This window comes from Scleropages formosus, chromosome 18 (genome assembly GCF_900964775.1).
Source record: "Scleropages formosus chromosome 18, fSclFor1.1, whole genome shotgun sequence".
Classification (NCBI taxonomy): domain Eukaryota; kingdom Metazoa; phylum Chordata; class Actinopteri; order Osteoglossiformes; family Osteoglossidae; genus Scleropages; species Scleropages formosus.
In genome coordinates, this window is record NC_041823.1 from 25,499,556 (window position 1) to 25,642,824 (window position 143,269).

Genomic DNA, 143,269 nt, shown 5'->3' on the forward strand with positions numbered 1-143,269 from the left:
GGAGAAGGGACTGGTGTGCCGACCTGGGACTGTGTGACGCCAAGGGACTGGGACTGTGCGATGCCATACTGTTTCACCTTTACAGTCCACAGAGAGTGTCTCTGTTGCTCTCTCCATCCACCTTGGAAACTGCATTCCTGAGCTGCAGAGAAGGCCAAAGCTAAACGTGTGTTGCTTTTTTTTTTTGCACATCTTGCATAACTTTGCTGAGACGGAAAGAAAACCTCTGGACTGTCAGGGATGAGGGCGGGAGACCGAGGAGTTGGTATGGACCCAGTTGTGGGTTCAGGTATTGCAGGAGCCAGAACAAGGAGTAAGCAAGGATCGTAGTCGGGGACAGGCGTGGGTGGATCGAGGCGCAGGACATTGTTCTTGGGATGAGAAAGGAATCTAAGTCGATGAGGCGAAGCAGGAGATCTGAAACCGGGAAGGCAGCAAACAGGGAGCGAAGGGCAAAGGACGAAGAGGGACTGGAAGCACAAGCACGTAAGCAGGGTTCTGTCAGTATCGCAGGAGAAGCGGGTTTGCTCAACAAGGTTCCACAACCAGGTGAGCTGGCACGGCTTCCTTTACACCCCGCTGCTCTAATTCAGGGCAGGTGCGGTGGATTGGCACGAGGGTGTGGGCGTGACACGCACAGTACTTTTCAATATTCTAAGTGGGACAGTTGAAACCAGCCAGTCTATGACTCCCAGTGAAAGCCATATAAACAGAAAATATACCATAATGCCCGTGTAAAGGTCAGTGTGATAAGCTTTACCGGCAATGAAACAGGGTATTACAAGGGTATAATGAGGTGATACATTCTGACAGCTGCCCTTATCTTTATTAGTCTTGCAAGAAGTGGCACCCAGCCCTGGCTTTGAAACACTGCAGTGCCGCAAACCAGCTGTTATCCATATTTAGTGGAAGACCTCGAAGCGTTTGATGACGCAAAGGGACCTTGACATTCCCTCCAGCTTGAACTGCTTTACACACCTCACTCATATTATTCCAGGGGTTCACAAAGCCAGGGCCGAGGCTTGAGCCTGTTTTGTACGTGTGATTTTGTGTTGGAGTTGGAGTTACTGTGTTCCCTGTCACTGTAAGGGCTCTGAATGGTAAAATTGGGCCTTCAGCTTGCTAAGCACCCATGTCAATGTCCGGGCCTTTAAACTGAACTCTGTGACCCTCATGACACGCCAGTGCCTGGTGGAAAGGCCCGATAGCCACAATACATGAAGGATAAAGGTACTCATGACCTGCAGGGTTGCCGGAGGAGTCACTGAGGTGTCTGTGATTTGCCTCTATTTTTTAATTGTCTTATTTCCTGTTATTTTTGTTTTGGATTTGCTCTGAGGAAAACCACAGAGACGCAGCACTGAGCTGGTTTCTTATCTCGGTGGCCAGACAACGCCATTGTTTCAGCTCATCAATAATCCAGCTTTCTTCTGCAACACAAGAAGGGGGTTGGATATTTGACCTCTTCACCGCTCCATTGGGACAGTTAGGGCCCCGTGTCATACTGCTTAATGATGGGATGTGATTGAAAGCTTGCATGATTTAGCAATTAGTTATTATGAGCATCAGGCTGAATGCAGAGTGGCCAGGTTTTGTGCTGCTCGGATCTGTTAGAAGGACAGTCTGCTCATGAAAAATGCAGTTAAAGTTCCCTGCTGTTGGCCAGGGGGGTTCAGGAAAGGCTGGGGGCTGGAGAATGCTTTGTGTCTAGCAACTGAGACATACTGTCGAAAACAGCCAGATGTTCCAGAGGGACATTGGATCAGAACATTGTCCCCCCACCTTTCGAAGCGGCCAGGGGCAGGCGGCTTGTGAAAGCTCGGTGGTGGATAGCAGTGGTAGGTACAGCAATGGTGGGATGGGGGTCATTTATTTTGTAAAAAAAGTTATTTTGGCCATTTAAAGGCAAAAACTCTCTCCAACTCCAGGAAAGAAGACTGAAGTGTTCTGCTGCTTTTCTTCCCTTAGAGAAATCAAATGTCCTTGCTGAGCTCCTGTAGATAAACCCGCACATGGAGAAAGGTCCAGTGCTTCCAAACACAAGTCAGACAGAGAGTAGCAGAACGCTTTTTTAACCACCTCGGTCTCAAGGACCGTGCAGTGAACTTTGGCACCACCCCCCGCCAGTTCTTAAATGAGAGCGATTCGCAGGCGGTCAGATAATCCTATTAATTTAGTTCTAAATGGAGCGAGCAAATGCATTTGGAGCTCACCGCGCTCTGGGAGCCCGACTCTGCGTGTCACATGACTGCAATGGGTCACTTTTCCTGCTCGGGGCTCATTCTGTGTTACGGTTGCGTCTGCCCAGGGTCCTGTCTCTGGACGGAGAACATCTGGTTCCTCTTTCATGACCAGAGACCTCGCTAAATCTGCCCTATAGGCAGAGGGCTCTCCCAGGCCAACAGGGATCCACAGGAGAACTTTTGTATGACTCTTCACAAGGACACGGGGGTGGGAGAATTACTGCGAAATCCAGTAGGCCAAGCAGGAAAAGGTGTGATAATGTGCTCGTTTTAAGTCAATTGGAGCTGCCACAGGGGTCACTGAAGAGCCTGTAAAATGCTTTAGGGCCTGCAGAACTCTACAAAGACCATAGTTCCTGATCAGGCAGGCAATGTACCGAGGTCCGGGAGGCTCTGCCCACACATCCTCACATAGGGCCTGATGGCCAGTGATGGAATGACAATGAGCATGACACAGCTTTGCAACAGATGACATGCAGTATTGAGCCAGAAATGCATGCCAGAGTATTCCCCTTCCCAGTGAATCTGTTCACATGTGCTTCCAGGACCATGTGCCATATGCTGCCTCTCACGAGGGTTTTGTTGCTTTGACTCTACTTATTTTATATTTCAGGTCTTTGAAACCCTGGAAAAATATGAATAATGTATTCAAAGTCAATCCAGGCATGCATTCCTCCACAGATGAAAGAAAAACAAGATATTTGTCCCTATAAGATGAGCACACTTACACAATTGCTATTCGTTTCAGGAGCAATCTGCAAAGCTCAACAACCTTTTTTTTATATGCGAAACATTGAGAATTTGAACAATGCAAGTATCGTATGGATAGATTTTGTCTGACCGAGTATAAAGTTTATTCAGAAATGTTTTTTAATAGAATATGGAAAAAAAATGCTGTCGCTATTAGCCTGTGAATCCCGATGAATAATGCCAGAATGTCAAAATAATAATTATTCGTTATATGACGTTTTGTGTGCTTTCATCTTGGTCGTTCACATGCAGTTTGACATTGGCACATCTTCCTCGACCTAGATACTGCACACAGGAATTATGCCTCCTTATGGCTTACCCTTCGGGTTTTTAATTAGCCCTCACCCAGATGACCTCCAGTCAGATTCCAAAACCAAAAAACACGATCATCCTCTATGATCCCCAGAGAGTCTGGATTACAAAATAGTGCTTTTATAGGGGGTTTGATGGTTTGTTTTCAGCAGAGATACAGCGATTTCATAGCTCCTTTTTCATAGTTGCATTATGTCATGTGTTAATCCTACTTTATGCCTTGGTGCTTTTCTTCTGCTCCTTGGACTGTGCTCACGTCCTCTTAGTGGTGGTGAATATCGCAGGAGAATGAAGCTGTTGCTTTTCTCCCATGCTCAGTCAGAGGGTGAACCCCCCCCACATGCACACACACCTGTTGACAATTCCTTTGCAGATCTCACCCTGAGAATGTGACCCCTTTCTCAGCCTTCCATGCCTGACATCTGGAAAACATTGCAAGCCCTTTTACACAGCAATGGGCTTTGAAGGGACGGGTGTCTAATCACGAAGAGCATAGAAGCTGAACAAACCTGTCAGTTGGAACTGAGGAACTTGTGCTTTTTGCACCTAAAGGACATGTCACGTTTTTATGAAAATACATCGTCTGGCCTCGGGTCTTTTTTCCCTGAGTAATCCCTGACTTGATTAATGGACAAGATATTCATACTGCCATCTACTTGTTCGTTTTCCTTCAGCAGTTACTTTTTCTGCGTTCCATCTCCACCCAACTTGTGCCTAGCATATCCTGCTGGAGCAAGAAAACACACCCTCAGAGATGGGCCAAAAATAACATCTTTGCAGTGCTGCAGTGCTTTTTTTGTCTTCGACATCACAGTCCTATCACTTTAAGCAGTCCTCCCATTTTTCTGTATTTGCTGTTCGATGAGGATGTCTTTCCTGACAAAGGCAGCGATCTGCCGTGCTACATTTAAAAGACAGGATGTTCTGAAATAGCTTTCCATGTCAGATTTTGACTCACACCTGGGGCTCAGTTCAAGCTGTCTCTCTAGAGCTGCACCAGTGACCCTGTAAGACCAGGCTGGGGTGGGATCATGGATCGTAGAGTCAGAGCAAAGTTCTGTAATTTGCAGTTGGGCCATAGCCTGGAGCTGTGGTTGAATCCTAGCCACGGTCTCATTTTGAGTATATAGCTCTCTGTCTGTGCCACCGTGAGAACCCAGCTGTGATAGTGTTAGCCGACCAGGCAAGCGTCTCTGACAGTGGCGTAAGAAGGCTTGCTTCTCGCTGCACCCGTGGCGTGCCAAAGTATTCACATTAATGCTTGGGCATCTTTACATAGACATTTGAAAAACTTCTTCCAGTATGAATTATTAAAAAACATGGCCAGAGCTGCTGTTTTTCTTACTGCAGTGGTAGCCTACTTACAGTAATATTAAAACTGCCTGCTTTTCAACTAGCAAGACTTTTGTTGGCACATGTGGTCAGAATCAGTGTGCCGCTGCAAGTAGCTAATTTATACAATTTATACAGTCTCTACCTGAATGTATTTTTGTCTCTCTTTTGCTATATTTGGTAAGGGTGAGGTGGGCGAAAAGCTAGCCACTCTCTGGGCTCCCGGCTTTAAGCCTTTAGCTGCCTTATGACGTGGTGCTTCGCACGTTGCACCTACTGCAGCTTTATGTAACTCTGAGAGAAAATGATGCTTTCACAAAGGGAGGAGTAATCCGCTAACTAACTGCACACACTAAGCCCCTTTCATTTGTGGGGCCAGACACATATAGCAGCACTGTGACACAGTGACACACAGGCAGCAACCAAGCAGGACTCTTTCAGATATAAATACTCCCTAGCTATTTCAGTGCATCTCTATGAATGGGGCCCACCCAGCTAGAGATGCACCTTTTTCCTGCTCCCCTTGCCTTATTTTTAATCTCAGAAGAGTAACCCGTGCATCCATGATTACTAGTTTTGAATCATGACCTTCGGTCTACAGTTCTGCTTGGCTCTTACAGTTTCTTTAGCGAACTTTGTGGGTAGTGATTCCGTGCAGCTGAAATATTTTCCCTCTTACCGGGCTTAACTTTTTGCACTTTGTTAAATATTGACTGCCTAATGCATTATTTAGTCCAGGCACTAAGAAATGCAAATGAGTATGACTTAGAGGAGCTCGGGGCAGTGCATAGTGCAAGTGGCACTGCAAGCATAGTGTGTTCCAGCAGCTTTTGCATCCTGCCATTACTGCCTTGCATTTCAGAACACTGGAGAAGTCGACATGAAAACAAAGGCTAAACACACCCCTGTTTAATTTCTGTCCTTTCTGCCCAATTCACTAAGTCACGGGATTATGACCACTCAGCGACGGATGCATCGCAGCTGTCTGATCCTTTTTGTTTTTGTTTTCCCCCCTGCATTTACTTTGACACGGGAAAAATATTTGATCAAAAAATTGTCAAACGGTGAAGGAATCAAGATAAAAGTCCCCAGAGCTTTTTGTATGCTCTGATTAATTTGTACCCCGGGGTGGGTGATCTACATGCCTTCAGCTATGGGAAACTGGTTGCTGCAGGTTGCTTCCCAGTACAGTTGTGCAAACTCAAGGCCTCTCTACGCTCGCACCCATGTGTTGTGGCCACTGAAGTTGCATACCCTAAACGGAAGTGCACTCGACTAAAGTCTGTCCTCTCTCTTCACAGAGCTGCAAGAGGAGGAGCCAGGTATAGAAGCAGGATCTTGCGCTGTCCATCCTGCATGTGACGCCAGCCAAACAATAGCGGCTTGACAGGTGGCCCCAAGACAACCGTGGGGAGCAAACATCTGAGTCAATTACATGTCCTTTCCTGGGGCCACGGTTACAAAAGAGAACAGTGGAAACGTGGACCTCAAAGAGAAGAAGAGGAAGGAATAAATAGTTACTCTTTCCAAGTGAACTCTGACAGTTATTTCTGGTGTTTTGTGGGCAAGCTGGGTACTCATTTGGGGACACGCTTGGACGGTGGAAAAAGGATTTCCCTCTTCCTTACCCATTTATCCCAAGGCTTGTGTAAATAGTGGATATAGATATCAATTTGTACAGCTCCCAAAGTGCCCAACAAAGAGGCTAACTTTAGCCAAACCCACTGCAAGCTCTGCTATTGCGGCTGCTGGAATTGGTACCCTTCTTGTTTCTCCTGGGCAGACTTCCGACATGACACGGCCACCGCGAGCCCTTCTCTGACTCCAGGGAAACAGCTTCTTCGCACAGGTCCTACAAGAATGGTAGCCTGTTTCGAAAGGCACAGCTCATATCGTTCCGCAGAGCTTAGCAGTGACTGAGCAATAGCAAACAAATGTCTGAAAGATTGTGAAGAACTACAAATCCTCAGGTCTGAAGAGGTGTGTGGGTGCGCCTGCTTGCATCAGTGTTGCTCCCTCATCCTCACTGGGCAGCAACTTTTGATTTCAGCTGCTTTGATGTCTTTAACCAGAAGGGTGGCACAACATGAAGCCTTTGACACCCATCGGCTCACCCTCCCCTCTGCGGCTCCTCAACAAGGGCCCTGACTATTTGCGTAGGCAGATGGACGGTGGGGGCCGGGGCCGCACAGTCAGTGCAGTGGAGCGGCTGGAGGCCGACAAGGCCAAGTATGTGAAGAGCCAGCAGGTCATCAGTACGAAGCAGGAGCCAGTGCTGGGGCCTTGTGCCACTCCCCCTCCCATACCCCGGCGCCCACTCACTGTGCCCGGCGCCTCCACTCCCCATATGAGCCCTCACCGAGTGCTGGCTGCCCCTTACTCTTCCCCTGGCCCGCTTACTTTGCGGGACGAGAACGAGGATGATGCCAGGAAAGAGAATCGGAGTGTGGTCGATGTGGAAAATCACAACCAGAGCAATGCAGCGCGTGCCCCACCAACCTCGGTGGCCCTCGCTGTCCCGTTGGTGGCCCCACACAGCGCCCCTGTGGTGCGCCGTAGCACAGGCAAGCGCATGCTGCGCCCTGACTCACTTGTCATCTACCGGCAGAAGAAAGAGTGTAAAACGCCCAGTGCTGGCACTAATGGGGACGTAAAGGGCTACAGCTTTGTTCGTCGACTCTTCCAGGGGTCCATGCGTGAAAAGAACAGTGCTGAGGGCCTGCCCAAAATGACAATCAGTGAAGAGAAGGCTACTTCGCGGGATGGAGACTCCCGGATGTCCTGGACTAATGACAAGGCAACTATGGAGGCCACACAGGAGTCCAAGGGCAATTCCAAGATGCAACACACCCTACTGGCGACTCCCAGCAGCCCTTGCATGCAAGAGAGGACTAAGCACACTGCCTCGAGTGTCACAGGTGATCCCTGGATGCGACTGGGTGGGCTACATCGCTCTAAGTCAGACCTGCGCCTCCGCTGCTCGCTAGCACTGTCGGACAAAGAGCGCTTCTTTGACTTCTGTGGGCTGGACTTAGAGATGGTAGAGCGACTGGGACCAGAGAACTTCTTGTCAGCCGCCAGCTCGGTTGACACCCTGTCCCTCATGCTACGTAGCGTGAGTGGCGGTGGGGGTGGAGGCTCCGAGATCAGCGAGTTCTCCCGCCACTCGGGGGACGGACTCTTTCAGGAGGAGTTGACGGAACAACTGCCATCCGGTGTGTCCATCATCGAGAGAAACGCCCGAGTCATCAAGTGGCTTTACAGCTGCAAGAACGCTGCCCAGGAGGGCCCGAAGGAGTCCACTGTGTAGTCAACAAAAACCAAATAAAAACCTCCTTTTGTCCTATGGACTAAACTCTGTACTGTAAACATTCATATGTCCTACAGACAACTGCTGTGTAAACTTTGTCAGAGTGTTACATGTGTTCATCGTGGGGCAATTTGTCAGATAAGTGCACTATCGTTTTATGACAAGTGGAATCCTATTTCACTGCAGTGTTATTGGTCTGTGAACTCGTGGCAATACTGAAGGTGGTCAGTGCCACTCCTTCCCATCCTTTTTCCACCTCTTCCAGTAATGGCACCTCCCCGGTCCAACTGCATCGTAACAATAAGGCACATATTACCCCAGTAGAAAAAAGAACCTGTATTGAGGTTACTGTGTCAAATGTAGAAACCCTGCATTCTTGTTCCATTAACAAATCGATAGTTTTGGATGAAAACTCATTAAGCTTATTGTTGTTTTTTAATGTCTGTAGTGGAATATTGAGTGGGGGCATCCAACAAAGTATATATACCTCAGTCCCCATCTGACTCGGTTTAGACTGTGCTTTTTTCGTTTTCTTTAAGACAACTTTTTGGAACAGCATCGAGTGAGAGAAAAAGAGGGAAACAAACGTGTCTATCTCTCCACGCTATACATATGTTGACTCTGGGACTGTCGATAAGGACCTGAAAACTTGAGCTTGCTTTTCCAGGAATTTTGCCTGTTATTAAAAAAGACCACATTATGAAGAAGCTGTGTCTCAACTGCTGTGAAAAATTGTGACATTTCATGAATTTCATTAGTCTCACTTCTTCCTAGTACACAAAAAAGTGATGTATGACAAAGCACAACTGATTTTTTGGTCAGCCGTTTGACAAGTTCCTGTGCATAGCTATAATCCGGTGAAATAAAAACGATTTACATTGTAAAACATGTAATTACCACAAAAATTGGTTTTGATGCAGCTTCTGGGAAGCACGGTCAGACTGTCATGCTATAAATTTTCAGAAGAAACATCCTGTACCGGGAAGACAACGGATGATGATAGCTCCCCACAATGCATGTAGAATCCTGGATTCCTTGACTTTGCTAATGGCTGATTTAATTCAGTTTTACAGCAGTTCTTCAGTTTGACATGGCTAGCCTATGTACTTTTGTTGACTTTACCTAGATTGCTGAGGGATTTGCTGAGTTTCCAGCACAAATGTTCTGTGATATCAGTTGCTTTAATCCGTGTTAAATAGTTCAGTCCAGCCAGGTTTCTGGCCCATCAGCCGGTCAGGCAGTCTTGATGTTGCACTTCAGAAACCAGCTGGAGGTCCTATGAAGAACAGTGAGGTTAGATCTGTAGAGGAAAGCATTGTGGGTATAGATGCTACAAAGACATCATACATACAAAATCATCAAATACAGCTTAATTCACAACACAGTCCTCATGTAGCATGCATGTCAGTTCCGCAGAAATGAAACTGGAATATTTTCCTAATGTTTCTCAGAAATGCTCTTCTGCATGTTTACTGGATAGTTATATATAAATATATATGTTTTATTTTTGAGAACTTCAATCCCACAAGAAAATGAAATATAATAAAGTAATAAAGCTATGTTTTTGTCCGTGGATGTTTGTACTTAGTGTTTTTTTTTTGCTTTCCTTGATGGAATGTAGAGTCACACAGCCTCATTCCTCATCATAAACATCATAGATTTTTCACTGTATACATTACATTTACATTTATTTATTTAACAGACACTTTTCTCCAAAATCATGACTTCCAACGAGCTCTATGTAGTGTTACCAGCCCACACACCTTATTCCCTAAGGTGACTTATACTGCTAGATACACTACTTACAATGGGTCACTCATTCATACATCAGTGGAACACACACACACACACTCTCTGCTACTCACACACTGTGGGTGAACCTGAACAGCATGTCTTTGGACTGTGGGAGGAAACCAGAGCACCCGGAGGAAACCCACACAGACACGGGGAGAACATGCAAACTCCACACAGTCTGCGCAGGGATCGAACCCATGTCCTCTCTTACCATGCAGGTGCTGTGAGACATTGAACTTCATTAGCTATAAATATTGTCCTTGCACAATAAATTTAATGTAGCCTTTCATAAAGGTCAGTTTCAAGAATAATGAAAATATAATTTCTCTTTAAATTCAATTCAAATCATTCCAATTTATTTGTATAGACCACTCCCCCACCTCTCCTGGGCATTCTAGATTAAGAAGACTTTTCAGCTATTTATAACATTGTTGCTAAATGCCAAGTTGATGAGATGATGAGCTTGTCAACCTGCTATTATTCTTTGACATATGGTATATAACACTTATGTACGCATCAAAAAGATTACATAAAAAAGAGTAAGTTGAAGTTGAAGTGAAACCAAGTTATTTAATGAAAAAATTATTGTACAACCAAAACCAAATATTCACCTTGTTAGCTTTAGCTTTGTTCTTGTCTGCTACATTATCTGTAATCGCGCTTGTATTAGTCTATGTCTAGTTCAGTATGTGTGTATGTAGCCTGTATGTGTGAATGTGCGCTGTAGGTTTGCTCTAAACCGGAAACAAATTCCTTGTACGCTCAGGTATACTTGGCCAATAAAGCTGATTCTGATTCTTTATACTACTTGTAATCAGTTGTATTAATGTTAAACTATTTTAAATATGATAAAAGCTAGAAGCTGTTACTTTACATGGACTCGTTCGGTGCTTTTCCCTGAAACAACACACAATGAATGCTATGTATCATTTAGCTGACACCTTTATCCAAGCTAATTTACAGCGTTGCTTACATGGCAACTCCCTTCAATCATTTAGCCATTTATAGACCAGAGCTACGTAACACTCATACTGTGACACACACACACACACACACACACACACATACACTAAAGGAGGTGTACGTGGGTCAACAGTTTACCTAAAATACATGCCTTTGGACACCCAGAGGAAACTTACACAAACACATGGAGAACATGCACATAACACACACATTGAGCTGAGTTGGGACTGAACCCACGTGTACTCACACAGCTAAGCTGCTGTGAGACTGCAGTGCTACTTACTGTACCGCTGAGGAATGAATATTACCTTTGTCAGACTAGATCCAGGTGTTGGCAGTGTGACACCATTTGCGGGTGAGTCACCGTGTGTATTGTGGCTGTGCAAAGCTCTGTGCCTTTGCGGTCTCCTTCACGTTCCAGCTCACCTTTCATAACACCTGCAGCGCTCACACTCCTGGTGTTTCCCTAGGTGAGGCCCGAGCGAGCAGGGACGGGCCCTCTTTAGCCACAACAGTGGGAGGCAGCCATCCCTGACTGGGTGGTCAGGTTACGTGGGTCCTCCTCTCAAGGAAGAGGCCCAATAATACAACAATAGCCCCCTGTCAGCCCAGCTTGCTGGAGGGCCTGCTGTCATGCCTTCATTTATTAAACAAGACTTCATGCACAATTTGCTTTTTGTGTGCCTCCACTCCCCTCAGTTCCTGTTCTACACACACCCTTCGACTTCACACATGGACCCCACTCTGGCCATCAGCTCACCCTGCACAAGTATGGGGGACTCAACGGGCAACTTCAGCCTAGCTGGTCGCCAGGTGTTGCTATTTACCGAATCCATCTGCTTGGGACGTCTATTTGCTGGCTTATTCATTCTCAGCATAGTATACAGCCCAGTTTGTTTGGAGCTGCTACATCTGGCCTGTGTCCAGGTTCTGAGCAGATTTATCGGTCCCATGAGACTAATGCAAAAGGGATATAGTGCTTTTTAAGAAGAACCGGTCAGCATGTAGCTCACAAGGTGAGTGACAGTCCATCTCAGGGTCACTGTTGGGCAAGAAAGGATTTAAAAGGTCCACTTTTTCAGTTTTCTGTCAGTAGCTGACAGAAATACGTTATGAAATATTCCCACTAGGCTCCCATAGACTTACTCAGTCGAGTGGCCCGGAAGTTTTTCCCCTCTGGCATTGTTGCTATGAGTGTTTTTCCAAACAATACATTTCAGGCAGCCAGCGAATGTCATTAGGCTGTCATTAGGTTACCTAGCAACAGATTTTTAAACAATCTGCCACAGTCTGCCAACAGTTTTTGGTTTTCATCAAACTCCCTGTTCTAATTATTCCCAAATCTCTACACAGGTAAACTGATCGTCCGTAACGTCTCATTTCAGAGCTTATAATAAAAGACTTGGGAATCTGACCATCAAATTAAGAGGGATATAATCATACAAAACTCAGTCAACTTCCGCTCCTTTTTTATCTAAAGTCAGTCCTCATCTGCTGAATAAAATTTGCAGTTTGCAATTTCATAACAGATTACTGCCGCTGTGTGACTTCTATGAATATTTTATTCATTTGTTAACTGTCTCAGGGAGTCACTGGCAAGCAAGTCAGTGTGACTTATTTCAGGCTCAAAATTTGAAACATCACATTAACAGAGGGTAAACCAGATTTCCTCCAAGGCCAGCAACGCATACTTGGTCCGGTAGCTTATATCCCTCCCTTAGCGTCCGTGCACGTGTTCCCAGGCCTGCTCTGGACCAGGATGTGAGACTTTTCAAACAGCTACAATATGCGAAGGCTTTAGGTAAACGTAAAACAAATCAGATGTTCCCACGATGGACACATTTCCCCTCACGCTACAGAATGCGATGTGTGTCATGCTTGCCTGGATTGGGGAGTGTGTCGAATGTGGCCCAGTTCTTCTGGTCCAGCAGCTTCAGCTGGCATCCAGGCATGAGGGGACTTTGACTCACATGGGCAATGTGGCTGGTGTGGGGGAGGGGGAAGAAAAGGCATGGCTTCAGGTTGACCGGTAGTTTTCTTGAATTCTCAATGGTGACACATGTGGTAAAGGAGGTAGGGGGGCAACAGGTGGGACTGGAACAAAGGTCTCAGTTTTTCATGTCACCTGGACAGGAGGAAGGAGTATAGACACATACACACCTGTTTGGTTTTTTGTTGCTACATCATCTACAATATACTTCCTCTAAACTACTGAACAATGGTGTGTTTTGACGGAAAATAGGAAGCAGTGATATTTTGACCCTTGACAGCATTCAAAACCATCTCAGATGTAGACAGGATGGAGAACTGCCTTAGTTTTTAGTTACTGTACTCAAATGAGAGAATGATGCTGAGCAACAAATCATAATTTCTTTTTGAAACGGGTCTTCCGTGAGTTTCATGATGCAATCGTCTCTATCTGATAGAAGGATTTGATGCCCTGTGTGACATAGGCAGTTGTATTTATATTAAATCACTGCCTGTTTAGGAGTGAGTGTCACCTAAAGAGAATTTCACTCAGCTCTCTTCATGCATCCTCTACACCACCTGCCGCCCCAATGACTTTGTGGATATTTGATTTGTCTGAAATCTGACAACTTTCAGCTGAAGCACTTCACTACATCAGGAGCATCCAGTGTGTTATTTATACACTCATGACTCTCCCATTAGTTTAAAGACCAGTGTCTTCTTCAAAAACCACAGTCCCCTCTACCCACCCACTTCGTCTGTCCTCATGGAGGTTGGAAACACGATCTACCTCAGCCAACCCCTCAAGTGAAAACTAGCTTAGGAGCATGGGGGTATACGATGGCGGTGTGCCATAAGTCAGTGGTGAGCTTTTTTCTCTGCTCTCCCTCACTCATGATGACCCCTGAGTCCAGGGGTCACCTGTCCAGGTTCTGCTTTTCCTCACTGGGAAACAGCTCTATGAATAATGACTCCTCTTTCTCATTGCCAGACTGATGTCATGCTGCATGCAGCAGATGGCTGGTGCTGGGTTGTTCACTAAAACCTTCAGGAAGGCTCAAGCGTCCACCTTCCTGAGTTAGGACGGCTGACCCATGCAGGAAGTAGGATGGGCAAATTTTAACTCACTTTACCTCAACAGTTTAATGCAAGACATAGATTTTAATTGCTGTTGTTTGTGGTGCCCCTTTAGTTTATATAATGTTATTTTTGATTTATATTTAATTTATAATATTATTTTTTACTAATCTATATGATTTGTGTTTTTAATAATTGTGGTCACCATTTCCACATCTGCCTCATGAGACTAAATTGGAAGTTTCCTCACATTTTTGGCTAAAATGAGCTGAAAATGTACTTTTATAAACGATTCTTAGGTCTTTACCCAGAACTTCTGGAGGTTGACATTTTGTTCAAAAATTCTTTTCTAAAATAAGTGTAGCTGATTTCTTGCTAAAGGCTGGAACTGAAATTTTGCAGTCCTTATGCCTCTTCAGGGGGGTGCGGTGGCGCAGTGGGTTGGACCGGGTCCTGCTCTCTGGTAGGTCTGGGGTTCAAGTCCCGCTTCGGGTGCCTTGCGACGGACTGGTGTCCCGTCCTGGGTATATCCCCTCCCCCTCTGGCCTTACGCCCTGTGTTGCCAGGTAGGCTCCGGTTCCCCGTGAGCCCGTATGGGACAAGCGGTTCAGAATGCCTCTTCAGACAAGGATTGGCCACCACTAATAAATACCACATCCATTCCAGCAACATTTCTGTAAGGTTGTTCTTTCAGCAAGAATTTTAGTTAAAAAATTCTCTGAGGTCCTGAGAAACTCAGAAAGCCACTCTGCTGCTGACTAACGAGAAGAGCAGATGTCCTCGTTTCAGAAGGGGAGAAGAACCACCATGCAGATGGATCCTGCATTTTCTGTTTAAAGGTCAAAGAGGAGGTGCCCATGAGGCTTCGAGGGCATTTAATCGGTTTGATGTCTGGGTTGGGGTCAGGAGAACTGTAAATACCAGAGGATGGGGTAGGCTGAGGGGCCATTCTGGCCCAGTTTAGACAGGAATATTAGATCCCACTTGGACTGGTGAGAAAAAGATGAGCAGGGGAACAGCCTGCTGAAGTGCTGTCTCCTTCAAGGTGATCAGAACCAATGTGCAGGATGGTTGCAAGAACAGAAGGAAATGTCAGAGCCAGTGATGTGTGCTGTTGTAAAGTGGAGAAAAGTCAGAGTAGGGGTCGTTGGAAGTCCAGCTGTACAGCTGGCCTCTGTTTTGTGGGCAGTAATACAAAACTAATCCATGCATTTGACATTCCAGTACTGGAAAGTGTCATGCTCTGGCTTTTCTCTCCAAAATTTTTCTTGCAAATTTGGCCCTATGGCATAGTTTACATGCCCTCACTGAGCTCAAACTGTGCATGTCGTCAGATCCGTGTGTCGTAAAAGGCAGAATGTAACCTGTAACATATGGTAGGGTGCAAGGCTGGCTATTCTTTTCCTTTCACATTTACATCTCCTAGAAGACTGAACATGCTCACTATGGGCCACCATCGTGCAGCTTTGCTGTGTGCTGTTACTAAGGAAAACAAGTAGAAAACAATGAGCCTGATGTGCTGTCTTAGAAATAAGATGAAGCAGTGAGTCAAAATTTAAGAGGGAAAGCTGCTGGGAAGGAAAGTAATTTCTGGTGTCTCCTGTCTCACCCTCTCTAATTGGCATCTGTTTATCTAAGACATGTTATTTACACTCGTTCCCACGCTCAGCAGAATACTCCAGAGTTTGGGGAAAGAGAGCAGGTCCAAGATGCTCCTAGAAGCATAGGCCAACTGCTGGGGTAGAAGGTGAAGACCTGAACATTTGTTGAGTGTTGTTGAGTGTTGGTGAGGGCTGATGAGGGCTGCCCCTGGTGTACAGCCCAGGGTTTTAAAATGCCTACTGGGAGAAGGGAATTTCATTGGAACATCCTCCTCAGTGGCTGCCAGGATGTGGCTGGTTCACACATCAAAGTGGATTGAATAGCGTGACCTCATCCACACCCATGGCCTTGGGAGCAGGGTTCCTTATTTATAGCACATCCCAGTCCTGTCTGCAAGCGTGGCCAGTGGACCTCGACCACAGTGCTCATCCATGACACCACACGAAACTTGACCGCTGACACGTGAAGATCGTTTAACTTGTTCTCCTCCTTTCATGCACTGTGCACATGGATACAAATGACAAGTTTTCATAATGCATCCTTGAGACATTAAGAAAAAGTCATTAACATACAAATATATAGATACCTTTCCTATTAATCCAAATAATCAATCAGGTTAATTAATCAGGTTAATTGGGTTAAATCAGGCTTAGAACCAATTACAGCTGCAAACTAGAATGGGATCCATGCCCAGGGCCATCTCAATCAGCCAATCATATCAAAGCTAAGGAAATTTCCAGGTTCCAGACCCATTATGAAGACTGGTATTGAAACCAACAACACATGCATTGAGCACTGATGATGTCACCTTGACTGGTGATGAAATGTTTGCAACCTAAGTGCCAAGCTCGGTGAACATCTGAAGATACCGTTCCTTAAATAACAGGACTTCCTTAATTAAATGACTTCATTGTGCATTCTTACAGTAACAACCTCAACGGGTGCAAGTCCTAAAATGGAAAATGCCTAATGGTTGCTGGTTCAAGTCCCAAGGGAGTGCTTTTTGAAGAGCTCTTGAATAAGGTACTTAACTTGAATTGCTCCTCACTTTAAATAAAACCCTTGGCTCAAGTGACTAAATAAAAATATTAAGAACACATGACAAACGGCGGGTCGCTCAGCCTCTATCGGGCGCATGAAGAAAGTGCTCCATGCAGTGTAGTTTCATGAGAGACGGGCCACAGCAAGTGAAAGCTGAAGGAAACTCACAAGAGGTGATCTAATCCTCATTCTTTAGTGTGGTTACTATGAAGAGCACAGAAAGTCACCTGCAGCCTAAATAGAATTTTCTAGCTCTCCAGGAAAAGTTTAGATCTCCTCTATAATTAGCATCGTGACAACACTCATGAGAGTGAGGTAATAGCAATTATTTATGGTTATAGCTCCTCAATGATCACATGGTCTGCCAGAAGTCTGAAGCTGTGAGTTATGCAACCTGCAGTGTCGTGTTCCTACAAAGGCCAACTCTGTCAACAAATGTTACTGCAGTCTTACAGAAACATTGTCAACATACCACATCGTTAGCCTTTTTGTCATTCTAAGGGTTGTTTTTTTATATTTAGCGTTCCATGAGAACAAAACACAAAATCTGAAAGAATAGAATGTCACAAATTTGTCAGAACACACATTATCTGATGAAACGAAATGCCAATGAGATAACCGGGGTAAAGCTTTGTTGACGTGTGTCATTCTGAATTAAGGAAAAACGCCACACACAGCTAAGTGATGAGGTGTAAGCCGATGGATATGTACTCCTACCTGTCGGGTCTGGTCTGGTCAAGGGGGTCTGCATTGCCATGGTCTTCATCCCATGTTCCCTTAATCAAAGCCTGTGTAAATGTCACATTCTTGGCTCATGCTTAACTAGAACAAGGAAGCCCAAATCTAATCCACTCAGAAGGTAGGTCAACATACTCACTCATTCCCTTTCGTGCTCTCTCTTTGACACATAGACTCATGCAATTTTACAGTGACCAATTCACCTGAAATGCATGTCATAGCAATGGAAATCTGCTTGTTAGTCACATGAACAGAGGGAGAACATTCAAACATCGCACAGATTAAGGTGAATTTGAACCCACATCTCATTGCACAGTTCAGTTGCTGTGAGGCACCAGCACTACCTGCTGCACCACCATGCGCCTGCTCAACTGACCTCGCTTCCGTCAAACCCCCCGATCCTGCTGCTCCCTGCAAACTTCCTGGCTGGAAGAAGAGCAGAGTGGGATTCTGTGGAATCGCTGCAAGGTTTGTGATCTAATCCCTGGTGTATGGACCTGGGGGCAGCCCCCCTCCTCATTCCCCAACTGTCACCATCCCAGCCAAAGGCGATGGGCAGTTTTCTGTGGGACAGCTTGACCCTCTGTCTGCACGGATTGTTGCAGTAATGAGTGTTTGTCAGGGGTGGAGTGGGTGGGGGGTCCTGTGGGGGTGGAGGCACTCAGCCCCCATGGCTGCAGGTTGGGAGCAGGGCAAAAACCAACAACATCCCCAACAGCTGTGGAAACAGAAACCAGATACAGCAGGGGCTTAGAGGAAGGCAGCAGGGAGGGTGGATGGGGAGACAGCAGGGCTCCATCCACATCCCAGAGCAATCACCACCCCCACCCCACCTTCCTCCTCATCCTCTTTGTCATCATTCTCTCCTTCCTCTCCTCTATTTCCCCCCAACTTTGGCATCACATAGGCATCCTGCTTTGGGATGGGGGCTTTTCAAGCTGTATTGTTCCTGTAACTGCATTTCAGTTCAAATCACACACATTGTATAACCACTGTATTGGTCAGCAGAGACACATGTTAAAGCAAGAAACACAATTACACAAAACAGCTTTTAATGCAGTTCATCCCAAAGGGTGTTACGGTAACAGTGATCTGTTTTAAAGTTTGATGTGACGTAAAACACAAGGTAATAAAGGTCTAAACTGAAGGTTCAACAAAGTTTGCCAGAGGAATTGATTTTTAATGCCCGTAGCCCGGTGCAGCCCACCGTCATACTGGTGTTTGCTTTCTGATGAATTACCCTTTGCAGGTTGCCTGTGCACCCTTTGAAAAGTGCTCTTGTACACGGAGCTGAAGTTCAGTGAGTGGCCTTTAAGTCCCTGTTGCAGCACGATTAAGAGAAAAATGATCAGTTCCATGTGTGTCCAAGAGTCCCATGTGAAAAGCGTTTAGGTTACATGTTGACAGATCGATTAGCTCAGCACTCTTTAACAGTCCCTGTCCTTCAAAGCCTTGAGGAATCACTCATCATCAGTTAGGCACCTCCATTTACTTGGGGGATATGAATGTGTTTATAGAGTAACATTCTGGGTTCTGGTGCTAAAATGAAAGGGGTTTGAAGAGAATGGAATTGGGTAGGGGGTTGCTGGTGGGGCTACCAGACAGGGGGGCTTGAAGAAGAGATTACCCCTCTTGGGGTGATAATAAGAGATATGGAGGGAGAGGAGACTCCTGCAAATCCTCCCTGGAGAGCCAGGAGATTATCAGAGGAGAGCGAACGGCAGAACGGCATGTTAACGAGAGAGAGGCTGAGCTACTGGGCCTATCATGGGGAACGTGAATAATTCACCGCTTTCTCCCATTTGCCTGGAGAAAAACCAACCCCGAGCCACGGACCATCGTACCATCCTCTCACGCGATCTGACCTCCCATGTGGCCCTCGATGTGACAGCCACAGAACACGGAAGAGGCGGCGGCAGGATGAACCGGCTGCTCAGTCATCAGCAAAGGAAGAGAGTGGGCGACAATATAAAACATATATAAAATATATATAATAGACTAAATAAAACAGCGACAATATAAGTGTGGATAGAAGCACGTGTCTGGGGCTATATGTGACGTGCGAGCAACTGTTAACCGAGAAACCAGTTTAATTTAGCATGTAGAGTTTCGAGGGCAAGGGACTGCAGTGACATTGGAGTAGATGGTTTGCCCGGCGCTCCCATAATGTACTGTGATTTGCTTCCGCTTTCCTGCCTCCTGGTGCAAACATGGCATAACAGCCAGTACAGTCCACCCCACTTTATTATTATTTATTTGTTTAGCTGAGGCTTTTCTCCAAAGAAAATGTCAAGTTTGTATACTAAGCCACTTGCAATTGTTTACTCATTTATACAGCAGGGTAAATTTTGCTGGTGTGTATCAGGGTAAGTACCTTGTTCAAGGGTATTGCGGTAGGAGTGCGGATTTGAGCCCAGGTCCTTCTATTGCAGTGCAATGACTGCAACCACTATGTTACCTGTTGCCCCCAAAAAGTCTTCCCATAAATCTTAAATCACGAACTTCTACAGACAGTACTTAAACGTGACCAAGTATGATGTATTCCTGTAAAAGCTGTATTTTGACATGAGGGTGTAAACGTAGTTAAAACAGTATCAGATACCACACACACGCACACACGCTCACACACACACACGACACACTCAGGTGTCGAGGTCAGAAATTGCCCTGACCCCGACATCTGTTCCACGGGGCACAGTGGGGTCAGGGGACGGAGGAGATCTTGGGGGAGCGGCACCTGGCTCCCGGCAGGTCTGTTTTTTGCAGGACGGTGTGCTGTGAGGGAGGTGGCTGGGGTGGGTCGGGGGGGGGTTGGGGTGTCTGGCTGTGGTTCTGCACACACAGGTTCTCGCCAGGTGGGTTTGCCGTCTGACTCAGGCTGAGTCACCACTCTACCCGTCGTCTCCACCCACCACGAGGAGCTGCCATCGAGCACATCTGGAAGGGGGCCGTCCATGTCCACACCGATGCCTGATGTCAGCGCGTCTCTGCCTTCTCGCGGTCATCAGGAATGTGTGCTGGTGTCGGTGTCGGTGTTGGTGGTGGTGCTGGTGCCGGTGTCCATGCCATTCTCACTCACTCTGAGCATGTGTGTATCTTCTTTTTTCCCCATAGTGTGTTTGAGTCAGTGTGTGTGCGGTCATGTGTAAGTTGTTATTGTCTGCTGGGTTTCTACGTGTGGCTTCGTCTGCTGCCGCGTACGTTTGTGTTTGTCCGAGAAAAACCGAGTCAAGGCAACCCTTTCATCTTGTTGTTATGACTGTCTCATCACTTCCCCTCGAGACATAATTCTGAGCTGCATTCCATTACATTTTTCCAAGTTGGAGAGAGAGAAAGAAAAAAGAAGAAGCAAGGAAACGCTGAAGTGAACACATGGACTTTAAGCTTGGAGGTGCTTTGCTGTCGCGATTCCAACAGTGACCATAGGACACAGGACGCCGCGCCACACGACTGACCACACGCAGCCTGTACCAAGTAAACAGTCAGATGCACACACTGCAGTCCCGACCACTGAGATCCACTTTCGGCCCACCAGACCAATTAGAGGCACAGACATCCTGTAAATCACTGACACACCAGTGTTATCAGTGCAGCACTTGTCTGGTGTCATCTAACATTGATCACTGAGTGCTGTTTCAGTGCTTGTAGTAATTTGTGATTCTATATACCAACCAACCGACCAATGTCAACAACTGCCTGTCCTGAGTGGGGTCGCGGTGAGCCAGAGCATAACCCAGCATCACAGGGCGCGAGGCCGAAGAGGGAGGGGACACAGTCCATTGCAAGGCACCCCAAGCAGGGCTGGAACCCCAGACCCACCAGAGAGCGGGACCTGGCCAAACCCGCAACAACCCCGCTCGGACAAGTGGCTCTTGACATTGGTTGGTTGGTCCTGTACACACACACACACACACACACACACACACACACACACACACACACACACACACACACACACACATACATATATTTTCTGAACCGCTTGTCCCATACGGGGTCGCAGGGAACCAGAGCCTACCCGGCAACACAGGGCGTAAGGCCGGAGGGGGAAGGGACACACCCAGGACGGGACGCCAGTCCACCGCAAGGCACCCCAAGCAGGGCTTGAACCCCAGACCTACCAGAGAGCAGGACCCGGTCCACCACGCCCCCCTTGATCCTGTATATTGATTTACAAATTCCCTTTCAGCAGTGCAATATCATTTTACAATTACAGATTGTGGTAGTATGTTGAAGGCTGGTGGAAGCCAGTTAGGTAACACTTTAACAGGCACACAGCATTAACAGACACACTTGCCTATGTTACTTAGTCAAAAAAAAGGATTTAGCGCAAAACAGCAAGTCTGTTTCTGCAAAGGGATCTTGTAAGGGAACTCAAGAAGTTGTGTCACAGCATCCCTACGCTGAATATGCAGCCACCGGGAGCAACTATCGTACCATACCCACTGCAGTCAGAGTGAGACGCCTTGGCTGAGGCTCAGAGTGGGATGGAGCAATTGTTCAATTCTCAGCCTTTCTTCATGGACTTAGCTCCAGAGAACTTGTGGGGACTAGGGACTATGGTAGAGCCGACATGAGGGATATCTCGCTTTCTCCTCTGAAGTCTGAGCTTGGAGGATGCATGTTCGGCAGGACTGAAGGACAGAGTGGCCCAGTCTCGGCGCTGTTTGAAAGGGAGGCTTAAGTTACACTACTGCATGAGGTCTCCAACCTGTGGTCATCACTCGCTGGGTTGGAACTCACTAGCAGAGCTATGAAGAGCGATGGATCCCACTCTTGTGCTGCAGATAAATTTGAGCGTTGAGTGCTGCTGTCCTCAGCTGCTGGATTTAATGCCGTGGCTTTCCCTATCAGTCCCCTGCCTTTTTTTCCTCATGATCCTTTTCAGACAACTTCTTATATCTGCTTCTGTTCACTCTTAGTCGCTACTAACTGCCATTTCAGTGATATCATGAAAAAAAAGTTCCTGCCACAACTGCCGTCCAGCTCCCAGCACAGAAACATGGTGCAAAACCTTACCCTACAAATGCCTTGATTTTTCTAGTCCATGTTTCAGGATTCCACTTGAAATATTACCTGTTTTATTCGTTTTAACATCACCCTTTCAGACACATGTGTCACCCAGCCTGTTTTTGCCTCTTTTTCCAGTGACCCACTGCCCACACCCACTCCTGGCACTGAGCCCCCACTGGGTCTATTGGCACAGGACACTCATTAAGACTAAGATGTTGACCTCAGAATCGCATGAGCAGGAGTCCGTTTGGTGTGGATCAGTGTGTTCCTGCAGCTGATGAGCTTTCGACTCTACGTGCTCTGTAATCCCCATTCCGGAGAAAATGCTTTAGTTGCGTTTTCAGTAGCAGGGCAGCAGGAACACACTCCAGGGGCCCTCAGTTTTCCTTAATGACAGGAAGTTTCTCCCTCCCAAGGACAACGTGTATTAATGTGCTTCAAAGCACAAAGCACTAGAGTTTCTTATCCCATAACTCCCCAGGCTTGGATCTGGTCCCATATAGCTGTGCCCAGAAAATTGGGGGAAACAATTTGGGAGGTGTGGCGGAGAAGTTCTTCTGTATACGGACCTGGTGTACGGTGGGGGCATTTTGAGGGATGCTTCCAATAAAGGTCCCGACAGCGTCAAACAGTCGGCGCTGTGCGGGAAACTAACCTGTGACCGAAGAATGTGTGTGTGTGTGTGAGACCGAGGTTGTGGGAATGTGGGAAATGTGCTGAGAAAGATGGGAAGAAGGTAGGGGAGAAAGGAAGGAAGAAGGAAGGACAGGAAGAAGGTTAGGGGTACAAGCAGAGCGAAGCAGAGAGGAAGCAGAGGTGACAAACAAGTGTGTTTTTTGGAACTGTTTTTTTTTTTTTTTTATGCTGACTGACCTGTCATGTTTAATAATTAACTTGTGACTGTTGATAATATTCACTGTTGTTTCCTTCTCTCCTCAGTAGTCCTCGCCAGTTCCCTCCACTTGGCAAAAAAAAGTGCAGTCAGACATTTCAGAGTAACACAGCAGACATTTGTCTGTTTGTTCCCCTCTTTGTTTCCCTTCTTTGACCTTTCCAGGACTTGTTCATAGACCTGGAAACAGTGCAATTTTACCAGCGCCAGGAGCTGGAGGCAAAAGCGCTCCTGTCTCCTGATGTCAGGGCCCTTAAGTGTGAATGGCACAGGGATGACACAGCAGCCCGACCCCCTAGTGAACACACACTGGCCCCATGCACACCTTTGGAGAAGCGGTACCCGCGTTACCCTGGCAACCTCATCACTGCCTTTTCAGGTGCCATGAGGGAGGATGCTTGCTTTGATGTTCTCTTGCTGGAAATGATGCGTGAGCCTTGAATGATGTTCAGGACCACAGCTTTTATTGAAATGTACAGGAAACGTTGTCAAGTAATATTAGAGCAAAGTGAGTTTCAAAAATAGGCATTACAGAAAAAATGCGATCTGCTGTGGTCTCTCAGAGAGCGGCAGTAGATGCGAACAGACGGCGTTTCACTGCAATAGTTGTGTTATAGCTCCTATGACAATTCAAGTTTTACTCAGTCTGCAGCTGTCAGGAGGCCACAGATGGAGGCTGTTACATATCTTCTGTTCCAGTTGCTATCGCCCTACATCTAACAGATCCCTCTTTATGACATATACATTGTCTACTGGAAGGTCAAAGATCTCATTGCAGTACATTAAGATACTAACTTCTTACATGTCCACACTGTAACATCAACCCTGTGTCAATGACAATAAAGTTTGCTGCAACAGGAGAAAGTGAGAAACACGAGCGCAGTCGTCTACGTTAAGGAAGGCTGGAGGAATTCTAGCTCACACGTTTTTTTTGCAACTTTTTCCAACGTTGCAATAATGTCTCAGCTGGAACCGAGAAGGGTGGAGGTCACATCCGTGACCCGTAGATGCAGGTCGGAGGGGCAGGTGGCAGTTCCGAGGTGGCCAGCTTCCTGCCACCCCCCCATCGCTGGCCGCGGCCCCGAGGCGGTTGGCTAGTTGCTCTTGGCCAGGCTCCTGCTCTTCAGCTCAGCCAGCTTGCTAGTGACAAATGTCCATTTAAAGGGGGTTTCCTCCCCACCCCCTCCCAGGGTGGAGTACTTGGAGAAGCTGTTCCCACTGCTTCCCCCTCCAGCTTCGTCCCCACCTCCCGTCTCATCCCCCTCCTGACTTTGCCCCCTGCCCTCGATCCCCGCCTCCTCAAAGCTCTCGCCGCCCCCCTCCGTTGCTGCTTGTCTCATTGTAGATGTCTGCTGCCACTTGGTGGCAAAGCTATCCCAGAATCCTGTATTCCGCTTGCTGGGCCGCAGCTCCTCGGGTTTGGCTGCCAGCGGGCTGGAGACACATGGAGACCTAACATCGGTCACATGATCTAAACGATAACTCTGTTGCAGGAACGTTTTCATACAGCATTATGGGCCTCCACAGCATCCACATTATTCTCCGGCCTGTGTCCTGGAAGCCTTAGAATGAAGCATTAAGCACTTTAAAAGTAAGAAGGTTTGGGTATTTTGAGACAGATCACATCCATTAGTCTAATCAGATGACTCAACTCCGGGGGACTGAGGGCTGCCGGTCGCCGTATCTCAAGTGGTATTGTGTGTTGTGTCAAACCATGAGAACCTCTGATAGCAAAAGCACAACGCTGAGTAAGTCGGCTGTGCGTTCATCTAGCTAATCAGCAGTCATAGAGGAACTCGGAGGTGCAAATGACTGACAGGTTTACAGCGGAGTGAGGTCAAATACAGTCTTCTGCCAGTGAGATGTGCAGCATCACCCCTGTCATGTACTAGATGATGCTTGCACCCTGTACCAATGGCACAAGTCAGTGAGGAAACTTTTTTTTCAAGCAGCAAACAGTGTTCATTTGTGCCATCTGTCAATCACTGCCCGCTACTCGGGTGTTACCTTTACAGCAGCACATCCCAAAAATGGAAAAGCCCCCATATTTGTTAGGTTTCTGTTCCCTCGGGTAATGCAACTTTAGGGTTCTTGGTCTCTAAAACCATGAATGAACCTGAGCTGGTGAATGACCTGGTCCTGTTCCCGTAAACCTGTCTCAGCACAGCATTCATGTTGCATAACCAGGCAATGACTTCTGGAAAAGCCCAACAACACTGCTGTCAGCCATGTGACCGGGCCCTGAGACCCCAAAAATGCTGGGAGTGCTGGACTGTAAGCAATGTAAAATGAAAAGAAAACAAAAGAAAGTCTGAAATGCAGAAGGTCTATTGAACGAAGAGTGTCTCCCGGTTTACACAGCAAAGGGCCAGAGGTCGATGTTGTACTCACTGGTCAGCAGCCGACTGGGTTTCGGACTCCAGTAGCTGGTGTTCGTCGTCTTTGCTGAAGAGCGCCGACATGCTCCGCCATCCCTTGGCTCCTGCGCCCTGCATCTGTAGGGCAGTGAGAAGGCAATGGGGCCACTCACTCCTGGGGATGGAGGGTCCCTGGGCCACTTTGAAATGTTCTGATTTGGGAAGACCAATGTGCCTCAATAGCCCCCCTTGTGGGAGGCTAATGCTGTGTCAAAACAGCTACATTGTGGCTCAGCGGGTAGTGCTGGTGCCTCCAGCTCCTGGACTGTGGGTTCCAGTATAGGCTTGAACCCAGCTCATTCTGAGTGGAGTTTGCATGTTGTGCCCGTGTTCACTTGTGTTTCTTCCCACAAGCCAGAGATGTGTGTTTCAGGTGAACTGTGACTCTAAGTTGCCATGAGCGTGTGCATCACATTGCTTGCATGCCCACCTTACACTGGTGCATCTGGGTTATTGCTACTTACCTTGTCCAATGGCATCTCCTGAAAAGAATATTTGAGGCTAAGAGAGACTTTCTGTAAACATGCTTTTGAAAACAAGCAGATCACGCTGACTCTCATGAGTTCGACTGTTGATCAATCCATCAGGGGACATAGCAGAGCTGCTGCCTTTGTACTCAGAGGTTGCAGGTTCAAATGCCACTTCATACTATAGGGCCAGGGGGGGTGCGGTGGCGCAGTGGGTTGAACCACCGTCCTGCTCTCCGGTGGGTCTGGGATTCGAGTCCTGCTTGGGGTGCCTTGCGACGGACTGGCGTCCCGTCCTGGGTGTGTCCCCTCCCCCTCCGGCCTTACGCCCTGTGTTGCCGGGTAGGCTCCGGTTCCCTGTGACCCCGTATGGGACAAGCGGTTCTGAAAATGTGTGTGTGTGTGTGTGTGTGTGTGTGTGTGTGTGTGTGTGTGTGTGTACTATAGGGCCTTTGATCCAGGTACTTACCTTGAACTGCTCCGGTAAAAATTACCAAGCTGTATAAATGAGCAAATGATTGCAAGTATCTGAACACAGTAAGTTGCTGAGGAGAAAAGTATCAGCAGAATGAATAAATGCAATCCAAGATCAATGCGACACACACACACCTGAGCAGTTCTGTGCCCCACTGCTCTAAGTGATTTCTCTAAAATAGGTGCAGGTGCTGGATCTAGTGTGGGGCTCACCCTTTTGGCTAACTGGGACATGGCGCTGGGGCCCTCATCCTCCTGGACTGGCGTCAGGTCGCTCTCCGCTTCGTTGATCTGCTGGGAAACGCAGGCGGGCACAATCAGTGGACACGGTTTTACCCTCAACGGAACCGCAGCTGCGAGGATCACTGATGGCACACAGGCAACACAATCTGGAAACGTGAGAAATGTTCGAAAACAAAGTTCACCTGCAGTTCCTTGTATAAGGATTCTGGGGATATAGTGGTGGACCCTAAGAATTCACTTTTGCCTTAAGGGAGATGTATTTTTTCCAAAGGTTCAAATCGATCAAGATGGAACGATGTCACAGAATTCTGGCTTCATGTGCCCCGCTAGGCACGTTTGTCCGGGGTTCTTTTTCTTAAAACAAAACATTTTTTATGTTGCTTGTGTTTCCTATTGCACTGAAAACTAAATATTTCTTGGCAGAAGTTGAATAATAAACATTTGTGAAACTATACGCTTTTCACCGAGCAGAAAAACGTGTCTACCACTAGAGTGTGCAAATATCCGACAAATTGCTGTTTCTCACACACACGACATCTCTAGGAACCCTCCAGTTTCATTTGCCCACACACAAGGTGTACTTTTGCTCCCATAAATAATTGAGTGATTCCACTAAAGCACATTTGTTTGATACAAAAGGCTGGTTGCTAGGCTGCGGTAACTATGGGAAACTACTGTAGGAAATAACCCCGCTGATGTTCAGTGTTCAGTGCTAGTCACCTCTACAGACCCAAAGAGTATGTTTTCGGGTACAATAATCTGTTTTCCCTTTTCCCCAATACAGCAATTTGCTGTAAGCACACACACACACACACACATTTTCAGAACCGCTTGTCCCATATGGGGTCACGGGGAACCGGAGCCTACCCGGCAACACAGGGCGTAAGGCCAGAGGGGGAAGGGGACACACCCAGGACGGGACGCCAGTCCGCCGCAAGGCACCCCAAGCGGGACTTGAACCCCAGACCCACCGGAGAGCAGAACTGCGGTCCAACCCACTGCGCCACAAACTAATTCATGCTAAGGCCTTTTTTCTCTTTTCTGCACTATCTGCAAAAGTGAAAATTGTTCCCCTTCTCTCTTATTTTATACATCTTCGCTTGCTTTGTACAACCGTCTTAGTACCGTAGTACGGCTACAGTATGGCACCGCACGACCTCGAACACCACCATCTTGTTAGGAAGCATACAGCAGATATTTTATACATTTTCCCTTTTTCTGCTCCCCCACCCTGCTTTGGGAATAATGCCCCCCTGAAATACACACTTTGAGACAACTAGTAGGTGCTATAGAAACAGAAGCTCAGCTGAACCGAAAATAGATCCTAAAAACACCAGCAATTTTTTTTTTACCAATTTCAAAAATATCAATATCAGCAGCTCTGTGCTGCTTCATCTGCACACCTGTCAAGGGCAAGATCTGTGTCAACAGATTGTACAAATGTTTCGAGACCCCCCAAGTCACATGCACTACGATGTTTCAGAACCGCGTCCCCCACCCGAAAGCTGACTACTGACCGCAGTTCAGAACCACAGCAGATCAAATGCAACAGAAACATAATTAGATGCCCTTGATCTCAAAAGAGGGAATCCCTCATGTGAAACTGAATATGTAGTACCACCGCAGAATGTAATCGATTCACATTTATGAAGGACACCGCTAGGAGGACATATTCGGTGCCTGGTATTCAAGTGAGGCCCAGGCTGTATATCTAATCTTCTGTCAGTCACCGCAATGTCACATAATCCTTCTGCTCGCTTCCACCTCTGGTTTACGGTTACGGTGCGCTGTAGAGAAGGAGGAGCTCAGCTAGAGAAAGAAAATAAATAGTGCGATCACCGAATACCTCTGACACTGTTCTCTTAGTATAAGGACTTTTTTGTTGACCCGGTTACTGTTTGTGTAAATCTGGGTAACTGTCCTGTTACACTTCCTCTGGGGTCAAATTTCCATCAGTTATTGCGTTTTTCTAAATGGTCATGGGATACGTGGACATTTGAAGAATTTTAAAAAGGTGCTCGTCGTACACTATTGAACACTTTTGGTTAGTGTGCTTCTCATTCAACCAGATGACAATAAAAAAGCTTATTCATGCAAATTGTGCTAAATAATGTTATTTTAAAAGTAAAGACAGCAAGAGCAGATTTTAAATGAATGCAGTGACATCTTCCTCCACCCAGCTCCTGATGTCCAGTGTTTGTGGTGCAATTTTCTGCAATCAACCTTTGCATTGCAGCACACACCCGTCCCACGATCTTTATTTCCACGGATCAGTGACTGACAGAAGTGAACATGAACTGTCAGCTAAAGAACCAAATTTGTACATGTGCCACTCATCACCACAGATCTGACATCAGTGCTCAAACCATCTTAAGCAGAGGTGTTCCATACGGCGAGAGAGCTGCATGGGGCACATCGTCTTACGTAATGTGGCCCACAAAAAAACATCTGTAAAATTATCAATACGTACCATACGTTCCATAGATACTATAAATGCTATTGGATGACATGCTAGTACACACCACACCTACGCAGAATGCTTCAAATGAACCGTGGACACAGAAGCCGAGTTCTGACCAGACATCAGAAAGGGTTTTGGTGAACGGCTCTAAGGCACAGAAAGTCCACGGAACAACAGCAGAGGGCCATGAGAAAAGGCGAGAAAAAGTAAGAGTTTTTTTTCCGATTATCCTGCTCTACCTCCTCCACAGGGCCCTCCGTCAGGTCCGGATTGAGGGTCTTCAGCACCTTGCTCTTGTAGACCTTCCAAAGGGGGTTCATGTTCACTTCCTCCCAGGGTCTGGACATGCAGACAGGCCAGGTGTGTCACGGCTTCTTCGTCACCATCAATGGAATCCTCTTGCTAATGCTGACACCCCTCCAGTCATGGACTTTACACTTTATGTAAAAACAGTACAGTACGCCTTAAGTACAATGTAAATGTGACAAGATGCATCAGCCGCAAGTTCTGTACTCTCTAGACCATTGCAGGGGGCAGCTGTCTCATGGTGTCTCTGTGGGGCGACTTGTCTGAGCCCAGCCCAGCCCAGGCGGTGATCCTGGTGAATGCGAGGGGGAGCGGTCACTGGGGACGACACACCTGCCGCAGCTCGGTTACCTGGAAATAGGTATGGGTTTCCTCATGAAAATTTTAGGAGCCCTTTTCAGTGCACAAAGGCTGTCGATGCACCAAGTGGAGGATGGAGGTGTGTAACTCTAGCTCAGGTGGTGCGTAGCTACAGGTACCTACTTCAGGTGACTTTTCTTGGGGACCAGAAGCCTTTTTTTTTGCCATCTAGGAAAGTGGCTCGCGGTGGGTTTCATCATACAGGGAAGTTGCGCTCCACTCCACAGAGACTCAGTGTTCAAAAAACCTTTTCAAATAAGTCTAATAAAAATGTTTCAGCCTCTTCTGGCAAGTGCCTGCTGACTGTCAGAGGTTGTTGAAAGTGTGTAATAAATGTTTCTTTCAGAAATTTAATGCAGTCATCATGATGGCGCTCCTTAATAAGCCTCCCAGCCGTCCCATGTTTTGTCGTGGGTTCTATCAGTGCAGGAAAATGTGATTGAGAGCACTGATGGGTCAGGATGTGTGATGTGAGAATAAGTTCTTCATTATGGTAGCCATTAGTTGACCGTCTTCTCTGTTTGTTTTTCTTGCCTTATGTCTGTGTTAAAGCGCTCTGTGTCACTGCGTGAGAAGAGCGCTCTATAAAAAATAAAATAAATAAATAAATGTTCAGCTCTCCCAACACCAGTGCGAGGCCGTGTGTGTGTGTGTGTGTGTGTGTGTGTGTGTGTGTGTGTGTGTGTGTGTGTGAGTGATGTGCACTGAAACCCCTGGCATAAAATTTTGATACGTCTGCTGGCAACAGGTCACTCTCTTCTCCCCAAACGCATGACTGAAATAATTCCTGTACCCTTCTTAAAAATTTAAAGTCCACTTTTAGACAGGATAAAGGCAAGCAATCTAGAGATTTCTGTTCTGGAATTGTAATAGATTCAGCTTAAAATGCAGTGATCCATAGGAACAACTTAAAAAAAGAAGCTTGTTTTCAATGCTCATTATTGCCTATCACTATATTTCGGCTACATTTCTCTCCACAATTTATTCTGTAAATCACAAACCCAAGAATTAATGTTTGCCTCACCTGACAGTAATAACGCCAACAGCAATGACAGTGAGCCTCAGTAGTGTGGCACCTTTTCAGCAGCTCTAATTGTTTTCCGTTGCTGTTCTCACCTCTGGAAAACACCGCATGGTTGCCCTCATTCTCTTTCCTTGCTAGCGGACATGAAGTTCATGACACCCGAGGAAACTCTTTGATTAGACTATACATCTACAGTATCTGCCTCCCAAGGCCATGCAGAAAGCACTGAAGAAATGGAAAGACACAGATTTGCCAGGGAATACATAAAAATAGGAGTCACGGTTATTGCAGCATTAGTGGTACCATGTGGAGCAGGTCTGTGCCGCAGCAAAGTGGAACTAGAGGAAGCAGGAAATGAGATGAATAATGAAGCTGTCTTTGTTGGAATGACTTCACACATAACATGAGCTCAGGACCAGAGGATGACCTGATCCTTGACTGATACTCCACCTCTTAAGATCCCACAAAGCCCGCTGGTTGTCACAACAGCAGAGCAAGTAACTAAGGATCACTGCTGGAATGCACCGGCTTTTGTCCAAGGCAAATTTTAACTTCTTTCTCAGTCTTACATGTACAGTTACATTACATTTACATCAACATGGACATTTACAATTATGTTTACATGTACAGTTACATTTACAATTACGTTTTCCAGCCATATGGTGCAGAAATGGCTTCCCTGTCAATTTGTAAAGGCATACTATTCCTAACTTATAACTTCAACTGTTTTCTGCTAAAAAAACCCAACTTTTTTAGTGTGAAACAACCAAGATCCACAAGTGTAATTTAACTTCTGAAAGGATATGAATTTTTAAAAGCTGTGAAATCAATGATTCATACCATTTAAAGGGGCAGTTATTGTTATGACTCCATAGATTATTAAAAGGCACCTGCAGTTTCTTTCTGGACTTGTATGAAAAGTAGTTGGAAAATTTCTTGCTCCACAAGCAGGGCTTCAGGTGCAACTCTGAGCTGCCACCAGTCACGCTTGCCTGTGCTCCATCTCAACACATGGAGTTTGGTTTCAGGGCCCTCTAAAGACCCCCTGCATTATTCACCAGGACCCAACACCGCTTTTTAGCTCCTGGAGTAGAACAAAACCCCTCCTTCATGCCAGCCATCAGCCAATCATGAGGTCGTGTCCCACTTTTTACAGCCACCCAGTCAGCAGGTCAAGAGGAACACAAATACCTGTAGTTACTCAGCTGAAAATCAAAAAAGTGATGTAAAAAACGCAGCTATAATTTCTCTATTATTATTCATTCATTTTCAAATACTTTTCTACAAAGCAATACACAATGTCAACTGTATATAATAAGCTAGTTAAAATAATCAACCCATTTGTACAGCCAGGATTTTCTTTCTGGAACAGTTCAGGCTAAGCACCATGCTCAGGGGTAAGACAGAGGGTGATGCGATTCAGACAGCAAGATGGTGGTAATGTTGGTAATCACTGCATTAGTTACACATTTCAAATCACTGTGTTTAGGAAGTGAGGCACACTGTGTGTTACTAAGGTTTAAGGCTGGTAGTATAAGGGTTAGAGCTGCTGCCTTTGGACCCAAAGGTCACAGGTTTGATTTCCACCTCAGGATGTAGTACCCTTGAGCAAGGAACTTACCCTAAATTGCTCTGGTTACAGTATTACCCAGCTGTATGAATGTGTAAATAACTGTAATCTTAATATTGTAAGTCTCTTTGGAGAAAAGCGTCAGCTAAAATGAATAAATGTAAATGTAATGGTGTGTAAGTACTATTTTCCTGTCTAAGCTGAACATTACATATTAGCAATACTAGCAAGGAGCTTTACATATCTGTTAGATTTGCTCCTGGGAACATCTGATCATGTGGTCCAGCTGTGGTCCTACTGTTGTCAGAATCTCGGTATCTCACAGCCGTCTCCACACAGCGTTCACTGAGCCGTTTACATCCAAGGCCACCTGTTGACAGCAGTGTGTGTTTTGAGCTCTTTCTTTTACGCCTAGACGTCTCCCCATCTTCATCACCTGCTGCTGTGTTAATGTTGTTGCAGGTTTTAAAAAAGATTCTAATCGATATCTACTCCGGAACATATAGTATTTTCCTGCAGTTTTACCTTAATCTACTCTCATTTTGGTACATGAGCCACCAGGTGGCGTGTACATCTCAGTCCTCATCCTGGTGTTTCCCAGTGAAATGTAGAGCACAGTGTACAGAACAGAGCTCTCCACACATGCCAGTACTGTACATTTTATTAGACCACTCTATGGAGCCTTGTTACCACAGTATAAATGCTCTTCTTTCATTCCAATACAATGTGACTTTTGGGATCAATGAATCATCCGCTTTCCTCCCGTGTGTTTTAAATGCAGTGCTGGTACAGATTTGCGGGCATGGCTTAGATAACTATATCTCAGAAGACCTCGTAAGGGTGTATGTCACAAAATCTTGCATGTTGAATGCAAAAGCAGCAACACGGGGGCATCAAAAGTGTTTATGTTCCTTGGGCTTGGGTTTGGTGTTGATTTAAACAAACTGCAAAACAGGATACTGCTCTAGTGCAGGACACGTTTCTACAGCTGTTCTGAGTGGCAGCCTAACCAATGGATACATTAGAACAGAAAATCCATTCATAATCTCCCTTTTTCACCCATCTGTGCCTGTGGTACAATGAATTGTCGGATTTAAAATACACGATTTTACATATAATTGCATTTATTGCTGTCATCAGGACACAAACGGCATGCAATAAAACCTGAGTATAATTTAACAAAAGCAAATTAGTAAAAATGAAAGCTACATGTTGGTAGTGTTCTTTTCAAAGTTTATACATGTTTAAGTAAATGACCAAGCCCAGATTCAAAGCACACACGGAATGTGTGTGAAATGTGCTTAACTGCATATTGAACAAGGTCCCACTTTTGCAAATGCTCACATTTTTGAAGATATTTCAGTTTTTACCCAATATTACATTTGCTTCTAACAGAATCAAACAGTCACCAGTTTCCACATCTCCGGGGATCCCAAGTTGCTGGTTATACAACTCGGTCTGTGTGAAGCACCTGCAATTCCTGTCCCCTAACACATCACACACACACACACACACACACACACACACACACACACAGACAAGCGCACACCTTCGCACATAGATCTCACTGATAGCACAAAATGTTCGCACAGGAAAAGCTATACACTAAAGTCAGGTACTGCATAGCCTCTGGCTTCATTCTAGCCACATTCAGATTTAAAAAGTTATACTGTCTCTGAAAATACGCAGATACTGTGCATATGACCACCACTGATTTCAGAACCTGTACAGATCTATGCAACCCACATTTAGCCTTTGGCACCCATAAAATAACTATTTGCAACACCTGGAATACCTGCCATAACATAACTGCCAGGCTGATTTGTTTATAATATGTAAAGTAGTCAGTCAGCAATAAATTTAATGAATGGCTTGTTACATACTGGATGTGCTTATGTTTGGAGTGCGTGAAAATGTAACTGTTAGTTCAGATTCTCTTCATATGTACTGAGAGCCAATTATAGTTTTAAATCTCATCATTTCCACTAGCCCCGGTTCTCCGTTTCTTCCATTTGTATGTATTCATATGGCATCTACAGTATGTACAGATACACAGATAAAAGGCAAGCAGCGAAAAAATAATTGTTCTGTCAGAGCAGTGGACACTTTGGCAGTTGGGGAGTCTTAGAGAAGAGTTAGTTAGTAAAACCTCATGGAACCATATACAAAATGAGGGTGGCACAGTGAGTAGCACTGTTGTCTCACAGTGCCTGGGTGATGTGAGAGAATGTGGGTTTGATCCCCGCTCAGTCTGTGTGGAGTTTGCATGTTCTCCCTGTGTCTGCGTGGGTTTCCTCCCACAGTCCAAAGACATGCTGTTCAGGTTCCCCCATAGTGTGTGAGTGTCACACAGAGAGAGTGTGTTCCAGTCATGTATGGATGAGTGACCCATTGTAAATAGTGTATCTAGCAGTGTAAGTCACTGTGGTGAATAAGGTGTGTGGGCTAGTAACACTACATAGTATCTGTTGTAAGTTACTTTGGAGAAAAGTGTCTGGAAAATGAACAAATGTAAAATTGCAGTGCAGGCAAGTGGCCCTGTAACTTTCATAAATAGGTTCTAGTTCCCTAGTGTTATGTTCAAGGCAAAGGAACAAAACTCTCACGCCATTACAACACCAGTTGTGTCATCACTCATCATTATCCAGTGGCCATAGCCCCAGGGGCTGCGCAGCTGGTATAACAAGCTACTCTTATGGCATTATTGTTGTTCTGTCAGGCACAGAACGCCTCTTCTACCCTTGCGTGTGATTCTGTGCGCTGCGGTTTGATGCATTGCAAAAGTCCGAAATCTTCCCCTAAGGAAATGACACGTTACATATAACAAGCACGCAAACTTCCCAAACACTTGCTCCAGTGGCAGCACCATAGTCCAAAAAAACAGGCAGTCATTGGGACAGTAAATTATTGTGTCTTTTAAGATAGACTCAAAGTATGTTTTAAGAATTGCTGGGATAGCAGACACTATCACAGGTTCAGTTATGATAATAAATTTATGTCACCATCTCCACCTTTGGCAAGACAGCCCCATGCACCTTTATCCCATCCGGTATGCAAGGATAAGGCCGGTACTTGTGAAGGGTTCAAACCAACATTGACAGTGGGCTTGATAGGACAGTGCCGTATTGATGCTGCGAATACTAGAACGATCCTCAAAGAAAAGCCTTTAACTTCTTAATGTAGCTGCCTCTTGGGTACCTTGCTCATTTCAATGCCCTCCAGAAAAAATAAATCCAGATGCTAATATTACACGGGGTGAAAGGTTAGAAGAGATATTGTAAACAATGTGGCATTCTGGACAGGAACCAAAGAGATGGGTGACCAAGAAGGGTGAAATTGGTGCATGTCTTCTCATCGTCGCTGTTTCAACTCCCTGGGAACTTTTAATTTAACTGGGAAATTTTAAAAGAACTCTACTACCCTACCGCATTTAACATTCAGAACAAGTTGGCCTTGTATGTTTCCTTTTTACATAACCTCCAAGGGCTTGCTGTTGCACAATCTGCTTATTTGAGTTACAGCAACCTGTTATCCCAGTGGCATCATGGGGCTCCAAGTGAGGTACACTGAAGTTGCCATGTGGTTATTTTGTGCTGATCCATGTTATGGGCAAACATCAAAAACATTTCTCAGGTCCCTCTCTGATCGTTCACGTTAATAAAATTATCCAGTCCAAGTTTGTGTTTGGCAAACGTCGTCCTACGGTCGCTGAATTTCTTTCAAGTTGTGGAATGGTACACGCAAGCTGTTGACTGGCATGCATTAAACCTCATTATGACTTACTTGAATAATCAGGAGCATGTGTAAAATTTTGAGTGGGAGAAATCAGTTTGCCCAGGGCAGGGCATGTTCATTTTTAAAGCTGTTCACAGGCATACACACCATTTTTCTGGGTGGGGGTGATGTTGCTGGCACACCCTCACCACATCCACAAGCCAGCCATTCAAAAACTCAATGGCTAAAGCTGAAGCAGAATGAGTGAGCAAAGTCTGAAAGCTCTGGTTTCAATGTCTGCACTATTCATGATTTCTTTCCTGCAGTTGTCTTCCCTTGTAACTCTCACAGACTGGATCTGTCTGGTCAGTCAACAAGTTTTCCTGCATCACAGACCTGTGCGAACCACAGGGTCGCTTAAACCCTGGAGCTCACCTAAACATACCTAGACAACATACTTGGGTTTACAAACACATATGATGACTAAAGTAGCCCTCAGTTGACTCTAGAAATGGACTAAACTTGATTTAAATCGTTAATTTGAAGCGTGTCAGAAAGCTGATGAATTGTCACCGATAAAACTGACAAAAGCTCATGTTAAATGGCTGAAAAGGTAGCAATTGACTCTTAAATGGGTCTGCAAAGACTGTACGTCTCTCATAGGTCTGTTTTATTCAGAAGTTTTTGAAAACCTGTGACATGGACATGGCCACTCTTATTGATCCTTTGAGCTACTGACTTCAGCTTTACAGGGTTATCATCCAACTTCCTGGGCTGATTTTGTTATATTCTACCTGGCACACAGTGGCCCCATCCACTCCATTTCTGTTTCTTCACTTGGACTAAAACATTGCTTTAAAGATCTATAAGTAGCCCATGCTAATCTTTGCCTAGGTAGCAAGCCAAAAACCTTCTAGATTAATAGTGTTCAGCTGAGGAACATAAGAACAACCACAGTGAGCTCAGTGACTCTTACCTGGCTTGATCACATTCAGTCAGCAATATGAAATGAAAATCATACATGTGTGGTAATGGGTATTGTTGCTCCATCTTTTTTTTGTTCCTTTGGACATGAAGGATGTATTTTTGGAAATGTGAAGCTACATCAAAGAGTTCTGATTTCAGTTTTTGATGCAATGCATTGTTGACACAAAGAACCTGTTGTTGCTGGATGAGCTCTATAGATGACTGCTGCTCTGCCAATTCGAAAATTACCTCTGACAGTATAGAAACCTGAACAAATTGAGTGGCACGGTGGCATGGCGCCTGGCTGGTGTGAGGGGACGTGGGTTCGATCCCTGCTCAGTCTGTGTGGAGTTTGCATGTTCTGCAGGAGCTCTGGTTTCCTCCCACTATCCAAATACATGCTATTCAGGATCCCACATAGTGTGTAAGTGACACAGAGAGAGTGTGTTCCACTGATATCTGGGTGAGTGACCCAGTGTAAGTAGTGTATCTAGCAGTGTAAGTCACCTTGGTGAATGAGGTGTGTGGGCTGATAATACTACATAGTATCCATTGTAAGCTGTGTTGGAGAAAAGCATCTGCTAAATAAATAAATGTCAATTCACTAAAAACGGTCATCAGGGTGGGACAAACACACACAGAACCCAAAGGGAGTAAAACAGAGAAGATGCACATTATGACATCTATGGTTTGGTGCACAGAGCCCTGTGATGCTGCCCAGCCCTTAGGACACCAAAAATGTCATTCATCTCAAATATACCAAGACAGAGGGAACTGTGTGTTGGATCTGCGAGTGGCAATTTGCTTGTTACAAACAGGCAGGCCTGCGCATCAGCAACAAGTTATCAGCTGCAGATCCTCTTGGTTCCAGTCTTGCAACAGCCATGCTTGCACTTGCTCTTGGCTGTTACTGCTGGCTGTGCAACGGCAGCTACATGTCTCCCCCTGGGTGCCCATACAGGCCGTTCGGATCGCTTCCAGCACCTGTCTTCCCAACATGCAGGACACACAGTCCTGTGTAAAATCATACGTCGGACGACAGATGCTGAAACGCTATCGCTACAAACCCTGAAATGAGGGGGTGTCAGAACCTGTCAGTGAACTAACACGCCAGCCACCTTTACCCCGACATTCCCACATGCCTGCCGCATGCCCTTTCGTTACCCTTCACAGCGAAGTGTCAGCTATGCTCTCACGGGACAAGTTTACTAGCGGATCTTTACTGGCATTCAGACTGTTCCTGTCTTTCAACCTCTTGTCAGTAATAAAGCATAAAATGATAAAAATGATTGTCAGCAATAAACTGTAAGAATGTAGTACCAGTAAAAGGTAATTATACAGCACGCAGCGAACACAAATACACAGAAATGCATCACACACTCCTCCTATAAAATGAAGACAAGAGGTGACAGAGTACATTACCTGATTACAAATAGCATTGTTTTGCATAAGCATGTGAAAAAAAAAAGAAAGGAATGTATGGTGCTGTGTCATTGTCGGCTGCAATGTCACAGTGACACTTCCATACCTGATCTTCAGAGAAAAGGGTAGAGGTGGACAACTACAGAATTATGGATTTAAAAGTAGAACAGCAGGCAAAATGATTCGAAATAACTTTATTTACAGAAATAAGCAGGAACAAAGAGGTGAATAGGATGAAAATCCGGGACAGTCCCAGCAGGCTACGAGTGGCAATGCAAGCATTGTTTATGGAGCAGGAGCACCGGCAGTCCAACTTCTACTTAGCAGGAAGGTCCATATGGTGAGCAGTTCTACATGCTGTTCATCCATGCCATGTCCAGCCAGGGGTTCACACTGGTTCACACACACACAATGTCTGAAACTGCTCGTCCAAAGCTGGGTCGTGGTGAGCCAGAGCCTAACCCAGCACAAAACAGGGCACAAGGCTGGAGGGGACACACTCAGCATGTGACGCCAATGCGCCGCACGGCACCCCAAGCAGGACTTGAACCCCCTACCCTCTGTCTTAGTCACAGCTCCAGTTCACATTCTGCTGCGCTACTTTAGAGGGTACTATTTAACGGGTAAAATAGTGAACTTCATAAATTTTAGGTGGCTTTATACAATGTAAGAAAACGAATGAAACAAAAATGAATGTTTCCCTCTGTAAACAGAAAATTGTTGTGAGGAACAAGCAGACCCTGTTAAATAGCTTTGGGGTGAGGGGGTTCAGCACCGAGTGCTGACAATGATGCCTTTACCTTGCCAGGCTACACCCACTGTCCCCTTAGGCCCCATCGAACCTTGGCGAACATGCTGCAGCCTGAGCCTCTATCTGCTTCCAACTGGAGCCTGAGCGCAAAGGCCGTCTCCTCTTCTTTTGAGCTGAGTGTGAGTAGGGGTAGCGTGTTCATTTGAGGGGGGTTGAGAAGAAGATCGACAGCAGAGACCTTCGCAAATAAGTGACAAATAAGTCATCCGAAACCAGCTGAACTGGCACCAACTGGTGATCTGACTTTTGTTGTTGAAGGACCATCCCCTAACACACACCAGAGAGGACAGGGAACCCCGCACACAAACAAACTTTCAAGGGGGCACAATCCTCCTTTACAATTACTACTGATCTATTATTGCTCTGTAACACTCCTTAACGGTCCCAAAACAAAAGACAGAATCAGCAGCAGACTGCAGTCCCAATACAGGCAAATACAGCGGCGTCTTCCCTCTTGACTTGCCCTGCTGAAGTCATTAGGTTCATGTTGGGTTTTAGCTTGTGAAGACAGCCACTTGCCTGAAGTGAGCACTCTGTTTCTCTATATCATTACCCTGCCACTGTGGTTTCTGAAGGGGGTGGTGCCCTCGGCTCCTGCTGCTTGGGCCAAGTGGTTCACAATAAAACGCAGGAAACAAAACTAAACACGAACGGTCTCATTACAGACTGATTGGTCCATATGTGTCCAATGGCCAGCTTTTCTATTTAAGGACAGACAGGCTCTACCACAGAGCACTGGTTTGTAAGGTCTGATCATCTTACAGAAAGCAGCTGAAGACCCCGGCAAGACCACATGTAGGGATGGTATCAGTGCCAGATTTCCCATTAGGTGCTGTAGGCACAGCGCCTAGTGCCTAAGGAAATTTTTGGGGCCTACGAAGGAGGGAAAGAATGAAAAAAACTGAAAAATTAAGAAAAATAAGGAAAAAAGATTGTTTAATGCAATGAAAACTTCAATATCAAACTTGAAAAACTTTATTGCAGCATTTCTATGCATTTGTAAAAATTCCTTTCTTTAACTATCCATCGGTCACATGATTTACCATTAGAATGAAGTGCATCATGTCAATTGGCATTAAATCAGATAGTGTTTACCCCCTTTAGCAAGAAACAGCAAAATCCAGCCCTGGATAGAACCTGATATTTGTAGGAAGGTGATCAGGAATCGTCTGTTCTGAGTTTTATGCATCTACTCGTGCAATGAACATCGGTCCATAAAGTGGAAAGGAAACTAAGTTTACTTAAGAATCGCATCTCTGCAACTATGTCTTTTTATCCTAATATAATGAACACATACTATTTTCTATGAGATGTATGTCACTTTGGAGAAAAATGTATGCCAAAGGAATAAAAGTAAATGCAATGTAAATGTGATTAACTTGTGGCAAGTGAGCATACATTCTTCTTCCAATAAGCTTCGATTTTAGACAGTGCAATTTTAGAATGATTTGAAGGGCATTCAACATTTTACTGATTACTGCAGAACATCATGCATTTTAATTATGCTAGAGGTCTATGTTACAGCAAATACACAAACTGACCTTATTGATTCAAATCCTGGGTCTGTTCTTTGGGCATCGTAGCTCGGGTTTTTACTACATCATGTGATGCAAACAGATGTTACAGATGGGCGTGTCCCTTTCTAAATGGTGTCAGGTGAATTTCCCACAGGATGACTAGAGTCAATTTCAAGAAATATCTAGGAGAGCCCAATTTGGAGTGTCATCATAAAGGGTGTGAATATGGATGTAAATTTGTTTTCAATAAGTTTGCAAAAATTTTTGAAAACGTGTTTTCACTTTGCCATTGTGGATTACCGTGTCCACTGATGGGGGGGGGAATCAATTCAGTTCATTTCAAAATAAGTCTACAACATAAAATGTGGAAAAGGTGGAGCAGTCTGAAAACCTTTGGAAGGTACTGTACATTTTTACAAAATGTGGGGAAAAATGGGCTTTAGTGGTGACAGTGTACAGTGAGAAGTGCTGGGTTATTAAAGAGCTCTTCTAAATGAAGAAATGTAAATTTTCTGAAATTCCCCTAATTAAAAGAAAAAAAAGCTATTTACTTTTTGAAGAAAAAAAAAAAATACAACTACAAATAGCACACAATGAGACAGACTCCAGAACCTTACATTAAACTTTTATTTTGCATAGACAGGTTTCAAGAGGGGTACTTTGTAACCCCTATCCTCATAACTATGTACCTGGAAAAGGAATTAATTAAATCCATATTTGCTGTGCTCAGAGAATACGGCCCATCCAGTGGACTACAAATGCCTCACAGGCGACACAGATTGGGAGACAAGAAATTCAACCACAAGTTTGTGACCCAGCAGATATGGCAAAGGAGTAATACATCACCTCCTCAAGAGACAGTATTCACAGTACAAACCCAACACACCCTGCCAACAGAAAGGGTTAAAATAATCTGAATCTCATATAGAATTTCCCTTTCTGAAAAAGGGAAACAGGCACACAGACTTGCAAAATTTAATCTCCATATTATTTGATATAAAATGCCAGTGCTCTCCTGCTTTGGGACATTGGGCCTTGTGACTTTTATAAGAAAAATATGGAGTGCAGTTACTAAGTAATTAGTTTTCCACAGAGGCCTTAAACTGGTCATAGTTTAAAGAACTAAGTTAGTCAAGACTAAAACTTTATAGTTAGGAAATCCGAAATACTGCCCAAAACTTCAAATTAAACTGGGATTAGCATTATTTTCTTCTCTTCCATCTTAAACATGGAAGCAACATAATGTTTTACAGAGCACAAGAATGCCAACAACAAGGCCTGGTATTCATGACCTGCATCTGGGTCAATTTATATAACATCACAAATCCACCAATGGGCGTGTAGCTCAGCTGCTCCCATCCGGTTTTCGAGCTGTCCAAGTTGCTCTGCACCAATTTGCTTGGTGATGTGGAACGAGGGGGATGGGGTGGCCAGCGGACAGTGAGGCACGTGCCGCCCGACGAAGGTCTCACTCTGTCACATGGCATCACATCTGCCCACAGACGTGCACAGAAAAACACATAAATCCCCCCGCCCCATCGCGACTGCCTGGAAGAAGTGAACTGAAACAAACAGAATATGCCTGGGTGCTGGGACTAAAAGAGCAAGGAAACATCTCTTCCGGATGAACAACATAGCTACGCATGCTACCAGGCCGCCATTTTAGTCGCCGTTCAAGCTGTTGGGATTTGAAGGTGCTTTGGAAATGCAGGCACGAGCACTCTTCATTTTCATCTGGCCAGATGTACAGTATAACCAAAATTTGACACCGAGACAAAATTCTACCGACTTTACAAGCATTGCATATCAAAACATTCTCTATTCATATTGATTTTTTTTTCCCCCATTTGGCTGATGCTTTTCTCTAAAGCAGCTTGTATTGTTAAGATACTTACAATTATTTACCCATTTATGCAGCTGGGTCATTTTGCTGGTGTAATTCTAGAGTAAGTACCTTATTCAAGAATACTACAGCTGGAGGTGGGATGTCAATCGGCAACCTTTGAGTCCAAAGGCAACAGCTCTACATTCTTATTTATCCATTTAGCCGACACTTTTTTCCTAAAGTTACTTACAATGTGAAGCTACTTACAATTATTTACCCATTTATACAGCTGGGTTATTTTACTGGAACAGTTTTAGGGTATGTACCTTGTTAAAGGGTACCACAGCCAAAGGCGGGGATCGAACCTGCAACCTTTGGGTCCGAAGAAAGCAGCACCAGCTACTATGCTACCAGCTGTCTCCATTCATTAAAACTTAAAAAGTGCCCCATTTCCCCCCCCCCCCTCACTTTTAAGGCATCACGCTACCCATGGGGGTATGCTAAACGAACTGTCATCTTCCTCAGATTCAGGACACAATCATTTCGTTTCCCTCTCATTGCTCTACTATTTAAATTAGAGAAGGCAGCAGACGAAGAGTAAAGGGGATCTGACTTTTGGGTGTGCACACACATGAACAAACCCTCCTCAAAAAATAAGCAGAAGGAGAGTATAAATCAAAACAGGTTGTGATGTGAGACGCTCAGGACTGTTTCCATCCAACAGGCAGCACGCAGCTCTGTCTTGCCTCGCCCATCAGCCTCTTTACCTGTCAATAACTGAGCAATCCACAAGGCAGTCATCCACGCCATAGCCACATACATAGAGCGACACTCACACAACATGCAACACAGGCCTGTAATCAACAAAATTTGACTTTCCCTGCTATGCCTAGACAAATGTGCACTGCCTTTCCCTGCTCACACATTCACAATGGAATTATTACACCAGTCATCGCTGAACGCCAGCACCTCTACTGCGCATTAAAAAAAACAACATGCATTCGCCCAGGTTTGCAATCTGACAGATCTACCGACCGTGGTTAAGGGGGATTGCGTGTTCTGCAGGCTGCTAAATACAGTGCTTGCGCAGAGGGCTCCAGTCTCGAGCCTGACCACTTCCTTAAAGGCAGCACGCTCCTGCGGACAGATGCAGGAAATCGTCTTTTCGTGTGCCAGTTTCGTTGCTGATTTCATTCTGCGGCATTCAGAGGCAGAACAGCTGAAGGCCCAAATGGGGGGCAGGTGTAGCTACTGCTTCTACCTTGTTTAGTGCCCTTAACAGCACAGCCTTTTACCATCACTGCAGTTATCCTCCTTCATATTCACATTTCACAGCTTTATTTCACCATTTAAAAATATACAGGTAGTACAGCAGATATTCATTCCATTCTCCTTTTAAAGAGCTACATTTACACAAGAAAGTTTGGGTGACTCATGATCCAAGCTCCACAGCCATGCATCATATCATGTGGGGCAGGTGAGTCCAAAGCCCAAAACACTAAGACAATCTGGCTCTACATCCATCAATTTTGCCAGTATGTTTCAACTACAATGCGACATATCAACATTGTACATCATACAAATTGACCTTATTAATTCAAAGCACAATGATCAACACTGGAGAACTTTGGGTAGCCAGCAAGATCGTGATTAAGCCCCATTGTATTTCACTTATATTATGTTTTTCAACTAAATGCAAGATTTCAGAGCAAGAAACCAAACACTGGTTGTGTGTGTTGCTCAGTATTGACCAATTCCTGGGGTGTGTTATTCACAGTACTACAGGCTCTGTAAGGCTTTACATATAATTTGAAATTCATTCACAGAATCCAAAGGTCTGGGGACTGCTATCCCTTATCCCCATGATCTTCCCTGTATGCAAACTTTCAATGTATAATACGTGCACCATTTTAAAACTGTTCCCATTTCTAACCTGACCCCCCCCCCCCCCCCCAAAAAAAAAAAGAAAAAAAAAAAAAAAAAAAAAAAAAAAAAAAAAAAAGTCCTCACCTCCTGGTCCTTGGTTAGCGATTTGACTATCGAGTGAACATGCCTATGATAACATGACATGAAAGGTGCTGGACAATGGCATCTCCTCCCTCCCTCCCTCCCTTCCAGGCTCACGGAAGACCAGGGTCTGTGGAATTCCTCACGGGGTGGGTTCAGTCTGCACCTTCTCCGTCATCTGCCGAGCGCTGTAGTAGGACAGGCTAAGGCCCATGATGGCCAGCATCATGGCAATCTGGTTGACCGCGCGGTCCTTCGGCTGGGTCTGCACTTCCCCTGCCACCTGCCTCTGTAGAGGAAACAAAAAGGTGAGCAAGAAGAGCTCGCAAATTGTTCAGCTTTAAATGTGACAAGCTGGGGGAAATTTCTTACCATAGAGGCTTTATTTTAGTAAATTCAGCTTCACTCTGTTTGGTTTCCTGTTGGACACCTCAGTGCTTCCCCCAAACCACAGAGCCCATCAGACATTAAATATGCACAATGGGGGGTGGCTCCCTGTGCTCTTCACAAAGGACCATGGACAAATGCACAGCCAGACTTAAAGGATGGAACTAAATGGAACAGCAGTAGTGTCTGGGTCATGTTCATTCAGGGTCAGGACAAACCCCAAAAAGACCCATTGTGATTCCACACCAAGAGCGCCTCGATCTTAAGCGTCAACATATTTTCCCACGTCATCCAAATATTATTTTAGCATTCAGAAGGTGACTTTACATTGCCAGTAGAAAGAGGCCAAATCCAGGGCATTTTACTGATGCTGTAATTTCCATCAGACTTTCCCCATCATGTGTTGAATTCTACTGTAGTGGTACTGTTTAGAAGGAAGAAGTTGATGTTCCCCACAGTACACCTGGCTGTACGATTCTGCCCAGTGGGCAGTGGGGCCTAAACAGGTGTCTACAGACAAATCAGGATTCTGGTCATGTAGAATACATACAGTAAACCCGCAATTTCACAGATTTCAGATGTAAAGGACAAAATTCTCTAGTTCAACCAGAAAATAAGAGGGAAATACTGGCATAAAAATGGCGGGTATTTCCCACAATAATGTGGCTGAAATGTCGGTATGTATGTACTTTGTCAGGTGAGCTGAAAATGTGTATCTAGTCCATAGATTTATTATTTTCTAACATACAATGCAGCTAGCAAAATTTATTTTCCACGGAAATGCGGGTAGCTTGTGCTTCAAGACACATCATTATTTAACGGCTTTTGGCTTCATACAGTCACTTTTACAGACGTTGGATTTGAAGAGGGGATGGCCTGTAGTGTATTGGTTAGAGCTACTGCCTCCGGACCCAAAGGTCACAGGTTCGATCCCCACCTCTGATTGTATTACCCTTGAGCAAGGTACTTACTCTACAATTGCTCAAGTAAAAAATTACCTGGCTGGGTAAATCATTGTAAGCTTGTAATAACTGTAACCTTAACATTGTAAGTCCCTTTGGAGAAAAGTGTCACCTACATAAATAAATATAACAGTATTAAATACTGCATCCCACAGCTTGCCCATTATGTCAGCCATGAGTTTTTACTCATTATTGGTAAAATTCAGGAAATTTTAATTGGATGTATGGTACTGAAAGTCAGAGAGAAGGAGAAGAGAGAGAGAGAGAGAGGGGGGAAAAAAAAAAAAAAAAAAAAAAAAAAAAACCTGCTTCCAGCACAATGCACTGAAGATAAAGGTTAAGAACAATGAAGGGAAAACACACCAGGTGCTTTAGCAGTCAAATCAAGGGCTCTGAGCAGGAAAGCGGATTTGAGGCTGCAGATGGGTCTTAGAGCTGCCAGGGGCCCCCATGCCATGTGATTGGAGGAGCTTCAACATCCCAGATTGAGATTTGCACAAACTGACAGAGCAGCAACACTACTACAGTTTTAATAAACTATGTTAAAGCGATACGGTTTAGACTGAGCAGCAGGTACGGAGGGGTCCATTGCAAGACCACCCTGGTAAGGTTCATACTCCTGGATTAGTTTTCATTTGGTGACGATTCTCGCCAATTCAACCTCTGCATGCAAAATAGATTAAACAAGCACAAAGTTTGCAGTAAGCCTGTGACTGATGCAGCAGCTCCAGAAAACACACCTCTATTGCCCAGCTACAGATTACTGAGGGCAAGAAGATCTAGGGTCTAGCTACAATTTGCTGTTATGAAAACATAATCCATTTTATCATCAATGCCATAAAAATAGACCCCCACTCACACATTCCTATTGCCTTTTGTACACACCATGGCCATCATGCCGCATTTCTATATTTTGAGTTATGTGTAACCCAGACATAACATATCCAAGCAGGCATTTCCTCTGTCAGCAAGGCATTATGAACAGCTTTTGGTCTTCGTAGTTTTAATTCCAACATTAAGCACATCCGCAGCACTGTGACTGAAGAAATTCTGATCTAACCGAGTGCAATAAACTGGAATTTGCGGGAACGCTAATGGCACAGTTCAGATCCACTGCACTGATGCTGAACACCCATTACCACAGTTCCAAATCTGTCATTTTTGTAAATCATTTAGCAATACTGGGTGAGAATGTTGGGGGGGTTAAAATTTAAATAAAGTGCAAAAAATTATACATCAGGACTATATAATAATAATAATAATAATAATAATAATAGTAAAAATGTTGGTGATAAAAGTTGCCTTTTCATTCAACAGAATAAATATCTGACCCCTGGGCTGTGCTCTAGACATCTTCCTGTTTTTGTTCTCATCCCAGCCCCCTAACAACAGATTATAAAAGAGAAATAAAATAGAATCACCTTATAACATTTGAAATTTCTGTTTATCCTTGTTTGTTTCATTTAATGCATTCTTTACTAAATTGGGGAATATATTTGTATTATTCTTTTTATACAGTCTGTAGGATTACAGAGATGAATTTTCTTTCATCAAATAAAATTATAATCGTCGGATCTGAATGACAACTCAGTTTCACACTATTTTGGATACGGACAATGGCAGCTGATCACTCCCGAGAACCATTGTAAACCATTTACCATCCTTGATTTATACTTGCAGTTTTCAATATACTCTCTGCAGTTGTCTTTGTATTAAATGGTGAACCAGTGCTTGTGTTAATAATTAATAAAAAAACCTAAATCACAGTGTAGGGTTACATTTTTTAACTGACTTTAATCCTGTTCATTATGACTTCTATGCTTCTTTTGGAATTTATTGTCTATAGACCTCATTTACATGAATAATACCAATTGCACACAGATGTGCGAAATTTGAAATAAATGCATAAAACAATGAAACTGGCAATCACTGATTTATACGATCACGTACCTGTTGTGACGTTCAAGTGCCTATTGTCACAATTCCTTACGGCAATCAGATGAAAAACCATATTGACAATAAAAGATGTGAATGGCTCATACCTGACCCAAACACAACCAGAGGGTTAATTTGCCCAAAATGTAGATAGACACGGGTCACAGGTCTTACTGACCTGGAGGAGTCGGAAGTATCCCGGCGTCAGTCTTCCAAGCCGAATGATCATGTCTGCAGCAAACGCCTTCAAGATGAATGAAGAGGTTCCTTCCGTGCCGTTTTATCCTGCGGACAAAATCAAGCGAGCGCCTTTGTGCCATGACTGAAGTCTGTGTCACCTCTTGTGTTCTCACAGCACCTGCACACAATTCTCCTTCTAGAAACTTCTCCAGTAGTATTAAAAGTCCTCATGAAAGCGCTTGTCTATACGAGGATCGCTCAAGTTCAGCTTTGCTTCCACATGAATTCAGACTATGCCAGTCCTTCTGGTTCGGAACACTTCTTACCTTGGGCTGCAAGGAATAAACCCGCTCCCCGTTTCTGTAGCAATTTAATTATTCATACATTTGTAGCCCCAGAAAGAGAGCTGTAACGGTCACCCCACAGTCTAACCGGCCTTGGCAGACAAACGGCACCGCTGGCCCTTTTTACATCTGGTCCTGCTTTGGACACAAGCTCACTGGCACAAAGCTCTCGGACCCCATTTGAGGAATGCGCGCTTTTAAACAAGCACGCCTGAACTGGATTCCCACTGAAAAACAGAGCTTCTATTCAGATCAAATTAACCTATCAGGCACCCATTAATGCAGCCTCGATGACCATAATAAAGAATTTCTGCTACCGCTTTTCAATTGTTGATTTCAAAACTTTCAGTCTTGTCCCAAAAAAATAAATAACAAAGCCCTATACTAAAAAGGGCCAGGAATTAGAATGCTTGTACAATTAATGCAAGCGTTTTATATTGACCAAAAAAAAAAAAACAAACAAATAAAACGAAAGGCATTAGCAGAGGGAGTGCTGCAACAAGATGGTTGGGGGAGAAAAAAAAAAAAAAAACAAACTTTAGCTTTTAAACGACTAAATAGGACCAGATGCGCACAGGGACACAGTCACAGAACCACAACCACTAGCTCGAGGAAAGTCCAAAATCCAGCCCATTTCACTGTGAATCTGAAGCCCAGGTTAAATTCATATTGAAGGGGAGAGGAAATAACTGCACATACAGGTACACACACACACACACACACAAACACACACACACACACACACACACACACACTAATGGATATCAGTGCACCTTTAGTTCAGGTGAAGAAACGTATCATGCTTGTGGGGCAGGTGAGTCCAAAGCCCAAAACAGCAGCAACAGGGAGGCATGGATTCAAGGAAGAGACACCATTCAGGGGGAGGTTTAAAAAACTAAAAGTAAACAAATATAAACCTTGAAATCCTCACCTTTCGGGGGCTTAGGGAAATGGGGGGAGGGGGTGATTGCCTTCCAGTCCACACAGCCTGTCTGGTGTCGAACCAACCAAAAGTGCCTGGCAACTGCAAACCGTCCCACCACTTGCTGTAGACTGGTCCTATCCAGAAGGCCTTCCCTCCGCTCCGCCCTTTTATATGGCCCCGTCTCACCCAACCAGGAAGGCAGGCTCAAGCACGCGTGCGCGCACACACACAGCTGTCGGTATGCATCAATCCCTCATTTCTACCCACACACACCCTATCTCCCCAGGAGAAAAGCCTTCTGAAGCTGTCAGAAGTAATTTGTTCATCAAGGCAACACAGGGAAACGATAGAATGTGTTCAGAAATGGTTCACATGCTGGAACGAACATGTGTGTCAGTACATTGCGGAAAGTTATATAATGACACCGAAGAGCCTGGGTTAACCCAATGGTGCAAGCAGGATAAAATGGAGGAACAGTTCCAGTGACCGGCAGCTACACACAACACACCATGACACCTCATAGCATGCACAGAATTTCCACTCCTGTGATTTGTCTTCATTACAGTGAATGTACATGGTTCATCTGGACTAAATACAGTACATCTAACAACATACATGTTGTATGATATTTTCCTAATTTTCTAAAGAACCACTGTTAATACTACATCTTCAAAACACTGGTAGTAAAACAACTTGGTACCGAAACCAAAAAACGTTGAGTGGAGGATTCGGGTTAAAACATGTCAGGAATTAGACCACAAGGCCCACTAAGGCAGTGGTTTTATTTGGTGTCATGCTGAATTTCACTAAAGCCTAAGACTGATTAACAACACTTCTCTTATGAAAGAAATTAGACTAAAGATTTCACACCAATCAGGTTGGGTAACTGATGGTTTGTGCACCCATCCATCAAACAGAATGCTCTTGGATGAACGCTTCATTTGTCTTTCACTTCTACTCAATCTGCAGACTGAAAAGCGGAGCTGGTAAACGACCTTAAATCACGGAAAGGCGATTGCTGGTGTGTCATTAACACAATCCAATCAATAGATTTAACCCAGACATCACCTCCTGGGTTTCGTTTAACTTGAAAGACTTTATTCTTTGGCTTCAACACCAACTCCTCCCTCCATCACCAAAGTAAAATTGCACAAGTACACATGTATCTGGTGGTGTTTTCAAAGCAAATCTAATGGTAGATTCTTCCATCATCATATAGATAAAGTACATTAGGTTTAACTAGTTGACAGAAAGAAATGCATTATTTGTAAATTTAATTCATTATCATTTATCATCCTTATTGTTAAGGATATCCTTATAATCTTAAACTCATTAGAAGAACCAAATAAGTCTAATTACGGAGCATACCCAGTTGGTCAGCGGTGCTCTTGTTGTTCACACTGCAGAACAAACAGCACATGTTCAATATTGTTTGTGTTCCTGGTCTTCTAACAAAGCCATCCACACAGGATGACACCGTATGCATACTTCATGCAGGCATCATGGGTCATTAGCAGGAACATCTGAAAGCGTGACTCAGTTTGATCAGTCACAATTACAGCAAGTTTCTGCTAAAATAAAATCTTAAAAAGTAATTAGGAAGTATGACCTGACTGTAGTGGTGTGTAGTATGACTAGCTATTAATAAACTTGGAATGACTTCCTTCATTGCTAAACTAATATTTTCTGTACAGAGTCTTTCACACAGCCAGTGGCTGCTGTGATGTTCAGGGGCCACCAGACATGTGGGGTCAGCAGTCTCCTGTCCATTGTTCCAGCAGCCAGTCTCTGGCAGCAGATAGATGGACTTCAATTCAACTGTACAAATGAACCACATCTCAAAGCCTCCACTGGCGAACAGGAAGGGGGAAGGGTGGGAGGGACCTCTGTCTGAAACCCATCCGGATGCAAGTCCCCTAATCTACAATTACTCTGACATAACAACGTAGGGAAACCTAGTGTGTGCTTTGCTCAAAGAGCTTTCCCACAGGCCTCATCCAGTCTGAGAACCTTCCAACAGCACTGGGGGCTCTCCCACCACACCCAAAGTGCCCATCTGATCCTCCTGAAACAGTTGCATAAAAAAGTAGAAGCTCCACTATACTATTAGCCCCACTGTCCATCAGGTCTATAAAAACCCAATCACTGTACAGGTCTTCATTACCCAAAACTCCTCCAACTGGACCACACAAGACTAAAAGAAACACTGGCTCCAAACCACATTTGACTCTCTCAAAGAAATAGCAGCAGATGAATTCTGCACTGAAAATGGATTTAGAATGTTCTGGTGTGACCTTAAACTCAACTGAACCAGTCCAGAATAACCACAGTTCGAATTCCACCTGTTCCCCAAGTGAACTTCAGGCAAAGCTGTCCAGAAGCCTGCTCAAAGTTTAACTGGGCGCACTGGACCTGTGTGCATCTCAAATGGGAGATGTGGCCTCCACCTTTCAGTGGAGCAGCAGGCAGTGTAGTCACCAGAGCTGTTGGAATAACTGATACGGTAATAAAACCAACCAACCCATGTCTACAACAGCTTTTCCCAAACGGGGTCGCGGCGAGCCGGAGCCTTGCCCGACAACACAGGGCGCAAGGCTAAAGGGGGAGGGGACACACCCAGGACGGGACACCTGTCGACCACAAGGCACCCCAAGCAGAGCTCAAACCCCAGACCGGCCACACTGTGGGCACTGGCCAGACCTGCTGCGTCCCCCCAGTAAGAATACCCTACTGTACAAATGAGTAAATAACTAAGCAGCTTGTCAAATCTGATACTGTTATTCACCTTTTTGGAAAGGATCAGCCAAACATCAACGGCCACAAAATCCTCCAGTGTCACTATGGGCTGTAACTACAGCGAGGTTCAGTTCTGTTGGAGTCCGGCACTGAGATCGCTGTACCCTGCAAGACATTACCTTCATGAGTCTTAACTCTAAATTCCTGCATCACAGCTGAAAATCGCTCAGAAGTAGCATTTATTAGACTGTAAATACTGATGATATTCTCAAGGCCAGGAACAACAGTGGCCTTGTCAAATGTACTATTAACATAAACAGTTTCATGTTGTAGAATCCACTAAAAAAATACAAGGACGCTTATCTATCTTTCAGGTGACAAAGTCATAGTTGTCTAAATTATAATTTAGAAAGCTACGTTTATTATAATAATTTCATAATAATCAATATATTATTATAACAATAGTATAACTATTATTATATTAGACTGTTATGATAGACATATATTTTATTATTTCTTATAATTATAAAAATTATTAGTGTCAGTATGTTAAGAGCAACAATATTTTGAAGATCTTTTGTAAAGTTTGTTGCTATTTTTAAAAGTTCCAAGTTCTGGCATTTTAATTAGCTGAGTTTCACTGCATGAAGAAATAAGGTATAAAGGAGTATTAAGTGAGGGCTGTACTGCACAACAGACACTTCTCAACACAAGGTTTTGTAACAAGAAATAAAAATGCCACGTCAGTACAGCTATAACGAGCTTGAAAAGCTGCCCCTCCAAGCAGCAAACAAATAACATCTCAGTTCTCGTCAGTGCCGCGAAAGTTCGGATTCGCGCCCTTTTCGCTTTTAAAACAACAGCGATAATTACGTCCACGTTGTGACGTCACTGCGCCCCGCCTCCTGGAACGCGCAGCTCGCGCCGTTTCGCCACATGACGATCGGAACGTAACGAAACTGTTACCGAACACTCGGATGTGGAGAACAGTCGGAGGATTTGAGTAGGATTTGAGTAAATCGACTAAAAATTCCTCGCACCCAAAAATATACACGAGCGTCATGAACCTTTTTAAAACTAACTTATTTTTATCAGCTTTAATAAGTAGAAACTGAAGAACAAATTCCTGCAAATTAACAATGATAAAGGTGAAATAACTTCTCCGAGCGTCAGACTTTTTTGTTACAACACGTGATATGTATTATATCCTGCAGGCGCGAGCGAAGAACATGTTGTTGTACACGCTTTTACTGTAGTTGGTGGTCGAGGGTTTATCAGTGACATGATTTAAAATCCTCCCCTGAGCGGAGGACCGCACGTCTTGACGAGCTGAAATCAAGAAATTCGTCCTACCTCCTCTCCTCTCCCGAGCGATCATAGTCACAGTGTTTCTTCTCCACACCGCTCGAACGAACACACACACACACACACAGAGCAGTGTGTGCAAGTTGAAGTTAGTCTTTTTTGCTGGACGGCGGAGAGACGCCGAGAAAGTCGCACCGCCCATTTCCAATTATGATCATTATTATAAGTAGCGGTTTCGATGCCGAACTTTGTACAGTTTGTTGAAAGTTACGTTGCTCCCTAGGGCAGTGAAAAAAGAGCACGTGCACCGGGGCCTTAATGTACTTTCCTCTGGAACTGGAACCCTAACTCATACAGCGGGGTGTCAGTCAGTGTCCGCCTCACCTGTCCTGGCGCTGCGCTTCGCGTGTGTCGCCTCGTGCTGCCCGCGATCTTGCCGCACGTGGACACGGACACACACGCAGCACAGTGTGTCAGCGGATGCAGTGTGTGTGTGTGTGTGTGTGTGTGCGGGTATGGAGAGAGATGCCTTAAAATCATCCGCATGTGTGATGTGAGCCTGGGCGTCCCGTCCGTTAGCGCACGTTACATGTATTCATTTAGCAGACGCTTTTCTCTAAGGGAGGGGGGCGCGGCGGCGCAGCGGGTTTGGCCGGGTCCCGCTCTCAGGCAGGGCTGGGGTTCGAGTCTTGCGTGCGGTGCCTTGCGGTGGACTGGCGTCCCGTCCTAGGTGTGTCTCTTCCCCCCAGCAGCCCCGCGCCCCCGCTGCCGGATAAGCGGCTTCAGACTCTGCGTGTGTGTGTTTTCTCCAAAGCGACGTACATCTCAGACAAAATACAGTGTGTTCATTACATTAGGAGAAAGAGACATAGTTGCAGACATGCGATTCTTAAGTAAATCTGTTACTTTCCACTTGATGCACCGATGTTCGTCTCTCGAGTAGGTGCATAAAACGCAGGATAGATCATGTATCCTGATAACCTTCCTACAATTTTTTTAAGGTACATAAATATTTACATACATTACAGAAGTAGCGGCTGCGGAAAGACTTATCTGCGGATGATCATAAAGATATGGTGCATGAACATTTAACACACACACATTTTCAGAACCGCTTGTCCCTTACGGGGTCACGGAGCCAACCCGGTAACACAGGGCGTAAGGGGACACACCCAGGACGGGACGCCAGTCCGTCACAAGGCACCCTAAGCGGGACTCGAACCCCAGACCCACCGGAGAGTAGGACTGTGGTTCAACCCACTGCGCCACCGCGCCACCGCACCCCCTAACATTTAACACTTAAACTTTAAATAGGTTGTGTTCCAGTCCAGTCTGAATGACAACTTTTGCCCATCATGAATGTTTTTTTCCTTTCCATCGTCCGCACTAGGCATCTGAACACACACAAATAATGATCACCAGTTTCACTGAGTTGTAGCCTAGTACTGTAGTGTTTTACTCACATACTGTACACGTGTGGTGTGTGCAGTTAGAATGGAGGACACTAATAAAGCTATAATAAAGAGTAAAGAGTGTGAAGTGCTACGGCACACACACACTCGTGTTATTTCTGGAAAATTCCAAAAAGAAGCTTAGAACTAATGATAATGACTAGAGTGAAATATGTTCAAAGGTGGAACACTTTATATGACTTTATAAACCATTTTAATGGGCTGCCCAATTTTAGCCAGGAATGCCAGAATTAGAAATGTGTCCTGAACATAACTCAAGGGTTAAATGTTGGAAGTGAGTCACATTTTGGAATTTCTGCAGCACAACTTGGTTTACTGGTTTGCCTGTATTGAATTACAATCTCTTGATTGCAATATTCAGCAGGGTTCAGGTGTAAGACTGTCTGTTATCAATGTGTTTCTTTATAAAGAGTATTGAAATTCCTTCGGATCCATTAAAATCACGGTACTGTAACAACTGCTCAGGTGTTGGGGGAGGTGGGTATTAACCATAGAACTGACTTTGATGCATATTAGAGATGTTTGAAGACTGTGGGGACACAACTCCCACAGATATTATGAGCAGTAGGAAAAACTTTGTGTTTTGCACAAGTCTTTGTCAAATAAGGAGCAGTTTGGGAAATGACAATATTTCAGTCATTTCCAAGGTTCAAATAAATGCTTAAATAACTGAAGCCACTTTCTCTGTATTCGTTAAATGCTACAAATTTACAGAATTTAGCTGAATTTATAAATTTACTTTTTTACAGGACTTTATAATAAATACATTTTAATTTTGGACAGCGAGCAGCATCATTCATGCCCGGAGTTTTAAAGCGTTGTAATTGAAAGACCTGGGTTCAAATCCCATTTCCTGCTGTACGTCCCTTGATCAAGGTAATTATCTTGATTTAGCACAGTAAAAAAATACCCAGCTGAATAATTGTACGCAATTTAGTATATATATGCCGTGGAGAAAAACATTGACATAAATAAATTATATACATATTGTATAGTATATTTCGTATAGGGGGGTGCGGTGGCACGGTGGGTTGGACCAGGTCTTGCTCTCCAGTGGGTCTGAGGTTCGAGTCCCACTTGGGGTGCCTTGCGACGGACTGGCGTCCCGTCCTGGGTGTGTCCCCTCCCCCTCCGGCCTTACGCCCTGTGTTGCCGGGTAGGCTCCGGTTCCCCGCGACCCCGTATAGGACAAGCGGTTCTGAAAATGTGTGTGTGTGTGTGTGTGTGTGTGTGTGTGTGTGTGTGTGTGTATATTTAGTATATTCATGTTGTGTCAGGAAATCTACTTGGGAAAAGGCTATAAACTACTTCCACAGAATTTGGAGAGCCTCCAAAATTCCAAGGTAATGATTTTAAATGTGAAAATGCTAAAGTGTAGCTTTTGGAAGTTCAAAAACGTGTTCCGCTTATTAAATTTTTTATGAAAGCCTGCCATCTTCTGGAGAGCGTCGTAACGTCGTCATAGAGATGGTGACGTGTACAGCGCGCGCCTGTGTCCGGTGCGTCCATCGTAGTTAAAAGACATTTTCATGTACGACAATGACAACATCAGCATGACTTGAAACATGAGTAACACGGGTTATTATTTATTATTTCGGGTGTGTCCTTCAATGCTGTGTTTTCATCCGCTCGCTCTTGATCCAAGAAACGCTTTTCCAGCGGAGTCCTGGCAGTCCACAATGTAACCCATAGGAACAGGCGGGAGGGACAGACACAGCCTGGACACTGGCTGGACACAGACCGGACACACTGGCCGGGCACAGGCCGAGCAAACCGGACACAGGGCGGACACAAGCAGGACGCACCGGACAGAAGACGGACACAGGCTGAGCACAAGACAGACATAGCCCGGACACAGGCTGAGCAGAGGACGGACACAGCCCATTCACACTGGACACAGGATGGACACAGGCAGGACGCACCGGACACATGCCAAACACAGGCTGGAAACACCGGACCCCGGACAGACACAGGACAGACACAGGCAGGACACGCTGGACACAGCCCAGACACGCCGGAAACAGGACGGACACAGTCCAGACACCGGACACGGGCCGAACACAGCCCAGATACACGACGGATGCAGGCCAAACACTGGATGGAGACAGAATGGACACAGGCCGGACACAGCCCGGACACAGCACAGACACACTAGATACCGGACGAACACAGACCGAACACAGCCCAGACACACTGGACACAGGACGGACACACCGGACACGGGACAGAGACACAGCCCGAACACAGCATGGACACAGGGCGGACCCAGGCGTTTTGCTCAGCATGGTGGCAGAGTGCAGCACAGGGCAGCACAGTAGCGCTGCTGTCTCACGGCGCCTGGGTGGTGTGAGAAGATGTGGGTTTGATCCGCACTCAGTCCGTGTGGAGTTTGCATGTTCTCCCTGTGTCTGTGTGGGTTTCCTCCAGGTGCTCTGGTTTCCTCCCACAGTCCAAAGACATGCTGTTCAGGTTCACCCATAGTGTGCGAGTGACAGAGAGTGTGTTCCGCTGCCGTATGGATGAGTGACCCAGTGTAAGTGTATCTAGCAGTGTAAGTCACCTTGGTGAGTAAGGTGTGTGGGCTGATAACACCACATAGTGTTCATTAAAAGTCGCTTTAGAGAAAAGTGTCTGGTAAATAAGTATATGTACTGCTCACTTGGATGGCAGGTGGCAGTTTGTGTTATAAAAAAGTTCTCCACATCACTGCCTGTGTTCCACTTTGCAAAGCGCATGTGCCCATGTGTGCTGTGATACTCTATAATCTTCACTTGAGCCCGAGATGAAAACTTATTTACGATATTTTAAGGTTATTTATCTTATAAAACCCTCTTTATATGAGTTATATACTTGTGTTAATGGTCACTTTACATGTGTATAGCTTGTTTCTGTAAAGGCTCATAGGCCCCAGGTTTCAGTTCCACTCACACACTCCAGCACGCCTTAGTGCTGAATTTACCCCGAACCAATACACTGAAAATTACCACGCTCTAGCAATGGATGGACAAACAATTGCCATTTAAGACTAAGCCGCCTGAGGCATATCCATAAATCGGTGGCACAGCATGTTCGGGAGTAGGTTCGAATCCGGCTCAGTCGCTGTGGAGTTTGCGTGCTCCCCGCGTGGGTGCTCTGGTTTCCTCCCACAGTCTATGCACTAGGCGTAATTAAGTTTCTGTACAGAGTTAACTGTCGTGTCATAACGAGCTTCATGGGCTTCGAGAGGATTTTAAAATCGTTGGTATTTAATGCGTTTTTACATTGTGCCTTTTGTTCTCTTTGGATGTTTCTCTTACAGTTGAATGGTTCGCTGATGCTTTTAAAATCAGTGGTGGGACAGATTTTAATAAATGCCAAGTCTGATATTTTGACAGTTTTTATGCTGCAGGCTGTTTGACCTTTTCATATATTGTGATTATTGCTCTAATATTTGTATGCCCTGTGGTTAAGTATTGTGAGACGAAAGTGAAATTTTACTTTTTACATTTTTCTATCTGTCACTCTGAAAGCGAGAATGACTTTGGCCTTCCCTTCAATATGTTTTTTGGTGGTTTTGTAATCTGTTCAGTACGGATTTATTGGTCACCTGTGGTGACTGTGGTGTGGAGGATGTGGTTTGGTAGACTATTATGTTTGGTGTGTTGTAAATGCTTCCACATGGTTTAATAAAGCTTGGAAAAAATGTGTGAGAAAAGCTGTGAGGTGCTGTGGTGACACAGGTTCCAGTCCTGAGTGATTCCTAAATTATCTAGGAGCAGCAGGTGACATAGTGGGTAAAGCCACTGACGTGACTCTGTTTCAAGTGCTGCTGACTGCCAGATTCCCCAGAAAATGAGAGGAGGAGAGGGTGTATCCTCCTCTTCCAGCGCCCCAGGACTCTGGGATAGGCTCCAAGCCACCTTGGCCCTGACGAGAATAAGTGATTACTCGAGGTGAGTGAGATAAATGAGAGAGCATTTCATGTATTAAAAGTTTTTTGGTTTAAGTGAATTTATATTAATGTGTTTATAACTTGTTCCTAAAATTATAGATTGATATAATGTAGGTTGTGAAAGATTGTAGAATGATGTAATGATATGTATATCTAATAAATACTTATAGAAAGACGTAATGTAAGTTGTGATACAGATTTACATTTATTTATTTATCAGACGCTTTTCTCCAAAGCGACTTCCAATGAACTCTCTGTAGTGTTATCAGCCCACACAACTTATTCAACGCGGTGACTTACACTCACACTCTCTCTGTCACTCACACACTATGGGTGAACCTAAACAACATGTCTTGGGACTGTGGGAGGAAACCAGAGCACCCGGAGGAAACCCACGCAGACATAAGGAGAACATGCAGACTCCACACAGAGCGAGCAGAGATGGAACCCACATCCTCTCGCACCACCCTGCCACTATGAGACAACAGCGCTCCATGCTTTGCCACCATGCCGCCCATAGCCAGATTTTGTGTGTGAGATGTAAAGATTTTTGCGACTGGTTAAGGCAATAATGAGAGGAGGCAGGATGAAGAATACAGGTTCTTTCTGCTCTTCTTTTTTACAGATACATATTTGTTTCTCCAATAAACCTGTTTTAAAATATTCTCTCTCTTCCCTCTCGCTGGTGCCAGGATGACAATAAACAAAACCCCACCACATGGAACACTGCACTTACAATATTGCATTTATGTATTTAGCTGAAACTTGTCTGTAAAGTCACAATTATTTACCCATTTATACAGCTGGGTCATTTTACTGGAGCAATTCAGGGTAAGTACCTTGCTCAAGGACACTACAACTAGAGGTGGGGATTGAACCTACAACCTTTAGGTCCAAAGAAAGCAACTCCAACCACTACACTACCAGCTGTCCCAATGTTAAATAGAAATTAAATATTAATGGAATATTTTAAAAGGATTCTGAGACAGATAATTAATTTAATTACATTTAAAAAGTATAATTCCACAATTCCTAGGCATTTTCTAAGAAAGTTTCATTCTTGAGCTTTAATCGCGTGCTTTACAATTAGAATAAAGAGCTTCATATGAATCCATGTACTTCGACAGGCGTTTGCCCCTCTACTGACACAGTTGAAGTTCAGCCCTGATCCCACCTACTGCTGTTGAACAAGAAATTTACTGCATATTGGTGCAGTGAAAATGACCAAACTATATATATATACCCAACATTTTTCTCCAAACAACTTAAAATGATTTACCTATTTATACAGATGGGTCATTTTTTACCAAGGAGATTTAGAGTAAATACCTCACTCAAGGGTAGCTTACTACAGTTGGAGGTGGGATTCAAACCCACAACATTTGGGTCTAAAGGCAGCTCTAAGCACTGTGTGTGTCTAGCTTACAGTGGGTTTACAATCTGCAGGATTTGAACCCAGATCTCCCACATAAACGAGTAACAGTTGTACACAGGAGAACATTTTCAGTGGCTTTGGAGAAAAACGTGCACTAAATGTGCTGGAGAGAATTACAGAAACTATAGCGGGCAGCAACACTGAGTAATAAATCCATTGTATGAAAATTATTAAAACCTTTTAGGGGCTATTGCTATTATTATTGGACCATACTGTATTCATTAAATTAGAGAAAACAATAATGATATCTATAATAAACACACATTTTCAGAACTGCTTGTCCCAGATGGGGTCGGGGGGAACCGGAGCCCACCCGGTAACACAGGGCTTAAGGCCGGAGGGGGAGGGGACACACCCAGGACAGGACGCCAGTCTGTCGCAAGGCACCCCCAGCAGGACTCAAACCCCAGACCCACCGGAAAGCAGGACTGTGGTCCAACCCACTGCGCCACCGTACATGTTTATGAAAAAATACATTGTAATTCATCAGTGGCTCACCCTGTGCAGGGCTGTGGTGGTCCAGATCCTATCCAACAAGCATACACAGGGTGCGAGCAGCATACACTGTACACATCTCTCTCTCGCTCGCTCTCACCCACCCTCCAGTTGACTGAAAACACACCCCTGGTCTTCAGATGTGTCCAAAGGCATCAAGTGTCACCTGGGAAACATGTCACACAGCATCACTACTGACAGTCGGAGTGTGTGGGGCTTTTGGAAGCATCATCCTCATGTACAAGTTGTCATACATGATGGACATTTGCTTTATTGTTCTTGTTTGTGTTTCTCATTTCCTGTGAAATGTGAAGCTTTAATTTTTCAATACAGTAAATTTACCTGATCAAAAAATAGCAAGGTGATTTTAGAAACATTTTGCTCAGTGGTTTCCTGTTAGGTGAGAAACAGATCTGGGTTCACGTCTCTGCAACAGAAGTACAGCAGGTAGAATCACCTTATGAAGCCTGCAGTCTGTAGAGCGCAAACAACAGCTCAAAGTGCGGACACGCACACGGAGGAGGAGAGGATCTGTGTTCAGATCTCTGGAAATCAGCACTGGTGTTTTAATCTGAAGGAAAGATATTGATTGTGAATCTGGAGGAAAAAAGGTGAAATTCTAACTAAGCGCACAGCACACACGCTCTGCTCTGGTCTTGGGACCCAGTTGAAGACTGTAACCCTAAATGACAATACAGCCACCTTGGAACTGTGCAGCATCTTCTCTTCTCTGAAATTGAAGGATTTTTTCAACATAGTTCTCACTGTGATTTATTTTTATAAAAACTTGACTTTCTTATTTATCCTGACATTTGTGTTCAGTTCTAGGTTCTCTGTGTTACCTGCATATGATTTTTGCCTAATTTCCTGTAAGCACTGATGTACTCTTAAAACACACATTGTAGGTCACCACAACAGCAATAATGTTAATAATGATATGAACAAGATGTGTCAGAAACAGTACTTTCTGTCAAATGCATGTCATTCCCTTATTACATTCATGTTCCATATGGAAAATTTTTTTTTGTCCTAACTATGCTGTGCTGAAGGGAAACACAAAATGTTGAATCTTTCAATATGCTTTTGTGAAGTTTGCATTTGAAACACACACACACACTTTCAGAACCACTTATCCCAGACGGGGTCACAGGGAACCGGAGCCTACCCGGTAACACAGGGCGTAAGGCCAGAGGGGGAGGGGACACACCCAGGACGGGACACCAGTCCATCACAAGGCACCCCAAGCAGGACTTGAACCCCAGACCCACCAGACAGCAGGACTGTGGTCCAACCCACTGCGCCACTGCACCACCTGAAACAAAACAGTAGTTTTAAACTAAACTGATTTATACTGTATCTTGAAATTTGGGTCTTGAGTGCAGATATGGATGAATGCTTGTGTTCAGCACTTCACTGATTTTTTTTAGAAATCTTATCAGGAAAAACCAAATCCTGTAGCTGAGAACTGCCCCTTTGCATCCCATTAAACCATTGTAGTGTTCATCAAGTATAACTACATCTGGTTGGAGAAAATAAATTGTATTCTGTATCTTTAGTCACCCTTAAAATTTCCATTTATCAGCTTTGTAGTGGTTCATAGCCCTTGAACTATTATACAAAAATTTTAACTTAACTTCATAAAACATCTGGCTGACTTGCAGCAAAAGGAACATGTTATATGGCATCAGATCAGATTTTTCATTTCAGATTTAGATAATGTATGTAAAACTAATTTATTTCCATATGAACTGTTGACTTAATGTCATAAATGACATTCTCCTGAATAAATCAATCAAATTTTATTCACATTGTCACAAAAAGAAAAGTTCAAAAGTATGATGCCCCATTATTAAACTCTTATAAAGTTAAACAATGAAAAAAAGCATTTCATATCAATGAAATTAAACCAAACATCACAAATCTGCTCTTGTCAGAAACAAGAGTTTCATTGCTGACATTGAAACATTTTTTTGTAATGGAATTTTTAGTTAAATCTTTCTCAATATTACAAGCACAGTTTACAGTTTGTCACCATATATTCAATTTCAAATATTCAAAATTCAGCCAGTGTGAAATTGAAAGAGGAAAAAAAAAAAAACACTGAACTCTCTCTAAAAAGCTTTTTCTAAAAATAAGGCACTGTAATGAAAAATGAGCCATCTAATATAGCAGATGTCATCTTTTACAAGCCAAAACACTGCATGAAGACAACACCAGAACTAGTATTGACACGATCCAATTAACAGTAGTATACCCACACCTTCAAATAAACACTAAGATTTCCAAAAATTGACTTGAAAAACATCTGTGGATTGAACTAGCAGACAAAAATTTATTGTATCTTAATGCAAACATGCTTTTACCTTCAAACCAATAACCTTTGCAGAGAAAATATGGTATCATACATCTACAAGAAATAAGGTTTTCCTGAACATTTTTGCCATTTGACATTCCACAAGGGTATTTCATATTTTTCTGGGGGGGAAAAGGGGAGGGGAAAAAAAAAAAAAAAAAAAAAATCAAGCCGAAGAAAGTTTTATTTTTTTATTCAAGAACACATTAATATTTGAGAAAAAAAAAAATCTTCCAAGTTTTTAAACATTTTTTTTTTTTTAAATATTGATGAAAATTCAGATGCTTTAAATGTTAATGTGGTAACTGGGATGGATTTAACATTTCACACATTTAGCGGTCTTGCTATAACTAACTCATAGACCTTCATTAATGCTTTAAATTTGTTTAAAAGCACTTTATAACAAATCAATTGAACTTACATGTATGCTCAGTGGAACTATAAAATGAAGGGACAAAGTTAATCCCACAAGATTTGTCTTACAAATATATTTTAGCTGCCTTATCATAATGTTTGGTATTTTAAAATTATATTTTAAAAACCAAAATGTAAAACAGAAACCATAACATTCAGCAGTTCAAAACTGATTTAGAAAGGGCACGACATCATTCCAACAGGATACGGACGGAGTTCAAATGACCATGGCATAAAAAGAGCACAATAAAACCCCTTTACACACGCTTCAATACATCAAATGTAGCTAACAATATACTACTAACAAGGGCAATTTTCATATAAAACTTGGTAAAAAATAGTTATTTAAAACTGTACAGTCACCAAGTACATAGAATGATCAAAAATTCAACACTGTTCATTTGGTTTCCCCAGCAGTCTCCACCTTTTGTGCCTAGAAAAGTAAAATTTTCATTAAAAACTCTACGATAAATAAAGAATTACATATCTGGACATGAGGTTATTGTTTAAACAAAAATACAACCTGCTCAGGTTTTGTACAGCATCAGTTAAATTTTAGAGCAAATGAGTAAAATACATTATTCTAAACACAGAACGGTTACATTGATAATTGCTAAACTATATAGTACAAGAGTAACTGAACAGCTGTATCGAAGTATGCAGAAGTATGTTAGGAGCAAATTTGCAGTTCAAAAGTGCATAGTACTATTCATTCTGAACAAAGTGCAATTTAGGTGGTCTAGCTGCAAAATATTTTGGAAAATGTCCTGCCCGCACTTTTAACAAGGCAAACAACATAAAACTAAATTTGGAGAGATTAAGCACATGAGACTCTGCTTTACTTCACAATATCATTTTCATACAACTGCACAGTTAAAAAAAAAAAAAAAAGAAAAAAAAAGCACTACATAAATTAGAAATGTTGATTTTTAAGGCTGATTAAAAATGTTGAAGAAAGATTGGAACTTCAGTTCGTTTTACAATTCAAGCCTGTCCTGAACAGAATAGTAATTCAGTTTTATTACAAAAAGCACACCTGATCTATCTTGGCATCACCATTTTCAGCTGGGTTGTCTTTGCCCTTCTTTCCTTTAGGTGCCTTCTGCAACAGAATGGATCTTATTACAGAAAGCAAGTTCTGTATAAGTAACAAACAGTTCCTAAATTAATGTTATTCATAATTTAGGAAATACCAAATCCCCTACAATTGACTGCCAAAGTCCCTTTTTTGTTCATTTGTGGATTGCAAGATGTTTATGTTATGTAAAAAATAAGAAACAGAAACCAACCAGAATGCCATCATACTACCTAATGGCTCAAAACAATTCAAGAAAACTTGCCATAAAAATGGTACAAAAAATGTAACACAAGCATGCATCACTTTCCCTTTTCTCTTAGAATTAGTCTTACATACCTTGGGTGCAGCCTTTTTAGGCTTAGGTGCAGGTTTTGGAGGAGCTGGTTTCTATAAAGGAAAAAAAAAAAAAAAAAAAAAAACAAAGAATGTAATTAAATATGAAAGAAAAGTTAATGTTTCACATATCCACACAAATATTAAAAAGATGCTTAAGAATAACTACAGAGGAAGGGTTGAAGGGATACTTACAGCTGACAACCTGGCAGAACGTCTAGGCTACACAGCAATAAAGAAAATGGATTTTCCATTAAAACAAATAAAAATCTATTATCAAAATGATTATAAAACCTTAAGCAATATTTAAAATCAAATGTATCTGGAGAAACAACTTGATGTAATGCACTCATCGTATTTTTCTGAGAGATGTACATCTCTTTGGAGAAAATTGCCAGTTAAATGAATAAATAAATATAAGAATATTCTTTTACACACACACACACACACACACACACACACACACACACACACATATATATATTATATATAAGACATAAAATAACACTGAAGACTACAAACTCTTGAAATACGGGATAACTAGATTCATTGCCCCCCCCCCAAAAAAAAAAAAAAAAATCACGAAATCATGCATACAAACCTCCTCCTTGCTCTTGGCAGCTTTGTCTCCATCAATCTGCAAAAATAATTTAAAGATTCAACGACAAATGAAAAAATTTCCAACAACGAATTGTACGGCCTGTGTCACATAATGCAGACGTATTAAATTAATAACAAACGTCAAACGGCAAACCCACATTTTAATTACAGGCTCAAAAAAACATGGTCAAAACTCTCTGCGCTAAGCTGTCAAAACAAAAATTAAAGAAGCCGCACTAAAGGAAAATCAATAACACGCTTTAACAGAACTGCCATTTTATTTAAAAATAATAACAATACAAGAGAGCATCGCAGTTCCCGAAGAGATTGAGCGAGAAGCTGGAGACTTCCGTGTTGCACTTCTGGCGGTAAATTTCGCGACAGTTGAAACTTTCCCGCTCAGATTCAAATTCAAATCTGGGCTCAAGCCCCATAGGCGCGCGCGCTTTTATTTTCTCCGAATCCCTCGCGCGCTCCTGACAGCTAACGACACATCAGCCTTGAGCTTGACAGCAGAGCTCTGCTTCACAAACGCATGACGACAATTTTTACGTCCTTCTGCATTTGCACGTTTATTTTTGCTCGTTTCTCCAACCAAGGGCAACATTACAGGCCCTGCTTTTAACGTCCGAGAGGCGACGCCGAAGATCTGCCCTTTTATCACTAGCTGCTAGCTGTCTAGGAAGGTCATGAAGGGAAACCGCCCACTTTTTTAAAGACGACGGAAAAAAAGAAAAAAAAAAACACGCAACGCTAAGGCTGCAGTGTTTCGCTCAAAAATCTATTTGTTGAAAAAGACACACGCGCTCCGCCAAAACTTTTAACAGCGGAGTTTTAATTTTACATTTTTCCATGACCCTCATTAAGTTTGACAACACATCCATTTTTGCGGTCGTACAATAATATCGTGTTTAAGTTTTAAATGCGATTTGAAGAAGTACTTCTAAAATAACGGCAGAGGAGAGGAAGGGAGAGAGCGAAGCCTGCACAGTGAGACAAGCTGGTGTTAGGGAACGTAACACAATAACAAAGATGGCAGCCCGATGTTGAGGTGAAGTAGGAAGAACCAAGATGCGCACACACGGCTGCAGCCTCGCACAAGTTACTGAAAAGTTACCTTCCCAGAAAAGTACTATCCCACAGTGTCTGTACGCCCGAATAACAAGCGCACATTTCAGTAAGTCAATCAATGCTGATAAATTTAAATTACGCAGTCGTTTATTTTTACACTTTGCCGTCCACCTAGCCTAGGTAGGTGTGTGTTTCCCACAAACGAAGATTGTTTTGAGGTTAAAGTGCGAACGCATGCGTTGCGGTGATAATTATAATTATAACACGATATGCGGAAAGCAGACGCTGCTTAAGACTTAAGTGCTGCAGATCAGATGTGCAGTGGAAGGAAGGGCGCGTTGTTGGTTGGGGCAGCCGAGCACTGTGACTTGTCTCTGCGTGAGAAGCAGCTCGTGTGTGGCGGCGGGATGCGGAGCCGCGCGGGGAGCGAAGCCCGCCAAACAGCGGACGGATGGCACGCACCATTCAACACCTCTTCCACTCGACCAACAACTGGCCTAGCGGTGCTACGAGTCTGGAAACAAGCGCCTGGACTCACTGGTTCTGGCACGCTTTTTTTGCGACCAACAATAATAAACACCATAAAAACGACAATATTATAATTTACCGCGTTATCTGGTAGGGTACAGTGAGTGCAATACAAGTAAGTATGATTCTAAAAAACCAGCAGTTCACTAAATAAAAAATAAATAAATAAACCCAGTCCCTCCTCCGAAAAAAACAAGAACTACAACGAGCTGATGTGCGCTCTAAATAAACTACATTAACTAGCTTTGTTAGTCGTCTACTTACCTTTCTTTTGGGCATTTTCACCGTCTGGCAAAGGAAGACAGTGGAAGAGAATCGGCTTGTTTACGGCCACAAGTGGGTAACACCGGGCTATGGTAAATGTAAAATAATAACGGCTGTATGTTTTATAAAGTTTTTATATAGAAATATAAGATGCAAACCGGTTTGAACCAGATTTTACATTTTGTACACAGCCATTGGATACAAACGATGTCACATGATTGGAGGAGTCGCCTGCTTCTTAAAGGGACATACACGACCTCTCACTGTGGAACCGATGTCAGAGCTGTACAGTACATTGACATTCTAAGAGAAGCGAGTTAAAAGATCAACTGATGTATTCCCGTGGGGCTGCAGAGATAATTAATTGTTTCGGATCACGCTTTTTGCAATCTGAACGTTCATGGTTCATATCCTACTCAAACGATGACCCTTGGTGCAGCAAGTGGTAGGGAACAAACTAGGTTTGCTTGAGACCTTGATGTCTGGAGCTATGTCTCCTCTTAATGTAATGCATAAATTGTACTTTTACTGAGATGTACGTCGCTTTGGACAAAAGCGTCTGCTAAATGAATAAATGTAAATATCCTGCTCCTGTTGGCTTTAAACAAGGTACTTGTGGTGATTTGATAAAGCAAGTATCAAAGTGAAAATGGTGTACCGCCAGTAAAATTATTGGTCAGATGCAAGTCAGTTGGATAAAGATTTCAGAATAATTAATTTTATCCCATGTAATTAAACCACCATGTAATGATACCATAAAATGCAACCAAGTTCAGACTTGAGCAATGACTTTTTTGCTGTTCTTTACAGAGTTTAAAGTTTGGGTGTTCTTTAACTGTATTCGAATAGAAGATGAAATAAAGAAACTATGATTAGTATATTTTTAATTTATCAAAATAAAACAAACCCATGGCACAGCAGCTGGATGACATTAATAAAAATTACTTACAATAGTGGTGTACACAAAATAGTGTTTCCCCCACACAATGAAATAGACTTCTCAGCATAGTAACAGATCATGTGTTCCTTAAATAAAAATAAGACCAACTAATATTGTTTTATACAATGTTTATCAGAAAATTACATTTACATCTGACAGACCATGCATGGGTAACTTTAAAACTCACTCTAGCCAAATCATGGTGAAGGTATGTACAGATCAGCAGATTTATTGTACAATAAATTTCACCAAAAACACTCTCAGAGAAAGGGTTCTAGTCACCTAAACCCAGCATACATGTACACAGGCACATTCACACCTCAATGTGTACATGGTATTACTGTACTTTTCAGCTCTGGAAACTGGCACAGGTACACTTAGGAACCAGTCTCATGTGTACATGATGTGAAAGATTCTTTAAGTTGATGACTTTGAAAATAGAATGCCCCATAGGGGTAGGTTCCTTGACTTACCAACAATATTTTTAATTACAAAACAACCGCCAATTGCCTTAAGTGAACAGGCACTTGAAACGGTAATAAGAGTGACAATCCTTGGAGGCAATACCTTCGGTACTAGGCTAGAACAGCCTGGCTGGTCAAGTTGTGAAAGAAACTGTCCCTCTTGTTTTGGAGTGCACTGAGGAAGCCTTGCACCCTCTCCTCCCTCTTTAGGGTGTAGCTCAGGAGAAGCTTCCTTCTGTCCTGGGTGTCGGCAACTGTCCCACTTCCATGCTGTCGCATGAGCTCTGCCACACAGCTGCGGTCAGCCTCCAGCTGCTGCAGTGCCTGCTCCTCCCAATGTTGCTCTTGTGCCCTCTGCAACATGTTTCACAATGCATTATAATCACGGTAACCCATCTGCAACTGTGTTTGGTAAACATGAAGCAAGCTGTGTAGTTAAAGTGTAAAATTCAACGCAAACATTTTGAAAGGAAACATACCTGCAAATTAAACACTTAAGTGAAATGTCAATTTGAACTTTACATCCTGATTAATTACAAAAATATCCAAAGTGTAAAGCTACATTTATTCATTTAGTTATCACTTTTCTCCAAAGCAACTCACAATTATTTACCAATTTATACAGCTGGATACTTTTACCGGAGCAATTCAGGGTAAGTACCTTGCTCAAGGGTACTACAGCCAGAGGTGAGAGCCAAACCTGCAACCTTCGGGTCTAAAGGCTGCAGCTCTAACTACTATGCTGCCAGCTATGAGCAACAATCTTAATCTTGCTTACAGTTACAACTTTTACACATTGTCAGCAGAACTCATGTGCAAAACACCAGGGTATGCTCAGACCACAGTGGCATTCGGTTCTTTGCAGCGTTCAGAGATGATGAGTCATAATCGTGTCCCTATTAGCTGCTCTAACCTTCTGCACTTCATCTCCTACCTGGTGTGTTACAACAAGCAGTAAGTGCAGAATGCAAAGCTATGTTTGATTTTGTTGCATATCATTATTTAGGCAAGCTATACAACCAAATACAGACAGCTGTACCTTATAACTAGCTAGATACAGTAGCTGTGACATACACTAAAAACCCATGTGGTTCAGTAAATACTAAAAAGGAATTGCTTGTTCAATCCTGCAGGCAAGAGACCTTAAACAACAGGAAGCAGAAGATAGCGTAGTGGTTACAGCTACTGCCTTTAGATCCCATAGTCACCTGTTTGGATCCCACCTCTGGGTGTAGTGCCCTTGAGCACGGTACTTACCCGAAATTGCTCTAGTACAATTACCCACCTGTATGAATGGGCAATTACATGCAAGTAACTTAACATCGTAAGTCACTTGAGAAAAGCATCGGCTAAATGAATGAATGTAAAGTTACAATACATTTACAGCATTGAACAGTGCATATTTGTAGTCAACTGAATCGCTGTTTCGGTAGGCAGTTGTCAACTGTATGCACTTATTTGTGAAATGCAGATTTTAGTGTAATGCTCAGTTAAATATTTCCAAAATATAAGTTAATAAAAACATGAAAAGAATTAGGTAGAGAGAAAAATACCTGAAGAGACTGGTAATTGAGCTGGTATTGCAGGATGGCCTCACAGAGGTTCCAGAAGGAATACTCTGGCCACAGAACAGACTGAAACACTAGGCAGGAGTAGGAAGTCTACAGGGATGGAGAACATAGTTAAAAACCATTCATTACGTGTAAAGCGACTGGTGTACACAGAAAATCCACATACATGTCAAATTGGTAGAACATGCAAGGCAAGACAGGTATGGACACACTTACCTGCCATAGCAGGAAGTCACTGAGACGCACCTCTCCAGAGGTTCGAATGAGCAAGTCGGGATCTGGTGAGCTGCTACTGTACAGACACTTACTGAGCAAAGACTCTGACACATCACTGGGTACAAGCAAAAACAAAACAAAAAAAAAAAATTCCCTTTATTTGCATCAAATCACGATGTTCACAAATTTTAAAGTTTGGATACTGGAAGTGCGATTACGGTGAGAAGTCAACTTCTTTCTACGTATGGCTTTGAAATTTGCCATTAAAAATACTAACCTCAGAAACTTTTAAAGTCAATCAGCTATAAGATCTACAACATACAACAGTCTTATTATAGAGTGGATCAAATGAACAAAATTTGGTCTGTTCATTAAATTGGGATTTGTGAATTGCAGGAGTCCAACAGGTTTACACTTAGATTTTGGAACGCACACTCTGTAGAAAGACACTCCATCAGGCGCAAAGGGAAAAGATTTTAAACAATTTGAATGTATTCTTCTGTTCAGTTCCTCGTTGGAACTTGAGAAATAAGGTACTGTGTGCTCAGAATGTATATTATCGAAATGCTAATCACAGGTAAAAATCATGGAGGTTTCAAATCTCTTAGCAAGAAAGGCAGCTGGACGCAGGTAAAAGTGGCCCCTCATCTTCTGAACACACCTGGGACTGGAAGTTTCTTTGCAACATGATTTGTTTGTAAATTCGAAGCCACAGACCGTACCTTACTTCAGTACATCTTTAAAGAATACAGTATTTCCAGAGACATCAACAACGACATAAGTGTGAGGCTATTTCAGGTACTGTAATACATTTCAAGAAAAAAGTAACGTACAGGCTTACGGGAGCAATATTCATTCAGCTACTCAAATGTCATTTAATATGAAACTTAAATTTTTCTCCTCAATCCACAGTACAAGGTATTCTGATTAATATGTGGTTGACTAAAGAGCATGAAAGAAAATACAACAGATATCCTGGATAATTTCAAGGAACGCTGGAAGATTAGGTCACTTCTACAGATTTTCCTGAAGAGGGCTTTATGACCACCCTTCCTAAGGACTGTAACTTTTTGCCTTCCAACTGTATTATGTACTTGTACGCATCTGCATTTTCCTAGTATATTGATTGTTTCCATTTACCTTTATTTAAAAATAAAGGTCATATTATACAGATGACCATCAGCATACTTGCTGGTTATATATTCTGTAAAAAATCCAAATAAAGCAATAATATAGATACTCAAAGACTTAGCTTAACACCGGGTGGTACAGTGGCACAGCAAGTAGCACTGCTGTCTCATAGCGCCTGGGTGATGCGAGAGGACGTGGCTTCGATCTCCACTCAGTCTTTGTGGAGTTTGCATGTTCTCCCTGTTTCTGCGTGGGTTTCCTCCGGATGCTCTGGTTCCCCCCCACCACAGTCCAAAGACATGCTGTTCAGGTTCACCCACAGTGTGTGAGTGACAGCGAGTGTGTGTGTGTGTGTTTCACTGATGTATGGATGAGTGACCCATTGTAAGTAGTGTATCTAGCAGTGTAAGTCACCTTGGTGAATAAGGTGTGTGGGCTGACAACACTAGAGTTCACTGGAAGTTGCTTTAGAGAAAAAGTATCTGCTAAATAAATGTAATGTAAAATAACCAGCAAATAATGTGTTAGAGGTCACAATTTAAAGGTACTATAATTGTTCAAGCACACCCAGGATTCTTTAAATGCTTCATTATACACCTGACAAGCTGTCACAGGTGCTATGACATACCTGGATTTGATCAGTCCTTGCTCCACCCCCCAGGCCATCTCTTTCACAGCATTGGTGATTTCATGTCTAGAAGTATAGGCAAAGCAAACATTCAGGAAACACCTGTTGAACAAGAAAACAACTGCAATTAATGGAATGTGTGCACTTAAGAGTTAATAGAGGACTCCAGCTCTGCATCGTGATTCAACACACTGGGAAACACCAATGCTACTCTACTTTGACAGTGTAGCAAGATGGCGGTGCGGTAGCACACAGCTGCCACTTCGGGTCCTTAAATCGTGTCAGCATCCTGTCCTATGTATTGATTTACTGTCTTGTACTCCTGTTCTGCGTTGCACCGTGGTCTCTGGAGAAACAAGATTTCGTTCCACTGTATACAAGCTGTATAGAGGAATGACAAAAACTTGAACAAATGGATATTGAAATTATGATGTGTCAGTTGGAGCAGCTGCCATTGTTTGACAGCAGGGTTATATTTTTAAATATCTAAATTAAGGTGCTCCTAACATTACGTTAATTTAGGGAGAACTGCCTTCCACTCATGCTGTTGGGTACAGCAGAGTGTCAACTTGCACAGGGACAGAAATAGCACACAAAGGCAAATACTGTGCATAACCTGTTCAATGGAATATGCTGTACTAAGTTTGACTTTGCAGAATACATACAATAAGCAGCATACAGAACACACTAATTACTCAAAAATTAAGTGTAAAAATACACTAATATACATTCTGCTATTACATTTACTTAGCAGATGCTTTTCTCCAAAGTGACTTCCAATGAACTATGTAGTGTTATCAGCCCACACACACCTTATTCATCGCAGTGACTTACACTGCTAGATACACTACTTACAATGGGTCACTCATCCATACATCAGTGGAACACACACACACACACACACACACACACACACACACACACACACACACACTATGGGTGAACCTGAACACCCTATTTCACTCTATGAGATGTCCAGGGGTACAATGAGTCAAAGCGTTGATATAGGGCACTGTCAGCTCATTTTACATGTAGCGCATTCACAAGTGTTAATCATGTGAAGAATTTAATTCTGTACATTTTTCCCCTCAAAAAAAATTAAATTAAAAAAAAAATTAGTGGTGTCCTGCACAAAGCTGAGACTGCACAAAATAAAATTTGCACTGCAAAAATGGAGGAAACATGGAAGAGGTTTCAAGCTTTGGTGTTTTCCCCAGATGTTTTCCGGTGTTCTCCAGAATACCTGTGGTGACTCCCGCAGTTAAGAAGAAAAACCACTACAATGGTTAGTGAAAATACTGTATTCCCCTTTACAATAAGATTGACTCATTCAGTACAATAACAGTTATGTTACTTCCACAACAGGTATTTTATTCACTGCTTACCATGTCTCAACTCTGCAAAACATGCAAACACTATGTGCTTCTTCCATAACAAATTTTTCAAATTCATTCACATATGGCTGAAGAGGAGGAGGGCTTACTTGTTGTGTGTCCTGGTGGCAACCACAGCCTGGGCAATGAGCTGCTGGAGGTCCAGAGGTAGCAGCTCCAGATCGCCCAGCACTCGAATACAAACCCCATGCTTCTCCAGGTTTTCCCTGGTGTCAGACATACAAGATTAATTCATACGAGAGAGGCAATGAAATGTAGAGTCTTCCATTTAGCACCTCAAATTGTGTATGTCTTAGTTGGGCAAATGAGGTCAAGCTATATGCTCTACAGGTCAACATGGTCTCATCTGGGAACGTTTTAGTTACCAAGCAATACCCTTGCTCATCTTTATATTACATGAAGTTTCTAACTAAATAACAAATTAACTTTATGTAATCTCAAAAACCTTCTGTACAGAAGTCTCAGTTTTACATTTATATTATGTGGCAGTCTTTTTGCGCATGCCTATGGTATGCCAGTATTCCAAGGGGGGGGAAACCATCTCAGAACTTGCTAGAATGTCCATGATCAGGGAACAGTGACAGCAATGAGCCACTTGTGATTAGCAATGCTAATCCTTATGATGAGCATTTTAAGCCTTAGATCCCAAATACTCACTGCTCCTCCAAAAGCTTCTTGAACTTCTGCCTAGCTAGCTCCATCAGGCCATCCACCTCCTCTTTTGAACGCTTGAAGTTCTCAATGCTGAAAGCATAAACTGTCACCTCCCGGATGTTTAGGTTCAAGCACCAGCGCAGCGTCTGTCAGAGATTGTGGAGTATTATTATTCTACTCATCCATGCATTTTTAGTTAACCACTTGTTCAGGGTTGCAGCAGTCTGGAGCATATCCTGGAAACATAGAATGTAAAGCTGGATATAGCCTGGACAGGCGCCACACGCCACACGCAGGCGCCATACGCAGGCTTCCATACTATGGGCAACATAGAGTCACCAACTTAGATGAAATGTAAGTCTATGAACTATGGGAAGAAACCAGAGCAGGTGGAGGAAAGCCACAGAAACATAGGGGCTGCGTGCAAACTCCACAGAGACACCAGCACTGTCCATTCCATCATCATATTAATCATTTAGCTGACATCTTTGTTCAAGTTGCTTTAGAATGTTGGAAGTAGAAGCAAAATTGCTGGGACAGCACAAAGGAAACATACAAAATACATGCGTTACAGAAGTAACGCCAGGTACGCAAGCACACTTACAAACTGTATTTGATACTTAAACTTTCTCACCTCTGCCAGCTTTTCAAAGCCCTGTGTATGCCCCTCCTGGCGCTCCACATGCCGTTTGCGGGCGTATCGCCGGTTACCATCCATGATGAAAGCCACATGCTTAGGCATTGGGCCAGCCTGAAGGACCATTGCGCTTCATTAGCATTCACAGACATGCACGACTCACAGGCTGGAATGACATTAGCGCCATGTGTCTAACTGTACACCTGATAGATACCAGAGCAAGACACACACACATACATATATATACACACACACACATATATATATATATATATATATATATATATATATATATATATATATATATATATATATATAAAGATACACAGTTTGAAGGGCAAATTCTGATTCTGAAGTCTGCACTGGTTCAGTCAAATTCACAAACATTTTGGAGCTTTGAAACAGGAAATACAAACAGCAGCATAAAGCACAGAGGATCTAATGTGGCAGCAGTGATGTGGGTGAAGGAGAGGAGCACACCTTCAGTATGTTGGCAGAGAGCCTCTCAATGAAGCTCAACTCCCCCTCTCGTATCCATGACATCTTGTGGCTCCGGAACGTACTCAAGAGGGCAAAACCTACAAACCTCACAAAGCAGTTTGGCCAAATACGCTACATTTGAACGCACCAGAAAATCCATGTGGAGAATAAAGAACAACTTTAAAGAGAAAGCAAAGACCCAAAGCAGATGGAGCAGTTAGAGCTGCAAGTTTGCATCCTAATCCTCTGGAGCTTGAGAGAAGACGAGACTTATGCAAAGTTGGACACAACAGTAAAAGTCCTCATGTAAAGATCTGAGGTTGTACTTACACCTGGGGACTGTACTGTCCCTAAGAGACTGTCCCTCCTTAGAGGCCCTGCCACCCCATGGGCAGCAGCAACCCCAGTGCAGGTTACACAACCCCCTCCCCACTCTCTGCATTTACACATCACACAACATGCTACTAATGACCTTCATTTAACTGTCCAAGCCTGGTGTCCTGCCATGCTAAATGATCAGCTTTACACTGATTTACCCCATACATAGCCTGTATAATTACTACTAGATACTCAGTCTGACCACAGAGTTATGGTATCACTCAACTATCTGAGTATTTTTCATTGGAAGAGGGAGTGCTGTAGACTAGCAATGCAGCTCCCATGAACACTGAGCAGGACATTTAGTGTTACTGAAAACGTATTAGTCACATGAGAGAGAAGCTGAAGCAGTGGAGCTCTTCTTGCAACCCTTTCGGACCATTCCATTCCATTCCATTCCATTCCATTCGTTCTGCTGTGCTAGCTCGCTCAAAAACCCCATAATTCCAGAAAACAATCCGTTATTTTAACGGTAGTGATACACGTAACACGCAAAGAGATTAGTATGACCCGTACCTCCCACTTGATAAGGCTTTTCCAGAAGCGCTGAAGTGCAGACGACCCTCAGCACAGCACTAATATGGACTGCAGCTTCTCTTTCTGATGACGTCTTCTTCCGCGTGACACGATGACGCACAATATCAGCGACGATCTTTTTTGTTGTGACGTTTATTTGACTCGCCAACCGTTCCCTGTAATAGTATCGGTGTTGTGTGAAATTACCGTTTTCACAACTGCCCATCTAGATAGAAAATGAGTTACGTGCATGTTACTACGGAATCGGCGACAGAAGTATTAGTATTTTAATGCTGCCAACTTTAAAGCAAATATCATGACTGGGGACAGAATGTTACTTTTTTAGTCTTTGCCAAATTTACAATAGAACAAAAAACCCAATTAAAAAATTGTAGGGAAGTGATCAGGAATCGTCTGTTATGAGTTTTATACACCTACTCGTGCGATGAACATCCATCGGTGCATAAAGTGGAAAGAAACTAACTTACTTGTGTGTTTACTTTACGTTCTCCTAATGTAATGAACACATTGTATTTTCTCTGAGATGTAAGTAGCTTTGAAGAACAGCGTCTGCTAAATTAATAAATGTAAATGAAAACAATCGAAATATTCACTTGATTTCAAAGCCAACATTAGATCAGGGTGAAATGAAATGTAAACGACAGAGGCAGATTTTAGAAACGACATGGACCCTTAATAAACCAAATGAGCCCCATTTCAATAATAAACAACAGATCAGAACACACACACTTTCAGAATCGCTTGTTCTATATGGGGTCGCGGAGCCAACCCGGTAACACAGGGCATAAGGCCGGAGGGGGAGGGGACACACCCAGGACGGGACACCAGTCCGTCACAAGGCACCCCAAGCGGGACTCGAACCCCAGACCCACCGGAGAGCAGGACTGTGGTCCAACCCACTGCGCCACCACACCCCCTGATCAGAACAAACTAATACTTTTAATTCTGTTGCTGTTAAATGATAAACTGGAATCTATACAATTTCTACCTCTTTGCTATGAAAAAGAAAAGATATGTACAACTTATGTGGCTTTATAGACAAGTTTCTGTACTGTACTCATCACACACACTTTCTGAACTGCTTGTCCCATATGGGGTCGCAGGGAACCGGAGCCTAACCCGGCAACTCAGGGCGTAGGGCTCGTGGGAGAAGGGACACACCCAGAACAGGACACCAGTCCGTTGCAAGGCACTCCAAGCGGGACTCGAACCCCAGACCCACCGAGAGAACAGGACCCAGTCCAACCCACCACACCCCCTCACCGTAGTCATCAGTAAATGTTTATATAGTGTACACACACACACACACAAACTATATATATCGTATGTATGCTCAACCAGGGCACTCATATATATATATATATATATATATATATATATATATATATATAATAAGACCAAAGTGTAAATGATAAAGCAGTGTTACATTTCAGGAAATCCCAAAAGTTGGAGTTCTGCATCAGATGCCAACAGCTGTAAACCTCCAGGTTTAGGAGCAGGAAAGTTCTCCAGAGAAACAGGATCATTGTGTCATCCACCTTGAGCAAATCTTTGTGTGTTAGATCCACACTTAAAATACATTCTGTGTTTGGAAGTCCCCTGCCTTTCCTCCCAATGTAGGGGCTCACAATTCCCTTTCATTTTTCATAGGTGAGGTGGAATAAGATTTTTTATTTTTTTTAACAATCAGAAACAATGAACCAAACAATGTGAATAATTTAGAGCTGGATTAGTGGAAAGTACAGTGAAATTCAGGCATTGAGAGCCCAGACTGCACACCTCACCCATAGTGTGCATCACCGAATGCCCTCATGTGGGGAAGGAAACTTTTTCTATGGCTTCTGCATCCTGAGTTTTCAAAGTATTAGTGTGAGGGAGGCAAGAGTAATTTAATATGCCTGCATGGCTGCCCAGTGAAGTAGAGTGAATTCACGTAAATTCCAGAAATAAACACACAGTTTCCTAAAGTCCTGTCGTCAGTGGCGAAAAAACTTGAGAGTCGCGAGGGATCAACAACGTAGCGGCAACACTGTCCGAGATACACGCGGCTATCGTGATCGTGGGGGCACATTAGACTTGTTCTGTGGAAACGTCTCCGACTGTTTCGCTTTCGACATTTTTAAAGAAGAAAGCACGAGTGGAACAGCACAGCTCGTACCGCGCGGGGAAACCAAATACGCCGCGGCGGCGGACGGGTTTAAGAGAAAACCGCCCCCTCCTCCTGCCGCACGGGGGCGCTCGTCAAAAAGCTCCGCTGGCGCGCGCAAGGTTCACCGCTGGGCTTTTTGTCCCTCTTTGTTCCGCTCCGGAGTGCTGGCTGGACGGCGAGCAGGAACACAACAGAGCGGAGCCGCGCGATCGCGTCGCGCGCTGTGTGACTCGTCAGGCCGAGTGGGGGACGCGGGAAGCGCCCTCGAAGCAGCGCGGGAAGCGAGCGGTCGAAGCCCTTGGTTGGAGGAAAAGCAAGGGGGCTGCAGCGAGGAGGCCGGCCGGGGCGGGCGCCCGGGGGGGGGGGGAGCCTAGTTCGTCGCTGCGGTTCTGTTTGGGGCTCCGGGCGGAACGGCCCGGGGGGTGGGAGGTGAACACGCCGAGCCGAGGGGCCCGAGAGAACCTGGATTTGCTCAACAGCCGAGCCGAGCGCCGGTCAAGTGGATGGGATGGAACCGGGGCCGTCTGGAGCGGGTGAGTCCGAGTGGGGAGACTAGTCGAGTGGGAGTGGGAGCGGGGCTGCGCCTGCGGCCGCTCGGACCCGGCGGGGCACTGCTGTGTGTTTCCGTCTGTGTGGGGTGTTGTTTCTCCGTGAAAGAGTCAGTGAACTGGGCTCTTGTTGGCCCCCCAGAATGTAGGTCGAGCGGGCTGGACGCGGGGGATCCGGGGAACATCAGTCACATCATCATGGTTTAAACTTAAGCCACGAGACTGAGACCGCGCTCCCGAACCCCCCTCCCACACACACACACACACACACACACACACACACACACACACACACCTACCGAGTCCAGGTGACCCCGTCACACCTGTGTTGACCTCTATGTTTGAGCACATCCTCGCACCTCCCTGAGCAACTTCTGTGTGTTATACAAACTGCAGTAAAAATTCACTTAATAATAATAATAATAATAATAATAATATTATTATTACTGTTTATTCTCCAGGGGTGTCTTGCTGGATGATACACTTCATGACTTGTCCATTCGCACAGCACTGGGTACAGTATTCTTACTGTATCGATTCAGTACCTTGGTCAAGGGTACTACAGCAGGAGGGGGATTCAAACCAACAACGGTCAGGCTGCAGCCCTAAACACCACAACCTCCTGCCTCTCTTTGTGCCACACGGACAATCTGGGAAACTGATATTATTGACTGATGTTTCTTTGTGTCTCCCTGCAGGACATGTCTGCTTCTTATATGACTTGTCGGATTTCAGGCAATTTAGTTGTTCTTTTAATTTAAACAATGTGCATATATTATTAATCTAGTGTTTCTTATACAGAGGACTACAACCGAAAGTGATGTGCAGAGAAAAACAGAAGGTGCTTTCAAAAAAAAAAAAAAAAGAGAGAGAGAGAAATGAAATGTGGTACGGAAATTCTTGATAACATATAAATAAGCAATTAAGTAGCAAATAAAATTCGGCGTGTAAGTTTGGCTTTCTGATTGGACTCTCGGGCCGGGGTTTACCATGCTGCTTCCCTTGCACTCTGTTTACCACATAACCTCGTGCCCTGTGTTACGTAATATTACACCTGTATATGCTGGAGTTTGTTGCGTGAGGAGAACTACGGTTGTCGCACTTGGAGGTATGGCCGCGTTCTGTCGCGTGCAATCGTTCAGGTTCCATGTCAGGAACACGTTGTTTGGACCCCCCAACAAATAGCCGTCTGGGGGTCCAAAGCACTGGTGACAGGCCACTCTGAATGTTCCCGGTGTGAGCAGAGTGCTTTCTGATGGCAAAGATGTAAGTGTGCTCACTGGCCTCTTTGTTTTTGTCCTTCTCAGCAGCACTTGTGACGTGGGGGACCGCAGCACCCGGGGCTCTTGTCTGCTGGCGGCAGCAGGTCGCTCTTTTGGCAGGGAGTTGTTGCCCATGAAGTTGGGAAATTGAGTTGCACGGGGCCGTGTTTCGTTGTATGTGATGCTGTCCTCCGTTCAAACTGTCGCATGAAAACCCTTATGTGTCAGGACTACATAGTACATTATAAGAGTTGAATGTAATCCAGTGAAGTGTTACTGTATGAGTGTATTTCTAAATTCCTGGATGCAGGAATGCAGCAAAACGGGTCACTCGAATACTGCTAATATTGTGTAACGTGGTGCTCGGCTTTGCTTTGTTCCCCAGACGTATTTTGTGCCTTTGAGTCTCTTGGGCAGTCAAGGTCGACCCTTCCTTTATAATGGGGGAGCATGTTGTACACCCTGATTGGGCCCTGATTGCCTCCATTGTAGTATTGGATGGCAGCCCCCCCCCCCCCTTTCTTTCTCCCTACCATCTGCCTTTGTGGGGGAGTGCATGCGGAAGGGCATGTTGGTGACACATGCAGAAACATGCATCCGCTGCATATGTTGGCCATAATCGTCTTGCCCAGCGGCCCCGTGACGGGATACATGTGACCGTCCCTGGTCAGGTTGCTGCTGTAGGCCAAACTCGTACCCAGCAAAAACAAGATCTGCAGCTCCTGAAGCACTGTGATGAATTTGCAGGCCCAAAATTGACTTTAAGGCCCAGCATTGTGCTCTTCTTGTGGAGTGCTGTGGGAATTTATAAGGAAAGCTGGCTGTATAGCTTCCGATTTTGTCTGTGTGACAGTCGCAGCACTGAAGGCCTTCGGTGGCTTCGGTATAAGTGTTCATCTGCTGTTTATCAGTAAAAATGTTCTCAGAGTTGCACAAGCGATGCGTAAATGCATGTTGCTCTTCCTTTTATTTACTCCATCGGTCTGAAGGACAGAAAATGTGTAAGAACAAGTTGCATTTACGGATTATATGCTATGTGCACGATGTAGTGTGAAGACGGCGTTTGAGATCTCACTATGTAAAGAAACGATTTTGTAACTCAGTGCCTTATTGCAAGTCTGCGTCTGTGTAGATTTCAGTAATGCAGCCTGATTAATATGAGGATAAACCGTGTTTTTTAAACAGTTCAGACAGCAAAAACACTTTCTCTCATGTCATCTTGCAGTTGTGTGAAGCGATGCCAGGGAAATGCGCTGTGATGTTGTGTGCGCTCTTGTGGTAACGTGAAGTCGCGGTGTTGGTTCTTGTAATCTTTCAGACACCCTACACTTAGCAGTTGAGTTTTCTAACAAGCTTACATTGTCCTCAGTGGGAAATTGCACTATTAAAAGAATCCAAGGTGGTGTTGCTAGGGAACCTGATGCAGAACCTTAAGGATGTATTTTGCTGCTGCCTTGGTCAAAGTATTACATAAAAAGAATTGCAATATGCAAATATTTAAAGCTGAACAATTAAGTACTGCTGTGTCTTACCGAGTCACACAATTCTTATAGTATTGCTTTTTGTAATTGTGATATTTAGTGTATGCATTGTGGCTGTTCGGTCCTCAGTGCTGTAATCATTTCAGTTGTTTTATTGCGATGGACTACGTGTTTAAGAATTTTATTGTTTAATCCTGCTAACATGAGTTGGAGACTTTTAGACAGTTATAGGGATTTTAAATGAACATGGTTGGTTGTTTACATTTGTTGTGCTTCAGTGGTAGCGTCAATGTAAACAGATTTCCGTTATTTTAGTACATAGGTGTTACCTGCTGTGTTGCTAGGGTTCATTCCCAGTTTTTTTTATTAGCTTTTTCATTTTCAATTTTGTTCTTAGAGTTTCTGTAGCTTTTTCCCTTTTTAACTGGTACTTGGAAATTAAACTTAATTGGAAATACTATTGATGAATAATAAGTTTTAAACTTACTTGCCCCACCCCCGTCGAACTCAGTGCATTTACTGATCTCCATAACAATATGTTTCCGTGGTGTTTCCATAGTGAGGCTGGGAATGTTTGAGGCCCTCAGTGTGTGTGTGGGTGTGGAACAGGGCTGTGGCGGGCTCCTCTCCTCCCTTGGCCTGGTTGATGCGAGGACAGCTGGCCTCTTTGTTAGCAACGATGGAGTGTCCTCTTGAGGGGCAGAGGTGGCTCTGTGGAATTACGATGGGGACGAGAGATCATGAGACCCACTGCACTGCATTAAGGGTCACTCCTGTTTTAGGGTCATCACTTTTCGGGCAAGAGCATCCTGTGAGGAAGCTGCTATGTCTCTTGACCTGCAGTGTATCGTGGTAAATTAGCATTGCTGCATCTGCACACGTAAATCAGTGGCTGCTACAGCAGTATCATAAAAGTTTGCAACTTAAAGCTTTCTTTTCACTTAAGGGGTTCAGTTTATAAGGTTGCAGGTCACATCCAGACTTAAACAGGGGTAGAAGTTGGAAGAACACCTGGGATGTGTACAGTGCTGTTCAAATCTCCATCTTCTCCATGTATTTTAAGTAATTTTGTTAAAAGTTTTTTTTTAAATTCTTCATTAGATTTTTTTTTTTTAAATCTTTTTTCTCCCATTTCCTCCTCCTTGTAACTTCTTTTTCATTTACTGCCTGTTTTTCCTACTCGTCTTTCCCCTCATTTTGGACATTTGCCTTTATTTCACTTTGTTTCTTCCACTCCATTCACACCGTTTGTCCTCTCCTCTTGGCCCTTTCCAATGCCTCTGGCTCCTCCTCTGTTCCCACCCTCAGTGCCCATGGGGCCCTTCCCCCCACCCCTGCAGCAGGTGTTCCAGGCTCCTCGACGGCCAGGAATGGGCACTGTGGGGAAGCCCATCAAGCTGCTGGCCAACTACTTTGAGGTAGAGATCCCCAAGATGGACGTCTACCACTATGAGGTCGACATTAAGCCTGATAAGTGTCCCCGGAGAGTCAACAGGTACTAACACATAATACACGCAGGGATCTTTGAATGAGGCAGATGTTCCTCACTGTGATGTGTATCATCACAGTCAGTGTTTCCACAAAGAACTACAGTTCCTTCAAAGCCCTGCATTTCTTGCCTTAGCAATGCTCTTATCAATTTTTCTGTCTCAAAAATTATAGTGCTGCAAGACAAAAACTATACAGTGTTCCTTGAAAGTATATGAACCCTAGAGGGATGATCATTTTGTGTAAAATATTAAAAAGAACAAATGATTGATTTACACACCTGATTCTACTCACCTACTTGGTTTAACCAATGCAACTTGGGGTTCACTTATTTTTGCACCTGCACTACTTCCACTTTTCTACTACACACAGTTTGCTTTAAAGCAACATATGAAATTTGTCATTGCTAAGTGAATAAATGTAGACACTTTTCTCCAAAGCAACTTACATTGGATACTATGTAGTGTTACCAGCCCACACACCTTACTCACCAGGGTGGCTTACACTACTAGATACACTACTTACAATGGGTCACTCATCCATACCTCAGTGAAACACACTTTCTCTGTGACACTCACACACTATGGGTGAACCTGAACAGCATGTCTCTGGACTGTGGGAGGAAACCCATGCAGACACGGGAAGAATGTGCAAACTCCACACAGACTGAGCGGGGATCAAACCCACCTTCTCTCGCACCACCTAGGCGCTGTGAGACAGCAGCGTTACTCGCTGTGCCACCATGCCACCTGGCATTACACACCATTTATGTCAGAGGAGAAAGACTGTATTTCACTTGATTATGATTTTGTGGTAAACCTGTGGGATGCAACAGGCTCACATACTATGAAACCAGCTCTGTATAAAATGGTACTCTTAAAATCCAGATTGAAAGACTGCACTTGTATAAATGAGCAGAAAGTTATCAATACCCTTAGCATCATGCTCTGTTTGTAGTAAACTGAAGAAATTCAGGGATCTGCTAGGCTTTGTTCCATAAACAAGTAGTCTATTTAATGAAACACAATGATAGGAATCTAATAAAGAACCAGTATAGTATGCATATTGTTTGGTTAATTTTGAAGTGTCTTCTAGACAAGAATACCTCTGTGGTCTGTCACAGGTAAGTGAAATGCTCAGCAAAAAAAAGAAAAAAAAAAAAAAAATAAAACCTGGGGAAGAATTGTTGAACAAACTTTCTGAATAAGAACAAAGTTACAATTTGACAGGAGAACGTGCCCATCAATTACATTTCCATCGTTCGGACCATCAGGTGAAAAAGGACCTTTGTTGCCGATGCAACTTCTCCCTGTTTATATGGCCTTCTTCCCTTACAGGGAGGTGGTGGAGTACATGGTCCAGCACTTCAAACCACAGCTTTTTGGAGACAGGAAGCCAGTGTACGATGGCAAGAAGAACATCTACACGGTGCTGGCACTGCCCATTGGAAACGAGAAGGTGGGCATGCGGTCTTCCTCACATTGTACCTAACACTGATTCTCTGTCTTTCTCCTTTATCGCTTTAACTCCCTGTATTTGAGCCCGTTCAGTCTCTCTCCTTGGTAGTATAATTTCTTCCACATTTCTGATCCTTGGCTCTGCTCCGTATGGCTTGTGCCTCATGCCCTTTCTCCTCTCACGCTCAAGGTGGACTTTGAAGTGACCATTCCAGGGGAGGGGAAGGACCGCATCTTCAAGGTGTCTATCCGCTGGCTGGCTGTGGTTTCCTGGCGACTCCTCCAGGAAACGCTTGTAAGCGGGCGCCTACAGGTGCCCATGGATTCCGTCCAAGCCCTGGATGTGGCTATGAGGCACCTTGCCTCCATGAGGTACAAAGTCAGCATCTCTGAAAGCAGGAGGCGATAAACAGGATGACTTAGGCTGTGGATGGCATGGGCTGGCGCTTCAACCAGAATCATTGTAACAAAAACACTAGTCTCCAGCTATGTCATTAAACCAGCTATGTGCATGAATATTGCAATAATCTGAGTTTCTCAACAACTGACTTTGTTTATCCTTCATTTTTCAGTGTTGTTCAAACTTTTAATTAGTGCAGAACACACGGTGAGATTTCAAAATTATGTGTTTAGCAAACATCTTGGTGCTGGTAAGGTGCAATCAAAATATTAGCAATTACCTTCAGTGCAAGTTTCCCTCTTAAGCACCTGCAACAGTGGGAGTTTTGCTGGATAAGTAGCGGTGAAGGACCCCCCTCGTGTCGTGTGTTCCAACTACTTTGTAGATAATTACGTGTTGGTAATACTCCTCCCAGGAAGTTCATGTGCTGTAGCTGGACATTGTTTGTCATGCACCGCTGTGGAAAATGCTTGTCGTTTTCCTTGAGTTTAGTGATAATGAGAGCGCCCACACCCAGTGTGGCATTTGGGCATGCTACAGGAAAGTTTTGGACCGCTTGCAAGCAATGAGGGTTCAGTGCAACAGAATAAAAATTGGACCCATTTTAAGTGTTTTCAAACCTTGTTCTGAACAGTGTTTGCAAAGATGCTCTGTTCCAAGTGCAATCCACCTGTTCTTCGTGCAGATATACTCCAGTTGGGCGCTCCTTCTTCTCCCCGCCTGAAGGGTACTACCATCCTCTAGGTGGGGGGAGGGAAGTTTGGTTTGGTTTCCACCAGTCTGTGCGCCCTGCCATGTGGAAGATGATGCTCAACATTGATGGTGAGTGATTTGCTGGAAAGAGGGCCACAGCTGACCGCTGTGACTGCATTTATCCTGTCGTTCATTCAAGTTGGTTACTGACTTCTGTTGCACAAAAAAACACAAACTTTGTCAGACAAGAAAAAGGGGTGGAAATCAAGATTTTAGCTACCCCCCCAAAGTTTTGTGTCCTAAGTCAAGTCCTGCTACAATTAAGAAAACGTTTGAGCTTATACAAAGAGCTTATACAAATATAGACAAGGGTTAGCTGAGGATAACAACTAAAACTGTGAGACAGCAGCCTGAGGTTGAGAATATTCATTGACCTGGCGGGATGATGTTTGCATTCCTGACGGCCTCGTGCGGTGATCTCCTCCTCCAGTTTCAGCCACGGCTTTCTACAAAGCTCAGCCAGTGATCGAGTTCATGTGTGAAGTCCTGGACATTCGCAACATTGATGAACAGCCCAAAACACTGACCGACTCGCAGAGGGTCCGCTTCACTAAGGAGATCAAAGGTACAACTTGCAGCAGCGAACTGCTCAGCTGGTCTTTTGTTGCTCTTAAAATCAGCCTTTTCTGTGCAGCAGCCCCACCTCATAGCTGGTAGTCTTCAACTCAGTCTATCTCTGTTGATTTGCTGTCATGCTGACCCCAGGTTTAAAGGTGGAAGTGACACACTGTGGGCAGATGAAGAGGAAGTACCGCGTCTGCAATGTCACACGGCGCCCTGCCAGCCACCAGACGTGAGTATTCATACTTCCAAAAAGTCATCTGAGGAAGTTCCAACAGTGGATGCCCTCAATAAGCAGACTGCTGCTGAAGCATGTTGCATTTGGAGATTCCATCCATCCGTCCGTCCGTCCATCCATCCATCCATCCAATTATTGCTGTTTTTGTACAGCTCTGTTCCTCCATCCAATCCAGTAATCTATTATTCAGTTTATTGCTACACCTCACACTCTTTCCAAAATGTAACTTCTGCACAGGTTTCCTCTCCAACTAGAGAGCGGGCAGACAGTCGAATGTACTGTAGCCCAGTACTTCAAACAGAAGTACAACCTGCAGCTCAAGTACCCCCACCTGCCCTGCTTGCAGGTGGGCCAAGAGCAGAAGCACACCTACCTGCCCCTGGAGGTAAGGCATTCTGGGATTGCTGCATGGGTGAACCCTGTGGTGAGCAGACAGATGTAGAGAAGGCGATTCCGAGCGTCTACTTTCCCTGCAGGTGTGTAACATTGTGGCGGGGCAGCGCTGCATCAAGAAACTGACAGATAATCAAACCTCCACCATGATCAAAGCGACAGCACGCTCTGCACCTGACAGACAGGAGGAGATCAGCAGACTGGTGAGTGGCTCCACCTCGTGGGGATCTACCAGCTTTTCCTCTTCCTGCCAAACATCAGTGCACTGAAATACAAGCAGTGTTGTATAGTGCATGAAGCTGGACATCTGTCCAGAAGGTTGCGGGTTCAACTAACAGCAGCATTTCTCATGTATCTCTAACAATAAGGATTCTTATGCTTGTGTTTCTTAGTTTGTTTTGCTGCACAGAGTGAAGGGATCTCCTTGCACAGTACAGGTCAGGCTGCATTCTTGGGTTGAATGGTGCCGTATCATCACAGTCTACTGTATGAATGCATTACACAATTAGGTAGCAGTAGATCAAACTGCACTCTTCGTAGCTTACAGTTTTACTTTTGATTGTTAACCCTCTTTCCTGGACCGGGGCCTTGGCGTGGCGGAAGGGCTTGCATGATCTAAGGATCTCCACAGCTATGTCGTCAAGAGCAGTATGCTCTTGGTAGGGTCTCCCAAGGCGAACAGGTCTGGAGTGAAGATCCAGACTAACACGATCCGAAAGACCCCTATGGAAAATGGGAACAAAAGAATGTTTACCCTGCCTGGAATAGGGACACTGGGACCTAGCCCTCAAGCCAGGCCTCGGGGTAGTGTTCCTAGGCGAGTGCCTGGTGGCCGGGCAGCCCACGTAACCTGGCTGGGCTTAGCCCGAAAAGGCATCGTGGGGGGGCCATGTGGGCCCACCACCCGTAAGGTCCAACATGGGGGTTGGGTGCAGTGTGTACCAGGCGGCGGGAGAGGGCAGGATGGCACATGGCGTCACGTCCCCTCGCGACAGAAACTGGCTCTTGGCACGTGGAATGTTACCTCACTGGGGGGGGAAGGAGCTAGAACTGGTGCGAGAGGTTGAAAAATACCAACTAGATATAGTTGGGCTCACCACTCACAGTGTTGGCTCTGGGGTGGTCCCTCTCCTACTCAGGAGTTGCACGGGGTGAGAGGCGCCGAGCAGGTATGGGGTACTCACAAGCCCCCGGCTGGCTGCCATACAATTGGAGTTTATCCTGGTGGACGAAAGGGTTGCCTCAGTGTGATTTAGGTTCACAGAGAGGAAATCATTGACTGTGTGTGCTTATGCACCAAACAACAATTCTGAGTATTCTACCTTCTTGGAGAGGGTGGGTGGGGTTCTGGACAGGGCCCTACCTACAGACTTCATAGTCCTGCTGGGGGACTTCAGTGGTCATGTTGGCAATGACTGGGAAATCTGGCAGGGGGTGATTGGGAAGAACGGCTTGCCTGATCTGAACCCGAATGGTGAAATGTTATTGGAATTCTGTGCTAGTCATGGTTTGTCCATAACAAACACCATGTTTGAACACAAGGATGCTCATAAGTGTACTTGGTACCAGAGCTCCTTCGAATGAAGGTCAATGATCGACTTTGTAGTCGTTTCATCTGACTTGAGGCCACATGTTCTGGACACTCGGGTGAAGAGAGGTGCTGAGCTGTCAAGCAATCATCATCTGGTGGTGAGTTGGATCAGATGGTGGGGAAAACTGATGGACAGACCCGGTAGGCCCAGAAGTTTAATGAGGGTGTGCTGGGAACGACTGTCGGAGGACCTTTTCCGGAATGATTTTAACTTGCACCTCCAGGAGAGCTTTGCCCATGTTCCGGAGGAGGTATGGGACATGGAGTCTAAATGGACCCTGTTCAAAACCTCTATTGTGGAAGCAGCCAGGCACAGCTGTGGCCAAAAGCTTGTTGGTGCCAGCCAGGGCGGCAACCCGAGAACCCGCTTGGTGGACACCGGTGGTGAGGGAAGCCGTCAAGCTGAAGAAGGAGGCCTTTAGGGCCTGGTTGGCTCTGGGGACTCCTGACTCAGCAGACAGGTACCGGCAGGCAAAAAAGGCGGCTGCGGCTGCAGAAGCAAAATCCAGGGCATGGGAGGAGTTTGGAGAGGCCATGAAAAATGATTATCTGTCGGCATCACAGAGGTTCTGGAGAACCATCCGGCAGCTCAGAAGGGGTCGGATGAGCTTCGCTCAGGCTGTGCTCAGCAAGAGTGGAGAAACTTTGACCTCTGATGAGGACATTGTCAGGAGGTGGAAGGAGCACTCTGAGGAACTCTTAAACCCGAGTGATATGCCTCCCTTACAGGAGTCAGGGCCAGAGCCTTCCGGGCTGTCAGTCTATTTCCCTGGTGGAAGTCACTGAAGTAGTTGGTGCTTTGCCACTGTAGAGCCTACCAGGGGTGGATGAGATCTGCCCGGAACTGCTGACATTGCCTCTGCAATGTTGCATGGACCTCGGGGACAGCGCCTTTGGATTGGCAAAGTGGGGTGGTGGTCCCTATCTTTAAGAAAGGGGACCGGAGAGTGTGTGCTAACTATCGGGGCATCACACTTCTCAGCCTCCCTGGGAAAGTCTATGCCGGGGTGCTGGAAAAGAGGTTCTGGCCGATAGTTGAACCTCAGATTGAAGAGGAACAATGCGGATTCCGCCCTGGCCATGAAACAGTGGACCAGCTTTTTACCCTCTCACAGATAGTTGAAAGGACATGGGAGTTCGCTAATCCAGTCTACATGTGTTTGTGGACTTGGAGAAGGCTTATGACCGTGTACCCTGGGAAATTCTGTGGGAGGTGCTTAGGGAGTTATGGGGTACCGGGGCCACTACTGCGGGCCATTTGGTTTCTGTACATATGGAGCGAAAGCTGTGTCCGCATACTTGGCCTTAAGTCTGTTCAGTGTGGGTGTTGGACTCCGCCAAGGTTGTGCCTTGTCTCCACTACTGTTTGTGGTCTTCATGGACAGGATATCAAGGCGCAGTCGAGGTCAGGAGGGCATTCTGTGTGGGAGTCAGAAGGTGACGTCTCTGCTTTTTGCAGATGATGATGTCCTTTTGGCATCGTCACATGGTTGCCTCCAACACGCACTGGAACGGTTTGCAGCTGAGTGTGAAGTGGTTGGGATCAGGATCAGCACTTCAAAGTCTGAGTCCATGGTTCTCTCACAGAAAAGGATGGCATGCCCCCTCCAGGTAAGGGGAGAGAATTTGCCCCAGGTGGAGGAGTTCAAGTATCTTGGGGTCTTGTTCACGAGTGAGGGAAGAATGGAGCGTGAGATCAGGAGCAGTGGCAGCAGTAATGCGGTCGCTGTACCGGACAGTAGTGGTGAAGGGAGAGCTGCGCCATAAGGCAAAGCTCTCCATTTACCAGTCGATCTACATCCCTACCCTCACCTATGGTTATGAACTTTGGGTAATGACCGAAAGAACAAGATCGTGGACACAAGTGGTTGAAATGAGTTTTCTCCGCGGGGTGTTGGGACTCACTCTCCGTGATAGGATGAGGAGTTCGGACATCCGGGAGGAACTCACAGTAGAGCCACTACTCCTCCACACTGAGAGGAGTCAGTTGAGGTGGTTCGGGCATCTGATAAGGATGCCCCCTGGGCACCTCCCTTTGGAGTTATACCAGGCACGGCCAACTGGGACAAGGCCCCGAGGTTGGCCCAGGACCCGCTGGAGGGATTATATCTCACAGTTGGCCTGGGAACGGCTGGGGATCCCTCGGGCTGAGCTGGAGGAAGTTGTGGGAGACGGGGTCGGCTGGGCCTCTGCTCTCCCTACTGCCACCGCAACCCTATTAGGGCAAGTGGGATAGAAAATGGATGGATGGGTGGATGGATGTTAACCCACTTACATCATTACATTAACTTAATGTTACTTTCATTTTCTATACGTATGCTAAAAAATTAGTATAATTTCATATGGAATAACACTATTGTGCGATGCCTGATGTTCTTGCATTTATGGAATTTGTTCCTAATACTCTGTGTTGCTCTTTATACACACCAGCTTTTTTTTTTTTTTTTTTAGTGTGGCACTTCCTCCTGTTTTTAGGATCTTTTTTATATAAAATCAGGTTTAAGGTATTCTGACTTGCAAAATTGTTCAAAAGTACTTGTGAATCTGTTATTTAAATACAGTAGATAAACTTAAGTGACAAACTTTTTGCACTTAAACTTAATACAGTTCAACAGGTAGAACAACAGACACTGGAACAACAGATTTTGGGAACAGACAGTGGCTGAAAAATGAAAAAAATGTATAATCTTTTCATAGTTTTTTCACTTTTTTAAATACATTCACACCTACCTGTATCTGCACAACCATTTGGGAAACGTGGCTTCAGAAGAGCTATACATGTAGAACTATTAGGATCATCGAGAATGATCGACTCAAGTCTTTTTCTCTCAACATATCAAAGCCACAACCCTAACCCTGCAGATACATCCTCCATAACATCCACAGGCTCTGCCCCATCTACCACAAAACTCTATACAACTACTTGTCTAGGCAATGGCAATATACCCCTGCTCCACTACTGGAGCTCTCTCTCCCTGTTTCACCTTCTGGCCTCTGCCATGAAACCACACACTGATACAGAACGCGGCTGCACAAGTTGGGTTTTGCCTGCCAGAGTGTTCCCACGTAACTCCTCCCTCCTTGTCTCTTTTCATTGGCTTCCTATAGCTGCTCGGATTAGATTCAAGACTATTGTAGGTTACATCTTACAAAAGCATCAGTGGATCTGCTCCACGATATCTAGACCTAATCATTCGCTACACTCCAACCAGACTGCTATGTTCCTCTGACTGCTTGATGATCCCAAACACAAAAAGTCCAAAATAAGTGATGTTTGTTTCTGGCTCCAATGTGCAGAATGACCTCTCCCCTTGGAACTGCCAAATCTCTCTATATTTACATTTATTCATTTAACAGATGCTTTTCTCCAAAGCGACGTACATCTCATCGAAAATACAATGTGTGCATTACATTAGGAGAAAGAGACATGGCTGCAGACGTGATTAAGTAAACCTAGTTTACTTTCCACTTGATGCACTGATGTTCATCGCTCGAGTAGGTGTATAAAATGCAGGATAGATGAAACTTGATATCCTTCCTACAAATTTACTTTATTTTTATGAGGTACACAAACATTCACATACAATGCAGGAGTAGCAGCTGTGTAAAGGCTTATCTGGGGATGATCATAAAGTTAATGGTGCATGAATGTGTATACCATACATGAGCTGGAGAGATCTTGGGCAAAGTGAGTCTGGAAAAGGTAAGTTTTCAGACCTTTCTTGAATGTAGACAGCATTTCAGCAGTTCTGAGTGAGAGGGGGAAGGTCATTCCATCACAACGGAGCCAGAACCGAGAACCTCCGTGCTTTACCTTTCGGGTGCAGGACCACCAAGCAAGCAGAAGTAGACGAGCGAAGGGGTCCCCCTGGGGTGTAGCGATTGATTTAAGAAGGGTCTCAAAACTCACCATTTTCAGACTTGCTTGTCCCCAAACTCAGAAGTGATCAATAAATGTGTACATATGTTTTTAATGAAAATATCATTTAATAATTGAAAAGCCTATCTTCAAGTTCAAGTGGTTGTCATTCCTCTGTGAAGCCTGTATACAGTTGAATGAAATGTCATTTCTCTGCGGATCATGGTGCAACACAAGAGTACGCAGGACTACATAAAGTGCAAATACAAGCGTGACACGAGTTCAGGACAATACAGCTACTTGTGTGATGTATATTGGTTGATAGGGTGGTGAGTGACAAACTGACTACTTAATAATGTCTGCATCTAATCTCCCCAGGTGTTTTTCTCCAGTGCAACTTAAAGCACATTTTACAAGTGACACACAATCCGTGCAGCACAGTCAATGTGTCCAACACCACCATTTTGTCAGCGTACATCATGCCAGCAGCTGCACATAGAATTCATGAAGAGCCTCTCACCTGCTTTGTCACATTAAACTAGCGAACCAATTGTCAGTCCCAAGTTAGTAAATGGTCCACTGTAACACATCTTGTGTTTAAATCACTATTTCATGTATCAGTTTATATAGGGACTTGTGAGTTGAGCGATACCATGAAAAGACAGTGGGGAAAACATGTACCCAGGACAATGAAGATAAATTTCAGCAGATCACATGGCTGTCTCATTGCTTCCCTCCCCAGATGAAAAATGCCAATTTTAACTTGGACCCGTACATCCAGGAGTTTGGGATCAAGGTGAAAGATGACATGGCAGAGGTCACTGGGAGGGTGTTGCCAGCTCCAATCCTACAGTATGGAGGCCGGGTGAGAACCAAGAGAACAGGGTTGGAGGTCCTCCACATGCACACTCCTGCCTTCCTCAGTCTCCTTGTTTGGTTTATATAAATAGATTAATAAAGCAAGTCTAATACTCAAGGTTAACTGGTTGTACAACCCCATTTCCAAAAAAGTTGACAGTCTATAAAATGTAAAAGTGTTTACCTAGATTTATTAAAAACAAAAGATAGGTAAAGTTTAATTTTTGGGAAATATACATGTTCTACTTGAGATACATGCAATGTGTTCTGACCAAAAAAAGTTTGGGACAGGAGTGTTTACTGTTACATCGCCTTTCCTTTTAAGGACATTAACATTCAAGATACACAGGACAAGATGCTATACCCCCTGTATATTACAACGGCTGTATACAAGGACCCAATCCAACCAACATCACTATGAAGCCACAGCGAACATCCAACATTGCCAGCATACATCTCCATGACTCAAGACTAAGAAGCTTAACTTCCTTCCCTAACCAAGACAACCACAGGGTACCAACATGGGTATATCATTGAGGTTGCCAAGTGGGCACTTCCCTTCATCAGTGTGTTGTTGACTTAGGCTCACGGAACCGCCGGAAGGCTCAACAGTGCAGTCTGGTACCCCAGACCCACCCACACGTTCACCCTCAACAAGTACTTCAACTCCACAAACTCAACAACCCCGATTAAACCATAGCTCTATATATACCCTCAGACGCACTACCTTCACAAACTCAAACCATCCCAGATTATCTCCATGCCTGCCAGCAAAAACTACAAGTGCACTATTCCACAAACTTAAACTAACAAGCCATGCCTCCTTAATTACCATCAGTTGCCTCCCATTACTAGCCACCTGCCACTAATTTTATCACCACTACACACCTTCTCATATAACCTCCACTATCCTCTTCTCAACTATAACCACAGACTTGCCTTATCAGTAGTCTCAGACAGCTCCTTCAACCTTAATGAGTGGCTTCTAACATCAAATTCCCCCAACACTGATGTAGCTGATTTAGCCACAAACTCCCGAATACCTACCTACCACCTACTGTACTGGCCTCACAGGAGCCTGCCACCCACGGCCTTATGCCTCTATCACCAGATTTGCATACTTCAACAATTACCACTCATATACCTCTTCAAATGGGGGTGCAGTGGCACAGCGGGTTTGGCCAGGTCCTGCTCTCTGGTGGGCCTGGAGTTCGAGTCCTGCTTGGGGTGTCTTGTAATGGACTGGTGTCCTGTCCAGGGTGTGTCTCCTCTCTCTCCAGCCTTGCGCCCTGTGTTGCAGGGTTAGGTTACGGTTTGCTGCGACCACGCTTGGGACAAGCGGTTTCAGTCAATCTGTGTGCATGTGCCTTTCCAATGGCATCCTTGAAGGGCACTGTTAACTCTACAAAGTACACGATCCACTCATTCTGTCTGGACGCAATGAAGTAATCGCAATGACCTGCGGAACCAGGAGCTGTCTGCCCAAATCAGCCAGCAGCTTCCAGTCCTGTGTGTTGCCCCACCTACCAAGACATGTCCACTCTTGCAGAGTGTTACCCTCTACTGCCTGCACAAATCCACCTGTTTTAGCTATACTGCAAAGGGCAAAAAATTCACTGCTTGCTCTCAAAGACGCCTACTAAACATCTAAGGAACTTAATTATGGCACCAAGTATAACGCCGCTACGCTAAGCTAGCCTTGAACCCTGACAAAATGTGCCTCAGCTTCACCAAAGAATTGCTTGGGAACTGAAGACACTAATTGTAATGTTGAAAGTAAGATTTTTCAACCCATTCCTGCTTGATATAGGACTTAAGCTGCTCAACATTCCTGGGTCTTTGTTGGCATATTTTGTGCTTCATTGTACACCACACATTCTCAGTGGTAGAAAGGTCTGGACTGCAGGCAGGCCAGCCTAGCACCCACACTCACACACACACACACACACACACATTTTCAGAACCGCTTGTCCCTTACGGGGTCACGGGGAACCGGAGCCTACCCGGCAACACAGGGCGTAAGGCCGGAGAGGGAAGGGGACACACCCAGGACAGGACGCCAGTCCGTCACAAGGCACCCCAAGCGGGACTTGAACCCCAGACCCACCGGAGAGTAGGACTGCGGTCCAACCCACTGCGCCACCGCACCCCCCTATGCACCCACACTCTCCAACTGCAAAGCCACACTGTTGTAATACATTATATATTTAGATTTATTCACTTATCTTCACTTTTCTCCAAAGCAACTTCCAACAAACTCTTTGTAGTGTTATCAGCCCACACGCCTTATTCACCACAGTGACTTACACTGCTAGATACACTACTTACACTGGGTCACTCATCCATACATCAGTGAAACACACTCTCTCTGTCACTCACACACTATGGGGGAACCTGAACAGCATGTCCTCAGACTGTGGGAGGAAACCCATGTAGACACAAGAAGAACATGCAAACTCCACACAGCCTGAGTGGGGATTGAACCCATGTCCTCTTGCGCCACCCAGGCGCTGTGAGACGGTAGCCCTGCTCACTGTGCCAACCATACATGCTGAACATAGCTTGGTGTTGTCTTGCTGAAATAACCAAGAATGTCTCTGGAAAAAGATGTTCAGATGGCAGCATACATTCCTCCAAAATACCTATGTACCCTTCAGTGTTAATGGTGCCTTCATCAATGTGGCCCATGCCATAGGCACTAATACACCCCCAAAGCATGACAGAAGCTGGCTTTTGAACTTGGCATTGGTAATAATAAGGATGATCCTTTCCTCTTTCGACCTGGAGAACACAATGTCCATTTTCTCCAACAACAAGTTGAAAGGTGAACTCGTTAGAACACAGCACACATTTCCACTCTGCGTCAGTCCATCTCAGATGCGCTTTAGCCCAAAGAAGTCGGGATGTTGCTGATGTACGGCTTCCGTTTCGAGTAGTGTAGTGTTAACTTGCATTTGTAGATTCTACGACACGCTGTGTTCGCTGATGATGGTTTTCTAAAGTACTCCCAAGACTATGTGGTTACATTCATTACAGAAGAATGTTGTTTTTTTTATGCAGTGCTGTCTGAAGACTTGAAGATCACAAGCATTCAATATTGGTTTGGGGCCTTGTCCTTTACTCACACCAATTTCCTCAGATTCGGGGGGAACGAACGGCCAAGTCTTTTGTCATAACAGCATCACCTGTTACTTACTCACCTTTTTACCTGTGGAAAGTTCCAAACAGGTTTTTCAACACATTCCACATACAGCTTATATTTAGGAATTTCTTTTAAGTTTATGAGGTAAAACATCAAATGTCTTGTCTTTGTACTGTTTTCAGTTAAATATGGGAAAAAGAGCATTTACAAATGACTGCTTTCTGTTTTTATTTGCATTTTATATACTTTACATACCCAGCTTTTTTGAAAATGGGGTTGCACCAGATTGTTTTGCTTTTAAATTCTAATTAGATTTTGGATGAAAGAAAAGTATTATAAAGTACAAATTTTTAGGCAAATGCTTAAAGGAGGTTGTGCAAGTAGAAATCTGTTATTAGTAGTAGAGAGAAATGGATTAATCCAGAAAGCCAGATTAGTGTGCTGTTAGTTCAGGTGGCAGCACTTTTAAAATTCAGCTGTGCTTTGTGTACCTAGAGAATGAAGCAGTAAGTAACAAGCTATTTCTGTGCATCAGAACCGAGCCATCGCCACACCTAACCAGGGTGTTTGGGACATGCGAGGAAAGCAGTTCTACAATGGAATTGAGATCAAAGTGTGGGCCATCGCTTGCTTTGCCCCACAAAAGCAGTGCCGGGAAGAGGTGCTCAAGTAAGTTTTGGAGAAGAGATCAATGGGCAGCTGGGTTTCTTGGCTCTCTGGACAGCCTTTACATTGTCCATTTATGTGTACCAGACTGCTGATGTTGTCCTACAGGAAGTGGAGGATGCTGCGCTGAAATTAGATAAGACACCTTGTCTGCTTCAGCTCTATTGGCAACAGCTGTGATGTGATGGATGTAATATGTATGGAGTAGATTTTTCGGGTGAAGTGTGCACTATGAGTCTTCTCTGCTCTTCACGTAACTATCTGCACTTGTGCATCCCCTCCACCCTCAGAAACTTCACAGACCAGCTGCGAAAGATCTCCAAAGATGCCGGAATGCCCATTCAGGGCCAGCCGTGTTTCTGCAAATACGCGCAAGGAGCGGATAGCGTGGAGCCCATGTTCAGGCACTTGAAGAACACCTACTCTGGGCTGCAGCTCATCATCGTCATCTTGCCTGGCAAGACTCCTGTCTATGGTATGTGTGGCTGCAGAAACTGAAAAAAATCAGTGCGGGGATTTGTACCTAATAGTCTGAGGTACAGAATGCTCTTGTGTAGCTCTGGTGAGCAGCTGATGCCAAATGTTTACACAGGTGACAAGTTATTCGACATATTAAGTGGTACTCTGTACTGTATAAGGGTTTTGAGCTTTGACCATATCCCTCTGAAATTTTAGCGGAGGTGAAGCGGGTAGGAGACACACTGCTGGGGATGGCCACCCAGTGTGTCCAGGTGAAGAATGTGGTGAAGACCTCCCCCCAAACGCTCTCCAACCTCTGCCTGAAGATCAATGTCAAACTGGGTGGTATCAACAATATTCTGGTACCACACCAACGGTAAGTCACTTCCTCAGTGTCTGTGCATGTGAATGCATTTTACCTGGAAGAAGATGATGATCTCTTAGTTTTAGAATATGGGAATTTCTTAGGATTTTAGCAGGGGTACATTGACATTGTTTTTAATCCATTGGACTATAAATATATAACCCTGTTCTGCTTCTCCTCCCTCAGGTCAGCTGTGTTTCAGCAGCCGGTTATCTTCCTAGGAGCTGATGTGACACACCCTCCTGCAGGTGATGGAAAGAAACCCTCCATCACAGCGGTGAGCTCAGCCAAAGTCTTAGAATCAGAAGAGAATGTGCATTTGAAAAATTGGGCTGGCCAGTGTAGTTGTGGTTAGGGAAGTGGACTTGGTGTACACATGACCTAGCATTAATGTAAGGCTCTGAACTAGAACAGGGTTCTTAACATGATAGAATCCAGTAAAACTTCCCAGGTTTTTAAATGGCAAAAACTGAATGTTTTCACAGGAAAAAAGTTTCAGCTAAGAAATGATAAGATGACGGGCAGAAAAAAAGGATATAAATCACCTGTTGCAAGCGTGCCGAAAAAAATGTACCCACAAGTCTCAAGTTTCTGCTTACCGCGGCGTTATGAGAAGATATCCATGTCGTCAGTGCAACGTAACAACTGACAGGTCTCTAAAGGAACCTGTTCAACATGTTACTTTCCTCCTCCTCTACTTTCATACTAAGAGATTGTAGAATATATGCAGAAATTGTGCACTGGATTAAGGTTGTTCATTTTCTAGCTCATCGTGGACAGCATGTTATGGTGATAAAACCCGTTTTATTCAGAGGGACAGCCATTTAAAACTACTGTTTATGTTCAGGGCCAAAAGCTGCTGGCACTGGGCTGCTAACCTCTATTGACAACCAGACTCTGTAATTAACTCCCAAACTGGGTTTGTTCCTCCGCATCTGCTCGGTTAACCAGCTACTACCGGAACACGGCAGGATATTGTAGCCAGACTTGGGCTCGGAGAGAGAGGGTGTGAGCGTGGCAAGAGCAGTATGTAGGAAGGAGAATGTTCTGTTGTGAGTCAGCCTTCCACCCGCAAGTGGAGGAAGTGACATCATCACCCTGGCCGACTCGCAAGCACTTGCTTTGCTCCAGCTGCCAGGGTCCATCGCCTAGGCGACGATGACGCGGCACTGACTCACACTGAGAGTGCAAGTGGCAGGCTGGATGTACGGTGAGGAGGGTGTGAGGAAGGCGTGGGCTTCACTTGGGTGGTGACGGTAAAAACGAACAGGTGAGGGAACAGGAAGAGGATAAGAACAGAGCCGATGACGTCCAAACACCACTTTTGTTGCCTCCGGATGGTAGAAACAATAATTCAGTGGCCTGCTGCTCCACACCCTTTTCCATATCTAACCTGGATGACGTTATTAAAAACAATAGTTTAGTATAGTGACTGTATTTCAAACATGGAGCACATGATACCTTTAAATATCCATATACACTACTAATGGAGCAGATTTTTGCCTTTGTACTCGGTTTCAGGGCTTCTAAAATTTGTTAAATTTTTATGGTGTTTGGTGTTTGCAATGATAGAAAAACCCTCATGCTCATTTTCGCCCTCACCTTTCCTGTCTGTCTAAGCCATTTATTGTTTTCTACTTTTTCTTCTGTCATTTTCATGCACCTGCACTGCTTTTCATTTTTTTCCACCACAAGACCTTGGACCTTGGAACTTTCCCTCACATATGGCTCAAGTCAACCTACAATTGTATGCAGGCGTGAAATGCCCCACTCTTATCCTTGCATTCAGAACTGTGAACAAACTACAATATTTATCTTTAATCTTTTACACTCAGTTCAGTACTTATGTTCTGAAGGTGTTACTTGGATACAAGCTGGCTTGAACGTCATTAGATTGACCTTGTTTCCACTCTTATTTATTGTTGCTTTCTTTCTCATTTTCTCCGCTCTCTCGGCAGGTGGTGGGCAGCATGGATGCCCACCCCAGTCGCTACTGTGCCACGGTCCGAGTCCAGCGTCCCCGGCAGGAGGTCATTGAAGACCTTTCCTACATGGTGCGAGAGCTGTTAATCCAGTTCTACAAGTCAACCCGTTTCAAACCAACTCGGATCATCTTTTACAGGGATGGAGTCCCAGAGGGCCAGTTGCCCCAGGTAACCACCCTTTTTTACTTGGCAGTCCAGTGGCTGACAAGATATGATGGAGAAAAAGAACATATTCCTACCCTTCTGATCTGAGCTGGATGTCCCCAGGACTGTCCACCTCTGCTCCTGGTTCCCTTGATTGTGTACTCACGTCATCCCCTTTCCCTCACTCAAAGATCCTACATTATGAACTGCTGGCCATTCGAGATGCCTGCATCAAGCTGGAGAAGGACTATCAGCCGGGCATCACTTACATCGTGGTTCAGAAGCGTCACCACACACGCCTCTTCTGTGCTGATAAGTCTGAAAGGGTACCTGCACCATGTACATCCTAATCCTCACCTGAGCGTGTCATCAGACTGGGTTTTTGGGTCTTAAACTGTAAAGACTGTCATTTGTTTTATTTTAACCAACTGCCCAACCAACCAAAAGTTACCTAGTACTGAATACTGACAGTTAAATTTCTTGCAAAATCCACCTGTTCAAAAATGTCTGTAGCAGGGAATGTGCTAGTTACAGGTGATTTATATCTTAAAAATAATTAGAAGTATACAGTATGTTCGGAGAAAGGTGTTGGCTGCAAAAACATTCATTTATTCATATATCAAATATTTTTGTCTGGCTTAGATTGGGAAGAGTGGGAACATTCCTGCAGGTACCACAGTGGACACCAGCATCACACACCCTTTTGAATTTGACTTCTACCTGTGCAGTCATGCCGGTATACAGGTGAGGGAACATGGTTAAGGGGCCTGGTCTTCCCAAAATAACGGCATTCTGAGACACTCCTCAACACCCTTGACTCTCTCTTCTCTTCCCCCCTTTTCTCAGTAGCGTTACTCTGTCCATCATGTCATTACTTTCATCAGACTTTTAACCTTTTTTTCCATGCTCTTAAGATAAGGATTTGAAATTTAACTGTCTGCGATCAAGTGGTCACTATCAGTTTCAGTTTTGCTTAATCCTCACTGTGAAGTTCTAAAGTCGTATTATTTGGTCTCCAGCTACCACTTAGTCCGTTGATGGAGCAGCCCGTTAGCGACTCGTGCTTACTTTCTCTTGCACTTTCAAGGGCACCAGCCGGCCCTCTCACTACTATGTGCTGTGGGATGACAACCGCTTCACAGCCGACGAACTGCAGATTCTCACCTACCAGCTGTGCCACACCTATGTACGCTGTACCCGCTCTGTCTCCATCCCAGCGCCTGCATACTATGCCCGACTTGTCGCCTTCCGTGCCCGTTACCACCTTGTGGACAAAGAGCATGACAGGTAAGCAGAACAAGGGGAAATCAGAATACATGTCTACAGGTTATGGAGTTTCTTTCATTTCTATTAGTACTGTGGACAAAGTCCATATTGCACCTGCTCTGTGCTTTACAATTTTTGCAAGTTAACTCAATTAAGAGTTTTTTTAAGTGCTTAAAGTATGTAATGACCAATAAAAACAAGAAGTTAAGGTGATTACTGAGATGGTGTTATTTTTTTCCTAAACAAGGGAGCAAAACCCACCAAAGGGTGTTACAAGTTAATAGTAAATAATTAAAAGTACACAATCTGATACAGTGTGTATAGAGGGACCGCTTTGTTTGTATCCTACGTTCAGTACAATGAATGATTTAAAATCAGTTCATCGTTTAACCGTCTTCCATTTGCTGGGATGAAACAATGCTTTATTTGGGCGTTAGCATAGTTACAGTGGTTCGTAGTCATCAAAGGCAACAGAGCAACCATGATTACCATATCAACTGCTGCATCTGAAATATACAGCTTCATAAATCGTACCCCTGACCGTTTTCTCTCTGTCTTTCCCTTTCCCTACACACATCATACAGTGGGGAGGGCAGCCATGTCTCTGGGCAGAGCAACGGCCGAGATCCACAGGCGCTGGCCAAGGCCGTGCAGATTCACCATGACACCCTGCGGACCATGTACTTCGCCTGAGCCAGCATTAGCACCTAAACTGTGTCAAGTGGGCCACCTGACTAAGCACTCTTTGAAACACAAACTGACTCCTCGGAGGGTCCCACCCACAAACAGATTTTTTTAAATCCACAGAGACTTTTTATTTTTTTTAAACACGTTACTGTATGTTGCCCTCACACATGTACGTATGCAATATGGAGGAGGAAGGAGGAGCTATATGCCGACTGCCACCACAAAACTGCCTCCGTCTGTCCACATGATCGACGCCATGTTCCAGCCTTGGCCTGTGTTTACTCTCTAGGGTCAGGGAAGGACATGATTTCGGTTTTAATTCTTGCTATAATTGATATTGATTTTTTTAACAGCCTTGAGGAACAGGAAGCATGGTACATTAGCACTTAGCAGTAGCATTTAGGTCCCACAACCTCAACCACATTGTGTGTGTGTGTCTGTCTGTCGGTCTGAGTCTGCATGTCTGTATGTGACAGTGAGGGCAGCACTTATGACCAGAGGGAAAGAATGCGAGAGCCAAGCAGCCAATGGTGTGAGTAATGGAGTGCCTTACTGGCCAATGAGAGCATAGCAAGAAGTAGAGTCCGTATGATCAGAAGCAAGGAAAATGCATCAAATACATGTTGTAGAAAGACACACTAATGAACTGGACCAAACCCATGTCAAAAACCAGCAGCGTGACAAACAGAGTGCAGTGAACACACATGAGTCTGAGACAGAACAGTTCAGCAGCCTGGACATGGACTTGCTTTGGGGCAGTGACAGAGCCTCGTCCATGGTTCTGACTGGGCTGGGTAAAGAAGCACTGAACCAGCATCCCCTGTTTTTACTTCTTCCCCTGGATCTTCTGACTCCCACCAACCAAATTTTTGTGTTAAGATTTTGGGTTTACTCCATCTCTTATTCATCGGGCCTCTGCAACCCTTGGACTCTCTCCATCCTGGGCCAGAAAGACTGGTCCCCCCTTCTCCTGGTGCTGAGATGCAAAGCTTCTGCCTCGGGTGGCAGGAGGCCACTCTCTTTGCACATGCAGCCCATTGTACCCCTTGGCATCTGGCAGCGGAGAGGGCACTGAAAACACGACAAGGCATCCTCCTTGTGTCTTACTTTCTTTCTGTGGCCAATAGGAGCTGAGGAATTGTGACCACAGGTTTGTAGGCTATGCGTTCCTTCCTCGTTCTGGCTCTCTGCATTTCCTGTTCCGTAGAGCAAATTCCACAGTGTGGCTGAGGACACATTCCACTCTGCTGACACACCCCATGATGCTCAAGTCAGGCACTCTCCCTCCTGTCTTAGACATACCTCACAGAGGGGCCGCCCCAACTTAGCTACAAGAATCCATGCATGGTTTGCATCTTTTGTTATCACATTCCTGTCCTGCCACATCAGCATCTTAAGCAGAAACTCCTCTCAGCTATTCTTTTCCTGCACTCCTCCATCTGTCCTGCAGCAAGTGTGGAGGTGCACTGTCTTTTGCCAACACAGGAGGTTCCACAGTTCATGTTCCTAGTGTGGCATATTAAGACTTACAAACCACAGCACCTGTTTGACAGCTTTGGAAGCCAAGAATCAACGTGTCATAAACCTCAGTTTCAGTGTTTTATATTAATGCTCTGTTACTTTCCGCCACTTGTGATTTTTGTTTTTGTGTGTGTGTGTGTGTGTGTGTGTGTGAAGACAGAGAAGTCTTGCATTGCCAACATTTCTACTCCAGGGGGCACTGCAAACTGGGATCTCCCTATACCAGGTGTTCTCTGACCTCCAAAAGATCAAGTCCAGTTGCTTTTAGTAGATTTTTTTTAAAAGAAGCTACAAGCAAGCTCCATGAAAGAATGGTTGCAAATTTGTGTTTTCTTTAACAAACTAAAGAAAAGGTACACAAAATTTTTAATACCCTGATGAAGTGATTCACAAAAGAGCTATGGGACTCCATTATCAGGGTTGGGATTCTCTTGTATTAGATATCTGCTGACCCTGGCCTTCATGGCCTGAAGCATCTAGCTATGAGCACCCAGTGAGATGTTGGGGGGAGCGGTTAGGGTGGTGGATTCTCCAGATTCGGAGCTGGGGTCAGTTTGTATGCACACTCCACCCAGCCCACCTGACAAGCAATATATGCCACTGTATTGAAAAGTCCAGTACAGCACTTCCTATTAGATTGAATGACAGTGCAGCAATTAGTTGTAATGGCTCTGTATGAAATAGTATGGGTTGTGCTTTGGGAGGGTTATTTTTTTTAAAAATAAATTTTTTTTAATACACCTGCTTCCCTATCTTTTCTGGTACGCATACACTGGCATGCAATTTGGAAATACAGTCTCGACATACTAATGCACCCTTCTTTCTTTCTGGTATTTGTTTATATTTGAATACGTGGTGATTGAGTGTGGATTTGCTGCATCTGAGAATTATGGCAATATTTTTCCAGTCTTCTATCTGCATATTTTTATATTTTCAACTTGCTAGTTTATAGATCTGAAAATCGGATGTAATTAGGATCTTCAAAACTTTGTCAACAGGACAGAGTAACACACATACGTGTAACACGCTCAAGGCCAGTATATCCCAAGCTTTCGCAATTGACTCAAACCCTCGTAGCTCATGACGTGTTCAATGGAGTATAAAATGTGTGTGTGTAAATATATGTTTACTGTAATCAGGTTTGAGGTACTTCACATAAAATTTTATGCCATTGCAGGATAAAAGAGTGTTAGTGTAGTGCAGTGGGTAGAACTGGTGTCTTGTGGCTCCTGGTCTGTGGGTTTGGACTTAGATTCAAATCCAGCTCAATGTGCAAAGTTTGCATGTTCTCCACGTGTTATTGTGAGTGTCCTCCCACACTGCAAAAATGCGTATCTCAGGTGATTGTGATTACGTACCTCAATGTATTGATGATTGCCCTGTGATGGAGGAGCATCCTGTCCAGGGTGTACATTACATCATCTCCTATGATTCTCAGGTAGGCATTGGACCACCATGACCCTGCACCAGAAAAGTGGTTATTTATACAGAACAAATGTTGGATGAAAGGCAAATGTTTGACTACAAAGCATTTAATAGAATTAGAACAACTGCAATTTAATTGCTTATTGTTTGTTTAAATTTATTATTGAAAGGGGAACTTCAGCCACGTATCTAAATTTCCATTCATAGTTACAAACATCTTTTTAAGCAATGCATGAACCTTAGAACTGGGTGCCCTTTAGTGCAGTATTACCCTGTGGAAAGTATCTGTTCTTTGTCCATGGTCAACTTTGCAGCTACAATTGTTATTTTCTTTAGCAGAAATGTATGTGATCACTTGTGGATGTAAACTGATGGGAGGATTTTATACCTTCCCATGAGTATGTGTGTTTACATTGAACTACTCATTTCACCAAGTGTTTGTGTCAGCAGGGGACAAAACAGAAGGAAGATCTGTTTTTTTTCTTTCACTGTTCTTATCTTGTCATTCTCCAGAGTGGCTTGCTTCTTAGTAATGTAGGTTCTGTTATCTTTGAAATATTGCCTACTGCACATATCCTGACCTTTAAAATTAGGTAGGATATAAGCAGTAGGCAATATTTACACCCAAATGAAAACATGTGGAGATGAGCAATTTTCACCTTTTAGAAAAGTCAAGTCACAGACTGAGTGTGAGTTAGTTGGAGAGTAGTTTTCTTTTAAACAGTAGCAAAAAAAGTTACTTTTGTTATTTTAAAATTTTTTGGGGGGTTCCATGTAAGTGCAGTTTGTTGAATGGTGTAGAGACAACAATCTATCTCTTAATGTTGATAAGACTAAAGAGATGATTGTTGACTTCCAGAGGACCCGAGTAGACCACTCATCACTGCACATCAACGGAACAACTGTGGAGAGAGTCAAAAGCTCCAAGTTTCTTGGTGTGCACATGACGGAGGACCTCTCCTTGACTCTCAACACCACCTGCCTAGCCAAGAAGGCCCAGCAGCATCTTCACTTCTTACGGAGGCTGAGGAGAGCCAAACTCCCCCCTCCCATCCTCACCACCTTCTACAGAGGGATGATAGAGAGCATCCTGACCAGCTGTCTCACTGTGTGGTACGGGAACTGCACAGTCTCTGACTGCAAGACCCTACAGCGAGTTGTAAGAAGAGCTGAAAAGATCATTGGAGTCCCTCTAGCCACCATTGACACCTAATACAAAAACCGCTGCATCCGCAAAGCCACCAGCATTGTGGACGACCCCTCTCATGGACTCTTCGCCCTTTTGCCATCTTGCAGAAGGTACAGGAGTATCCGTGCCACCACCAGCAGACTCCGCAACAGTTTCTTCCCTGATGCAGTCAGATTACTCAACACCCTGCTGCTTCCCAACGCTCACCTGCCACAGTCAAACAGCGAACCCAGCATCACTTCATACACTACAAACTGCCTACAGTTCACAGCCCATGTCCGTGTCCACGTCCTGCCCTGTGTCTTCTACTGCTGTTCTGTGTTGCACCATGGTCTCCGGAGAAACATTTCATTCTACTGTATACAAGCTATATAGAGGAATAACAATAAAAACAACTCGAACTTAAATAAGTTTAGATATGAGCACAATAAGATGGTGAGAAAACATAATTTACATGTCTCATGAAGTAAATGCATACAAGTCTGTTATCATTAAGGTGGTTCTAACTGTTTTTTTAAACTTCTCTCTATCTTTGTCATATAATGCTTATGCCAACATGACTACTGAATGAGTGGACTAAACACATCAAGTGCATGGGTGCTGTTATGAATGGATCAGTTGTCATGTATTTTCCTCTTCTGCACTTTCATAACAAATTGAACTCTGATGTTCACACAAACAACTCTTCCTGAAAAGTGAAATATTCCATATTATTCTAATTATTATTATAAATATATATAAAACAATAATATATATATTTAGACTTAGTCTAAAGCCACTTTGCCCACAGTATTGCAAGCTACTTAACTTTGAAGGAAATGAAGGACCACAGGAATGTCAGTCTGCAGAAGCCACTGGATTGTCACTGTGCTCTAGCGCTACGGGGGAAAGTTCATAAATCTTGCCATGAGAACAAATGCACCCACCTATGACCAGAATTTTTAACACCTCTACTAAGTTCAAGTCACTCTTACGGGGTGTTTCCAGCAAATAAGGTCATCACTGATCCTTTTCATACTGGTGGAAAAGCAACTCTTTGTATTGCTTAAACTCTGATTCTAACAATATTCTAACAATATTATAACACTACTTGGACATCTGGTAGTGTAGGGGTTAGAGCTGCTGCCTTTGGCTCTAAAGGTTGCAAGTTTGATCCCTGCCTCTGGCTATAGTACCCTTCAGCAAGGCACTTACCCTAAATTGCTCCTGTAAAAAAACAAAAATTACCCAGCTGTATAAATGAGTAAATAATCATAAGCTTGTGATAATTGTAAGTTGCTTTGGAAAAAAGTGTCAGCTACATGAATAAATGTAATATAAGGATTTATTGGCTATTAAAGGCTGGACTAAAGACACAATTCAGTCATTTTTCATAAGTTGCCTCTGCTGTGACTATGTGACTTGAAAATTTCTCAGCAATGTTGAGGAAATTTCTGTTTAACTCCTCAAGTCATAAGGGGTATTCCACTTGTGATAACAGCGGGTGTCATGTGTGATTCATGACTTTATGAAATTACTGTCATGTAGTGAGTCTCCCTCCCTCCTTCACAGGTGTCTCACATAAGGCAGAAGGGGGACATGCAACGTGTGCTGGCCTTGGCTCCCCCATAGCTGAAATTCAGTGAAGCAGACACCAGCAGAAGGAAGTACAGCCTGGGAATGAGAGGAGCAGAAAAAGGTGATCTTGGAGCTGGTTTGTGAGAAGGATTTTCATGTCACAATGGCCCATCAGTCCCTGATTGCTCCCTGGGAACCACCTCAGATCACATCCTCCCAGGCCTCACGTAGCACGAGCTTTCGGCGGCTCTTTTGTGGCTGGGTTTTACACTCGGACAAGGTGATCTCTTCTCGCGCCTGACATCCCCTGAAAGAGGGGGTTTCTGGATCAGGAACGATTTTGATACGTTACCTATGTTAATATGGTCAAATTCTGCATGAAATCTCAAGAAAAAAAGACATTTGTACAAAGGTCTCATTTGATTTGTTTGAAGCAAGAAAGGCCTGAATGTTTCCTAAACACTACTTGGCGGAGATGTATTGCGAATGCACAAAATGCAGTGTTTTTTTTCTACTTCTTATACTGCCAAGAACTTGAAGAAGTCCGGCATCGTGACTGTCATCAAGTCGTACAGTACAATTTCCTGTCACCTTGTGACTTCGTAAGCGCTTCCTTGTACAAACCTAACACTGTGAGCCGCCTTGGTCAAAGGTGGGAATTTAGCAATCGTTAATAATACACGGCAGGTAGCGTACTGTGTGATACATGGTTTTAACAGCCGAGGCGAAGACAGTCGTTTGGCCAAAAATGGGACTGTCAAGATGGAAGTGGCACGTTCCGGCTCCGCGCGGCCGTCACGATGACGCGTGGCGAGGGCCAATGAAAGCGCGAGGCCTTCGGTGGTTTCCCGTCAGAGCGACGTCGCGCGAGGAGTTTCCCCCGGCGGAGGGTTATCGAGAGCGGTAGCACGAACACTAGCGCGCCGCGAAGCGAGCCGAACCCAGGGGTTTCCGGCGGAGGAGTGCGCACGGGTTACATCAGCGACAGGAGCGGGGGGTTCGTCTCGTACGTGGGCAGGTCGCGCTTAGAGGTGGGAACGCGCCGCTCTTTTTCTCGTTTCTGATGGGAAACCGGATCGGCTCCAATCAAGAAGACAATCGAACCGCGTCGTATCGCGGGCGTGTGAAACGGAGGTGAATTTTTGGCTCCTCCGAGAGCGGAGCCGGAGGTACGAACCGGAACCCTCACACATCGCTGTGCTTCTGAACAACCAGCTGGTAAATTGCTGAGGGTGAGGGGCGAGGAAGTGTGTGCGCGTGGAGCGAGCGAGCGGACACGGCGGCGCGGAGGATCGCCGGCGAAGCGGAGCCTCCGGGCGAAGAGGCCGGGCCCGGGTTGGCGGAGCGGGGAGGAGAGCCTGCTGGAACCCCTCGTCCCCACTTCTGGCGCCGCACGACAACGAGTGACTGGAGCGAAACGAACGGGTCGGAGCTGAGATCCGTAGGACTCCGTGGCCGGGATTTGACGTGTGAGAGCCGGGGAGGAACCGGACAGAGACCTCATGAATGGAAATCGGAACTACAGGTAATAGTCACAGGCAAATCCTTGCTTGCCATCGCTCCTTGTCTGTGAGTGGAACTCGCCCGGTTTCACACTCCTGACACGTTCGTAGCCGCAGTCGCAACGCGCTTTGCCGGCCGCTCGCTCGAGCGTAATCAGCCGGCGCGCGAACCGCGACCGAGTCGCCGAGCTAAATAGGCTAACGCTAACGCCTCGTCACCAACTCCTACAGTTAAATAACTTCCTGCGTAGCAGTTTTGCCCCGCTAAAAGCGACTTAAACTGGTAATATTGTTTGTTGCGACGACCGGGTAGGACAGGCAGAAGATAGTCGGTTAATTAAACGGCGTTAAAGGAGGAAACTTGAGCCCGGCGCCATTCGGCCTAAGCAAGCGGCCGCTGTGTGTGTGTGTGTGTGTGTGTGTGTGTGTGTGTGTGTGTGTGTGTGTGTGTGTGTGGGGTGATGGTGGTAAACCACCAACACGGTCGGCCGGCACACAGGTGGTTCTCACAGGAAAAATAAACCAGGGAGATACAAAACGATAAAAACGAGACATAATAAATTATACTTAATAGTACTAGTAAGAATAATAACAGCGAGTGTGGACGGGCGGAGAAGTTTGAGTGGGTGTGTGGGCAGGTCACCGGCTGTTCCTGAGTCACTGCGGAGCAGCAGAGGTGAAGGGAATGGAGTCCAGCTGAAGCTGAGGAAAAAACGCTCGTCGCTCCTCCACTCTCTACCTGTTCTCTTTTGCATAATTTATTTTACCTTAGGCTTAGTGACTTTTTCTGGCTTTCGGGCTTGTCAGGGATTCCTGTCGGGAGCAGGCGGTTGGTGGCCATTCGCTAACCACACGTAACTAATGCAGGGGCGTTTCATAGAAAACACTACATGTTGTTGTGCACGTGTGAGGAAGAGCCGCGCGCTTGGAGCTGGAGGACATTGTGGGTCCATGTGGACAGCTGTGTGTGGAGGAGGCCCACGGAAGAAGGAAACCAAAGGAGTTCTGTAGAGAAATTCCTGGCGCTGGTTTCCTGTGGTCCAGCAGACCAGGAATACACATCTTTTTATGTTTAGAGACAGGTTTGGGAACATTGCTGCAAGTTCTTTTCTCCTACGAGAGCCATCTTTTGTCTCTGACCTTTGTTTAGCTCATCATGCCTTTCCCTAAGGGGATTTACATTGTTAGATGAACTCTACGGGGATGTACACATTTGTACAGCATGGTACTAAAACTGTAATCAATTCGGGAAAAGTGATCAAGCGTGTTATAGCAGGAGTTGAACCAGGAACCTTCAGATTACAAGGCTTTCCAAAGCACTACAGTAATTTTTTAATTTATGTACTGTTACAAATATCCTGAGAATCTTGTGGAACTAGTCTTTGTAGTGTCTAGCTCAGAAATGCCTACACATCAGAAAAAGTGAGATTTGTAAAATTTTCTGGTAATTCTCTTTTTGTGAAAACAGTGCTGATATGCCAGTGATTTATGAGGTTCCATGGTTGGATCAATCCTGGTGCGATGACACTAGGCCAGTGACTGCTGGCTCCCTGCCACCCTATTTTCAGCTGTCATTCAAGTCAAATTGAAGAAGAAAAAAATCAGGTTGATGGTCCCTGCTTATACTTTTTGACCTATTAAGTACATTTACCAGATGTTTGTTAGCATGTGATATGGGTCTTTTATTTGGCACGAATGTTTTTGAAGCACTTCCAAGGAGAAAAAAAATTGCCTTTTTGAGTGTGATACATAATTGTTGTAGCTTATTCCATTGTATTGTGATGAATCTTAGATTCGACCTTTGACATAGAAATCGTGTTTCAGCGCACCCAGTGTTAACTTGATGTTTACATACTAAGAGTGACATAATGTTTTAATACTTTGTCAGTGGGTCTAGATACAAGGACTAGTTTGTGGGTTCTGTGTATGCTGCAAATGTTAACATTAGCTTGCCTCCTATATTAATATTAGTGTCAACATTTCAGCTACTCTGTCAGGTTTAATGCATATTTTGACATGTTTCAAAGTAAATGTGCTGTAGTTCTCCAGATTATTGAAGTGTACGGTAAATCTCTCTAGAGGAAACCTCTGGCCAACATCTTTAGTCATCTCCACTGCTCAGTTGCTGCTGTCTGTCTTTCTCCTGGGCTTCTGCTGATGCAATGATCACCCTGGCATTGAAATCGCCGATGACTGTACAGTGGTGAGACTTGAGGCCTTGCTGGAGACAAAGTAGCTGGGGAGGTGTGGGAATCAATAGCATTTGCTTTGGTACAGTTGGTGCCAGATGCTGTGAGTCAGGGGAGTGGCAGGTTGAGTCACTTTCAGGCCTCCGCCCTGGAGGGCCACCAGAATAAGGGGTCATCTCTGCTTCTCACTGTAATTTTTCAAAGTCAAAAGTGAAACCTCTTACAGTACAATTCACCACCATGAGTTAAGGTCTAGTTATACCTGATGCAAAGATACGGCTCCTCCTCTTTCCTTGACAGGTAACCTCAGAAAAGCTACTTACTTGGAGGTTTGTTTGGAAAAAGTGGCAGTTGGACAAATAAGTCCCATCCCCCGTTTGACCAGAAGAGTCAGTTTCTGGAGTGCAGCCCCAGTAAGTAGCTTCTCTCCTTGAAAGTCAAAAAGCCTCAGGTGTTTAATGATTGAAAACAGATGTGAAGCTCTGTAGCCCAAACCTGTGAAAAAGGAAATGCAGATTAATGGCTTGGTAAAGCACACAGTTTGACAGCCCAGTGCTTAGTCACAGATCCATATGACTGTCTCTGCCCTCTACCTTCACTGTTGCATGCATGCAAGGTGCGGAGTCAAACCTGACCCATAGCGACCACTCACGCAGTTTCCAAGGCAAGCCAAGGGAAGAACAGAGGTTGGTTACTTTCACTGTTAGACCTCACCAAACCTGTATGCTGACTTCATTGTGTCTGAAGGGTTTAGCTTCTTGAGCCGTAAAGCTGACTTCTTGCGGAAACTTCTGGCTTAGATCATTTCAGCACTGCTTCTCTCCTCTACAGTGAGGCAGTTGTGAAGTGAAATCATACATCGACTTGCAGCATTTCCCATATTGATTAGACATTGTTCTCTATATATATTGTGTGTGTGTGTGTGTGTGTGTGTATGTATAAATAAATAAATAAATAAAAATTCACTGTCATGGTGGGTTGAATTTGCCGTTTTCATCACATGAGAACAACCTCGTGGACTTTAAACACATCATTGTTGCACTTTGCAAGAACACTCACTCTGTCTAGGTTGATGGCTCTGACTAAACTGTCTGTCTGTAGTGAGGTCAGGATTGATGAATATGCTTGGTTGGCCATTTCTATTCACATTAATTCATTGGAGCCCTAGTACTTTACATAGTGAGGGATGCATACATGAAAGTAGACATGCAGCTGGGGATGTGGGTCAGGGATGACCTAGTCAGATACCCTGACAGATTAGGTGTTTCCTGGTTCTAGTTTATGTATCGGGGTGGAGTGGGGTTGTTTGTGCATGAAGTTAGTTTGAAAGCTCTGGCAGTTTAATGGGAACAAGGTGATTTAATTCCTTTTGGACTACCTTGCATTTGTCAGAAGGCTTTTGGTTCCCCTTCTTGTTAGACTCATTTCATCTCTTTGCTTTCGCTGTCTTTGTCTGTTGGCTCTTGATTTGGTTTTCCCGCGCTTTCTTCCCCCACCCCTGCAGTGCTATCCCGACTTGTGCTTCCAGCCTTTCTGGGTTCCATACAAGCGCCACCCCTCAGTGCTGGAGAAAAGGGAGGGATTGAATCAAAGTTGCTTTCCCAGCTCCTTTGGCATTGCCTCAACAATAGGAGGGGAATCTTGCGGGGCCCCCTTGTGTGGAAGTGGTGGATTGTGGCTGGTTTCTATGGAGAGTGCAGCCTGCTTTGCTTCGTGCCATTGTGAGACTTCATGGTGCCATTTCTTTATTTATGATGCAGTGGGGATGCTGTTCTGTTCCTGTCCTTTCTTCCTAACTGAGTCTGAGTTGTCTTGAAGATAGTCCACTGCCATTCCATCTTGAAATGCTAAAGTGTAGATGTGTGCTGACACAGTGTCAGCTGGTTTCGGAGGGGTCTACTTTTTGCAACCATAACAGTAGCTTTGGAATTTGACGGTGATGACTCTCATTTCATGGCTTTGCAGCATTGCAGAACATCCTTGATTCCGTGTTTTGACAGTTCTCTGGAGAGGAAGTCTTATTTCGGATTAGCGGATACCGTTGATATTGCGAGGAGCGTTGTCAGTGTCTAATGTGTTTCTGCATGTCACTGGAGGCCATATGAACATGAAATGGTTTCTGTGGGTTTACATTGGCTTTCAATAGCGTGAAGTTTCATGCAGGTATACGTTTTGGGGGAGTGGGGGCTCTCATTGCTGACAGTTTTCAGACTGGGATGGTATCAGGCCGAGGGGGTGAGACGGTCTCAGCCAACTCCTCGGGGCCTCTCTTCCTGTGTAGACCGAGGAAGCACACTAGGGTGGGTGTGTGTGTGTGTGTGTGTGTGTGTGTGTGCATGCATGTGTGTGAGCATTCTCTATTGAGGGGCCTAAATGGGGAGAGAGCAAATGCTTGGCGAATGTGGGTGACTAAAGAGCTATGTATTTGGGGGAGGGGGGGGCAAGTGTGTGTGACTGAAAGCAGGCAGAATCCATCTTCAGGGTGTTTTTGTTTTTTCCTTTGAGTACATTCCTGCAGAAGCTCTGTGGTATCTGATTGGAGAGCAGTGGCTGAGCTGTCATTCTGACAGTTCTTCAAAAGAACTGGGTGCTACCGGGTGCAACGTCATTTGACCAAAAGCTACTGTAGGGACTGGATGTCTTTATGCCTCATCTCCTTCTGTGTAGAAAAGCGTGTTTATAGCAACTCGTTCATAGGGTTTACCTATGGGGTAACTTTTTTCCTGGCCGTGGTACCTGTGTCATCCTGTATGTACAACAGCCTGCCCTCAGAAATGTTATCCTGTGCCTTTGGGCAATGTCAGTAGGTGTGGCAACCCCTGCTCACTTGGTTGATAACACTGGGTAAATGAGTGCTGGAGATGCACAGGGGACGATTCTCAAAGGTGACCCAGTAGCACACCTGTCTCAGTGCGCACTCTGTCACCATAGTGAAGTAGCAGCCTCACTGTTTCTCTGCACACATGGAAATTGGCCTACTAAAATAACATCCCCTCCCCCACCTCAGTACTGTCACCCCTGAGTGTCTGGGCCTGGCCTGCTCCGACTGACTCCGTTGTCTCCCTCCTGTCCTCTACATTTGTACGAGAGTCTCGCTGGATTATACACATTCTCTCACGAGCCTCTAACAGTGGCCTTGTTTACTTGTGTGTTTGTCAGAAACTAGAAAGATTGCACTATAAAAGTGAAAGCTGGCTGGGTGGAATAGGGTGATGGGGCGACTCTTTTAGAACCGCAGTATAACGCAGGTAGCCTGGGAGATGTCCACTGCTGCCCCACCACACCAGTTGCCTTCAGCTGGTTCTCTGTGGAGACACAGCTGGTGTACACAGCCGGGCCTAACTGACTGCCCTCCAAGCCCTGGCAATCGGTTGTACATCTTGAAGACGTTGAGGCCTAGGTGTACTCATATTGCTCATCCCTTGGTTAGAATTACATGCCCTATCAAGGGGCTACAGTGCGTTCAGGAAACTGCCTGGCTATGTTGCCAGAGGTGAGAGGGAGCTTTGGTTTTGTGAGCAGATAAATATAAACTTCTTACAAATGTTGAGCTGTGCCTTAAAGCAAAAGTTTAAGTGAAATGATTCCATTTTGATGATCTTTGTCAAAGAAATTCTATCAATCTGTGATAATTATGAACTGTAACGTTAATTACTTTTGGGTTTTTCAGAAATTGAAAAGACCACATACGTACTGGAGTTCCGTGTAAGTGAATTGATATAGCTTGGTTTAATGATGACAGGTTATTAATTTTCCTTCAACAACCTCCAGTAGAGTTTTATAATATTTAATTTCAAATGTACATAATTTAAAATTCAGTTTTGTTCAGTCAATGGGTGGTGCTCTCGGTTGTTTTATTTTTCTGTTGAAAACACATGCTAGCTGAAACCGCTTGTCCGAAGCGGGTTTGCAGTGAACCGGAGCCTAACCTGACAACACAAGACGCAAGGCTGGGGGGGGGAGGGGACACACCCAGGATGGGGCGCACAGCGCACCCCAAGCAGGACTCGAACCTCAGACCCACCAGAGAGCAGGACCCGGCCAAACCCGCTGCCCCCGCCCCATTCAAAATAAAAGGCATAAAATGTGTGTCTGCATATTTATGCATATACACACATAGTTATCGCTTTGGATTGGAAGGGAACCTTAACTGCAGTTTTTTCATCTTTGTTGAATGCAAAAGAACTGTAAGTTTTCTTCCAAACCTTGGAAAATGACCTCTTTGTGTTTCCTTTTTTTCTTCTCACAACTTTACCTGCCCAGAGTAGATATGAGTGTATTTGCATGTGTGTCTGTGTAACTGTATGTAAAGGTGCTTACTGAAAGCAGTGAGTCCCTGTGTCTGACTTAAAAGTCATATGAAACATTAGTTTGTGGTACAGCACGGGCTTGAGATCCTCATAATGTGTGTTAGAAACAAGTTGTTGTGGACAGTTTTCACATAGTGCTGCTTTGTGTTAAGTTTGCAGCTTGGTACTCCTTGAGTTTTACTGAATTATGAAAAGAAATAAAATGCATTAGTTTTTTAGGATGACTTTTTTTTTTTTTTTTTTGGGGGGGGGGGTTAATACAAACATGAGCAGTGCATGTAGGGTTATATGCATGGCTGTATAAGCAACCGAGCCAAAATTGCTGCTCTGGAAATGTGAGTGCCTTATATGGGTGTTCCCTTGTAGGTGACCTGAGGACATGCACACTGTGGGCCTGCTGTACTGCAACTCTGAGGCCTCAGAGCAGTTTACCCTCCCTCCCTCCCCCCATTGCCCTTCCGGCATCCCTTTTCTAGCCACCCTCCCCAGCTGTTACCCACTGCTGATCAGACCTCCATTCTCAGAGGGGTGCTTGGACTTATTCTTTAGCAGCCATGCAGAGCCATGGCACACACCTCCCCTGCATACTGAGCTCTGAGCTAAACTTTTGCTCAGTAAAGGCATTCAAAGTTGCTGTGTATTTGAAGCCAGAATGTTCTCCGTGACAAAACGCATATTTTTTTTTGTTTGGGGAAGTGGGTGATAATGTAGGGGACTGTCTTAAAGGCTCAAATGTCATTGAGAGGCCACCAGACGTGGGGAGGTGCCATGCCTGAAACGTTGTGGTTCTGGGCTCAATGGCTGTGAGGGATGACTTGTATCAAGAGTGTGGCGTCTACGCATTCCTCATACACCCTTTCATCGGAGCTGACTGTTCTGGAGTGCACAGGCAAACAAGGCTAGACCCTGTATTAGCAGGATTGTCCTTTTGTGTTTTCCTCTCTTGAGGGATCTGGTGCTGGCACAGTGAGTCATGTTGTGAGGGGGGGTGCAGTGTGTCATACTGTGAGCCTGTGAAGATGAAAGCTGAAAATGGTACCCCAACACATACCCACTTTACTAACTGCTGCTCCCTCCTCCCTTGCCGTAAGATGGGAACGAAGGAGCATCAGAAGAGACCTCTATGTATGGGATGGATTGTGGGGGTGGTATGGATTTCTGTGTGTGAGAATTTTTGCCTAATGTGACCATCCTGGCAGGGGCCTTTGCTTAATTTCCATCGCGATAAATACTTTGGGGACTGTAGCTAGAAGTGCTGGGCTTGTACTTGTGGGCTGTTGGCAAAGGTGAGGTTCCGGAGCCCACCAGGTGCAGGGACACAAGTAAGGAAGGTAACTAGAATGGAAAGCTAACCCTCTGGCTTGGGGCAGCACATTAGACTGATGTCTTTAATCTGGTCTGGGACAGCTGGTAGCGTAGTAGTTAGAGCTAATGCCTTTGGACCCAAAGGTTGCTGGTTTGAATCCTAGCTATAGTACCCTTGAGCAAGGTACTTACCCTAAATTGCCTCCAGTAAAAGCACCCAGCTGAATCAATGGGTAAATAATTGTAGATGGCTTAACATTGTAAGTAGCTTTGGAGGAAAGCATTAGCTAATTGAATAAATGTAAATTTCTTGGTTTAAGGTATGAAATGGGCTCCCTGCTGTGACCACATCACTCTTTAGGAGTTGTATGACTAATAGACATGAATCACTCATTACTAGACTTTTGTTTGTTGGTGACACATTTTGGGACCTTTTTAAAACAGCAGAGTTCAGCTGGGAGGAAATTGCATGGTTTCCAGGAGGCCAGCCCTGTTGGGGGACCTGTGGTAGATGAGGTGGCTGTGGAGGTGGTTAGGTCAGATGTATGCTGAAGAGAAGTTGTTGGTACACCAGTGCCTTGCCTTGAGTGCTCAAAATTATTCATTGACCTCTCTGCCACCAGAGCTTTATTCCCTTTTCACTTGTAGCGACATCACTGCCACAAAGGACATCTAGCCTGTGTTTGAATCCAAGTACTGTTCGCTTAAAACGAGTCACATGAAATCCCAGTCATGGTGGGCTCCTTGGTGACGCTGGCAGTAAGCGTGCACTTGCGCTGCTATACATTTTGAGCTAGTATGTCTGAGTCTTCCATTAAGCTGGCTTTTGCGTCTTGTAAGACAAGCGTTTAAACACTCTAATGGTTGCTTCCTCCACTTCTAATTTCCTGAGGTTGCTTTCCCCCTTAGGAATCCATACTGGTACCTTGTGCTCTAATATTATCGTACTGCTTTTTTGATACAGGTTATAAACCCAGGGTTGTTCTCTGCACATCTTTTATACTTTGAAATACACCCTGTAACTAAAGTGTTCCGTTTAGAATGCTGGATATGTCACTGTAGCCGATTTTTTAGGTTGTAAATTTTGATTCAACGGCATTGAAATTTTCTCCAAGTGTGCTATTCCATTTAAAAGAAAGCACAAGTTTATCTTTGCTGCATAGAACTCAAGTGTTTCTTTTAAACTCATAAATTTTACCCTATCTTTGGTCCTCAGGAGCCGTTGGGGCCCAGTCCCTGTTCTCCGTGCCACGACGCCCTGGCTATGGCACCATGGGGAAGCCCATCAAGCTGCTGGCCAACTGCTTCCAGGTGGAGATTCCCAAGATGGATGTTTACCTGTATGAGGTGGACATCAAACCTGAGAAGTGCCCACGCCGGGTCAACAGGTACCATTGGAAGTTTCTGCAGTATTACAAGCCATACGTACTTAGAGGTGTTTGTGCTCATGCCTAGTCTGAGTGATCCGGGTGATGAAAATGGCTCTCGTATGCTTCTACACTAGCTGTCCATATTCCCAAGCAGTCTTTCTACACAGATTCAGAGCAGAGACTTAGTCCATCCTTAGACTTGTTTTGCCTTTTATTTGTGGAAGGCCCTATTGTTAAATGTTTGAGAACTTCAGAGGATACTGTGGAACAAGTATTTTAGTGATGCAGAAAGACTATATTTTCTTGTAGAGTAAGAAATTGGCATATATGGTGAAAGTCCTTGCATGACTGCTTGTTTTTGATGGGTTTGCCTGCTGTTCTGTAGGGAGGTGGTGGATTCCATGGTGCAGCACTTTAAGGTCACCATCTTTGGGGATCGTAGACCAGTGTATGATGGAAAGCGGAGCCTCTACACAGCCAACCCCCTACCTGTGGCTGCTGGAGGGGTAAGTAGCACTATCGTTCACTCCTCCGTGCTTGTAGCGCTGTGGCTCTGAAACCCAGATCTATGGCACAGTAACTATTATTGGCAGATGTGCCTGTCGGTCTACTACCTGTGCTTCAGATTTGATGTCCTCCTCAAGGAGGTGTGTGAGTGGCATGACATACTCCTTGAGAAAGTGTTTGTATTGGGTATATACAGAACAAAGGAAGAGGGACGACATTGTGCCACAGAAGATTCACAGGTGTAAGAAGCACTGCATGTAGTGCATGGAGTCTCAGCATTATCAGCTAAGTGGCTGTCTATAAATACAGCAAGGCAGCAGTTCTCAGCACTGCTCCCCACGCGTCCTAGTTGTGATTCAAACTTATCTTGTAATTAATAGCCTTCATTGAACTGTCATCAAGAAAAATTAATAGGGGATCTGTCGCTACTGTCAAACTCTCAATGTTTACAATTCAGATCTGCCAGTCCTTCCAGTGCTATTGTTTTAAAATTTTTTTCAGAAATTATTAGCATGAACCCCCCTGTAACTGTTTATTTTGTTCAGCTATTTAAGTGCAGACATTCCTCTACTTACGTAAATTTGACGTGCTTAAATCTAGATTTACGTAAAATTCCTGCCATGCATGTTTAGCGCTTATGGAAAACATTTGAAATGCCTACTTGCACTTTAGGTGTAACCAGACAAGGCAAGAAGCTGCATCTTCCCAGTTCCTGCGTTTTAAGCCGTGAACACATCTCTCATTAGTGTAGTGCTTTTTTGCATTTTTTTAACCCATTTCAATAGTCACAATGCCTGCTTGTAAACATGCACCTGAAGGAAAATGAGAACTGTCTTGCAAGCATATAGCAATGGATTTGGAGCTGAACTTGAAAATAATATGGAGGTATGAAGGTGGGCAAAGATTATCGTCTATAGCACAGGAACCAGGTTTAGCCGTTGACTGTGAATACGATAGTGAAGGATGCTACATGTGAAAGGAACCGCTAGCATGAAAACGATAATGACAGACATCTAATATAACATGTACTAGAGAATTATAGTCTAATTTTATATACCTGTGTTTGCAACAAACGCCTAGGGTAGGCTAGCCTCTGTTGAATGGTGGGAGGGGGGAATCTGACATACCTAACGTTTGACTTACGTTAGGGATTGAACTTTGCATAAGTCGAGGGGTGTCTATTCCTTAAAAGTTTATATTATCACGTATCTTTCAACTGATGTGTTTACAGAGATTTGAACAGAGCACTTTATTCGGTGAACAGCTCTATAAAGTTGCTCAGCCCTCAGAATAAGGTTCTGTACATAGCCATTGTAGAAGCAAAATGACAATTTTATTTTGTACAATAGCACAAGAATTGTATTGGATATTTTGGAGCACACTTGGTAACAATGTTTCTTTCATTGGTGTCTTTTCACTTTATTAAGATGGATACTTTCATAACAAGGACTATGTATTTTCTGTTCTCTTAAGCAATCACAACTGTTACTTCTATGTCATCTATGATACATTTAATTATGAGAATTTAGCTGTTTTTCTCCAAAGTGACTTAGCATTATCCTTTTGTCACTTTTATTAACTGTTCTGGAGCGTGTCCTAGACTCGTTGTGCACAAAGCCTTGTGGATCCACCATGTACAGGATGCCAGTGTCAGGATTCCTACATATACACATACTAAACACACTATGGGCAATTCAGTGTGTGTGATTCACTTGAAATGCATGTCTTTTGGACTGTGAGGAAACAGGAGCACCTGGAGGAAACCCATACACACACCAGGGAAATGGCCAAACTCTGTACAGACCGAATTGGATTCAGACCTAAGCCTGAACAGTACTTGCAGTGTTAAGCCATTACTTATGAATTATTTACCCATTTCTACAGTTGGGTAATTTTTACTGGAGCAGCTCTGGGCAAGTACCTTTAAGTTTATAACCTAGCAGATGTTTTTTGGTAATGCTACACAGTATCTGCAATGGCATAGTGTCTGTGTGCTTTGCAAAGTTGAGGATATATGCAGTGATGTTGTGCTCTTTATTTCTTTGTCATACAAACACCTATGAGCCTAATTATTTAAATCCTTCCATCCAGGGTATACCCTTCCTCGTACCCCATGCTTCCCTCATACATTCTGGACCTTCTCAGTCCTGCATTGAACAATTTGTTATTGGTAATGAATTAATGGACAGATTAAATATTTTCTTACAAATATATATGTTAAATAAGAGAAAAATATAAAATTTTAACTTAAAAAAAAAAAAAAAAAAAAAAAAAACCCATGCAGTAAGAAATGGTTGTAGTTCATGGAGGGGAAATGAATATGGGTATTCATATTTCAGATTTGTGTATCCTTTGATGTCCAGCTTTAATTCTTTCCTGGAAGCAGACCAAATATCAAAGGGATTAAAAATTTACTTTATTTTAAATATGGCAACTTCAGTTTGTTCAAAGTTCCTCCCAAAATCACCCTAAATGATGCCTAATATAATAAGGGGGAAAAAGTTGTGTAACACACTAAAATAGAATGAATAACAAACACAAAATACAAATTTCATGATGTCAACTTACTGTGGTAGTGTGCCTGCACTGGCTTGGAGAAGACTAGGCTATGTGTCACATTTAAATACCTAATTATGGCTGACTGGAAAAATAAAAATCTGAATGGTTATCAATAAATGGTATTAATAATCACGGACCAGAGAAGTCATAAACCGGTTATGGAGAGACTGAGTAGCGGAGGATCATATGACTTTATGATGTTCTTGTGTGTATGTCAGTCTTCTGTAAGGCCTTGCAATTAACAGCTTCTCCCCGGGTTTCAATAGGTGGATTTGGACGTCACGCTGCCTGGTGAGGGGGGCAAGGATCGGCCCTTCAAAGTCACCATCAAGTTTGTGTCCTTGGTCAGCTGGCACTTGCTGCACGAGGTCCTGACAGGCCGCAGTATGCCAGAGCCCCTGGAGCTGGACAAACCCATCAGCACCAACCCAGTTCACGCAGTAGACGTAGTGCTACGCCACCTGCCCTCCATGAAGTGAGTCTTCATGGCCCTGTTTAGAGCACCATCCAACAATGAGCTTCTGTTGCCTAAAGGACAATGCTCAGTTTGAGTGGCATTCAAAATACTGCATTCATCCACATTTTTTACTTCTTTGCAGCAGTGAGCTGATGTCACGATTGTTGGGTGGAGAAATGGAGCTGTTGTGTTTCATAGCTTATGCTTAGAGATGCCTAAATTGCTCATTTTGCAACCATGTCTACTGTAGCTATGGATCAGTACATTGGCTCTTAAAAGATGGTTTACATTAGTCAACTGTCGTCTTTGTTTGTATCTATTTTTCTTGCTGTATGCCTGTGCTAAAGCACTCTGTCACTGCGAGAGGAGTGCTCTATAAAAATGAATTGAATTGAATGAGAGAATATAGTGTAGTTGCATAGAAATGGAAATATTGGAAGTGTTAGTTAAGCAAGTCATCTGTATGTTGCCTCCATCATCAGTCAGTATTTTCAATTGCTCCTTTTTCCTCAGGTACACCCCTGTTGGGCGGTCATTCTTCTCTGCACCAGAGGGTTACGACCATCCCTTAGGTGGTGGGAGGGAGGTGTGGTTTGGGTTCCACCAGTCTGTGCGCCCTGCCATGTGGAAGATGATGCTCAACATTGATGGTGAGGATGAGGCAGGGGATGCTGCTCATTAGAAGCTTATTGGAGAGTTTAGCAGCTACTGTGTGGGAACTTCAGAAGCTGATTGCCGTGGCGATGAGGCAGTCCTTTTTGTGGGTCAAGGCTGAGTACTAGGGTTTTGGGGTGGAGCCACTCAGAATGCATCTGGAACCTTTTCTTCAGGCAGAGAAAAGGCTACCCTTTTGTTTTTACAGAAACACTGCAAGGCTTGCTGTGTCTGAGGGCCCCGGCTGTTCCCAAGTATCCATCTTTCTGGGCCTCCGTCCTGCTCTTGCACGCTCACAAATTAATCCGCCTCGCCTAGCACCCTTTGCTAAAGTGCGGAAAGAGCTCAATCGGTTGGGGATAATGCCCTTTATCTCTTTGTGTGCCAAAACAACAAGCAGAAAGGGCGAAAAAAGAGCGGGAACTTAAACAGGCGCTGCAGTTGCACTTGGCAGCTACAGCCAAGTCGGTAGGGAGGACATAATTCAGTCCTGTTTAGATTAAAACGCTGTACAAGACCTGGGAAGAATATGGATGGCACAGCATGAAATAGGGTTCTTAAAATTTTACATGTAAAAAAAATGAAATACTAGTAGGTAGTAATTTTAATACCAGAGGGGGATAAAGTAATAGAGTCATTTTTTTTCTATATTTCTTTGTTCAGGAGAACTTAAATCAGAGGATGCCCACACTGTTTGTGGACTGTTGAACATGTTGAGAGTTCATGAATCGGGTCCAATTCTGGCTCTACATGTGGGTTTTGGCAATCAGGTGCATCCATTGGTGTAAGCTGTCATTCCTCACAATGTTCCAATTTACCAAGATAAAAATGCCCTATATAGACTGCTAAATGGACTTTTGATTTTTATCATAACCAGGATGAAAATGGCATCCTTAAACATCACTGGGCTTTAATGGGAAGTTTAGTGCAGACTATGGATTTTTTTTTTCTTTTTTTTAAAAAAAAAAAAACTGTGTCCATCTCGAAGAACTGGAGACTATCCACTATAGCACTATGTGCAGTTCAGGACTTGTTTCGCTGCATTCCAGTAAAGATGAAATCTGTTTCAATGGTGGCCCTGTTAAAGCTGTTACTTAAAATTTGTATATTTCAGTATTTTGTCTAGACTGTATATTTTTCATTAATGTGACAAGACTTATACCAGGGATTCCTTTGTCATGTGGACCCCTTTACCTCTTTCTGTGATAGAAGTAGGGCCTTTTATTTATTTATTTATTTTTTAAATGCATGAGAAGTGAGTGGAAGCATTGATCAATGTCTCAGTGTAATGAAACTATTTAAATTTAGTTAACCACCTGTATCCCTGGCTCACATTTCTTTGCACAGGGGTTACAGCACCTTAATGGGCTCATATAGTCCTGTATCAGTGTTACAGATGAAAATAGATGTTTGGATGTCCTGGCACAATTCGCACCTCTTCTTGGTTTCTCAAAGTAGTTGGTACACTGCATTGTGCGAATCAAAAGGTGTCCCCCACTGCCTGCCATGATTCACGTGCAAACCAGTTACATTAATTTGAAAACTCCAGCTCTACTATGTTTTTAGCCTAGTCTGCTTCATTTTGTCAGTTGTCCTTCATATAAAATGTTTGTCTGTATTCCTTCCACATAAGCAAACAGTCTCAAAAACAGCAGGAAACTGCTTTTAAAGGGAGAATAGGTTAGTGTTATAAGGATACATGGCAGAATATTATTCTGTCACTGTAATTGAATTCCTTTTTAACCTTTTTGAACATGTGAGTTGGTCAGTTTCCTCACTGACTCTGCTGCCTTCGTACGATAACCCCGTCCTTTTTCTCACTGTGCTTGTACAGTGTCAGCCACAGCGTTCTACAAAGCACAGCCTGTGATCCAGTTCATGTGTGAGGTTCTGGACATCCACAACATTGATGAGCAGCCACGGCCCCTCACTGACTCGCACCGGGTCAAATTCACCAAAGAGATAAAAGGTGAGGCTGTGCTTATACTCCTCCATACACTGGTCTGGTGCTCATGATTTGTTGAACTTCCACTGTGCACTGCGCTGTGGTTTTACCATTAAAATGCTTTTTTCCCCAGGCACATTAAAATGTCTCTTGACATTATAAATATCTCGTCTTCTGTGTGTCTGGTGCGCTCCATTTTGAGGCACATTGTTCATGTGCTTTGTTTCTTCTCCATATTACCTGGGCTGCTTGCAGTCATTCTTTGCCTCTGATTGCCTGGCCTTTCCATTCTCAGGTCTCAAGGTGGAGGTCACACACTGCGGCACCATGCGAAGAAAGTACCGTGTGTGCAATGTCACCCGGCGGCCGGCCAGCCACCAGACGTGAGTTGGCCCGTTTGCCAACCTATGGTGGGCAGAGAAGAGGTGGTGAAGCAGACACAGCAGGGTGTTAGTGGTTGGCGAAATGCTGCCCTTGATCTTTCCCTAGCCACAGTAACAGGCAGTCCATACCTCCTAACCCTGGCAACAGTTCAGTACTCTGAGATGGCTTGTGCAATGTAATGCATCCCTATTATTCTTGGAAGACATCAAGTTAGTCATGTGTGTACAGCTTACATAAGTTTGCTAATTTTTGGATTCCTGTATGAACTTAAATGAACAAAAGACAATGATAAAGGAGGAATTTCAGGAGTGAAACTCTCCTCGTAGTAACCAGTCCGATCTTTCATTCTGTGGAATATCCCACGGCAACCTTTGTTGTTGAGGCACACCCTGAATGTAAATTGGAAACTGCAGCATGGGGGTCACGTTCTACCTTTATGGACAGATGTGCCATTAACCTCCGTTTGCTTCTGTGTTTTTGGCAGGTTCCCTTTGCAGCTGGAGAATGGGCAGACAGTAGAGCGTACTGTAGCCCAGTACTTCAGAGAGAAGTACAACCTGCAGCTCAAGTACCCCCACCTGCCCTGCCTGCAGGTGGGCCAAGAGCAGAAGCACACCTACCTGCCCCTGGAGGTAAGGCATTCTGGGATTGCTGCATGGGTGAACCCTGTGGTGAGCAGACGGATGTAGAGAAGGCGATTCCGAGCGTCTACTTTCCCTGCAGGTGTGTAACATTGTGGCAGGGCAGCGCTGCATCAAGAAACTGACAGATAATCAGACCTCCACCATGATCAAAGCGACAGCACGCTCTGCACCTGACAGACAGGAGGAGATCAGCAGACTGGTGAGTGGCTCCACCTTGTGGTTGGAGGCTGCGCTCTACCATGCACATTTCTACATTTACCAGTGCAGCAAGCTTGTGAGTACATTTACTTATTCCTTTAGCAGATGCTTTTCTCCAAAGCAGCGTACATCTCATAGAAAATACAATTTGTGCATTACATTAGGTGAAAGACAGTTGCAGATGTGACTCTTAAGTACAGTTAGTTTTTCCACTATATGCAGTGATGTTTCACACAAGTAGCTACATAAAACTTAACCAGAATATTGCTGATTCCTAATCACCTTCTTAGTTTTTTTGAGATGCATACAAACATTTATATCACAAGTCAGTGCAATGCCACATTTTATGCTTTGCAAATGTGTACATTTTTCACCATTCTGTATATTTTCCCCACATTTCATGATTGAAAACTGAGAAAGTACTCAACTGGAAACCACCCCTAAAAATAATGAAAATGTAGGGTTGACAACCCAGTTTTTTTTATGTTTAATGAAAACATATGGCTCACTTTTTTTTTTTTGATAAATCAAGGGCTCTCGCCAAAAAAAATGAGTATCAGCGTCAAATAGCTGTCGTTTGTGTTTAATGCAATTTGGGGTTAATGCAAAGTGACATGCAAATAATACTGGAACCCATCAAGTCCTCTTCATTGTGGAGAAATGCGACACATACTTGATGTTTGCAGATATACTGGGGAAGAACTTCAGACAAGCAGTACATGTAATGTTAACAGATGATTCTCATGTGTACTTAACCCCATTAGGTGCGCAGTGCCAACTATGAGGCAGACCCTTTTGTACAAGAATTCCAGTTCAAGGTGCGGGACGAGATGGCTCACGTCACAGGGCGCGTGCTACCAGCGCCCATGCTGCAGTACGGCGGCAGGGTGAGCTCAGAGCACTTTATGGTACCCTTTCTTTAAATCACAACCATTCTTTCTCTGTATGTTGAACTGTCTTCCTGTTGGAGAAACTAACTGCTAGAGCGCTTTTGTTGATGTCAATGCGCTCGGGCCTCGGCCTGAGTTGAGAGACTGCTATTGTGCTTTGTGTAGCTTATACCTAAAAGTATTCCTGATGCATCAGGTTGGGTCACAGCCATGTCAGTTTTTCATTATTTGTCTATGACACAGCCATTTTTTTAAGTGTATTTGGAATAAATGTAGAGGAAGGGTATTGGAAGAATAAGGAGCAGTTGCTTTAAGTTGAGCAGATATGAATATTTTTTGCCTGTGACAATTTGTCAGTTGTCCTGGCCATGCATGTGGATGTGGGTTGTGTGGTTTGACTGTTAAACAGAAAGACTGCATGACTTTATAAATGCAGTGAAGTAGATACACATTCATATTTATGGCAGTATTGTTGTCAAGTCGGTAAACCTCGAGGTCAGCATCTAAGTAAAAATCTCAAGTTTAAGTTTGTGACACCATCCATCCAATTCACTGTCATGTTTATATTTCTCCATAAATTTGACATTAAAAAAAAATCTAGTTTTTCACATCTGCTAAAAATGGAAATGTGTGTTTTGTCTTGGGTCTTTCAATATTATATACCTTCAGCCAGGGTTGATCAGGCCCCAGTTTGCATCCAGGTAGCACTACCTTGAACCCATGGCTCACCTTTCCTGATGCAAAGCTATCCAGATACCCTCTGCTACAGCCTTCATAGCATCCTTCCTCTATTTAAGATACCCAACACAGTACAGGTCTCTAGCCAAAGATTTTCTCTCATATTTTAACAGCAACACATCTGGTCTCAGAGATGTCTCTGTTACAGTGACTGGAAACTTCAGCCACTTAACTAAATCAACAATCAACTGCAAGTCTTACACCATCACTAGGAGCCCTGACCTGGCACTGGGGGCTGATTTAGCTTTTTCACCTTCTTTGATAAATTCTGTGCCCTGCTTTGCTACCTGGAAGGTCCTGCTGTTTTGCAGTGTCCCCACACAGATATACTCTGGTACTGTTCTGAGCACTTGGTACCAGAAAAAGTGTCTTCATGTAGCAGATGAGTCGAGTTCATTCTGTGGAACTTGAGAATTCCTAAAAAAAAAAATTGTGTGGAAAACATAATGGCAGCTGGATGGTGATATTTGTATCACTTCAGAAACAATTATGTAGATTTGCATGCATTAATTTAGCAGATGCTTTTCCCCAAAGCGATATAGTTCTCACAAAAAAGTGAGTGCATTACATCAACAGAAAGAGTTTGATGCAGACGTGTGATTCTGAAGCAGTTACTTTCCACCGTATGAACCAATGATTATCAAAGAAGTAGCTCCATAAAGGTTCATCAGTTGACAATTTTTAAAAATTTTTTTTTTTGATCATCACACTAGTAGCTGCATAAAGGTTTATCTGATATTAGACTTACTGTGAAGTGTAGTGTCTGTATAAACCTGCACACCCAGTGTTTTGGCTTGAGTTTGTAATCCTTGATTTTGTTAGTCAACTGCTGCACTTATTTTGTGAGGACTTGTTTTGTCTTCCTTGTCAAGCAGAGGGCTGTGCTAGATTTTTGTTTTATTTATTTTTTTAGAATAATTAACCTGCAAATGTGGCTGTCATGGGCCATGGTTTTGGAGCCCATTTCTGGGGAGCAACATGTAAATACTGTCAAATCTATTTGACTGGTTCTCACTTTTAGTTTTTCCACTGTTCTCACTCAACATTAAGCTTTTTTTATGTCAGGGATATCAAATTCAGTCTGATGGCTGGTCTCTTTTTGCTGCAATCAATGCACAGACCTTCCATCTATTCGTGACCAGTAACCACTATTCAAATACAAGGTCACAGTGGTCTGGAGCCTATACCTGAAGAATAGGGCATGAGGCAGGGAACACCCTGGACAGGACACCAGTCCTTCATGGGGCCTTAATTACTCATTGTTCCTTTACTTTTGGCACATTTCCATTCTGACCCATTTGTACATAATAAATGATCATTCTCTTTTACTATAGGAATACTTTGTGCTAATATTCTGTGCTGTAGCAAAAGCCTAAACCAGTATGTACACCAGCCTTTCAAACATTGGATTTGAAGCCCTTACCCTAAATGTTGAGTAACGTTTGAGCTATTATGTTACTCTGTGCCAGTATCATGTGTGAAGCAGACATATGATACTGGCACAACGTACACACTTTCCCTATACCATGCAAACGTGTGTGTTTTTTTTTTTTTTTTTTGGGGGACCACTGAGAAATAGTGCAAAACTTGTTTGGTGCATCACTGTAAAAACTGACATGAAATGCTTTGCACATTTTGATTGCCTAATGTTTTCTCAGTGGAGGAAAAAAATCGGTTGTAATTTTTGGTTCCGAACAGTCAAGTGATATATTGATGTATTTATATGCACTTTTGTGTTAAATGTAGTATTTGCATTTTGTCTTGTGGATAGCCGTGTGTGTGTGCTTGGTTTTGTCCCATTTGTACATTTGTTTATGGACACCCTACATAGCAGATCAATCTCTGCTGTTGTTGCAGAACCGTACGGTAGCCACGCCCAGCCATGGGGTGTGGGACATGAGGGGTAAGCAGTTCCACACAGGGGTGGAGATTAAGATGTGGGCCATCGCCTGCTTCGCCACACAGAGACAGTGCCGTGAGGAAATCCTCAAGTGAGAGCCAGCCTCATTCCCTGCGTCATCTCCATCCTACCGCAGTCCAGTGCAGAATGGCATTTCCCGCATTCTTTTTTATTTACACCACTGCGCCAACTCTTTCCCTCCTGTCACATTCTTGTCCTTCCACCATTGACTGCCTTTCCTTTAGACAGATTGTTAAACAATTTTGTAGATTCCACATAGCCTTAGTCCATAGTTCAGTCCAAGCTTTTCAGGGGTTTCCCACCACCTGCCAATGTTTATTGCCATAGAAAGTGACAGCCCACTTCAAGCCCTGAGCGGAATCAGCACATGTCCTTTGATTGTCTCTGGACCTTAAAATTTGACCACACTGGAGAGTTTGACTCAAAGCTGCCATCAATCTCCTGTTGGTGGTGGTCATTAGAATGCTGAAAAGTGTAAACTGGCCTCACAGTGCCTAAGGCACACTAATATCCTTTGTGCTGTCATGGCTGATCAAGCTGCTTTCTATTAAATACAAAGACAGTTACATCTAAACAAAAATGTAAAGACATACATGAAAAAATTAGAGGAATTTCCCACAAAATGACCACAGGTCCTATATGAATTTCTGCACTCCCTGAAGCATATATGCTTTTCTAAACTGTTCTGGTGTGTCCTAAGACACACTGCCTGTTCTTTCATGCCCTTGTTTGTGAATCCTTGCCATAGTCCCATACCCATGTCTGTTTAATTTTAGATACTGAAGAATGACATACATATTTCTCTTTGCACAGGTTTATTTTGCGTACACTGATGACGCTTATGTCCAACAGGGGTTTCACAGACCAGTTGCGAAAGATCTCCAAAGATGCCGGGATGCCCATTCAGGGCCAGCCGTGTTTCTGCAAATACGCGCAAGGAGCGGACAGCGTGGAGCCCATGTTCAGGCACTTGAAGAACACCTACTCTGGGCTGCAGCTCATCATCGTCATCTTGCCTGGCAAGACTCCTGTCTACGGTATGTGTGGCTGCAGAAACTGAAAAAAATCAGTGCGGGGATTTGTACCCAATAGTCTGAGGTACAGAATGCTCTTGTGTAGCTCTGGTGAGCAGCTGATGCCAAATGTTTACACAGGTGACAAGTTATTCGACGTATTAAGTGGTACTCTGTACTGTATAAGGGTTTTGAGCTTTGACCATATTCCTCTGAAATTTTAGCGGAGGTGAAGCGGGTAGGAGACACACTGCTGGGGATGGCCACCCAGTGTGTCCAGGTGAAGAATGTGGTGAAGACCTCCCCCCAAACGCTCTCCAACCTCTGCCTGAAGATCAATGTCAAACTGGGTGGTATCAACAACATCCTGGTACCTCACCAACGGTAGGTGCCCCTGTTCTGCGTCCTCTTAGAAGCTTTGTTTGTCCATTTTATCTGCCAGCTGCAATAAGAATCCCATCATGTATAACCTCAGTGAACTGCTTTTGCATGGTTTGGGGTCTTGTTTAATCCTCATCCTTCTTACTTTGCTATAGGCCTTCAGTGTTCCAACAGCCAGTCATCTTCCTGGGTGCTGATGTTACACATCCTCCAGCTGGAGATGGGAAGAAGCCCTCCATTGCAGCGGTGAGTTAGGACCTCTTTCAGCTACACACCCATGTGAGCTGCCATTCTCTTGTACTTTTATTGACTATTTTAATGTCAAGCTTAGGACTACTAGTTATATAAGACTGAACTTTTCTCTTCATCACTAGGTGGTAGGCAGCATGGATGCCCATCCCAGCCGGTACTGTGCCACGGTTCGAGTCCAGCGCCCTCGTCAGGAGGTCATTCAGGACCTGGCCTCAATGGTTCGAGAGCTGCTGATCCAGTTCTACAAATCTACCCGCTACAAGCCCACTCGTATCATCTTCTATCGCGATGGTGTATCAGAAGGCCAGTTTAGACAGGTCTGTCTTGGCAAAAGCAGTCTTCGATTGCCTTTTTCCCAGTCCTGTTTATGTGCCTTTATATGTTGTCCATGCATTGCCTGACCCTTTTCAGCTCAAAGTTAACCATAACTTTTGAAGCAGTGCAAACACTGGAGGTTGCTTAAGATATAGTCCAGAGATTTTTACTTTTGTCCTTGTTGTTCTGGGTTTAATAGCATCTTCAAGTTGACATCAACTTTGGAGAATTTGCTTTGAACATGAACAAAATGCTAGTTATAGTGATACTAATTCAGGAAATTGTGTTTTCTGTATCTTATAAGACAATGCTGCCTACTCAGGAACCTGCAGTAGCAGTGTCGAAAGGTGACCATCCTCTTGTGCCTCTTGCTGTAGGTGCTGTATTATGAGCTGCTGGCCATTCGGGAGGCCTGCATCAGCCTGGAGAAGGAGTACCAGCCAGGCATCACCTACATCGTGGTGCAGAAGCGTCATCACACGCGTCTCTTCTGTGCCGACCGCAATGAGAGGGTGGGTGTTTTCAATGTGCCTGTAAAAATACATTAAAAAAATAAAGTGCTAAAAGATTGAAGAAACGGTTAACCTAAAATGTTTTCCTGAAGTCTTACATTTTGTGAAAACCTGCGATGTTGGTTTTACATTTATTTAGCAGATGCTTTTGTCCAAAGCGACTTTCAATTAACTCTATATAGTGTTATCAGCCCACACACCTTATTCACCAAGGTGAATGGTTTTACATTTTTCTATGGGAACAGTAAAACCTTTAGTGCACACTTTATGTATAGTAAATGAACATCAAAGTTTCATATTTGCCCACAAAGGCTTTAATAAATTTTAGATTTTCATGTTCTCTCAAGAGGGGGATGCGGTGGCGCAGTGGGTTGGACCGCAGTCCTACTCTCCAGTGGGTCTGGGGTTCGAATCCCGCTTGGGGTGCCTTGCGGCGGACTGGCGTCCCGTCCTGGGTGTGTCCCCTCCCCCTCCGGCCTCACGCCCTGTGTTGCCAGGTTAGGCTCCGGTTCCCCGTGACCCCGTATGGGACAAGCGGTTCTGAAAATGTGTGTTCTCTCAAGGTCTTAGTTTGAGTGTTGCAGCCATGCCATGGTTTGTTCTCGGTTGTTCCATATAAACTTAGCCATCAAGAGTCCTGTACAAATGAGATCACTACAACAGGTTATGAAAATACATGCCTTTTTTCGTACACTAGTTATCATTCAGAACAGCATGTTCCCATTGTGTGCTTGTCATTTTTTTAATCCCTAGTGCAATACTGTATCCAATATTTTGGGAAAGAAATGCATACTTTGCATCTCAAACCCAAAATGTTCTTGGCCCTCTGTGTCATTCAGGCTTTTCTTTCAGTTTAATGCTCATACTTTCTAAATAAACAAAATCAACTACAAACCCCATTTCTGGAGAAGTTGATATTTTCTACTAACAAAAACAATCTGTAATTTGTAAATGCTCTTGAACTTGTATTTAACTGACAAGTACAAAGAAATGACTTAATGTTTTGGCTGACCAGTTTGATTGTATTTTGTAAATATAAACCAATTCAGAGTTTGTTGCCTGTAACACACTCAAGTTGGGCCCGAGGCAAAATAAGAGTAAAAAGTTTATAGAACATTCAAGTATCACCGTTTTGGATAATTCCACACTATGCAGGGTAACTGGTAATAGGTGAGGGTATCATGATTGGGTATAAAAGGAGCATCGACTAAAGGCGAAGTCTTTGCAAGCAAGGATGGCTTGTGGCTCATCACTTCGTGCCAAACTTTGTGATTAGAATTGTCACTTAGTTCAAAAAGAACATTTCTCAATGCAAGAGGGCAAAGAATTCAGTTCTTTCACCATATACAGTACATAATATTGTGAAAACATTCAGGGAATACAAGGAAATCTGTGCATAAAGGGCGCGGCTGGAAACTGCTAATGAATGTGCGTGACCTTCGAGCCCTCCGACGGTTTCATGGGAAACCGTCATGCTACTGTGATAAATATAGCTACATGGGCTTGGGAGTGCTTCGGAAAACCGTTGTCACTTAACATAGTCTGCCGCTGCATCCAGAAGATTATTTAACTGAGGAGAAAATCTTACTGATGCAAGGGTGTACAAGTTAGGGAAAGTCTTTGTTGGGTGCACGGGTTTCATGAGGTGCACGACTGCCGCACGATCCTGGAAAGATTTTACACAGCACATCAGCAACACACCATGCATGAGGCCTGAAGCTATTATGCAAGGAGGAAACCACCCATCAGTACTATGCAGAAACATTGCTTAGTTCTCTGGGCCCAAGCTATTCTCAGATGGACCAAAAGGCAGTGGAAATATGTGCTGTAGTCAGATGAGTCCGTGTTGCAGCTTATTTTCAGGGGAAAAACGGACGTCGAGTTCTCCGTGCTAAAGACAATAAGGTCCATTCAGACTCATCAGCGAAAGGTGCAAAAGCCAGCATCTGTGCATCAGTGCCCACGCCATGGGTGACTTGCATATGTGTGAAGGTACTGTTGATGCCAAGGTGTATGTTGGGATTTTAGAGACATGCTGCCATCAAGGCAATATTTTTCCCTGGAAGTCCATAGTTATTTCAGCAAGACAACACCAGGCCTCATTGTTTACGTGCTGCAACAGCAGGGCTTCGTAGACGCTCAGTGCGTGTGCTTCACTGGCCTGCCAGCAGTCCACATCTGTCTCCTATTGAGAATGTATGGTGCATCATGAAGAGGAGGATCGGACAATGGTGACCACGGATTGCTGAGCAGTTGAAGTCTTGTATCGAGCAAAAATGGGCAAAATTCCACTTGCAAAACTGCAACAGTATCCTCAATTCCCAAACGATTAAAGAGCTTAATTAAAAGATGATGTAACACGGTGGTAAACATGCCTCTGTCCCAACTTTTTTTGTGTTTCAGGCATCAAGTTCTAAATTTGTTCATGTACACAGAATACAATTAAGTTCGTCAGTGAAAACTGAAAATCTTTTCTTTGTACTTTTGTCAGTTAAACAAATGTTCAAGAGAATTAAATCATTCTTTTAATTACCTTCTAAAAAATATCCCAACTTTTACGGAAATGGGGTTTGTATATACTTAATTCTGCCACATGTACAGTCCTCACCAATTGTCATGGCAATTAAAGCAAACACAGATCATAATTAAAATAGAAAATTCAATATTGTTGCTATTAATTAATCCATTTTCACAAATACAATTTTTGCATCTTCCAATTTTAAGGTACTTACTAGATTACACCTTTAATGATGGGTAATCTTTACTGGAACATTTAATGGTATCTTGCAAAGTCTACTGCTTTGATTTCTTTTAGAAATAAACTAAACATGAAATTATTGGCAATTATTTAAGTGACATAAACACCTTTAATATAAATATACCCTTACGCTTGAGATTGCTAGCCTTAATCTTCTGATCAATCAATCTAGTGATCAAGAAACATTTGCTAGTGAAGTACATCTCAGGAAAAAAAAAATACTGAAGTGCGTTACATCAGTTACCCTTACTGTCTTGCTTCCAGACGGTGCTCAAGATACCGAGGGCAGTTTTCTGGAGTTACTGCTTCACAATAATTCCCACTTCTTTTTTTAATTGATCAGTTCTCTGCAGGATGAGCAATAAATCCTGCAGGAATCCACTGAGCATGTTTTTTTTTTTTTTTTTTTTTTCTTTTTTTGTGAACAACTTCCTAAAGCTGCGCACCATTGTTAAAGTGCACATGCATACAAAAACCATCAGCTAAACTTTTCCTGTTAATCGCTCTGCTGTGTCTACAGTAATTCAGTTGCATACCCAATATGGCTGTCAGACTCCTGATGAATTTCATACTTCCCATGATGCCCCACTTTCTTAGTGTCACATTAACATGCCAACAGATTGAGAGATCTAGATGCAGACATGCCAACTATAGTACCTTACTGCACTTCTTCACAAAGTTCAATATTTTTTATTTTTTGGACTTGCTTTGGCTGAATTTCATTATACTGTTTTTGCTCTGTAAATTGAAAATTGGATATTAAAGGCCAAAAACCCTTGTGCCAAAATTTTGAATGTAGCATTTGTAAATCGAGGGATACCTGCATTGACAAGCTAGACAATTCTTACAAAAATTAAATGTCATTGTCATTCATGATAATTTATTTTAATTCATTTTAGGTTACATTTTTGTTTCCCTTCATAATGTGAATTTGCCTAACAAGATGATTTTACAGAACAAATTAACCCTAGGTGTAATTATTGTCTCATAAGTGTATGGTAATGGTTATCATCAGTGAGTGTTAATGGGCATTTAACAGGTCCTGAAAGTAGAGTTCACAGAATAATCTGGAATTATTCCATTTAAACATGCTTCTGAAACTAAGTAACATTAACATGAGTGCTCATGAGATCTGAAATCTTAATCCGCTACAGCATTTAATATACCGTTAATTTCAAGTGTGTGTTCCTTCAATAGTCTGTCGGTGTGTGGGCAGTGTAATGCTAGATCACTGCTTGTTGACTTTCCTTTAACAAAATGCTTCCCTTGGGCCTCGCTAGAATCTGTCATTGGTTGTCGCTGTATATCAGTGGGATATGTGTAAGGCAGCTTTTTGAAGTGGTATCTGTACTGTAGGACTCCGGTGTAGTTGTAATCCTCTTTTGTTTTAAATCTGGACAGCCTACAGGCTCTGTGTGTGCAGCTTGTAGCTACAGTTTTAGTTTTCAGCTGTAGTATTACCATCCCACAGCACTTTTTACATGGTCTTAACCAAATGGGATTGTCTCAAGCTCTGTGTCACTTTTGTAGAAGTGTCTGCCAGATATGACTGTAAATTTAAAGTAGTCCACACTTGAGCTTAGTTGTCTTGTCTTATCTGTTTTATATTTTGTCATATGCAGACACTCTGTACCCATAACCCACAATCCCTTTCTTGCAGGTTGGACGTAGCGGAAACATTCCTGCTGGCACAACCGTAGACACAGATATCACCCACCCCTACGAGTTTGACTTTTACCTCTGCAGTCATGCTGGAATACAAGTAAGTCACTCTATCCTGTCCATTCCGGCCTGTAAGTCTCATGCCACACTGTTTTGTCTCATGGTTTCACCATGTATTTCCAGCCCTGCTTTACTTCCATTGTTACTCTCTCCACTATGTGCCAAGCTGCAAAATTGCTAGTGTGTGCACTGCTAACTAACAATTTCCCCACTCCATCCCCCTTCCACAGGGCACCAGTCGGCCCTCTCATTACCACGTCTTGTGGGACGACAACTGTTTCACTGCTGATGAGTTTCAGCTACTCACCTACCAGCTGTGCCACACCTACGTGCGCTGCACCCGTTCTGTCTCCATCCCTGCGCCTGCCTATTACGCCCACTTGGTGGCGTTTCGAGCGCGCTACCACCTGGTGGACAAAGAACATGACAGGTGAGGAGCAGGTGGTGGCAACTGGTGACAGTGGTGCTGCAGGAATTATCAATTGTCCTAAAATGGACACGAACTGACTGTAAGCTGCCCTCAGTTGGAAGACCCACCCTCTGTTTTATACATTCTTTTCAGTTCTGTCATAAACAGTGTAGATAAAAATAACTACGAGAAGAAAATATTTGTATTTTTAGAAAATCTTTGACACTTTATTGTTCTGAATAACTGAGATAGTGTTTATTTGTAGCTGTTTGCACTTAAGAGGTTGTACCTCGTTCTTTGAGTGCTATATATTTATCTGACGTAGATTGGATTAAACCATACACAAAAATAACATTATGGGTAGATGAATGTATCACTTCATGGAATGTGGAATTATGACCATCTTCCTCTCGCCCTGCTTTAGTGCTGAAGGCAGCCATGTCTCTGGACAGAGCAACGGCCGGGACCCCCAGGCGCTGGCCAAGGCCGTACAGATTCACCATGACACCCTGCGGACCATGTACTTCGCCTGAGAGTGCCCCCACTTGTCCACCTCCTCCCTCCCAACACCACCCCTACCTGCCTCAACCCTCTCCCACCTCCACCCCCACTTTGCCTAGAACCAAGCCACAAAAAGCCAGAGCTTGCTTGCCCAGGAGGCTAGGAGGGTCGATCTCCGTGGGGGGCCAGACCCTGCCAGTCAACCCACACCTGACACTGTGCAGAAAGAAAGAGGGTGGCGTGCTGGGGGTTGGGGGGGGCCCTGACAGTCGCCAGAGGACACAAAGCTGCTTTGAGACGAATCAACAAAAAAAAAAACCACACACACAAAAAAGAACACAGCACTATTATGCAATATGAAACCAGCCAACTGCTTTTCAGCACTCCCCCTGCCACCTCTGTGTGTCCACCCTTCTCCGGCCCGCAGAGGGGAGGCACAACCATAATTTATTTAAGGTGTTTGTTTTTGATCCCCCTCCTTTCTGGTTTTTCCCCTGCTCTTGCCTTTACCTCAAGAGTTTTAATAATGGCACTTTCCATTTGGTTTTGTGTTTTTTGTTTTGTTCTTGTCATTTTCTCTTTTGGTGATAAAGAAGGGGAACTGAAATAGGAATGGGAGACTGTGCGTTGAGGATCTTTTTGGGGTCAGCAGCCTGAACAGTGTCCTTTGTGGTATCTGATTCAGCATGTTCTGGCTGCCCCAGTTGATTAACGTAGTCTCAGCCTGCCAGGCCAGTTTACGCAGTTGAACAAATCTGCATGCCTTTCTGTGCACCTGTCTGTGAGATAGTCTGTCCGAGTCCAAACGGTTAGCGTCCAGTTCCTTATTCAGATGTTCAAATTTCAGCCATTCCCTACGCACTTTCTTTCTTGCTTTTCAGTTCTCCTTTTTTGCCATTGGTGACTTAGTGTGACAGTGTCAATTTGGAGCACTGAACCTATTCCAGTCAAAGAGTAAAAAACCGATCGGTAGAAAGGTGAAATTATGAATATGTTGATGTGAGCTCAGTGCCACCGACATGCATCAAGGTCCAAGTGCTCTTTGAGAACAGCCACTGAAGCCTTCCTTTTCTTGGGGGGGTAATGCAAGTTAACAGAATCTTTAAAACATTTAATGGTGACTAGTGAAGTTCCCTTCGTACTGAGCAGAGTGATGCACATTGTCATTCAGTAATAATATCAACTGGGGGTTAACGGTACGTGTTCCCCCACACACTCTATTGAGCTTTTCTCGGTAACATTGCAATGTGATCCCATTGTAATTTATGTTCTTTTTTTTTTTACTGGATTAGGTCCTTGTGTTTTTTTTTTTTCTTTTTTCTTCCCTCCCTTCCCTCCTTCCTTGTATTTATTAGCATAATGAAGCATAATAATTTGTTTTCAGTGCAGCATTATCTGTTGCAAGAGTAGCACAGTTGTCTAGTTCTGTTTAACCTGACAGACCATGTTGTCGCTGTCCTTTAGTGCAATAATCAGTTTTTGCGCAGGAGCAGGCTCAGTCTGAGAGGGTAGGCTCTCACCGGTGAGGCCTGTTTTTTTTTTTTTCTTTAAAAAAAAAAAAAAAAAGGAAGAAAAAATGGGAGTCTTCATTAACCGGTTGCCAAAACAGTGGCAAGTCGGTCAAGCTGGGCCCTCTGACCTGAAGGAAAATGGCTTTTTTTTTTTTTTTTTGGAAAGGGAATGGAGAGCATTGCATTTGAAGGTAGTGTGCTTTTGGGCAGATGTGTGAAGGCAAGAGTGAGGCATTTGGCACTATTGCCGTTGCTTTTTTAAGAGAGCAACTGGAGGCTGTGAGCGATGCCCCATGTTCTTAGTCTTGGGAGGATCTCCTTATTTGTGTTGGATAAGCAGTCTGAGGTCAAGTGCCTGATTTTTCTTCTTCCTTCCTCTCTCTGTCTCCTTCAAAGGAAGAATGTATGCTGACTCTTAAATAATGATAAAAACATTCAGAGATGCTCAAACCAAGGCAAGGGGCACAGTAAGACCTGGGTTGACCTAGCTTCATATACTGTGGGTTTATTTTTTTTAAGTTTAATCTAGAATGTGAATCCTTTCAACAGAATAACTGGCCTGGCTGTTTTCCTTCAGCTAATATTAGTATTTCATTTGCACTGAGGGGGGGTGGGCAAGTTAGAGGGTAAACATAATTGTATTTCAGTTTTATTTTCTGCAAAAGGGCATTGTCTTTTTCCCAGTCAAGCTGTGCCCTGGGTTTCTTAGACCTGGATGATGCACCTAGGCAGTGTAGAGGCAGACTGAAAGAAGGGGAGGTGGAGAAAGGAGGTTTGTGTGTGTGTGTGTGTGTGTGTGTGTGTGTGTGTGTGTGTGTGTGTGTGTGTGTCTGGGTTTCTGTGCAGCCTGAGGCAGGGTCTGCAAGCTCATTTCTTGCCCCAGTTTTCTCCTTTGCCTTCCCTGAGCAGCAGCCTTTGAGTTATGCTGCACCTTTTCTGCGGGAAATAGAAAATAAATAAATGGATATAGCTGCTATTCTTCAGATATATGTATAGAGAGATAAAAAGTAAGACAATGTTTCTGCACTAAAAGATGCATGTGTTGGACTGAACACAGGCCTGGTGCTATGAGTTGTGGCTGGCATGCCACAACCCCTTAGAGGATTTGGGGGGAGAATTTGTGTACGGGCAGGACATTTCAAAGATCTGCCCACCTCTTAAGTAAATGAGGAACCTCATGGGGTTAACTTGTGGGTCAGGTGGGTGGGCCTTGCATTTTAATTTGTGTTGAAATGTTGGGGTGGGCTGGGGATCTTTAAAGGTACAGTGACACTCTACAAGGGTTATGGACAAGACCGCCCAGCGGGATAGATGTTGCATTTGAAGGGACTGCAGTGTGTGGGTGCAGGGCCGCCAAGGCTCGGTTAAATTAACGGTGGCACTTCGGAGGGGGGCCTCCCTGTGGCCTACAGCTGGCTGTGGCATCCTCTCATGTTTGAATCCACATGGGTCAAACCTTGCATCCTTGTTGAACTTTTCAAGACAGTTTTTAAACCAGAGCGTAGCTATATTTCTATATTTTAAATTATGTAATGCACACCACTTATTTTTGCTAACAAAGTTTAAAAAGAAGCATAATGGCGAATGGTAATAATGATCATAATAATGGTGATAATGAGTTTTAATAATGCAATAGACTGTTGACTTTTTCCCTTGTGAGCATAGTCAGTGTATAGTGTTTTGGCACACCTGGATTTCAGCTGCGCACCAGGCTTTGAGTGGGTGGTGCAGCTGCTCTTGCAGGCAGACTGTTATTATAGGTGCTGGGTCATATAGCAGGTGGGCTTCCCCCACGTCTCCCGGGTCACTCTGATCCCTCTCCCAGTCAGCAGAGATGCAAGCCAATGTTTTGTGAAACTTATTTTTGTCTTGTCCAGCTTTTGAAGCGTAGCAGTCTCTCCCCAAGATACTGATATGTGTAGGACACCCCCCCCCCCATATTATGTACTGCTGTTTTATAGGTGTACTTTACCATTGCGTTCTTTGGGTTTCATAAGCTGCAATGCACAGTTGTCCAAAAGCGGATGTCTGGCAGGAACTTTCCTGAGTTGTAATATGGCCATCACACTGGTGAGTCTATGGGACATGCTTGCTTCTCAGAAGTGGAACTTGGTTGCTGGCACTTAAAAATATTCCCCCTGCATGCACACTGTCGGATGCTGTTCTCCTGGAAGCAAGTCACCATAAAGTCTGTTCCCTCTATCCCGTTATCCTTTTTTCTCACTTCTAAAGTGGCTGGCCCAGGGTCCATCCATGGTTTTAAGGCCATTATAAATGTCAGGCTGGGTGTTGACAGGTATTTTCATGTGCCACAGTGGCACAGGGATGATTTTGGGAAAATCTCGCATAAATGCATGTTAAGGTCAGTTTGGAATTTACTCACTGGAGATGTGGGAGAATGCTACATCAGTGGGAAGTGACTTTTGTGTAGGGGCATGTTGTGCTTTTTTTTTTTTTTTTTTTTTTTTTTTTAAAAAAAAAAAAAAAAAAAAAAACCCATGGTGGATGGAAGATGGATTGGTGCCAGCTGCCTTTGGTTTTGACCTGCCCCCCCCACCCCCCATCATCCCCAGGGGGATGAGTTTACAACTTAGCAAATAAGTTCATGCAGTGTTCTCATGGTGTTGGCCGAATGCTGTGACAGTGTTATTTGTTTTCATATGGTTACTGTCCTATGTGCAGGGGACCTGACAGCTGTTCTGGTCTAGATCCTCACCTGCGACATTGCTACTGGAGAACTTAGAACATTGGTGCATCATTTCATGTGACAACCCAACTCATTTGTGTATTGTTCATGCATGTATGTGTTGCGTTTTTTTTAGCCCACATATATTATTTTGTTGACTCTTGGGGGGTTTGGGTGGTTATCTTAGGGCAGAGTAGTCCACAGAAAGTGCCTTTCTTGATGACGGTGCTGAAAAATGAAACAAAAATGAATCAAAGAGAAGTCTTATTTTCAAAACGTTGAAAGGCTGAAATATTTTGCATCTACAATGACGTGCGCAAAAGATATTTGTCTATGTGATTTAAAAAAAAAAAAAAAGTGCATACATTCAAAGATAAATGCCAAGAATATGAGTATAGATGAGCTCTTTCATGGCCGTTTGTAGGAGTCAGGACCAAAAGATATTAGAGGGGGAGATGGAGGGGGGCGGACACTCACCTGACAGCTTGGCCCAGGACTGACTAATATATAGACCGTCACTTGCAAGGTGAACTTGGGATCCCGTATTCGCATTTTCTGGTTGTCCTGTCACAAGGTTCAGTGTTGACAGAATACAGATGGCAAACACTTACTGCCTCCACTTGTTGTCCCTGTTAGGGCCAGCGCATTTTTTCAGCTAAAGAGTTGTACTGAAACAATGCAAAGTGTGCCTCGTGCCCTGGAGGAGAAACGGCAACTTTTGCGCCAGCATTATTTGGTCTTACACTCTGTGAAAACCTTGTATTTTTAATATAACTATTGCCGCTTTCCTTATCTTCACTTAGTGCCCAAAAGCGCATTTTGACTCAGATTTGTGGGCCCATTGGATGTCCATCTCTCACCAGAGTGCCAATGGTTGGTACTGGATACAGTTTTGTGAAAGGAAGGCTATATTCAAAGGGGAACGTCAATCTTACAGGCCAAATTTTGTCATGTGAGTGCCCGTCGGTTCACTAAGTGATACCAGAAATCTCGAAACACTGCACCTCAGTTACCTTGGTATGCTGCATATATTGTACTAAATAAGAAACGGTAAATATTGCTTTGGTAACAGTATAATGCGCCTAATTATAATATCCTTGTAACTATTTTAGAGTAAGAAGTTTAATAACTGTCTTTTTTTTTTTTTTTTTTTGTCTTAACACTCATCTGACTTTGGATTTTGTTTTATGTTGAGCCTTTTTATTTGGTTTTCCTATTTAAAGTTATAAAGTTATAACTATATATCCACAAAATATTTTATGGTGTATTTATTGAGTGTGTGTGTGCGACTGGAGTTTCCAAATCTAAAAGTAGCACATGGTGGGGAAAGAAGTGAAAAGAGATTCCTGGCTGACAGTGGTGGTTTGGGGGGGCGTTAGACAGGGTTGCAGAGAGAAACCCCTTTTGGCTCTCACCATCCTGTGGAATGCTCAGCTTCTTCTCCTCTAGGTGTGAGCATGTTGGAATGGTGGGCTCCAGGGCGCCCTATGGCTGGAGGCTGGCGGTAGGGCTATGCGAGGCTAACAGCAGTGCGCTATAGCCATCCTTTTAAGCTGTGTGTCCTCACTCAGCCCTCTTGTGTGCCGTACTGGGCCCTCCTCCAACATTATCTTTATGCCACCTTGCTCCCCACACAGCTTTCTAGATCCTTACACTTGCACAGTTGGGAAGCAAAGGTTTTTCTTCCTCAACATTGCACCACGTTGGGGGTTGAGGAAGAAGCTTCTGAGTCACTTTGACTGAATGTTGCAAAACTGACAAATTTTTCCAGATAGAGCTGCTGAAAATAAGCAATA

At 44.1% G+C, this 143,269-nt stretch overlaps 6 protein-coding genes and 1 long non-coding RNA gene across 18 annotated transcripts in view; 3 read left to right on the top strand and 4 right to left on the bottom strand.

Annotated features, from left to right (window-relative positions):
* Positions 1 to 9,467, top strand: part of fam110d (family with sequence similarity 110 member D) — a 19,303-nt gene extending 9,836 nt beyond the window's left edge. For both annotated transcript variants that reach the window (XM_029259817.1, XM_029259818.1), the window contains exon 2: positions 5,939 to 9,467. In XM_029259817.1, coding sequence (XP_029115650.1) covers positions 6,724 to 7,947 — 1,224 coding nt within the window. In that variant the 5' untranslated portion in view covers positions 5,939 to 6,723 and the 3' untranslated portion in view covers positions 7,948 to 9,467. The remainder of the gene's footprint in view (positions 1 to 5,938) is intronic.
* A 14,130-nt stretch (positions 9,468 to 23,597) lies between these two features.
* LOC108919175 (uncharacterized protein C1orf232) lies at positions 23,598 to 29,417 on the bottom strand. 2 transcript variants are annotated; one of them, XM_018726966.1, is made up of 4 exons: positions 29,337 to 29,417; positions 26,607 to 26,684; positions 25,427 to 25,530; positions 23,598 to 24,469 (listed from the first exon to the last, which is right to left on the bottom strand). In XM_018726966.1, exons 1-4 carry the CDS (start codon positions 29,415 to 29,417, stop codon positions 24,130 to 24,132), a joined length of 603 nt encoding a protein of 200 aa, XP_018582482.1. In that variant the 3' UTR covers positions 23,598 to 24,129. The 2 variants fall into 2 exon arrangements, with proteins under 2 accessions (XP_018582482.1, XP_029101902.1); XM_029246069.1 differs by having other exon boundaries at positions 26,607 to 26,687.
* Positions 29,418 to 41,467: 12,050 nt separating this feature from the next.
* Positions 41,468 to 53,964, bottom strand: LOC108919157 (uncharacterized). Of its 5 annotated transcripts, XR_001964890.2 has the most exons (4): positions 53,442 to 53,638; positions 48,082 to 48,188; positions 44,786 to 44,908; positions 41,468 to 42,279 (listed from the first exon to the last, which is right to left on the bottom strand). It is a non-coding gene; the product is annotated as an uncharacterized LOC108919157 (long non-coding RNA). The 5 variants fall into 5 exon arrangements; XR_001964888.1 differs by lacking the exons at positions 41,468 to 42,279; positions 53,442 to 53,638 and adding an exon at positions 53,778 to 53,964 and having other exon boundaries at positions 44,749 to 44,908; XR_001964887.2 differs by lacking the exon at positions 41,468 to 42,279 and having other exon boundaries at positions 44,749 to 44,908.
* Positions 53,965 to 63,350: 9,386 nt separating this feature from the next.
* On the bottom strand, positions 63,351 to 67,556 carry hmgn2 (high mobility group nucleosomal binding domain 2). The gene is made up of 6 exons (XM_018726944.1): positions 67,368 to 67,556; positions 65,506 to 65,541; positions 65,100 to 65,126; positions 64,908 to 64,958; positions 64,530 to 64,595; positions 63,351 to 63,926 (listed from the first exon to the last, which is right to left on the bottom strand). Exons 1-6 carry the CDS (start codon positions 67,380 to 67,382, stop codon positions 63,891 to 63,893), a joined length of 231 nt encoding a protein of 76 aa, XP_018582460.1. The 5' UTR covers positions 67,383 to 67,556; the 3' UTR covers positions 63,351 to 63,890.
* A 728-nt stretch (positions 67,557 to 68,284) lies between these two features.
* Positions 68,285 to 76,462, bottom strand: dhdds (dehydrodolichyl diphosphate synthase). Of its 2 annotated transcripts, none has more exons than XM_018726872.1 (9): positions 76,377 to 76,462; positions 75,483 to 75,580; positions 75,000 to 75,116; positions 74,369 to 74,511; positions 73,801 to 73,917; positions 72,318 to 72,419; positions 70,559 to 70,673; positions 70,325 to 70,432; positions 68,285 to 69,125 (listed from the first exon to the last, which is right to left on the bottom strand). In XM_018726872.1, the coding sequence occupies exons 2-9, from the start codon at positions 75,543 to 75,545 to the stop codon at positions 68,883 to 68,885; spliced, it is 1,008 nt and encodes a 335-aa protein (XP_018582388.1). In that variant the 5' UTR covers positions 75,546 to 75,580; positions 76,377 to 76,462; the 3' UTR covers positions 68,285 to 68,882. The 2 variants fall into 2 exon arrangements, with proteins under 2 accessions (XP_018582388.1, XP_018582389.1); XM_018726873.1 differs by having other exon boundaries at positions 75,483 to 75,588.
* Positions 76,463 to 78,683: 2,221 nt separating this feature from the next.
* On the top strand, positions 78,684 to 104,369 carry ago1 (argonaute RISC component 1). Of its 2 annotated transcripts, XM_018726999.2 has the most exons (19): positions 78,684 to 79,079; positions 83,146 to 83,332; positions 84,663 to 84,783; positions 84,973 to 85,154; positions 85,868 to 86,004; positions 86,366 to 86,500; positions 86,641 to 86,728; positions 86,972 to 87,119; positions 87,211 to 87,330; positions 93,320 to 93,442; positions 97,113 to 97,246; positions 97,534 to 97,718; positions 97,919 to 98,078; positions 98,253 to 98,343; positions 100,025 to 100,219; positions 100,387 to 100,521; positions 100,838 to 100,939; positions 101,283 to 101,482; positions 102,046 to 104,369. In XM_018726999.2, exons 1-19 carry the CDS (start codon positions 79,055 to 79,057, stop codon positions 102,152 to 102,154), a joined length of 2,577 nt encoding a protein of 858 aa, XP_018582515.1. In that variant the 5' UTR covers positions 78,684 to 79,054; the 3' UTR covers positions 102,155 to 104,369. The 2 variants fall into 2 exon arrangements, with proteins under 2 accessions (XP_018582515.1, XP_018582514.1); XM_018726998.2 differs by lacking the exon at positions 78,684 to 79,079 and having other exon boundaries at positions 82,946 to 83,332.
* Positions 104,370 to 108,725: 4,356 nt separating this feature from the next.
* Positions 108,726 to 141,830, top strand: ago3a (argonaute RISC catalytic component 3a). 4 transcript variants are annotated; one of them, XM_029246046.1, is made up of 21 exons: positions 108,726 to 109,365; positions 111,832 to 111,944; positions 112,148 to 112,217; positions 118,363 to 118,534; positions 118,902 to 119,022; positions 121,849 to 122,057; positions 122,553 to 122,689; positions 124,528 to 124,662; positions 124,934 to 125,021; positions 125,507 to 125,654; positions 125,746 to 125,865; positions 126,629 to 126,772; positions 129,350 to 129,483; positions 130,266 to 130,450; positions 130,651 to 130,810; positions 130,963 to 131,053; positions 131,182 to 131,376; positions 131,752 to 131,886; positions 136,305 to 136,406; positions 136,597 to 136,796; positions 137,200 to 141,830. In XM_029246046.1, the coding sequence occupies exons 4-21, from the start codon at positions 118,419 to 118,421 to the stop codon at positions 137,306 to 137,308; spliced, it is 2,529 nt and encodes an 842-aa protein (XP_029101879.1). In that variant the 5' UTR covers positions 108,726 to 109,365; positions 111,832 to 111,944; positions 112,148 to 112,217; positions 118,363 to 118,418; the 3' UTR covers positions 137,309 to 141,830. The 4 variants fall into 4 exon arrangements, with proteins under 4 accessions (XP_029101879.1, XP_029101880.1, XP_029101876.1 ...); XM_029246047.1 differs by lacking the exon at positions 112,148 to 112,217; XM_029246043.1 differs by lacking the exons at positions 111,832 to 111,944; positions 112,148 to 112,217.
* The last annotated feature ends 1,439 nt before the right edge of the window (positions 141,831 to 143,269 follow it).

Coding starts and splice junctions, on each gene's coding strand:
- hmgn2 (XM_018726944.1), bottom strand. Junction 64,596..64,907: donor CTAAAAAGGCTGCACCCAAG/GTATGTAAGACT, acceptor ATTCTGTTGCAG/AAGGCACCTAAAGGAAAGAA. Junction 63,927..64,529: donor GTGATGCCAAGATAGATCAG/GTGTGCTTTTTG, acceptor TTACTTTTCTAG/GCACAAAAGGTGGAGACTGC.
- ago3a (XM_029246043.1), top strand. Junction 129,484..130,265: donor TGCCGTGAGGAAATCCTCAA/GTGAGAGCCAGC, acceptor TATGTCCAACAG/GGGTTTCACAGACCAGTTGC. Junction 130,811..130,962: donor ATCCTGGTACCTCACCAACG/GTAGGTGCCCCT, acceptor ACTTTGCTATAG/GCCTTCAGTGTTCCAACAGC.
- dhdds (XM_018726872.1), bottom strand. CDS start 75,545: ATGTCATGGATACGAGAGGGGGAGTTGAGCTTCATTGAGAGGCTCTCT. Junction 73,918..74,368: donor AAGAAGCTTTTGGAGGAGCA/GTGAGTATTTGG, acceptor GTCTGACACCAG/GGAAAACCTGGAGAAGCATG. Junction 70,433..70,558: donor GTGACTTCCTGCTATGGCAG/GTAAGTGTGTCC, acceptor CCATCCCTGTAG/ACTTCCTACTCCTGCCTAGT.
- ago1 (XM_018726998.2), top strand. CDS start 83,112: ATGCCTCTGGCTCCTCCTCTGTTCCCACCCTCAGTGCCCATGGGGCCC. Junction 87,120..87,210: donor ACACCTACCTGCCCCTGGAG/GTAAGGCATTCT, acceptor CTTTCCCTGCAG/GTGTGTAACATTGTGGCGGG. Junction 87,331..93,319: donor AGGAGGAGATCAGCAGACTG/GTGAGTGGCTCC, acceptor TTCCCTCCCCAG/ATGAAAAATGCCAATTTTAA.
- LOC108919175 (XM_029246069.1), bottom strand. CDS start 29,417: ATGAACCCCCTTTGGAAGGTCTACAAGAGCAAGGTGCTGAAGACCCTC. Junction 26,688..29,336: donor CGGAGGGCCCTGTGGAGGAG/GTAGAGCAGGAT, acceptor TGCGTTTCCCAG/CAGATCAACGAAGCGGAGAG. Junction 25,531..26,606: donor TGTCCCAGTTAGCCAAAAGG/GTGAGCCCCACA, acceptor ACTGCCCTACAG/ATGCAGGGCGCAGGAGCCAA.